Here is a 144,179-nt window from a genome sequence, read left to right on the forward strand (position 1 = left end):
TTCCTGGACTAGGGCTCAAACCTGTGTCCCCTGCCTCGGCAGGCGGATTCTTAACCACTGTGCCACCAGGGAAGTCCTCATTCTTTTTGTAGTTAAGAAAATTGAAGTGCACAAAAGTAAAGTATCATTGTCTAAAGTAACAAAGTTAGGGAATGATGGAGCTATGATTTTAAACCTTGCAATCTGACACCAGAGACTGCAGTGGAATAAAATGGTGTCTAAAATTAGAAAATAAAAATGTAGGGGTGGAGGGTAACTTTTCTAAGGGGATAAATACACTAATATCTAATGGGTCCCTAGTATATGCTTAGCTCAAGACTTGATAGAATTTTATTTTATTTTTTGACATATATATATTCTTTTTTAAAATAATCTTTTCCATTATGGTTTATCCCATGAGATTGGATATAGTTCCCTGTAATATACAGTAGTAGCACCTTGTTATTTATCCATTCTAAATGTAATAGTTTGCATCTACTTACCCCAAACTCCCAGTCTCTCCCTCTCCCTGCCCCCTTGGCAACCACGTCTGTTTTCTATGTCTGTGTGTCTGTTTCTGTTTTGTAGATAGGTTCATTTGTGCTGTATTTTAGATTCCACATAAAAGTGATATCATATTGTATTTGTCTTTCTCATTCTGACTTACTTAGTATGATAATCTCTGGTTGCATCCATGTTGCTGCAAATGGCATTATTTCATTCTTTTTATGGCTGAGTAGTATTCCATTGCATATATCTACTACATCTTCTTTATCTATTCATCTGTCAATGGACACTTAGGTTGTTTCCGTGTTTTGGCTATTGTGAATAGTGCTGCTGTGAACACAGGGGTACATTATCTTTTTGAATTATAGTTTTGTCTGGGTATATGCCCCGGAGTGGGACTGCTGGATCATATGGTGATGACAGAGAGAATTTTAAAAGGCTCCATTCTTATGGTATTTACAGTCTTGTGGGAATAAAAAGTCTTAGGCACTTGAGAAGTGTATATATTATAGAGCAAAATTATGCTTCAGAGATTTAGGAATTTCTAGGCAGTGACATTGTGGAGCAAGCTGTTTGGGACAGCCCGTGGAGGAAAAGGATATGGGCTCATCTTGGAAGAAGAGTGGATTTTGAATTAACAGAGAGGTAGTAGAAGGGTGTTTCGGTGGACATTTGAGCAATCGGCAAAAGGATAATCATGGCCTATAAAGGGAGCCATAATGAAACTTACTTGACTTATACGTGTATGTAGGGGAAGTGTGAGTCAGGCAGCACCTAAGTTTGGATGAGATGATGGAAGTCCTTGAATATAAATATGAGATGAGCCTCAATATTGAGAGAGAGAAACCAGAACTTGTGCAAAATCCGGTGCTGTACAAATGGTGAATCATCTAAAGAAATAATCATCAGACAATGCAAAGCAGTTTAATGTTGTAGACACATTTGAAAGGTGATAAGCCTGTCACGTATGATATATGAAATGACAGATGTTACAGATGTTTTCAAACTTCATGTTGGTTGTATCCTGTGAACCCCATAGCCTTCATCTTTAGGCAGATAACCGAACAGTTATAATGATCTCCTGCCTGTATGGTCTTCTGCAATGTTTTTTTTTTCTCTTATTTTTATCAATTCTCTTTATATTCATCTGGTCACCAAATTTTCATGTGTGTCTTTGAGTTGTTTTATGTTGCTGAAAAGTGCTTAATGTTGCTGTACCCAGGAAATAAATCCGGTGTGGTGAGGGAACAAACACTCTCAAGACCTGGAATAACAAGACCTTTATTTCTTTGACTGCTCTATTGATTACACATGACCTGAATCAGCTCTTTATTCCTCAGTCTTTTCATCTCTGACCTGAGGAGAGCAGCCACATTACTGCTAGATAATGTTAAAAAAACAGTGACTCTTTCTGATAAAGGAGGATTGTTAGAAATCATTGACTAAAATCTTAAAACTTTCCATTGCCATTGTAATTTAAGCAACACTGTGCCATAAGTTGTATTTTAATTACTAGCTAGGTTTCTAAATGTAGACAGTAATTTGATAAAATATCTGTAATGTAGGCAAGCTAGTATAGCTAAATACTCTTGCCATTTGCTTATACATATTGTATGTATACGTGTGTACCATATGCACACATATGGTGACTCGCTATGTGGCTGTAAAACTTGGATCTGTATTTGTAGCAGTTCCATTTGTGGAGGTTCAGAACAGTGTTTATAGGAGTAAGAAAGAGAAGAGCAGGAATGGCTTTGGCAAGAATCAGAATCTGCAAATTTTCTTCCTCAACCATCCTAATCACATGCCTTCTACCCCTGACTCTGCTAATAGTTATAGTTAACATGGATATGGTGCTTTGAGTTTATGAAACACTGTTGCATAATTTCCACTGGGATCGTGGGGCAGCTCACTGTGGGAACAAGGCCAGGGTAACAACAGCGTGTGAGTAATGGTCGGAGGAGGTATGAGTTGAGTCTGTGAGCTGAACAGCATGTAGATCATAGGGCCAGTATTTGGTGATAAGGAGTTTGGCCTTTATCATACATGCAAAGGGAAACCTCTGAATGGTTTTAAACAAGAGAGTGACATGAATTCATTTACATTTTTTAAAGTTTCTTAGGCTGTCACATGGAAATGGATTCTAGGAGGATAGGGTGAATGCACAAAGACCAGTCAGAAAGTTACTAAAGTTGCTTGGCTAATAGGTGGTGGTGGCCTGGGGTGGAATCACCTTGAAGCTAATGAAGCTTAAGCTACAGTAGCCCCTTTTGCAGCTGGGAAAGAGCCTGTGCAATGTATTCGTGATGTCATATGTCTTTGTGATATTTGCAAAAATAAGGTATTTTAACTGTTAACTGTTACGACAGCTGTTTCTTTCCACTCTGACCTTCCTTCCATCATATTTCCACTTGGATGGAGTGATATATTGGACTGGCTCTGGGCATTTTTAGGATCTGTTGGGGGAAACTGATGTGGGTGTATGTCATTTAAACTACAGTTTGCAATGGTTCCATTACACAAATGAAGCATACTACTTTCACAATCTTTAACACTTATTGGAGAACTAAAGAAATACAGATTAAAAACTAATGAGATATGAGACAAAAGTGATAAAGGTTAACAATAAATTGACTGACATCCAGAAGTGAATTGTATAACCCTCACATTTTCAAATTTCATTAATTCATTAAGAAGAAGAGACAAATTTTGAGTAGAATTGAGAGTTTGTTGATTGTTTGATAACCCAATTAATGAAGAGGAATGAGTCATATGAACATATTAGTAAAAGATTTAAGTTTCTTGCTGTTTTGACAAGGTGAAGATAACATAAAACTCATACTACACCATTCTCAATTAGAACATCAACAACAAACTGCTTAGTGAGTTTTGCTAATTCAAAGAGTGTTGAAGATTAGTCACCACGTATAAAAACTTGAAATGCTCTGAAATCTTATAGCTCACCTACAGAAGAAAGCAGAAAGTAGTCTTTCCAAGTTTGGCGAAAGTCTTAAACATTTACGTAGCACTACAATAAAGTGTAGTGATGTTGAAATAAAAGTTTTAAGCTCTCAGTAACAATCCTCAACTTGATGGAAGAAAGATTGAATTATCTATTTTCTTTATCAAAAAGTATTTTACAAAACTGTTGTCATATGAAGAGGTGATCAAAGAGCATGCAGCTAAAAACATGTAGGAAAATTATAGAGGTGTGTGAACATACCAATGAATAAAAATAATATGTTATTTTCTGGGTTTTTATAAAGTTTGTAGTATTTTTCAGCATTAAAATTTTTTCATATGAGATTTATTTGCTCATTCTAAATATGTTTGTTTTTCCCCTAATTTTGTATTAATAGCTCTGTATTCATTTTCTTTAAATATGGCTTGCCAAATTGGATAAGCCTCGAGCCCCATGAAACCTGAGTTTGTCTCTTTGACTTAGATGGTGGCTGTGAAGATGGAGAAAAGTGGAGATATTTAGGTTTTGGAGGCAGAATGAATGCTTATAAGATTGTCCTGTTGAGGGGTGAATGAGAAATAAGGTAACTCCTCTAAACAACTTGCATCTGGCTAACTAGGGTTTGAATCTAGGTGTTAGGCTCAAATGCTTGTGTTCATTATCATATTTGAATCTTCAGTTTCCTTATGGGTTTTGAGGATTCAATTAGATGATGCTAACAAAATGCTTCCCATGGTATCTGGCATATTGTTGGGTGTGCTTATGTGTTGCTATTATTAAGATGATATAAGGTTTATTTTTTAGACATGCAGTTTTTAAAATTAGGAGGCATTTGCTTTTCTGTCCACTTGCCAATCTCTGTGAATGAGTCAGCCCATTTTGCATGTAGGTTTCTGATTTTTTCAGGGGATAAGGGAATTCCTCTTCATTGCTCCCTACTGGTCACTTGTCAGCCAGCCAGCACCCAGTGCTAGGAGTGGATACTCACAAACACCGGGGTCCTTTGTCTGACTGGTCTATGGAACATCAGTGGCATAAGTGCTTGGGGAAACCTGGATGTGAGACAGAAACTGTACATGCTTCAGTGGGGGGTGTTGGTGGAAGCTTCAAATTTTTCAGAGGTGGGAGAAGAGAATCACACGTTTCCTAAAGATGCAAGAACAGAGTAAACGTAAACCCTTAGGACTCCAGAGTGATTCTGATCTAGCTAGTTTAGATTAATTTAGGCAGATTTAAGCTAACAAATGAGGTGGGATGGGTCTAGTTTTCAAAGATTCTACACAGCAGGAGCATTCTTGAAATGATGTTTTATTGAAACTTGTCTCAATGCCTGACCGCTCTTTTAAGATCCCTCTGGACTTCTCAGTTACTTCTGTAAAACTTATCTTATCACAGTTAACTGGGAATAATGACTTTTATCTCTTTGGGAACTAAGATTGCATTAATGTTTTTATTTTCTAAGTGTTAATCATAATTAGTTCCTGCTTTATCCTAGCCCCCCCCTTTATAAAGAAATTTTTATTTCTAATTCTGAGATGAGTGGTTGGAAGGCTTTTGGATATTCAGGTACATGCTTAGATGCATGCACAAGCTGTTTTGTCTGGGGGCAAATAAGAGCTCTAAACATGAGGTGTTTTGTTATGTTCCCTTCCACGTCCGTGTAGCAAAGACTACAGCTTCTGTTCTCCCAGGCCACCACACCCTTAATTGCTCATAATAAATCCTGTGAGCTCTCAGTAGTTTGCCAGAAGAGATAGCAGTTACTCTTGTTTTGTTCTTTAATTTGCTGGTGTACTGCTTATTTGGACTTCTGAATTAGCACGTACCTGATGGAGATTTTAGTTTTACTTTGAATTCTGCACCTTCATTACTCCTTCTCCACCTCCTCCTCAATGAGTGGGACAACTTTTTTTCTTTAGCAGATCCATATTCCACTACCAGAGCTTCAGTTCATCTCTGGGTAGTAATGTAAACCAACTGTGACTTCTTCTTTCTGGGTCTTCTGAGTGTGGCAGTTGAAATTGTATAAGAGATGGGTCAGAGGAAGAGAGAGGAAGGCTGAAAGAAAAGAGAGATGATTCAAAACTAAAGAAGGATTCAGTCAGGATTAAGATTTTTTTGGCAAAATCAGGTTCTACTTTTTGTATAATTCTGTTTAAAATATATGATGATGATGCCCTCCAAGCCCATGCATGTTGCTACAAATGGCAAAATTTTGTTCTTTTTTATGGCTGAGTAGTATTCCATTGTGTGTGTGTGTGTGTGTGTGTGTGTGTGTGTACCACATCTTCTTTATCCAGTCATCTGTTGATGGACACTTAGGTTGCTTCCATATCTTGACGATTGTAAATAATGCTGCTATGAACATTGAGGTGCATGTATCTTTTTGAATTACTGGGGGGTTTTGGGGGTTTTTTTTCGGATGTATACCCAAGAGTGGAATTGCTGGGTTATGGTAGTTCTATTTTTAGTTTTTCGGGAAACCTCCATACTGTTTTCTATTTGGAATCTAAAAAAATACAGCAAACTAAAGAGTATAACAAAAAAGAAGCAGACTCCCAGATGTAGAGAACAAATGGGGTTACCAGTAGGGTGGGGGAGGGGCAGTACAGGGGTCGGGGGGTGGGAGGCACAAACTATTGGGTATAAAATAGGCTCAAGGATGTATTGTACAACACAGGGAATATAGCCAATATTTTGTAATGACTGTAAGTGGAAAGTAACCTTTAAAAATTATATAAAAGTAAAATAAAATAAAAATAAATAGAATCAATAACAGATTTGAAGGCAAAAACATATGTGATGTGATCAAATGACATGATTTTATAGCCTTAAGAATTAAATATTTCTCATCCAAATTTTATTGTAAGCAAGCAAGTTATCTTAGGAATTAAATGGTTAACTGCTGTCTTTAGTAAAGGCTGAAGTACCATTTAGTTTGTGAACCAATCTTTGTATGAGCCTTTTATTTTTTATAAGTGAAAAGAATAATTCTTACTTCAGATTTCTCATGAGATTAGTTTTTCCTTCCCATGCCCCCTCTAAAAATGTATGCACACACATCTCTATGTAAACGTCATTTATACATGCCTTTACAAATATGCTTATATTTACATGAAATACGTGACTTTCCCTTTGGTGTGATGTCAGTATTTTGTAGCTACAACTGAATGAAAACCCTGACAGGGTCAGGGAATGATGTCTTTCTCTATACAGAATGAGCAGGCCCTCTGCCTGCTCTGCCTGCAGCCTCCGTTCTGGTCCATAAGGACATTAGGGAGGTCAGAGGTCTATCTAGATCCCAATGACAAATGGCTTCCCTTTTATTCTGATAGTCTTGGTTCAGGGTGATCACTTTAGGTGAGTGTGGAAGCAACAGTAGGGAATCCGGGAGTCAGTTTCTCAAACTTTGCATCACTTCCTCCACAGAAAACAGTGGAAGTTTCCTTTCTCACTGCTTCTCATCTGATAAAATGCCTAGTGCGAGATTAGTATTTTAATCTCGTAACTCCAATAGGAAGAGGAAGGAATGGCTTGATTATTGCATAACCTCATCACTTATTTGTGCTTTTGGCTCTGTCTCCCTCTTCCCCCTCCTAGCAACCTCCTCAGGACTAGCTTCTCCTTCCAAACAGTTTTGAGTCTGACCTATTTATTGAAGAACATGCCCAGAAATTTGATGCTGTAATTACTCCAAGAATTATCAAACTTGTTTATCCTATACCCTCTTACAGCAGCTGTTCAAGGTAGAAGCAGTGAGTGGCCTTTGATTAAGCATTAAGCTTTTTTTTTGTTTAAATGAACAAATAAATAAATATTTCCTTGCCACATCATCAGTAGCTTGATTTGGTTTCAAAGTAAATGCAGCTACATGACTCCTGTGACTGCTTTTAAACAATTAAGTGCCGTCTCCACCTTAACATTTTATTCATTAGTCACTGTTGAACCTTTGTCCTTACTTGTCAGTATCTGAGAAAATACGCACTTCAGCTCATGATGTCTCCTCATTCTCTCCATCACTGTGATAAGAGTCCTTATTCACGGCCAACCTGGCAGAATGGAAACATTGGGAGTGGGAAATCTCACTGAAGTTGCTTCCCTGTGACTCCAGTGAAGATGCAGATGGAAAGTGAAAATCTGGATGATTATAAATGATGAGATTTTTCCCCAAATATCTGGATATTGACATCTCTTAGATTAGTAGTCCCCCAATTCTCAAATTCATGGTCCCGTAAAAATAAATGAGTAAAAAATGTGGGTGGCTTCTGCAGGACTGCCTACTTTTACTTTTGTCAGTTAAAAAAAAGGAACAAACTCTGCTTACTTTTGCAGCCATTTTATAAATGAAAGGATGTGTATATACCAAAAAAGGATCATCTCTCAGATTAAAAGAGAGTTCTTTTAAATGTATCCATTCAGCTTTGTTGAAAACACACTGCCTGTTTTACTCATTTCACACCAGACCTATGAGAACACTGTGTTCTAGCTGAACCTGTCTGAGACCTGACTTTGGGATGTAGCTCAGCTTTTGTCTGGATGCCTGATACTTTGACAATACAGATCACAGATGCGTGTCAGTGTAGGAGTTTAGATTATGTGTTTTTCCCTTTTTATCAGCACGTAGGGATGGTTGCTTTCTATCTCAAGAGTTCTGCCTAATGGGTACGGACTCCTGTAGGTGGCTTTTAGCTTCATGTTGTTTCCCTGGGAAGATAACTCAGCTGTGCCTGTGGGCTTAGTGAAGATTACTCATTATGAAACAGGATCAGCCTTACACTTATATGGAGTAGGCAGCGGCTTATGTGGCATGATTTGTGGGATGCTGAGAAAGCTTGGAAATAATTCTTCCACTCAGTTGCTACACAGCCTGAAACCCAAAAGCATGTATGTTTATTCTTTTGGACTCCCTGGGGGTCCCGCTTGTCTCCTGTTCTCCATCTACACTCTCCCCTTAAGACATCTCCATCATTTTGAAGGCTTTAAATACCATAGTTATGCTGACAACCTGTTTTAAAATGTACCCAGTATTTTGTTTTTATTACATATATGGTCAGGCAAATAGATCAGGAGATGATGGCCATCAAAAAATAAATAGAATCAATAAATAAAATCAATAACAGATTTGAAGGCAAAAAAATATGTGATGAGATCAAATGACATGATTTTGGAAAATAGCTTGTCACTCATAGTTCCCAGGAGAAGTGGCATGTCATGTTCCACAGGAAGGACCAGGTCCACAGGAGGCAGAAGGAGCAAGGGAAAGCATGGGCAGTGGGCTTTACTGTGGTTTTCATAGGAAGGACTGGACAAGGCAGGGTAGGCAAGTTGAGCAGGCTTAAGATTGGATAGTTTGAATAATTTAGGTGGGCTCTGGGCTGTAGGAGTGGTCCCTAGTTGTCTGGTACCTGACTGTGGGAGATTAGAGCAGAGGATAGTGGTTTGATGCATGAGAGCCTGATAAAGGAGGTAGTTGGGAGTGTGAGCTCAGGATTAGTTGGTTTGCGTATGAAAGGTGTGCTCACAGGGGAGACATTTGCTGTCTGTAGGAATTACCTAGCCCTGGGAGGGCAGTCTTTCCCTGGTCACTGAGGCCTCAGATGGCAGAGCGTCAAGATACAGAAAACAAGAAAACATAGTTAATGTACACAATCTCCCACATTGGGATCTGCTGCCCAGGCCTCCCTTTCATGCATATTCATCTATCCAGCTGCTACTTGGCATCATCACCTAGATGCCTTAGGGCATTTCAGAATTAACCTGCCTAAAATGAAGTACCAATCTATCTCTAAACCTGGCCCTACCAGTCTTCACCATCTCAGTAAACACTACTCACAAAAATAAAGCTAGAAACTTGGACAGCACCTTTTTTTCCCCTTGATTCCCATGTTCAATCCACCTGCCACTTCTTTCAGTTCTAGCTCTACAATATGTCTTATGTTTATACACCTCTCCTCATAGCCACTGCTACCATGCTAGTCTAAATCAATACTTACCTGATCTCAATATGGAGAAGACACAACAGACAACCAAAAAATCCCCACAATTAATTAAAGAACCAAAAAAATCAACAAGTAAATGTAAAAGCTGTAAACTATACATACTGTACTCTACTTTTCTATTTTTCCATTTGTCTCAATCCCCCACCATCACTGTCCTGCAGCATAGGAATAATCTATTACCCAGTCACATGCCAGAGTAAACTTGTAAAAACATTAAGCAGAGCATATCACTCCCTTGCTTAAAAGCCTTTGGAGTTGTGAGATTTCAGACATGCTCAGAATGAAGCCTACTTCCTGACCATGGGCTGGAATTCCTGCAGGATATGACCACACTCTAGCTTTCTGACTTCATTGCATGCTATCTTCACCCTCACCCACTATGCTTCACAGCTTTTTTGAGTTTCTAGAACACTCTAAACTCAGTTCCTCAGGAACTCGGCAGTTGCTGGTAACTTCTATGTGAAAGTTTTTTTCTAGATTTTGTGTACATCTGAATTTCTTCTTGTCCCTTAGGTGTGGGCTGAACAATCATCTCTTTAAAGAGGACTTCCCTGTCACCCTCTCTAGCCAAAGGCTCCCTCTCGCCCCTCCACACCATATGTGACATCAAATTATTTATAATATTTTATATATATATATATATATATATATTTTGTGGTACATGGCCCTCTCACTATTGTGGCTTCTCCCATTGTGCAGCACAGGCTCCAGACGCGCAGGCTCAGCGGCCGTGGCTCACGGGCCCAGCTGCTCCGCGGCATGTGGGATCTTCCCGGACCGGGGCACGAACCCATGTCCCATGCATCGGCAGGTGGACTCTCAACCACTGCACCACCAGGGAAGCCCCCATGATTCTTCTTTTAAACATCAAGGCACAACTCTTAACACATGACAGCCTGCTAAAAATTAATTTATCAATCTGTTTTCTCCTGGTTTTATGAGAATAATACGCAGGGAGTAGGAGGCAGAGAAAAGAATGATGGCTAGATTTATATAAACGATATGAGAAGAAATTGGTGTCAAAAGTGGATGATTTGTGTGTTTTAGGCTTTAATTTGTTTTATTTCTTTAAAATTATCTTCTGTTAAGAACTTACTATGTGCCATTTTCTGATAGTTATTTTAAAAAATTATTTACTCATCACAATAATCCTATAAATTAGGTATTAATATTCTGATAAGGTTTATGAGGGGAATTTGTAAGTTGGCAATTTTTATTTGGTTTCCACTTCATAAAAATAAGAGAGAGAGGGTGTGGGCTCTGGAGCCATGCAGGACTGGGTTCTCATTTCTCCTGGCACCATCAGTCACTAGCTGTGTGACCGTGACATAACCTCCTTAAAAATTGTTTCCGTCATGTAAATAATGGGAAAAAAATCAGTGCTTACCCAGAGAGTTGTGGTGATTACTAATTTACATTAAATAATGGGTAGAAATCATTGTAACACAGTGTCTGGCACATAGAAAATGCTCCAAAAATATTAGCTATAATTATTATCCTCAATTTTGTAACATTTAGGAGCACTGCATAAAAAACAAAGTGTTCTGTCCTTGGTTTAAGGGAACAAGATGTCCCAGTTTAGGAACCTCATAAAACTATAGCAGAAATTTCTATACTTAAACGTCTTTGAAGCAGCGTTTCGTACTGTAACGACTATATTTATATTAAAGTAAAATGAATGGAAAAGCTGACAAGGTATCACATAAAGCATATGCAGCGTGTGACTCAGGATGTGATTTCTGAGTGTATAATGAATACATTAATAAGACCTAATGGATCAACCTCAGTTGTAATGACATTTAAAGGGAAAGATTCTTCCCAATTTCTGTTTTTCTCTGAAATTTTAATAATATCATTTTGGTATTAGAGTCGAAAAATCTTTTAGTTATTCTGTCTCTTCCCTTCAACTGTCCCCACCGCCTGCCACAGTCCAGGTCATACAGAATTGCTCTTCTGTTTCCTCTTTGTCCAAACTTGTTTTATGGGAACTCAAATGATGTGGCTGCTACCCCTCCTTTGGGAGCCAGCTCCATGGCCCAGGAGCTTGCTCAGTCAGCAAGGATTACCAGATACTGTGCCTTCATGTTCTCTTTCATAATAGCATCCTATTACCTTTAGCTAACACCCTCTGCGTTATCCAAAGTAATTCACTTCTTTCCTTGATGTTTGCACCCTTCAGGTATTAGTTAACTGTTATCATGACTCCCCTTTAATAGTCACTTAGCCAGGTTTTACATATTTAGTTCTTTTCATCTTTCCCCATAAGTCCAAACCCCCAGGCCTGTAATCATTTTGTTACTCTGCTTTGAAACCTTTCCAGTTAATCTGCCTCTCTCTGGAACTGAGGCTCCCAAAAAGACTGCATCACTACAAATGTATTCTCTGCAGAGCCCTCTGGAGTCCCAGAGCTGCTTGGTTGGAGAAACGATAGAGCGTTGAGCCAACCTCAAAATGAGATGGTATGTTTAAAGCATGTGTTGTTGAATTCTGCTTTCTATTTGCTTGTCTACATGACTAATCTCCTTACCTAGATTTCAAGTTCCTTGAGAGAAAAACACATGCACAATTGACTTTTCTTGGATGGATAAGTGTCTTCAACCTTGGCTGCACATTGCAGTTACCCAATGATCTTTAGAAAGTCCTAAGCCTGGCCCCCACCCCCAGGCACTCTGAGTTAATTGGTATGGGATGTGAGCGGGCCATCAGAATTTTTTAAAACTCCCCAGGCGATTCTAATGTGCAGCAAAGTTTGAGGACCACAGCCCTAAACAACGGGTGCTTAGTAAACATTTGGCAGGTGAATGAAAAAATAAATACTGTATTACTTATCTTTTCCCCAACTTATATCTCAAGTCTCTCCAGGGATAATCATCTCCCAACTTCCTGCTACTATTATTTATGTGTGCTTTATACCTGATACTTCAAACTTTTCCAGGTCACCACTCATTGAATGATTTTTTGGCCAGAATTTCTAGAAACCTTAAAGGAATTGTATCATGTGTCTGACCTTTCTGTTTCCTGACAGCCTTCTCAGTTTAATAGTGCTCTCATGTATAAGAGTGCTTTCTTCCTCGTTGCATATGCTTGGGAATGAAATAAATCAGAATTTCCCTTCCCCTTTTGTTTCCATTCATGTATTTCTATAGCACTTGTCAACCAGTAATGACCTACTTTATTTAAATGGCTGCCAGCTTTTGCAAATAATTTTTCCTGGCAAATTTTGATTCAAGAGCAGCATGTCTATACACATAACATTAAGCAATTCATATTAGATAAAATTTCAAGATACAGTTTAGGATATTCATAAATACTATGTCAATCTAATGGTAGATTTAAAAAAATGTAACAGACTTTAATTTTTAGAGCAGTTTTAGGTTTACAAAAAAATTGAACAGAAAGTACAGAGAATTGCCATAGATTTTTTTTAATACATCTTTATTGGAGTATAATTGCTTCACAATACTGTGTTAGTTTCTGTTGCACAACACAGTGAATCAGCCTTATGCACACACATCCCCATATCCCCTCCCTTTTGAGCCTCCCTCCCATCCTCCCAATCCCACCCCACTAGGTCATCGCAAAGCAAAGAGCCGATCTCCCTGTGCTATGCTGCTGCTTCCCACCAGCCAGCGACTTTACATTCAGTAGTGTATATATGTCGATGCTACTCTCATTTCGCCCAGGTTCGCCCTCCCACCCCATGTCCTCAAGTCCATTCTCTATGCCTACCTCTTTATTCCTGTCCTGCAACTAGTTTCATCAGTGTCATTTTTTTTTGATTCCATATATATGCGTTAGCATGTGGTATTTGTTTTTCTCTTTCTGACTTACTTCACTCTGTATGACAGACTCTAGGTCCATCCACCTCAAAACAAATAACTCAATTTCGTTTCTTCTTATGGCTGAGTAATATTCCATTGTATATATTTGCCACATCATCTTTATCCATTCATCTGTCAGAGGACATTTAGGTTGGTTCTATGTCCTGGCTATTGTAAATAGTGCTGCAGTGAACATTGAGGTACATGTCTCTTTTTGAATTATGGTTTTCTCGGGGTATATGCCCAGTAGTGGGGTTGCTGGGTCATATGGTAGTTCTATTTTTAGTTTTTTAAGGGACCTCCATACTGTTCTCCATAGTGGTTGTATCAATTTACATTCCTACCAACGGTGCAGGAGGGTTCCCTTTTCACCACACCCTCTCCAGCATTTGTTGTTTGTAGATTTTCTGATGATGCCCATTCTAACTGGTGTGAGCTGATACCTCATTGTAGTTTTGATTTGCATTTCTCTAATAATTAGTGATGTAGAGCATCTTTTCATGTCCCTCTTGGCCATCTGTATGTCTTCCTTGGTGAAATGTCTGTTTAGGTCTTCCACCCATTTTTTAACTGGATTGTTTATTTTTTTGATATTGAGCTCCATGAGCTGTTTGTATATTTTAGAGATTAATCCTTTGTTGTTTCATTTGCAAATATTTTCTCCCATTCTAAGGGTTGTCTTTTTGTCTTGTTTATGGTTTCCTTTGCTGTGCAAAGGCTTTTAAGTTTCATTAGGTCCCATTTGTTTTTGTTTTTTTAAAAATTTTCATTTCTCTAGTAGGTTGGTCAAAAAAGATCTTGCTGTGGCTTATGTCAAAGAGTGTTTTTGCTAGGTTTTCTCTAACAGTTTTATAATGTCTGGTCTTACATTTAAGTCTTTAATCAATTTGGAGTTTATTTTTATGTATGGTATTAGGGAGTGTTCTAATTTCATTCTTTTACATGTAGCTGTCCAGTTTTCCCAGCACCACTATTGAAGAGGCTGTCTTTTCTCCATTGTATGTTCTTGCCTCCTTTGTCATAAATTAGGTGCCCATGTGTGCATGGGTTTATCTCTGGGCTTTCTATCCTGTACCATTGATCTGTATTTCTGTTTTGGTGCCAGTGCCATACTGTCTTGATTACTGTAGCTTTGTGGTATAGTTTGAAGTCAGGGAGCCTCATTCCTCCAACTCTGTTTTTCTTTCTCAAGATTGCTTTGGCTCTTTGGGGTCTTTTGTGCTTCCGTATGAATTGTAAAATTTTTTGTTCTAATTCTGTGAAGAATGACATTGCTAGTTTAATAGGGATTGCACTGAATCTGTAGATTGCTTTGGGTAATATAGTCATTTTCACAATATTGGTTCTTCCAATCCAAGAACACCGTATATTTCTCCATCTTTTTATGTCATCTTTGATTACTTTCATCAGTGTTTTATAGTTTTCTGAGTACAGGTCTTTCACCCCCTTAGGGAGGTGTATTCCTAGGTATTTTATTCTTTTTGTTGCAATGGTAAATGGGAGTGTTTCCTTAATTTCTCTTTCTGATTTTTCATTATTGATGTATAGGAATGCCAGAGATTTCTGTGCATTAATTTTGTATCCTGCAACCTTAGCAAATTCATTGATTAGTTCTTGTAGTTTTCTGGTGGCATCTTTAGGGTTTTCTATGTGTAGTATCATGTCATCGGCAAACAGTGACAGTTTTACTTCTTCTTTTCCAATTTGTATTCCTTTTATTTCTTTTTCTTCTCTGCTGTGACTAGGACTTCCAAAACTATGTTGAATAAGAGGGGCGAGAATGGACATCCTTGTCTTGTTCTTGATCTTAGTGGAAATGCTTTTAGTTTTTCACCATTGAGTATGACGCTTGCTGTGGGTTTGTCATATATGGCCTTTATTTGTTGAGGTAGGTTCCCTGTATACCCATTTTCTGGAGAGTTTTTATCATAAATGGGTGTTGAATCTTGTCAAAAGCCTTTTCTGCATCTGCTGAGATGATAATATGGTTTTTATTCCTTAATTTTTGTTAATGTGGTGTATCACATTGATTGTTTTGCATATATTGAAGAATCCTTTCATCCCTAGGATAAATCCCAATTGATCACGGTGTATGATCCTTTTAATGTGCTGTTGGATTCTGTTTGCTAGGATTTTGTTCAGGATTTTTGCATCTATGTTCATCAGTGATATTGGTCTATAATTTTCTTTTCTTGTGATATCTTTTTCTGGTTTTGGTATCAGGGTGATGGTGGCTTGATAGAATGAATTTAGGAGTGTTTCTCCCTCTGCAATTTTTTGGAAGAGTTTAGAAAGGATCGGTGTTAGCTCTTCTCTAAATATTTGATAGAATTCACCTGTGAAGCCATCTGGTCCTGGACTTTTGTTTGCTGGAAGATTTTAAATTATGGTTTCAATTTCATTACTTGTGATAGGTCTGTTTATATTTTCTTATTTTCCTGGTTCAGTCCTGGAAAATTGTACCTTTCCAAGAATGTGTCCATTTCTTCATGGCTGTCTATTTTATTGGCGTATAGTTGTTTGTAGTAGTCTCTCTTTTTGTTTTTTGTTTTTTTTCGGTACATGGGCCTCTCATTGTTGTGACCTATCCCATTGCGGAGCACAGGCTCCGGACGTGCAGGCTCAGCGGCCACGGCTCACGGGCCCAGCCGCTCTGCAGTATGTGAGATTTTCCCAGACCGGGTCACGACCCCGTGTCCCCCGCATCGGCCGGCGGACTCTCAACCACTGCGCCACCAGGGAAGCCCCTGTAGTAGTCTCTTATCCTTTGTATTTCTGCAGTGTCAGTTGTGATTTCTCCTTTTTCATTTCTAAATTTATTGATTTGTGTACTCTCCCTTTTTTTCTTGATGAGTCTGGCTAAGGGTTTATCAATTTTGTTTATCTTCTCAAAGAACCAGCTTTTAGTTTTATTGATCTTTGCTATTGTTTTCTTCATTTCTATTTCATTTATTTCTGCTCTGATCTGTATGATTTCTTTCCTTCTACTGACTTTGGGTTTTCTTTGTTCTTCTTTCTCTAGTTGTTTTAAGTGTAGGGTTAGATTGTTTATTTGAGATTTTTCTTGTTTCTTGAGGTGAGATTGAATTGCTATAAACTTCCCTCTTAGAACTGCTTTTGCTACGTCCCATAGGTTTTGGGTCATCATGTTTTCATTGTCATTTGTTTCTATGTATTTTTTTATTTCTTCTTTGATTTCTTGGGTGATTGCTTGGTTATTTAGTAGTGCACTGTTTAGCCTCCATTTATTTGTGTTTCTTAACAGTTTTTTTTTCCTGTAATTGATTTCCAATCTCATAGTGTTGTGGTCAGAAAAGATGCTTGATACGATTTCAGTTTTCTTAAATTTTCCAAGGTTTGATTTGTGACCCAAGATGTGATCTATCCTGAAGAATGTTCTGTGTACACTTGAGAAGAAAGTGTATTCTGCCACTTTTGGGTGGAATGTTCTATAAATATCATTTAGATCTATCTGGTCTATTGTGTCATTTAAAGCTTGTGTTTCCTTATTTATTTTCTGTTTGGATGATCTTTCCATTGGTGTAAGTGGGGTGTTAAAGTTCCCTATTATTGTGTTACTGTTGATTTCTCCTTTCATGGTTGTTATCATTTGCCTTGTGTATTGAGGTGCTCCTATGTTGGGGGCATAAACATTTGTAATTGTTATATCTTCTTGGATTGATCCTTTGATCATTATGTAGTGTACCTCCTTATCTCTTGTAACAGTCTTTATTTTAAAATCTATTTTATCTGATATGAGTATTGCTACTCTAGGTTTCTTTTGATTTCCATTTGCATGGAATATCTTTTTCCATCCCTTCACTTTCAATCTGTATGTGTCCCTAGGTCTGAAGTGGGTCTCTTGTAGACAGCATATATATGGGTCTTGATTTTGTATCCATTCAGCCAGTCTGTGTCTTTTGTTTGGGGCATTTAATCCATTCACATTTAAGGTTATTATTGATATGTATGTTCCTATTACTATTTTCTTAATTGTTTTGGGTTTGTTTTCGTGGATCTTTTTCTTCTCTTGTGTTTCCTGCTTAGAGAAGTTTCTTTAGCATTTTTTATAAAGCTGGTTTGGTGGTGCTGAATTCTCTTAGCTTTTGCTTGTCTGAAAAGCTTGCGACTTCTCCGTTGAATCTGAATGAGATCCTTGCTGGGTAGAGTAATCTTGGTTGTAGGTTTTTCTCTTTCATCACTTTAAGTATATCCTGGCACTCCCTTCTGGCCTGCAGAGTCTGCTGAAAAATCAGCTGATAACCTTATGGGGATTCCTTTGTATGTTATTTTTCTTTTTGCCCCTGCTGCTTTTAATATTTTTTCTTTGAATTTAATTTTTATTAGTTTGATTAACATGGGTCTTGGTGTGTTTTTCCTAGGGTTTGTCCTTTATGGGACTCTGTGCTTCGTGGACTTGGATGACTATTTCCTTTCCCATGTTAGGGAAGTTTTCAACTATAATCTCTTCAAATATTTTCTCAGACTCTTTGTTTTTTTCTTCTTCTGGGACCCCTCTAATTCGAATATTGGTGCATTTAGTGTTGTCCCAGAGGTCTCTGAGATTGTCTTCAATTCTTTTCATTCTTTTTTCTTTATTCTGCTCCTCGGCAGTTATTTCCACCATTTTGTCTTCCAGCTCACTTATTTGTTCTTCTGCCTCAGTTATTCTGTTACTGATTCCTTCTAGTGTATTTTTCATTTCAGTCATTGTGTTGTTCATCTCTGTTTGTTTGTTCTTTAGTTCTTCTAGATCTTTGTTAAACATTTCTTGTATTTTCTCAATCCATGCCTCCATTCTGTTTCCAAGATCTTGGATCATCTTTACTATCATTACTCTGAATTCTTTTTCAGGTAGATTGATGATTTCCTCTTCATTTATTTGGTCTTGTAGGTTTTTACCTTGCTGCTTCATCTGTGATATTTTTTTTTTTGCCATATTTTGTTTTTTTCTTTATGAGTGGGGTTGTGTTCCTGTCTTACTGGTGGTTTGGCCTGAGGCTTTCAACACTGGAGTTTGTAGGCTATTGGGTAGAGCTGGGTATTGGTGCTGAGATGAGGAACTTCATGAGACCTCACTCCGATGAATATTCCCTGGGGTCTGAGGTTCTCCCTTAGTCCAGTGGTTTGGACTCGAAGCTCCTACTGAGGGGCCCTCCCGCCTGCCTCTCCTGATCTCCTCTGCCTCCCTCCTATGCCCCTCAGGACCCATGTAACCTGGAGGGGGCTTTGGAGGCAGGGGTCAGGCTGGGAGCTCAGCAGGCTCCCTGTGCCTGAGTGGGGCGGGCATTCTCCCTCCGCTCCTCCTGGGTGGCTCCTCCCACCTGCCTCTCCTGATCTCCCTGGCCTCCCTCCTGTGCCCTCAAGGACCTATGTAACCTGGAGGGGGCTTTGGAGGGCAGGGGATCAGCCTGGGAGCTCAGCAGGCTCCCCATGCCCGAGTGGGTGGGGCAATCACCCTCCGCTTCTCTCCCTCTCCTCCCAGAGGACCCCTCCCGCCTGCCTCTCCTCATCTCCCCAGCCTCCCTCTTATGCTTCCAGGACCCACGTGGCCTGGAGGGGCCTTTGAACAGGGGGTACTGGCCTGGGAGCTCAGCAGGCTCCCCAGCCCAAGTGGGCCAAGCGATCGCCATCTGCTCCTCTCCTACTCCTCCCGGAGAGTCCCTCCTGCCTGCCTCTCCTGATCTCCCTGGCCTCAGAGGCACTGATCCTGTCTGGCCTCCACTTCTCCTCCCCTCTCAGTCCCCCTGTGTCCTACAGGTTCACTTTGGGGTTCCTCCCATCTTCTTGGGCATCAGAGTCCCCCACCAGCGGCCAGCAGGTAACCTAGTTGTGGGAAGATGCTAACTCAGCGTCTTCCCACACCGCTGTCTTGACTCTCCCCATAGATTTTTTTGTGGGTGTTTTATCTGGGACTGAAGCTCAAAGCATCATACACAGTGAAATGTCTTTTTGGCCTTTGGTGAATACTTTAAATGGTGAGTATTACATAGCGAATTTTAAAACTAGGTGACAAGAATGTGAAACTGCATTGTGCTGGAGTTTTAATTATAATGATGGAAAGAATGGCACTTATCTGGCATGGTTTGGGGCTTATTCTTCTTTCATAGACCTTCAAATATTTTTACTTTTAGCACAATCAAAAGGTAGACAGCCAATATGCAGCTCCCACAACAAGACCACACCAACCCAGCATTCTTATCCAGAGAAACCTCCCTTTTAGATACAGCCAAGAGGCTGAAAGACGTGTTTCTAGAATATGAGGCAGAGAGAGCGTCACCAAAGGGGCAGCTTGTTGGAACAAGCACTTGACCTTCAGTAACTTGCCTTTCTTTAACACTGTAGAAATTCTTTAGTTGAGCCTTGCGCAAGATGAATAGACCCGCAAGTAGCTCTTATTCATGATGTCTTTGTCTTCTGCATCTTGCTCTTACCAAACACTGACAGCCTGAATAATCAAAGAAAACTTCATGCCTATCAGTTTTCTCAGCCAGTTATGTTTGAGGTTGGAGGTAGTTCTGGGATTTGATTAACCCCAGTAATAAACAGAAAAGAGAGAAGCAAGTCCAAAGAGATTCTCACTCAGCTTCTCAGATAATACCAGAAAAATTATTTTCAGAGGTTAAGTCTCCAAGTAATCGTCCAATTTCCTTTATTTTGTAAAAGAAGAATAATATGTGAATGACATCTTTATAAAAACTTATGAAGCCATATACAGTAACTTTCCTGTGGCTAAAATTCAGTTTTCCTACCATTTCCATTAGTCTGTCAGGTATATATCTACATGCTTTCATCAAACCACAAAAGAAATGTCCTATGTATATCTCTAGACTTAGAATAATTGTTGAATTCTGCTGCTGTTATGGTAAAGTACAGACAATGATAAACTTTTCAAAGATATTTGCAAAGGAAAACATCATAGTCATCATAGTCTCAGTTAGAGGTCTTTAACTAATATAGCATTTGTTAATAATCAGAGACTGGCCTAAAATATTTTTCTTCAAAAAGCAAGAGCATGTAGCACAGCAAAATCTCAGGTTTTGGTAATTTGGATATGATAGTTGTGTGAATAGAAAGCCAAGAATTACTAGGAAAGGACTTTGGGGTTGCATTTATCTAGGAAGTTATTTTCCAGACAAAAGCCAGGGGAATTAATTAAACTGCTTACCAACACATTGTAAGTAGAAGTTTATATTCAGTATCTTTTAAAAGGTGGCCCAGGGACTGTCTGCATGGGCTGGGAAGCTCCTACGAAGGTTTAAGTCCCTGGGCTTAACTCTAAACCCATTATAGCAGGGTCTATGAGCATGGGACCAGAAAGCTGCATTTTTAACATGGATCCCTAGCTGATTTTTCTGTGTACTCGTATTTGGTCTACTTGCAGAATATAGAATAGAATGGGTCAGAAGGTTTGAGCCCTATATGGTCTTCTCATTTTACTTTGCTAATTATACACTGAAACAAATGTAAGCTAGAACTATAGAGACTATAGGTGGTGAATCCTCCCATGCTAACAACTCAGCTTTAAATAACTGCATACAGAAAGACCCCAAATTCTTTGCCTTAATATTTTAGCTCTTGAACTACCATAAATCCCACCCAGTGAAAAAAACAGCAGAGGAAAATAATCCAGATATAATGGAAACATAGAATGAGATTAAGATCAGATGAACATTGTAGTAAAAGTTGCTTAGTAATTGTGGTTTATTTATATATACTTAGGATAACCGTCCAGTTCTGTCATTTGAGTTCAGTCCTTCTTAGTTAATCTCCCCCACTCTCTTTTTTAAAGGTCTGATTAAAAAGTTTCAAGTATTGTTAAGAAGAGATATTTTAATCAGTTGGACCTGATTGACTAATTTTTGTTTTTTCAAAGTTCCAGTTCCTAGAGTGGTAAGAACAAGAAAGTGACACTCTGCTCCAGTAGCATTTGCCTGAACAAGATCCATTCCTGCCTGAGTGTGTCATACATTACGTTTGAAAAACAGTACAAATAATGCAGGCAAAATTACAGGGGGTTATTTATTCTCATTTAAGAGCCTAAAAGGTTCTAAGCAACTGACACGTACCCATTATAAAACTCTGTATGTCCATTTCAAACATGCTGCATTGATTAAAACAGTTCTGGAATTTCAGTTTTCAAATTTTTTTTCTAAGACCAAGTTATAGTCTTTTAAACATCCTCTGGTGTGAAAAAATCTTCATAATTTGAGAGTGGCTTTGATTTGGGGGCATAACCTAATAATGTGGTCATTCATCTGGGTACTTTTTAAAAAAAACTGATTAATAACTAAGCTGCAACTCTAAAATAATGAAGTCTATTTTTCCTGTGATCCATAAATGGACTCCAAAGACGAGTCTAAAAGCAAAATCCTACTAATCTTTTGAGCATTACCAATACTACTATAATGGACAAGGAATTTGCTGTGATACAGGTGAAATAATTCTAGTTTTGGAGTGTAAGAACATTTTTAAAGTCACGGCTCTGCAGCTACTGCCTGTGAAACCTTAAGCAACTTGCTTGCTCGAAGTTTCCTTTTCTTCATCTTTAAAATGAAGATTATTATAACCGACCCCACAAGATTACAGTAAGATTTAAATAAGAGGATATGCAAGAATGTGCTTTATAAAATGAAAACACAAATATGTTACTATTGATAAGCATACCTATTTGAGCTATTTGTTTTGAAGAATAACTGCATTTGGATGAAGGAGTTCTTTTTTAAAAAAAAGTTTTATATTTTGGTTATCACTACTCACTTATTAGTAATAATATTTATTTAAACAAATATTATTCTTTAATGCAGACTTTTGAAAATTTCCATTTATCAGGACGTTGGTCTCGCCTAGAAGACATTGGAAAGGAATGAAAATGTATTTTAAAATATAGAATCCTCACTCTCCCACAATTTTTTTTATACAAGTAAATTGGAATCATTGACATTTCCCTACTCAAGACCTTGAAAAACTGAGGTTTATAATATAAGAACTGATAAGTTATTTAAATGAGAAATATAAGTATTTATGATGAAAACACTGGCCATATTTATCCCTTTATTCTAAATTAAAAGTTAATGACCTTAACTTTTATTATCATTTATTTCCGAAAAATGCCTTCCGTGTGATAAAGGAAAAGTGACAGTATGAGTAATCATAATCCAAAGAAAATCTTTAACACATTTCAGACAATTTTTTCCCCATTACACTTTATTTTTATATGTGTGATAAAGCAGAATTGACTAATTTAATATGGATCTTTGTTCCCTGTTTCTTTCTCCATAACATTAAAGTTTTCAAATCCAGTGAATGGGAAGACGGAGGCCAAAAGAAATGTTTGTTTCCTCCCCAAGTAAAAGGTTTAGCCTAGAATAATTTTGGCAGGCTCTTAATGATATCGAAAAGATTTTGACAGTGTTAAATATAATTCTGAAAGCCTTAGTGCATTCTTTTAATTCTTCCCTGTTTCATCTTGACATTAAATGTCTAGTTAGGGCCAAACTGGGTGAGAGGTCAAGTGACACGGTTAATCTCTTAACCCCCTCGATAAGGGCTTTTCAAGAAAGATCCTTTGGCACTATGGCGACAAGCCCTGTACACTTGAATTAGGTTATGACAAAAACACAAAGATAGAGTGTGGGAAGAGAATCAGGCCGCAGGTGAGGAAAATGTCAGATGGATAACAGCACAATGTTTTTCAAATGCTCATGAACACTTACTTTCTGAAGATTAATTCTTTATTAAATCTGTTTTTCAGCCTTGGCCATAAAGCATCTCATTTTCCAGAATTCATTTTCCCAGTTTTGCAGTCTCCTGTACTTATTTCACAAGAACCAAAGCAGAGACTCCATGTGGAATCTGTGCTTGTATTCCAAGTCAACACAAAGTGTATCCAAAATATTATTACTTATCTTTAAAGGAAGGAAATAATCATTTTTTACCGGACATTTAAAGAGAGAGAATTTTTTCTATACAGTCTAAAACCAAGAATGAGAAAATAGAATTTTCTTGTTTAAGAAATCACTTCAAAAATAAGAAAATGGGCCAAAAAAAAAGAGGCCTGCTATATTAAACTTTAAGTCTTAAATTCCAAAATACTTTTTGGTTCTCTTCCAAATAGAAATTTGCTACCTATTTTATACTCCTATTAATTTGTGTTTTCTTTTTTTTTTTGCGGCACGCGGGCCTCTCACTGTTTTGGCCTCTCCCGTTGTGGAGCACAGGCTCTGGACGCGCAGGCCCAGTGGCCATGGCTCACGGGCCCAGCCACTCCGTGGCATGTGGGATCCTCCCAGACCGGGGCACAAACCCGTGTCCCCTGCATCGGCAGGCGGGCTCTCAACCACTGCGCCACCAGGGAAGCCCCTGTGTTTTCTTTTAAAGATGTTTTTAAGAGCAGGAATCATATTTTATTATATTATACATATATATATTTTTTCCCTTGATGGCTAACACAGCGCCTGGCCCAGTAGACACACATTACATGCTTGTTCTATATTTGAACACAACTATGTGTTAAACTTTGAGAGGGCACGAGGGAAATTTCCTGCCCCCAAAACTCATCTAACATCTTATCAAAGGGCACTTCCTCTACTCTGGGGTAGAGATTATTCCACAGGTCCTTGTCAATCTACATTTTAGCTATCAGTTAAGAATTGTCTTGATAATAGTAGCAAATGAATACTCACTGAGTACTTAGTGTGTTCCACTACTATGCTAAGTTCCTCACCAGTATTACCTTACTAATCCTCATTAACCCAAATATGAAGTGCAATTACTATCCCCATTACTCAGAAGGGAAAGTGGGGAAAGTGTAGATTTGAATATCATATTCAAGGCTACTCAGCTAGGCAGTTGCAGGTCCTGGAGTTATCTGTCTCCAGACTTCCTTCCAACTAAGCTTTGGCAGACATAGGTTATAAGTGAGAGCCCAGGATGCTAATGAAGTTAAAAAGTGCCAAAGATGTTTATCTTCACAGTTTTGTTTAAGTCACCCCCAAACCTCCCCGCCAACCCCAACTCATCACCATGATGAGAACTACTGGGGTAAATAGAGACTCATCCTTGCCTGACATTTTCTTCTCTTACCTCTGAAAGCCCCACCCTGTATCTTCTCTCCTTCCTTGCTTACCCTGGGCTTCTGCTCTGGGATCTTTGCTCAGCTACTTCATGAAGGCAGCTCCACAACGGCAGTGATGGCAGAGCCTCACGCAGTTAATGCTAGTCTGTGTCATTGTAGGATTCCAGAATACTTGTATATATCAGACTGGGTGACTTTGATGTCTGTGTAGGTCTAGTAAGTGGACTCTCCCGCTGGTTTCTTTCTTTGCTGTAACTCTCCCTGGCATTTTAAAGCACTTTTTTACCTTAGCTCCGTCCTCTTCTCTCTATAGACACTTCTCTTCCCTCTTTCTACTTACATTCAAGCTTGACGCCAGCTTCCTCTCTGAACATGTTCCCTATCAAGAACACATAGCTTCTCTCTCCCCCTCTCCCCACGGGCAGTTTAACCGGGCATCGATGTTCAGGCCTGGGACAGTTTAGATGGTACCTAGCAGGGAGGTGGTAGCACCCACGTACAGTGCTGGTCTGCATCTCATGGCTAAATTACCCACCGTACAGTAACCGCTTTGTTTAAGGAACAGCAGGTATTATCTTCTCTTTCCTAGCAGCCTCCATTTGCCAGGACTTTCCCCACTATCTCGGAAGTACAAGTCCCCACTAGACTGAACCCTTGGAAGGAACCCAGATTTTCAAACCTAATTTTTAAATGATTCTGTTGGACTGCTGGCCCTGTACATTTAAAACACAGGGCTTTCAAGAAAATAAACTTCATGAATATTCGCTTCCCTTTTGCACATTCAGATGCCTCATTGAGCTGCCATGCACTTCACTTTTAGAAAAACAAATGGAAATAGGTTGATGTATTTTGTCAAGTTAGACACATTCTTTTTCTTTTTTGGGGGTTTAACATCTTGTCCTCCAAAGTCTCTAGCTCTCTTTATTTCTTGTTCTCTTTGGCAATCTTCCTGGAATCAGAGGCAATTTTGAAGTGATTCTAAATTTAGGTTTTCATACTCAGCAATTCCAGATACTGTATTTTCACATATATGAGGTAGAACCAAAGTAAGTCACCTGTGGAGGAAGCACTATGCCATTTCAAACCTGAGCATCAGGTTCACATCAGCTGTGTCTGTGATTGTCACATTGCCCACAGAGGCTCTAATGGGTTTTCTGAATGGTCCCCAGCCTAGCTCCAGGTGGGGCAATCCCTGCCTGGGGACTGAGGTAAGATGGTAGTCTCACGGTTCTCTGCCTTGTGTTCCATTACTTGAGTAATTCCTCATGCTCCCACCTTCTCCAGCATTTCAGCCTGGAAGGAATAAGGTTAAACAGAGCACCACAAACAGGTTTGAAGGAATCAGGAGATGCTTGGAAGGTGGGCATGGAAAATTCTCCCTTTCTGTTGATGGTAGGAAGGCGGGTCAGGGGATTTATGAGTCACCATGTGGTTGGAAGCCTCAGAACCTTTCCAGCACTCGTTCCCCTGAGGACTGCCTCACGGGGACGCTTTTGTTCACTGCGCAGTGTGCCCACTCTACGTTCCCCTCCTTGCCCTACAGTTCCTCTTACCATTCAGTCACCCGTGTGGCAGAAGTCCAAGTGCTAAGGGATTGATCTTGGCAAAGATTCCCAAATCCAGTTTTAGGGAATGCTTATGACTGCCAGCACCTCCAACACTTTGGTCTTGTAGTTTGTACTCTTGTCCGTTTTGGTCAACACTCCAGTGGACCTGGGTGATTCCATTTATAACTTTAATCAGATCATGTCTCTGCCCACATTGGAATTTAAAGCTGTTTCCATATCCTCAAAGGCCTTCAAGCTTTGATTCCTGGCTTCCTCTGTCATCCATTTCCCCCCAGTCTTCTTCTTGCTTGCTCAGTTCCAGCCTCTTGGGTCTTCTGGCTGACTCTCCAACCTGTGAGCATACTTCCACCACAGTGCCTCTGCATGTGCAATTAGCTCAGTCTGGAACACTGCCCTCCCATTTCACGCAGGTCTCTACTCAAATGGCATCTTCTCTAAACAGCTTTCCTTGGCCACTGCTTCTAAAATAAGACCCACCTGTCACTGTATATCCTCTTACCCCAGTGGCTTTCACACTCACTTGCTGTCACCCACAGTGAGTAAAACATCTTGTATCATGACCCCATATGACATACACAGAAAATCACAGCAAAAATTTCATAAACAATACCTATGTTTACTATGGGAGATGCCCTCTAATACCTCCTATTCCATTCCATTCTATTTCATTTCATCCCATTCCATCCTGATTATTTCATTAAAAATCATGCTGGCAGCATCCCTTCAAATTGATTTCACCACCAACTGAATGGTTATAATCTATCGTGTGATAAATACTGCCTTACCCTGTTTTAGTTTTTCTTCATAGCAGTTGTGTTCTGTATACTTTTGTTTATCATCTAGCTTTCCTGCTAGGAAGAACATGATGGACAATAAAAAATGCAGATTTTCTATGTTTTATTACTGTTGTATCCACAGTCCTGAGGAGCATACATAAAGCAGGCCCTCAATAAGTATTTCTTTTTTTTTTTTTTTTTTTGCGGTATGCAGACCTCTCACTGTTGTGGCCTCTCCCGTTGTGGAGCACAGGCTCCGGAGGCGCAGGCTCAGCGGCCATGGCTCACGGGCCCAGCCGCTCCGCGGCATGTGGGATCTTCCCGGACCGGGGCACGAACCCATGTCCCCTGCATCGGCAGGCGGACTCTCAACCACTGCGCCACCAGGGAAGCCCTCAGTAAGTATTTCTTGAATGACTGACTCAGTGAATGTGTTCAGTGTTTATGGAAAAAAAATTTTGTTTTCAAATAATTTGGGGGTAATCCTGTATATTCTGTGTCCCTCCTGCAGATTCATAGTTCCCATTAGAATATTTAAAACTCCAAGATATTCTGTAGTAAAGAAACCTGCTTGGTTTTGTTAACTCCAGGATTCAGAAATTAATGGGCTCTCTCAGAACCATTCCTAAGAACATACCTATTAAGGCATCACGGGGCATTGGTGATACTCAGATCACAGTTCAGAAAAAACATCTAGGCAAATGCAGCAGTCGTGGGTACTGAGCACAGGCTATAGTGGGGTCCTGGAGCCATCACTTTCTCCCCCAAAGGGAGGCATTAACCCATCAGCTACTGGATAGCGAGAATGTCCAGGGATCCTGAGGGAGGGGTTGAGTGGTCTGAGCAGCAGGAATGGAGGCACTCGGATGAACTAGGATAGCGGTGGCTATATTCCAAGGTAGAGGAGATACTTAAATATTTTTGCAACTGGAATGGCTGTTTTTGTCAATACCCTTGAATTTAAAGCCTGAGCAAAGAATTACTCTGCTTTATTTCTCTAATCCTTTAGTTGGGGGTCATGACCCCCAGTGAGGTGGCCAAGGGATCAGGCAGAGGGAGCAGAAGCCCTACACCACTTCTCCCTTCTCTTGGTCTGGAGGGAGAACAACAGAGGGAACCTCCTTGAGAAGCAGGAGGAAGAGGCAGGGAGGCCCTGGGGGATGTTTGGGATGCTGTTGTTCATAGTGTTTGTTTTTTTAAGACGGGATATTTAGAAGGGTCAAATCTTTGAGTGATGAGAGATTAGGCCCTAAATAAATGTTAGCTGCTATTATTATTATTATTGTTAGTTCTTTTAGTCAATTTAACCACAGGCTTGGAGACTATATTCAGTACCTAAATTCAGTACTTTAATTCTGGAAGTAGCATCTGAGCTTTTATGACTGAATTTTTTTTCTTTCCTAATCAACCCTTGGTCCTACTTCCTTCCTTCTTTTCTTTCCTCAAAGATGTAAATTAAATGTAAATTAAACAGCAGAGTTGTTTGCCCACTGTTTCTATTTGCCCAGTTCTCTGGGTCCTGAGGTGGTGCTACACTTACTTCTGATGGGACAGCTATTTTATTTGCTGTGTTTCTGCAACTGCATGTTATTATAAAAGTATGATTTCCCAGATTATGCTCACTTCCAGGAGGGAGATCTGAGCAGCATTATATCACAGTAGATATTATTTTTAAATCAGAAAAATGTTTCAACACTCCTGTTCAACAGTTCATCAGCTACAAAGAAAGATGATTCTGTAAATGTTCGAAAGCAATGGCTTACTGGCTTCATTCACTTCATCCAATGTGAAATGAAAGGCACAAAGAGTGACAGTTCTAGGCAGAACATTCCTTCAAAGGTGACACACTTCATCCTAGTATGTGGGATGCACATTGTCTTTGTGGGTGAACATATTAGCTCTGTGGTGACCCTAGAGAAGGGAGGTGTCTGAGGATGTCCAAAGGAGTGTTGGAAGATGAAGGCTTCAAGCAAACCCGAAGAAACAGAACAGTGCTCCAGAACGGCTGCAAACACTCAGCGCCTTTCTCAGTGGGACAGTGTTGTGTGAGTCTCTAATGGAAAGTGCCCCAAAGGTGTCCAGGGACCATCAGGAATTCCCTCTTTCATAAACCCCAAAGGTAACAGCATGTATGACACAGTAAGACTGAGAACCAGAGTGGAAATGCAGTCTTGCCTGTCTTGCATCCTCTGGTGATTATCTCTGTGGTTTTCTCTTCGCTGAGATGGCCCTTGAGTTAAAAGGCACAGAGACCCTTGCTTCCTCAGTGCCTGGTGTAACTGGCCTTTGATACGGAACAAATCTGAGTTCATTTTCACTTTGCCGATTGGCTGTACGGCTTTGTAGAGTTACTGAACCTCTTTGTGCTATGTTTCCACATCCATAAAGTGAGAATAATGATTTCTATGTACCAGCCTTGCTGTGGTCATGAAGTCACAAGAATGCAAGCTCTCGAGCTCGACATTCTGGGTTTAAATCCCAGTTCAGCCGCTTGTCAATTGCGTATGATGTTGGCAGTTGGTTTCCAATGCTCCGTCTCGTGTGCAAAAGAGGAATAATGACCATATGTACATCATGGGGCTGTCTCGAGGATAAAAGGTAATCATAATGCATGGTCAGTTCTTAGCCCTGGAACTTATTCAGAGGGAGCCCTCCATAAACATCAGCCATTATCAACACAAACAGTATTAAGTGTGAGGTTCACGGGAGGTGCTTGGTAAATCTCAGTTCTCCCGTTTCCAGAATATTCCCACTCAGGGGTTTATTTATTTATTTACTGCCCGCTAATGAAAACTTTCCTGACTGGGGAAGTTCTTATGGCTGTTAATTTTGCAATCTTCCCCTTGAAACCTCCTCCTGTGAGAGCCTCATAGGTCAGAATCATTTTGGAATAAGGGACCCTTTGTCTCTGATATTCTTGCACAAAAGAGAGGATGGGCCATGACTGATTTTACCAGCAGTTAAAAGATAATTGTCACAAAGATTTGGGAGGTGCGACAGGAAGGAGCGCAGACTGTGGGGTCAGAAGAGGGTTGGACCCAGTCCAGCCTCCTTGTAGCTGTGGCCTTAGGCTAGTATTTTTGTTTTGTTTTGGTTTTTTACCATTCTGGGCTTCCAGCTCTTCATCTGGAGAACTATAATGAAAATAATGCCTGTGTGAAAGGCTGATGAAATGAGATCACTGATGTGAAAAGTGCCTGTTTTGCAAACTATAAAGCACCACAGACATTTGAAGACATAGTATTACTTTAAGTCTCCAGAAGAGAATGATTTTGGAAATAAAAGAGGAAATCAACAGCATTGTTTGTAATGAGTTGTGGTAGCACGACACATGTTTTGTTTGCTTAAAAGTTTTCTCCAGAAAATAAGGGCAAGGATCAGAAGGAATCAGGATTCAAATTTGGTTGCCTCTAAAACTGCTTCTATATTGAAACCTTATACTATAATATATTGCATTTTAAAGACAGATTATGGGCAGGTATCTGGAATTTAGTACAATTCCAACATTCCAATTAGGTCATAACATAAAACTTGAGGTACACAGAACTAGACGGTGAGGAATGACATTTGTCCTAGCTTATTCCCTGCTCTATGATTACATCAAGATTATGGAAAAACAAATACACCTCTCTGCTTAACATTTCATTTCTTAGGTTGAAGGTATATAGAATTCATTGGTAATACCTGGGCTTCGGGAGTGCAATAGACATTTTGATGCCTGTCTGATATTTTTGGGATTCTATCTTCTAGGCGAGAAGTAAGATTGCAATTCCTGTTTCCCTTGGGTTTGCCCGTGTGACTCATTCTGGCCAGCGGGGTATGAGCAGAAGAGATATACGTTACTTCTGGGCTACAGCATTTGAATTGCTGCTTTGAGACCCTAAGACCTCCATTTTCTTTCATATAAAATGACTGGCAGTGTTGCTCTGTTAGCTGGGACCCTAAGTGACCAAGAAGAACAGAGCTCCCCTGATGTGTGATGCACATGTAGTGTCAGGAGGAAATACATCTAACTTTAAGCTGCTGGGGTTTGGGAAGTCCTAACTTTGCCTATCCTGACAGAGAGACAGTCAAATCCATGTTTGAGTTTTAACCTCTGCTACATACTATAGGACCCTGGATACGTTATTTAACCTTTCTAGGTCTGAATTCCCTCATCTGTATTGTTATTTCATTGGGAGAGTATAATAACGCTGAATTTGTAGTGTTGTTGTGAGAATTAAATAAAGCAGTGTAGACAAAGTACTTAGTATAGAACCTGGCATGTGGTAGGCATTAAGAAATTAATTTCTTCTTGTTATTACTATTTTATTAGAATCATAGGCTCTTAGTATTTGAATGCAATTTAGATCCCATCTACTCGAACATGCTTTATTTTTTAATTAATTAATTTATTTATTTATTTTTGGCTGTGTGTGTTGGGTTTTCGTTTCTGTGCGAGGGCTTTCTCCAGTTGCGGTGAGCGAGGGCCACTCTTCATCGCAGTGCGCGGGCCTCTCACTATCGCGGCCTCTTTTGTTGCGGAGCACAGGCTCCAGACGCGCAGGCTCAGTAGTTGTGGCTCATGGGCCCAGTTGCGCCACGGCATGTGGGATCCTCCCAGACCAGGGCTCGAACCCGTGTCCCCTGCATCGGCAGGCAGACTCTCAACCACTGCGCCACCAGGGAAGCCCCATGCTTTATTTTATCACCGATAGAAAATAGCTGTTAGGTTTGTTGATCCGTTAAAAAAAAAATTTTGTTATGTAGTACATGATTCCCTCTGAAATTACATGATTAACTTGTACAAGTAGGGTTCCTGGCTTCCATCTGATTCTCAGTAGAGTTCATCTCCAAATGTTGAGCATCACTTCTGTAAGGTTTTATCATTCTAAATGCCTTGCTTAAAAGTTATATCCATGTGATCCTTCTGATATCCCTAATTAGAAAGGGGAAAAAAACCTTACTTGGCCTGGCCTATTGCATATTGCCATTCCTAACCCTAATGGCCCTAGGTGTAATGTTTCTGGATCAGGAGGCATCTCTCCCTTGGAGAGCAGCTGTACGGCATTGCCTCACGGGCATCTTCAGCCTGGACTGTCATGGGGCAGTCAGACTTACAGCATGCTGGGAAAACTGGGGCAACAGGATCTGGAATAAACAGGAAGCAGGGGCTTCCCTGGTGGCGCAGTGGTTAAGAGTCTGCCTGCCGATGCAGGGGCACGAACAGGACACGGGTTTGTGCCCCGGTCCGGGAAGATCCCACATGCTGCGGAGCGGCTAGGCCCATGAGCCATGGCCGCTGGGCCTGCGCATCTGGAGCCTGTGCTCCAGGGAGAGGCCACAACGGTGAGAGGCCGGCGTACCGCAAAAAAAAAAACAAAAAAAAAAAAACAGGAAGCAGAAACTGAGACACTCTTAGAAGAGGTGATGTTAGAGAAGGGTAGACCATCATGCAGGATATCCCACTGCAGACCAGATAAGTGTGGTTCAGTTCTGGACTGGCCTACAGATGGCTATGGAGAGGTATGCTCAGCAGGGATGCAGAAGCACAGATGTAGACAAGCCTGGAAAGACCAACCAATGGTCCACTCACTTCTGGGAAATGTGGGTGGAAGGAAAAAAGGTGCAGCCAGCTAGATAAGGTATATGTTAGATGCCCCCCGGGATGACAAACAGACATAAAGACTTAGCCTTATTGGTTTTGAACAGAAAGTGGAATGGCCTTCAAGTTGCTACATGAAGAATACATATATCTGGAGAGAGCTAGGGCTGGAGCAGAGATGGAGACCCTCACATGCCAGCTTTAGGCTTATCCCCTTTTTATTCCACAAATATTTGCTAAACATGAATTAGACACCAAGCATTGTGCTGGTTGCTGTGGTTCCAAAGGCATAAACAAAGAACAGAGATTACCCTCTGTCCTCAAGGAACTCATAATCTAGTTGAGGAATATAAACAAATTCATAGTGCCGGGCAGATAATGGGATTACAAAATTCTGTTTTCTGAGTGTTATCAGATAACGTTGTCTGATTTGCTTTGGGATAGGAATCTTCTCCTTTCCCTTGTTCTCTGGACTCCCAGGATAGATGTGAAAGCTCTGTCTTATTTCCATGAGCGTATTTCTGCTGGCTTGACTCCCTCTATCCTTCCCAGTCTGAGCCATTCTTTCGGACCTGTGTCTGTTGATGGCTCCTGTTCCCATTGCTCCTATCATTAAAAAAAAAAGAATTCCTGGGCTTCCCTGGTGGCGCAGTGGTTGAGAATCCGCCTGCCGATGCAGGGGACACGGGGCCCGTGAGCCATGGCCGCTGAGCCTGCGCGTCCGGAGCCTGTGCTCCGCAACGGGAGAGGCCACAGCAGTGAGAGGCTCGTGTACCGCAAATAAAAACAAGAAAAAAAAAAAAAAAGAATTCCTGAGCTCATTAAAGAGAACTAGAAAAATCACTGTTTCTTTAGGTGTCTGTACCTTCACTTCCACTTGAAAAGTTAAGTGCCGGAATTTTCTCTTTTTAGAGTCTCTTATTTATCCCCTTTGGGCCTCCTTTCCTTTGAGAGCATATAACCCAGGAAAAGATACTCAAGTTTTGTCGGTTATTTTAAAATCAACTCTCCTTAATGCTAAAGCCCACACCAGTTGTCGCTCACACTGAAACACTCCATCAAAGTACTCTTATTTCTCCTTGTCCTTGCAGAGTGCTTTCTTGTTTTCTTGAGTTTTATCATTCTTATGACGTCTTAGGTAGGCCATTCTACAAAGGAAGAACTTGTGACGTAGGACACCATGCTGTGATCTAAGATACTTTATTTCACTGGCAACAGTGTCATGGATTGCAAGGAGATAGCAGTTATACAGTCCCCAATTTCTGGTCATCTGTGTTTCTAAATAGCCACTTCTCATTGACACTGTGGAGCATAATGTTTTTCAGAAATGCATACGTATGAGTTCTGCAGTAGATAAGAGAAAAGAAGAAGGAAGAACCTATTGCAATAAGCATAAGTAGCACCAACCTTGGCGGTAGAAGTGAGGCAGGCAAGTTGGCAGGGTCCATAGCAGCAACTGTTACTGCTCAAGTAAACAGGCACATCTAAGTAATTAGTAACGCGTTCTCGTAACTGCTTCCCAAATGGCTGAGGCATTTGGTTTTCTACAACAGGATTCTGAAAGCTCTGGTAGATGTGCTCTGCGACATCTATTTGCACACACTCTCCTCTCATCCTACCTCATTGTTGAACTCCTGTACACAGAAAATTGATCCATTTACTCTCTTTGTCTTTCTGTTTGGGGTGTTTGATTTGTAGCTTCCTCTTACCTCTTCCCCAATCTTGACATGTCGCCTCTCCCATTTTGGAGTTTTTAATTATCTTCATCTTGCAGTTTTTGCTCATCAGACCTGCACTTTGCAGCTCCTCCACAAAAACCCTCAGATTCCTACAGAGATGGCAATCACGTCAGGTCCAGTGAAGAGCCCTTGGAACCTCGTGGCCTTGAGGTTGGAGGTGACTTCGAACCTTTTAGGGATCAATTTTTTTGTGTGTGACTTGCCTAAAGATTTCTATTTCTAAGGGGAGAAAGCATTTCTTCACAAAAGCTCAAAAGACTGGGACATCAAATAACTCTTACAAAACAACATTTTGATGAGTTAAGTGTAAATGAATCAGAAGCATATGGACTGAATTTCCCTTAAAATACACATGGGTTTAAAAATTAAGGGGAAAAGTGTTTGGCAAAATTCTCTTTGGGTTTGGCCAAGTCTGATTCCTTTGAAAACTAGTTCAAGACATGATGCCAATCTCGAAATGCTTCTGGGTTCACACATCTCTGGTTCAAAGTGCTCTCTTCCTCCGAATCCTCTATTTCCCCTCTTTGTTCACGGGTGTCAGGACTGTGTCCTCTCAGTAATCTTAATCAGTATGACATCTAAGAACAGAAAGTTATGTGAAAATCCTCTACTATGCAGGAACTGCTAATGACCAGATCTTTGTAGAGTACATTGAATAGGCACCCTGGGATTCACTTACGTCCCAGGCATTTATTGAACAGCTCCATCTACACAGTAGAAACCTAGATAACAAAGATAAATCAAGTATGGTCTCCCTAATCAAAAAACCCATAATCTCTGGATAAAGAAAGCAGATTTACATTATGATAGAAGGCAATGAGATGAATGTTGCATGGGCTGGAGTCCTGTTGGGCCACAGAATTCACTCCAGATGGTTCATCTAGCTCTCTTTCCTTCTTATTGGCATTTTGATAGTTGCTTTCTAGTTCGCATGCTCTTGAATTTAAGGATGAGTCTACTTATAGATTTGCAGATAGGGTTAAGTTAGAAAGAAAGGAAAAGGCTGTAGCAACAGTGGGTAGCCATTGTCACTGTAGGGCTGAAAGAACAGGGGGAAAAGGGAGTTAGCAGGGCCCAAGGAGAGTTGGAACCAGGAAGGGAGGTGATCTGTGGCCATGGCTAGGTGCAACTACTATCAGAGACACAGCATTAGAGCAAGAAGGGACAGGAAAGAAGTACAAGGGAAACTGGGATGTAGTCAGTGGTACTGAGTAGGGCAGAGAAAGGCAGAAAATTGTCCAGGAGGTGCAGTGGGTACATAGAGCTTGGAGCAGGATTTTGATAAGTAAATTTGAAGGGGTGGAGGTGGGGACATTTTTAGGTGCAAATATGACATAAGGAGAACACAAAGCAAAAAACATCTTGGGGAAAGATAACTTCCATATTTATAAAAGACTGGTTTATATAGGAAGTTTGCATGGCATGCTAAGGAAGTTATATTAGTCAGAGTTCTTCAGATTTATGATAAGGAATTGGCTTGTGTGATTATGGAGGCTGAGAAGTCTCCTGATCTGCTGTCTGCAAGCTGGAGACCCAGTAAAATCATTGCGGGCGTTCAATCTGAGCCCGAAGGCCTGAGAATCAGGAGAACGGATGGTGTAAGTTCCAGTCTGAGTCTAAAGGCCTGAGAACCAGAGGGACAGTGGTATAAGAAGCAGTCCAAGGGCAGGAAAATACGGATATCCCAGCTCAAGAGCCAGAAATTTTCTTCTTCTGCCTTTTTGTTCTAATTAGTCCCTCATCAGATCAGATGGTGCCCACCCACACTGGGGAGGGCGATCTGCTTTATTCAGTCTATTGATTCAGATTCTAATATCTTCTGCAAACACTCTGATAGCCTCACCTAGAAATGATGTTTACCCAGATATCTGGCCACCCTTGGCCTAGTCAAGGTGGATGATAAACTTAGCCATAACAGAATTTGAGCTTTGTTCACTAGACACAATAGAGCCACTGAAGATTTTTGAGTGGGGTATAATAAAATCAAAGTAGTGTTTTAGGAAAGTTGCTCTGGCTTTGTGTAAAATGGATCAGAAAAGGGAGAGTTGGGGGATCAGGTACCTAGAAGGTACTAGAAGGCTTGATTTATGTAGTTTGATGTCTTGATTTATCTTTTTTGCACAATATTTATTGACTTCCTGATGATACATGACATTTTATTTGGGTACCCTCCCCCCCCGACCACTCCAATGCAGTTAACATCTATGTTTTTAGTTAAATCACAATTGGTTGATTATATCATCATGATTTGTAAATATTGTTTATTGCTAAGCCAAATAGTATATCAGGATTTCATATTTTTCTTGTAAAACATTGTTTTTCCTGGAGTTTCTGATTGGGTCATTATTTTACTTAATATAATTTACTAGCTACAAATTTTAATTATTTTCAAATGTTCATCCTATCAATTGTTCTATCAAATTTCCCTTTTTTCTAGAGTCTTCCCTTCTAGAGTCCTAAGTCCTCCTTTTCCAATTTGAACTCTTTGTGTTTTATAGCTTCATCCTTGAGGTGGTTTTGATTCCTCTGTGATGAACTTTTGCTTTCTCTTTCTTGGATTCACCATCCTTTCCTCTTCCCCTTTATTTCATTGCTAGAGTACATTCCTAATGGGCTTACCAAAAAAGAGAATTTGTTAGGTTAATTTTCTTCTTACTTGCATCTATTCATTCTAATCTACATTGGGCTGATAGTGATTGGTTTTAGAATGCATGGTTAATGAGTTCCCTTTTCTTCTGGATTTTGAAGGCAGCAGTGCTGATGAGAAGTCCAATGTCCTTTTTATTCTTGGCCCTCTGTATTAAATCTGATACTTTTTCCTCTGGAAGCTTCTCAGATGCTGTCTTTTTTGGCCCCAGATTTCTGAAATGTCACAGTGATGTATACTGGTGTAGTGGCTTTTATTCATCGTGCTGAGCATTCAAATGTGTCTTTTTCAGTATAGACATTTTGTGTCCTTCAATTTCATGGTGTTTTCTTGTAATTTCCTGTGATAATTTTCTTCTCTTTGTTTTTTCCATCCTCTCCTTTTGGAATTCATACTAATTGGATATTAGACCTCTTTGGATGATCCTTTCTTAAAAAAATGAAGTGTAGTTGATTTACAATATTACATTAGTTTCAGGTATACAGCATAGTGATTCAGTATTTTTACAGATTATATTAAAAGTTATTACAAGATAATAGCTTTAATTCCTTGTATTTTTTTTAACATCTTTATTGGAGTATAATTGCTTTACAATGGTGTGTTAGTTTCTGCTGTATAACAGAGTGAATCAGCTATATGTGTACTTATATCCCCATATCTCCTCCCTCTTGCATCTCCCTCCTACCCTCCCTGTCCCACCCCTCTAACTGGACACAAAGCACTGAGCTGATCTCCCTGTGCTATGTGGCTACTTCTCCACTAGCTGTCTATTTTACATTTGGTAGTGTATATATGTCCATGCCACTCTCTCACTTTGTCCCAGCTTACCCTTCCCCCTCTCCGTGTCCCCCAGTCGATTCTCTACGGCTGGGTCTTTATTCCTGTCCTGCCCCTAGGTCCTTCAGAACCTTTTTTTTTTTTTTAGATTCCATATATATGTGTTAGCATATGGTATTTGTTTTTCTTTCTGACTTACTTCACTCTGTATGACAGTCTCTAGGTCCATCCACCTCACTTCAAGTAACTCAATTTAGTTTCTTTTTATGGCTGAGTTATATTGCATTGTATAGATGTGCCACATCATCTTTTTCCATTCATCTGTCGATGGACACTTAGGTTGCTTCCATGTCCTGGCTATTGTAAATAGAGCTGCAATGAACATTGTTATACATGACCCTTTTTGAATTATGGTTTTCCAGGGTATATGCCCAGTAGTGGGATTGCTGGGTTGTATGGTAGTTCTACTTTTAGTTTCTTAAGGAACCTCCATACTGTGCTCCATAGTGGCTGTATCAATTTACATTCCCACCAACAGTGCAAGAGGGTTCCCTTTTCTCCACACCCTCTCCAGCATTTATTGTTTGTAGATTTTTTGATGATGGCGATTCTGACTGGTGTGAGGTGATACCTCATTGTAGTTTTGATTTGTATTTCTCTAATGATTGGCAATGTTGAGCATCCTTTCATGCATTTATTGGCAATCTGTGTATCTTCTTTGGAGAAATGTCTATTTAGGTCTTCTGCCCATTTTTTGAGTGCTTTGTTTTTTTAATATTGAGCTGCATAAGCTGTTTATATATTTTGGACATTAATCCTTTGTCCGTTGATTCATTTGAAAATATTTTCACTCATTCTGAGGGTTGTCTTTTCATCTTGTTTATAGTTTCCTTTGCTGTGCAAAAGCTTTATAGTTTCATTAGGTCCCATTTGTTTATTTTTGTTTTTATTTCCATTTCTCTAGAGGTGGGTCAAAAAGGATCCTGCTGTGATTTATGTCATAGAGTATTCTGCCTATGTTTTCCTCTAAGAGTTTTATAGTGTCTGGCCTTACATTTAGGTCTTTAATCCATTTTGAGTTTTTTTTGTGTGTACGGTGTTAAGGAGTGTCCTAATTTCACTCTTTTACATGTAGCTGTCCAGTTCTCCCAGCACCACTTATTGAAGAGGCTGTCTTTTCCCCATTGTATATTCTTGCCTCCTTTATCAAAGATAAGGTGACCATATGTGTGTGGGTTTACCTCTGGGCTTTCTCTCCTGTTCCATTGATCTCTAATTCTGTTTTTGTGCCAGTACCATACTGTCTTGATTTCTGTAACTTTGTAGAATAGTCTGAAGTCAGGAGCCTGATTCCTCCAGCTCCACTTTTCTTTCTCAAGATTGCTTTAGCTATTCGGGGTCTGTTGTGTTTCCATACAAATTGTGTAATTTTGTGTTCTAGTTCTGTGAAAAATGCCATTGGTAGTTTGATAGGGATTGCATTGAATCTGTAGATTGCTTTGGGTAGTATGGTCATTTTCACAGTGTTGATTCTTCCAATCCAAGAACATGGTATATCTCCCCATTTGTTTGTATCATCTTTAATTTCTTTCATCAGTGTCCTATAGTTTTCTACATACAGGTCCTTTGTCTCCTTAGGTAGATTTATTGCTAGGTATTTTATTGTTTTTGTTGCAATGGTAAATGGCAGTGTTTCCATAATTTCTCTTTCAGATTTTTCATCATTAGTGTATAGGAATGCAAGAGATTTCTATGCATTAATTTTGTATCCTGTTACTTTACCACAGTCATTGATTAACTCTAGTAGTTTTCTTTAGGATCTCTAGATTCTAAAGAAAGATCTTTAGAATCTTTAGGATTCTCTATGTATAGTATCATGTTATATGCAAACAGTGACAGTTTTACTTCTTCTTTCCCAATTTGGATTCCTTTTATTTCTTTTTCTTCTCTGATTGCTGTGGCTAAAACTTCCAAGACTATGTTGAATAATAGTAGTGAGAGTGGGCAACGTTGTCTTGTTCCTGAACTTAGTGGAAATGGTTTCAGCTTTTCACCATTGAGAATGATGTTGGCTGTAGGTTTGTCATATATGGGCTTTATTATATTGAGGTAAGTTCCCTCTATGCCTACTTTCTGGAGTGTTTTTATCATAAATGGGTGTTGAATTTTGTCAAAAGCTTTTTCTGCATCTATTGAGATGACCATATGGTTTTTCTCCTTCAGTTTGTTAATATGGTTTATCATATTGATTGATTTGCATATATTGAAGAATCCTTGTATTCCTGGGATAAACCCTGCTTGATCATAGTATATGATCCTTTTAATGTGCTGTTGGATTCTTTTTCTAGTATTTTGTTGAGGATTTTTGCATCTATGTTCATCAGTGATATTGGCCTGTAGTTTTCTTTTTTTGTGACATCTTTTTCTAGTTTTGATATCAGGGTTGTGGGCCTCACTGGATGAGTTTGGGAGTGTTCCTCCCTCTGCTATATTTTGGAAGAGTTTGAGAAGGATAGGTGTTAGCTCTTCTCTAAATGTTTGGTAGAATTTGCCTGTGAAGCCATCTGATCCTGGGTTTTGTTTGTTGGAAGATTTTTAATCACAGTCTCAATTTCAGTGCTTGTGCTTGGTCTGTTTATATTTTCTGTTTCTTCCTGGTTCAGTATCAGAAGGTTGTGCTTTTCTAAGAATTTGTCCATTTCTTCCAGGTTGTCCATTTTATTGGCATATAGTTGCTTGTAGTAATCTCTCATGATCCTTTGTATTTCTGCAGTGGCAATTGTTACATCTCCTTTTTCATTTCTAATTCTGTTGATATGGGTCTTCTGCCCTTTTTTCTTGATGAGTCTGGCTAATGGTTTATCAATTTAATTTATCTTCTCAAAGAACCAGCTTTTAGTTTTATTGATCTTTGCTATTATTTCCTTCATTTCTTTTTCATTTATTTCTGCTCTCATCTTTATGATTTCTTTCCTTCTGCTAACTTTGGGGATTTTTTGTTCTTCTTTCTCTAATTGCTTTAGGTGTAAGGTTAGGTTATTTATTTGAGATGTTTCTTGTTTCTTGAGGTAGGATTGTATTGCTATAGACTTCCCTCTTAGAACTGCTTTTGCTGTATCCCATAGGTTTTGGGTCATCATGTTTTCATTGTCATTTGTTTTTAGGTATTTTTTAATTTCCTCTTTGATTTCTTCCATGATCTCTTGGTTATTTAGTAGTGTATTGTTTAGCCTCCATGTGTTTGTATTTTTTACAGGTTTTTTCCTGTAATTGATATCTAGTCTCATAGCCTTGTGGTCAGAAAAGATACTTGATACAATTTCAATTTTCTTAAATTTAGCAAGGCTTGATTTGTGACCCAAGATATGATCTATGTTGGAGAACTTTCCATGAGCACTTGAGAAGAAAATGTAGTCTGCTGTTTTTGGATGGAATGTCTGATAAATACCAATTCAGTCCATCTTCTTTAATGTATCATTTAAAGCTTGTGTTTCCTTATTTATTTTCATTTTGGATGATCTGTCCATTGGTGAAAGTGGGGTGTTAAGGTCTCCTACTATGATTGTGTTACTGTCGATTTCCCCTTTTTTGGCTGTAAGCATTTGCCTTTTGTATTGAGGTGCTCCTATGTTGCGTGCATAAATATTTACAATTGTTATATCTTCTTTGTGGATTGATCCCTTGATCATTATGTAGTGTGCTTCTTTGTCTCTTGTAATAGTCTTTATTTTAAAGTCTATTTTGTCTGATATGAGAATTGCTACTCCAGCTTTCTTTTGATTTCCTTTTGCATGGAATATCTTTTTCCATCCCCTCACTTTCAGTCTGTATGTTTCCCTAGGTCTGAAGCGGGTCTCTTGTAGACAGCATATATACGGGTCTTGTGTTTGTATCCATTCAGCCAGTCTATGTCTTTTGGTTGGAGCATTTAATCCATTTATATTTAAGGTAATTATCTATATGTATGTTCCTATTACCATTTTCTTAATTGTTTTGGGTTTGTTGTTGTAGGTCTTTTCCTTCCCTTGTGGTCCTGCCTAGAGAAGTTCCTTTAGCTTTTGTCGTAAAGCTGGTTTGGTGGTGCTGAATTCTCTTAGCTTTTGCTTGTCTGTGAAGCTTTTAATTTCTCCATCCAATCTAAATGAGATCCTTGCTGGGTAGAGTAATCTTGGTTGTAGGTTTTTCCCTTTCATCACTTTAAATATGTCCTGCCACACCCTTCTGGTTTGCAGAATTTCTGCTGAAAGATCAGCTGATAACCTTCTGGGGATTCCCTTGTATGTTACTTGTTGCTTTTCCCTTGCTGCTTTTAATATTTTTTCTTTGTATTTAATTTTTGATAGTTTGATTCATACGTGTCTTGGCATGTTTCTCCTTGGATTTATCCTGTATGGGAGTCTCTGCACTTCCTGGACTTGATTGACTCTTTCCTTTCCCACATTTGTGTAGTTTTCAACTATAATCTCTTCAAATATTTTTTCAGTCCCTTTCTTTTTCTCTTCTTTTTCTGGAACCCCTGTAGTTTGAATGTTGGTGCGTTTAACGTTGTCCCAGAAGTCTCTGAGACTGTCCTCAATTCTTTTCATTGTTTTTTCTTTATTCTGCTCTGTGGTAGTTATTTCCACTATTTGATCTTCCAGGTCACTTATCTGTTGTTCTTCTGGGTCCTTGTTAAATGTTTCTGGTATTTACTCCATTCTATTTCCAAGATTTTGGATCATGTTTACTATCATTACTCTGCATTCTTCTTCAGGTAGACTGCCTATTTCCTCTTCATTTGTTTGGTCTAGTGGGGTTTTACCTTGCTCCTTCATCTGCTATTTATTTCTCTTTCTTCTCGTTTTGCTTAACTTACTGTGTTTGGGGTCTCCTTTTTGCAGGCTGCAGGTTCGTAGTTCCTGTTTTTTTTGGTGTCTGCCCCCAGTGAGTAACGTTGGTTCAGTGGGTTATGTAGGCTTCCTGGTGGAGGGGACTGGTGCCTGTGTTCTGGTGGATGAGACTGGATCTTGTCCTTCTGGTGGGCAGGACCTGTCAGCTGGTCTATTTTGGGGTGTCTGTGAACCTATTCTGATTTTATGCAGCCTCTCTGATAATGGGTGGGGTTTTGTTCCTGTCTTGCTAGTTGCTTGGTATGGGGTGTCTAGCACTTTGGCTTGCTGGTCATTGAGTGGAGCTCAGTGTTAGTGTTGAGATGGAGATTTCTGGGAGAGCTTTCGCCATTTGATATTACTTGGGGCTGGGAGGTCTCTGATGGACCAATGTACTGAACTCAGCTCTCTCCCCTCAGAGGCTCAGGTCTGACACCCATCCAGAACACCAAGACCCTGTCAGCCACACGGCTCAGAAGAAAAGGGAGGAAAGAAAGAAAGGAAGAGAGAGAGAGAGAGAGAGGGAGGGAGGGAGGGAGGGAGGGAGGAAGGAAGGAAAGAAAGAAAGGGAAATAAAGTTATTAAAGAAAAAATACATATTATTAAAATTTTTTAAGAAGTAATAAAAAATTTAAAAAAATAAAGAAAGAAGAGAGCAACCAAACTAATAAACAAATCTACCAATGATAACAAGCACTAAAAACCATACTGAAAAAAAAAAAAACAGACAGAACCCTGGGACAAATGGTAAAAGCAAAGCTATACAGACAAAATCACACAAAGAAGCATACACATACACACTCACAAAAAGAGAAAAAGGAAGAAAAAAATATATATATATGTATATACATATATACATATATTAAAAAAAAAAGGAAGAGAGCAACCAAATCCGTAAACAAATCTACCAATCTTAATAAGCTGTAAATACTAAACTAAGAGAAACATAAAATCAGAAACAAATTAGATGCAGAAGGCAAACCTGAAGTCTACAGTTGGTCCCAAAGTCCACCATCTCAATTTTGGGATGATTCGTTGTCTATTCAGATATTCCACAGATGCAGGGTACATCAAGTTGACTGTGGAGCTTTAATCCACTGCTCTTGAGGCTGTTGGGAGAAATTTTCCTTTCAATTCTTTGTTCGCACAGCTCCTGGGGTTCAGGTTTGGATTTGGCCCTGCCTCAGCTTTTAGATCACATGAGGGTATCTCTTCCCCACCCAGACAGGACGGGGTTAAAGTAGCAGCTGATTCGGGAGCTCTGGCTCACTCAGGCTGGGGGGAGGGAGGGGTATGGAATGTGGGGCGAGCCTGTGGTGGCAGAGGCCGGCGTGACATTGCAACAGCCTGAGGCACACCGTGTGTTCTCCCGGGGAAGTTGTCCCTGGATCACGGGACCCTGGCAGTGACGGGCTGCACAGGCTCCCAGGGACGTGTGGATAGTGACCTGTGCTTGCACACAGACTTCTTGGTGGCTGCAGCAACAGCCTTAGTGTTTCATGCCCTTCTCTGGTGTCCGTGCTTATAGTCACAGCTCTCGCCCATCTCTGGAGCTCATTTAGGCGGTGCTCTGAATCCCCTCTTCTCGCGCACCCCAAAACAGTGGTTTCTTGACTCTTAAGCAGGTCCAGACTTTTTCCTGGACTCCCTCCCGGCTAGCCGTGGCGCACTAGCCCCCTTCAGGCTGTGTTCACGCAGCCAACCCCAGTCCTCTCTCTGGGATCTGACCTCTGAACCCTGAGCCACAGCTCCCAGCCCCCACCCACCCCTGCGGGTGAGCAGACAAGCCTCTCAGGCTGGTGAGTTCTGGTCAGCACCCAGCCTCTGTGCGGGAATCTCTCCGCTTTGCCCTCTGCACTCCTGTTGCTGCGCTCTCCTCGGTGGCTCTGAAGCTTCTCCTCTGCCCACCTCCCGTCTCCACCAGTGAAGGGGCTTCCTAGTGTGTGGAAACTTTTCCTCCTTCACGGCTCCCTCCCAGAGGGGCCAGTCCCATCCCTATTCTTTTTTTATTTTTTAACATCTTTATTGGAGTATAATTGCTTTACAAGTGTGTGTTTGTTTCTGCTTTATAACAAAGTAAATCAGCTATACATATACATATATCCCCGTATCTTTTCTCTCTTGTGTCTCCCTCCCTCCCACTTGCCCTATCCCACCCCTCTAGGTGGTCACAAAGCACTGAGCTGATCTCCCTGTGCTATGCGGCTCCTTCCCACTAGCTGTCTATTTTACATTTGGTACTGTCCCTATTCTTTTGTCTGTGCTTTTCCTTTTTTCTTTTGCCCTACCCTGGTACAAGGAGAGTTTCTTGCCTTTTGGGAAGTCTGAGGTCTTCTGCCAGCATTCAGTAGGTGTTCTGGAGGAGCTGTTCCACAAGTAGATATATTTTTAATGTATTTGTGGGGAGGAAGGTGATCTGCACGTCTTCCACCTCTGCTATCTTGAAGGTCCTCTCAGTTCCTTGTATTATACAATATTTCCTTGTTGCTTATCTATTTTATACATAGTAGTTTGTATCTCTTAATCCCATACCCCTATCTTGCCTCTCTCTCCCCTTCCCTCTCCCCATTGGTAACCACTAGTTTGTTTTCTATATCTTTGAGTCTGTTTCTGTTTTGCTATATACATTTGTTTGTTTCATTTTTTAGATTCCTTATATAAGTGATATCATACACTATTTGTCTTTCTCTGTTTGACTTATTTCACTAAGCATGATATTCTCTAGGTCCATTTGTGTTGTTGCAAATGGCAGAATTCCATTCTTTTTTATGACTGAATAATATTCCATTGTGTATGTATACACCACATCTTCTTTATCCATTCACGACCTCTTTGGTCCTTTAAATCTCATTTTTCCCCTAGATTTTCATGTATTTTTATTTATTGGAAATTTTTTCACTTTATCTGACTTCTTAGCTTTCAGTTTTTTAAAATATGATATTTTTAAATTCAAGAGCTGTTTCTTGCTTTTTAATTGTTCCTTTCTCATAATATTCTCATAGTGTTAGAAAGGAAAATATTCTCATAACTCTCTGATACTTTTAATTAAAACATCCTTGAAGTCTTTTTTTCTGTTCCTTGAGTTACTTTTCTTTTATGCCCCTCCCCGCCTTTCATTCACTGTAGTCCCTTTTTTTATGTGGAAAGCTATTCATAAGTGTTAGCTGATCCATTCATATTTAAGATTAAGGCATTTTAAATTATGTTTAAGTTGTGTATCCATACAGTAGAATACTCCTCAGAAATGAAAAACATTAAACTACTGTTACATGGAACAACATCAATGAATATCAAATGCATTATGCTAAGTGAAAGAAAGGGAACACAACAACATACATACCTTATATTTATGGGAAATTTTTGAAAAAGCAAAACTCTAGTGACAAAAGCAGATCAGTAGTTACCAGGATCCAGAGACTGAATAAACAATTTGACTGCAAGACAGTATGAGGGAAATCTTTAGGTGATGGAAATGTTCTATACTTTATTATAGTAGTAGTTATATGACCATGTACATTGGTCAAAACTCATGAAATTTCACACATAAAATTGGTGAATTTTATTATATGCAAGGAATATTTCAATAAAGCTGATTGAACAGAAAGTAAATTGGAAATTCTCTGTGGGTGGGGCTTGTTGACTTGGAATTTTGAGCTGAGCTTTCCAAATGGGAAGCCATCCATTTCATTAGGGATGTCCTACGAATGGCAGTACGTGGAGGTCTTTACTGCTACTGAGAGTCCTTAAAGCAAGAAATAATTGGCAGGTATTCTGCATGTGAGCTGGGTGTCCTGCCACTCCAAATATAGAGTTTCAAATTATTCTACCTATTTTAATTATTACCACTTTTCATTGTATCTGTTGTCTCCAGGTCCCTAGATTTTACTTTTAAATGTCTCACAATATGCCACTTAGAAGAAACCTCATTTGAATATTGAGATATATATTTAAATTTATATGTAATATGGATTTTTCACATGGAAACAAAAAGAGAAAGAAATGAAAACTGAAGAAACTATGTATCTATGTATATTTCTTTTTATTTAGAATTTCCACAAGCTGTGAAATTGGGTTTTGAGATAATGTTTTTAGCTCTCAGGGATTTCGGAGACCTCTGCTGACATTTAAGAGCCATGCAATGCCTAAGAAGACGCACTGGGAATATTTAAGAAAACACTCTCCTATGTCAGTCCCACTCTCTCCTCCCACCTTGGGCTATTATTTCTTTAAAATATTTGTAAAAATTTTTAAATATTTCAAAAATACCAAAAGTGCAAAAAATTAGTATGTATCCCTCACCTAATTTTAAATGTTATCCGTTTGCCATGTTCTTTTTAGAATTTTCATAAGAACTAAAAATATTTCAGATGTTACTGAACTTCTCCCCACCTCATTAGTCACTTTGCCCCATTCTCCCATTTCCGTTATAGAACCAACCATCCTCCTGATGCTGGTGTGACATTTCTTTTCATGTTTTTGTACATGACAATAAACGATTAAAGACATATATAATATATCCATCTTTTTTTGTTTTAAAAATTTATATTAACACGATCATACTATGTCATCTTTTGTCACTTGATTTTTTTTCATTCAACTTTGTTTTTCAGTTTTATCCATATTGATAAATAGAACTAGTTCATTCATCTCAATAGCTGTAAAACAGTCAATGGAAAGAATAAACCAGAGTTTATGTATCCATTCCCCTCAGAGGACCATTGGGTAGTTTACATGTTTTTATAACTGCATTTAGTGCTTCAGTGAACCTTCTTGCACATGTCTTCAGAAGCACACCTATGGCGGGTTCTTTAGCACAGTAGCTCTCATATACTAGTGTGTATTAGAATCAGCTGGAGTGCTTGCACAACACAGATTTCTGGATCCTATCCCTAGAGTCCTTGATTCAAGAGCTGTAGGTGAGCCCAAGAATCTGAATTTTTACCAAATTCCCAGGTGATGCTGATGCTGGTGCAGGGATCAGTCTTTGAGAACCACTGCTTTAGGGTTGATAGGTATGGGTGTTGGTCATTGGATATCTTCCACTTTGCTAGGGATTTCCAAATTGCTAGGGATTTCTAAACATATAGAGTGTTTGCACCAATGTATACCTCTACTATCAATGTATGCATCCTTATTTCTTGCTATCTTGTTGAAAATTGGTATTGTGTCTTTAAAATTGTTGTTAATCCAAATGATACCTCTTGCTGTTTTATTTTATATTTTTCTGATTAATAGTGAGATTCAGCATAATATCTTACATTTAATGTCCAATGTTTTTTCTTTTCTGTGAATTCCATATCCTTTGCCTTTTTCCCCCCCAGTTAGATTGACTGGTTCATCTGTTTATTTCATTGTTTTATTGCTTCATAGAGTTTCTTTACATATTATGAACACTAATCCTTAATCTGATAATAGGCAGCAAATCTCTTAATCTCCTAGACTGTGATTTTTTTCTTTTTATCTATGGTATTTTTGAAGGAGAAACTTTTGAAATATTAACGGAATAATATTTTCCTTTGTTATATGTGCTTTTACATTATTTTGTTTAAGAAATATTTCCCTGTCCTGATGCCATAAAGATTTAGCACCTATTTATATACTTAAATTTTTCTCCTTTCATTTTATTCACAGTTTTTAATTTATTTGAAATTAATTATGAACATTGTATAACGTAGGAAGCTAATTTTTTTCCATATGGGAATTTGGTCACAAGTCTTTCATAACGAAGTTTCCATTCATTTTTGTATCTGTTTCCAGACTTTTCTGTGCATTCTATCAATCTTCTGTATATTCTAGAATAATACTAAACTTTTAAATTACTTGAAATTAGAAATGACTAGAAAATGTTGGTATCTGATAGAGAAATTCTTCTCACATTCCTCTTCTTCAAGATAATTTCATCTCTTCTTGGTCCTTTGGACAAATTTGTCTACTTGGGTGAAAACTTTGGTTTACATTTTTCAGTTGGCTCGATCTCTTTATTCAGTGTTAACATTTTTCTCTGTAATAACATGTATGCTTTTTTGGACTTCACTTCTTTTTTGCAAAAATTTGAGGTAGATTCCAAAGAAAAGACCACAACATAATAGAAATAAGTGTGTGTGTGTGCTTGAAGGTAAAAACAGGAGAAAAGTATGCCAACCATAAAAGTCATAAAATTATTGGACTAAACATAAACCCTTATTCAAACCTTTCCAGTGAGGATAAAGAGGGAATGTGTGATAAATATTTGACTCCTTTGATAGAAGGAAACACACAAGTTTATGGTGGAAAAAAATGTATTCTAATACCAAACACTGTCAGAAAGTCTTTATTTATTTTATTTAAAAAAATTTTTATTGGAGTAGAGTTGATTTACAATGTTGTGTTAGTTTCTGCTGTACAGCAAAGTGAATCAGTTATACATATACATATATCCACTCTTTTTTAGATTCTTTTCCCGTATAGGTCATTACAGAGTATTGAGTAGAGTTCCCTGTGCTATATAGTAGGTCCTTATTAGTGATCTATTTTATATATAGTAGTGTGTATATACCAATCCTAATCTCCCAGTTTATCCCTCCCCTCCCCCTTTTCTCCCCTGGTAACCATAAGTTTGTTTTCTACATCTGTGACTCCATTTCTGTTTTGTAAATAAGTTCATTTGTACCATTTTTTTTTTAGATTCCACATGTAAGTGATATCATATGATATTTCTTTCTCTGTCTGACTTACTTCACCTAGTATGACAATCTCTAGGTACATCCAGATAGCTGCAAATGGCATTATTTCGTTCTTTTTCATGGCTGAGTAATATTTCATTGTATATGTGCCGCATCTTCTTTATCCATTCCTCTGTCGATGGACATTTAGGTTGCTTCCATGTCCTGGCTATTGTAAATAGAGCTGCAATGAACATTGATGTGCATGTATCTTCTCAAATTATGGTTGTCTCTGGATATATGTCCAGGAATGGGACTTCTGGATCATATAGTAGCTCTATTTTTAGTTTTTTAAGGAAACTTCATGCTGTTCTTCGTAATGGTTGTACCAATTTACGTTCCCACCAGCAGTGCAAGAGGGTTCCCTTTTCTCCACAACACCTCCAGCGTTTATTGTTTGTAGATTTTTTTTTTTTTTTTTTTTGTAGATTTTTTGATGATGGCCATTCTGACTGGTGTGAGCTGAAACCTCATTGTAGTTTTGGTTTGCATTGTCAGAAAGTCTTACATGGAACATTTATTTCATAGGGAATATAGAAAAACAGAAACAACAATTGGTTAACAAGTACAGAAATGCATTTCTTATGGTGGCAGTGAACAACATTTTAATGTTATAAAAGTGGATAGCAAATAGCTAATATGACCCCCTCCCATGGTCCAACTTGGTTCAGAGATAGAAATGAGAATATCAAAGTCTTTAGGTAGGTACAATTTTCCTCTAACTTTGCGATTGGAAACCAGGGCTCTTGGGTCAAATCCACCCTACCACCTGTTTTTGTAAGTAAAGTTTTGTGGGAACACAGCCACGCCCATTTGTCTACATATTGTCTGTGGCTGCTTTCTTGCTACCAAGGGCAGATTTGAGTACTTGTGATAAGGACCACATGGGCTGCCAAGCTGAAAATATTTACTTTCTGGCCCTTTCCAGAAAAAGTTTGCCATCCCCTGCTCTAAATGATCATTCCTTAAATTATGAGCTTTATATTTGCCCTAGGAATAGTTTAAAATCCCCGCTCACCTGTTTTTCAGCATCTGAGAGTATAAGCCAAATGTGTAATTGGGCACGATGGCTGAGGTGAGGCACTTGGCCAAAATGATTCGTTAATGTCTTTATTCAGGAAGAGAATGTGCTCTCCCTGTGTATACTCTTCCTACCCAGGGATTTCATCACTCAAAGAAAAACCACCTGCATTCTAAATTAGGGAGATTCTCTGTTTGTCTCAGCAATATACTTGTTCCTTTTGCTCCGCTCGAGGTTCAGCCTCTTACCATCCACCCACCTCTTGGTCAGCTAGCCTTGGCGGTGCTTCCTGGACTCTCAGTAAGCAGTTCGTGGGAACCTTGAGATGGCATCTTTCTCCCCATCTGGACTCAAGTCCTGGTCTGCCCTGTGATTTTTGCAGCTTCTTTTCCCGGTAGACCTAGTGCTGAATTCCTCTCAGCTCCATGATGCTAAGTCATCTTTGTCAAAAGATTTTTGTTTTCTGAAGGACTGGTTAACTGAACGGTCATGACTCCAAACTGGCAATATGTTCCAGTGGAAAAAAGCACAGAATTTAGAGCCAGCTGTCCTGTTTTTGAGTTCCTAACCTTGATACTTACCAGATGAATGACCTTGGGCAGGTTGCTTTAACTCTGAGACTCACTCTTCTCATCTGCAAAATGAGGATACTAATGATGCTTCCCATACCTGTTAGGATTACTGTGAGAAACGAATGAGATACGGGAGAATAATTTGTAAACCACAAAGTAAAACACACATACTCATTATTACTACCCGTTTGCAAAAGTTCCTCCAACGGTTTTTCCTAATCTCCAAAGGCTTTTCATTTGTATTCAGGAACCAGCCCGTTAATTTTCCTTTGCAGCCTCCTTGCCAAAGGGTCTCGCCATTGTGTTGGCATCTGTCTTCTCTGGAAAGGAATGTGCTGCTCCTCCAGGCACAGCTCCCCTCTACCAATCACTGTTCTAGAACCTAAAAATCTCAAAGCTGAGCTGTGTGGTCTTTGACAGTTTGAGAGTAGAGGTCAGTGAAAGAATGTTCCTTTTGCCTCTCCCTAATTCTGTGTTATCTCCTGGCCCCAGACCCCAAAGCAGTCCTGACTGTGCTCAGCGTCTCACATACTCTTCAGTGAACACCACTCTTTAATTTCTTGCCTGACTCCTCTCTCTGTCTGAGCTCAGAACAAGGATAGAGGCAAAAGTGGGAATGGGGATGCAAGAATCCCCAAACAAACACTGTTCATTATCCTCATTGTTCCCATCTCTTCTCTTAGAACCCCAAAACAAATTCCTCTCTTCATGAGGCTCTCTATCCCCACCCCTATATCTCACCTGTTTTCTACATCCTCCCACCATCTAGGAGGAATAATTGCCATTGGATTCATCCCATTTCAGGATGTGGGTAGGGTCACTTAGGAGTGGGTAGCATCACTCTTTGTTAAAAGATATCATCATATGTGATAACCTTAATTCTTTATTTTCCTTCCTTGTATATATATCTTTTCAAGCATATGCACTGTTTTTTCTTCCATCTCCAGTATCATGGAACCAGCCCAAGAGTGGTAAGACTGCAAGATTTGGATTAAGCTCAGGGGAGGTAGAGACCCTGATGGCTGCTAGAGCAAGCTTATCTGTCTCAACCTAGCCTTACTAAAGCTCTGCATTGGATGTTGGACTAAACTTAAAATTAAAACAAAACAAAACAAAACAAATGAAACTCATTTGCTCTTATTTATTGCTTTTTCTGTGGATATTCCCCCAGGGCTCTCATAAAGGAGGGGTAACTCAGATGTCTATACCATCAATAGTCCACACAGTTTATATCTATGAACTCGTAAATAAATTCCTAAAATGGTCACTGGATCACTGTTTTCTGCAAATGGCTAGTCTTTGCATCCTGGGCTAATAAGCCCAAGTGGGATACCGTGTTACAAACTGTAATCTAAATTTTCTTCAGTTTGGCACTGACTGTTTTCTACAGAAAGGAAAAACAAGAATTACCAAAAAAAAAAAACCCAAACCAAAAAACCTGACCATTATATCTTTGCCAGAGAAAACATAATTTGCTTTATTTTTCCCCTTTGCACCATTAAGAGATTTATTGTCTCCTATTTATTTTCAGCACTTTTCTTCATTTCTGGGAAGTCTGACCTGCCTAAATCATTATTGCATCTGAACAGAGTTTTGCAGACAGATTTCCAGTAATGGGCTCAAATAATGGACTCTGTTTGGTGTTTCAGTGGCCCTTTAATGGCCCAGAGAAGGGCAGTGCTTCTTACATGTTGCCTGAGAAGCAAACATGAAAGCCCGCCTGTCACTAGGGGGCCTAGTGACATAATCCGAAACAGCCCACACCAAAATTTAAAAATTCTTTATAGTCACATACTGTGGAAAAAGTGCATTCTACATCACAATATATTTGTGTTTCCTTATATATAAACATGTCTAAGTGTTTTAATTGACATTTCAAGCAGGTGTACCTTTTTTATCCTGGCACAGTTGCACTGGTTACTGCTTATTCTTACCCACAGTCTGAAATACATATGATTTAGATGCAGGGAAACTGGATTTGAATTGAGTCTGTGACTTTGGGATGCCTAAATCTGGACAAATACTTATTCTCTTAGAGCAGTAGATCCTCATCTGTAAAATGGGCTGTAGTGATGATTGAATTTACAACTTGGGGATACCTTTTTGGTGAAGAATTGTTCAATGTTGAGAGGGAAGGACTGACTAGAACCAATGGGGAAGTCTGAATCTGAGACTGTTTTGATGATGATTAAGTGCAGGCTTTTTCATGATATTTAACTGCTCTCATTTTGCAATAGTTCCACTCTATCATATTAGTTCCTTGGGGATGTTTATAGAGTTTTTCCTCATAGGAGTGCCAATGTTAGGAGCAGTAATTCTCATAGGAAACTTTTGAGACAGCTGCCAGCCCCAGGCTCCCAGATTCACCCCTGGTGAACCTAACTTCAACAAATACTTATCAAGGAATGTTTCTGTGTCTTTCACTTGCTGGGTACGCTGGGCCGTATGGAAAAATTGTGAGCTATGGTCCACACTCTCAAAGACTTGAAATCTTATTAGAGGAAACCCACAAGGCTGTTCTAAGAATTCATCAATAATAATTTAGGAATATGTAAGAATATAATACATAAGAATAATACACACTTAACAAGGGCCTACTGAACAATACACTTGGCATGTTTCTTCTAATTCTCAAAATAACACTGAAAGATAAAACCTATTATTTCTGTTTAACTGACATGGAAATCAAGGCTGTAGCTCCAGACTGTATAATCAAATGCCAAAAAGGAAAAGTAGATTTAATAGTGTCATGTATCAGCCGCCATATCCTACTGCCCTGAGTTATTCTGTGTAAATGGATTTTTCCCACACTGATTGTTTTTAGGTCAAGTGGAGGTAAAAGTGATAACCTCTCTGCTTCCAGAAGCAAAGCTGATATGAGATTTATTTAGTCTTTGCTGCATTGGGCAAAGGGGCTCAGTACTGTAAAAAAATAAGCCTAAATTTCAGCACCATGGCTTAGATTCTTCTCTCCGTCCTTCCCACTTCTATCATTGTGCCTGACACAACCAGCCAGACAGAAACTTAGCACTCACTAGTATCCATGTGCTGTTTCACCTTCCGCAGTCGATGGAATGACTGAGGTGGTTAAGGATCTGAGTGCCTTTCCCATTGTCTCTTCTTCCTCTGTGTCAGCAAGATGGTGCCAGAATGACCCTGGAAACACAAGGGGCAGAGCCACAATATGGAAGACACCTGGGTCTCTGAGTCACTGCTGGGAGGAGAGCTTCCGGGAGAGCCATCCCAATAGGGACATCCACATGGGACTTTGTATGAGCAACAAATAGACTTTTATTATGTTAGGCCACTGAGATTTTCGGTTGTTTGTTGCAGCAGGTACCCTGTCTGACCAATTAGCAGGTGCTGAATAATACTTGCTATCCATGTGCTTCATATTAAAATTGCTTGGGAAATTTACAAAAAACCTCATGCCCAGGTTACACACCAATTTAATCAGAATCTCTAGGGGGTGGTATCCAGGCATCAATCTTTTTTTTTTTTAACTTCCTAGGTGATTCCACTGTATATTCGAGTTTGAGAACCAGTGTGTTGTATCGGTGGTATTCTAAAAACTGTGGTCTGTGGATTTTGTTAGAAATGCAAATTCTTACATCTCCCTATCTGTGGAATTGGATTCTCTTGGAATTTGTGTTTTAGCAAGCTCTCTGGGGGATTCTTCGGTATATTAAAGTTAAGAAGCACCGTTCTAGAACACTCTGCTTTAGTGATTCTCAAAGTATGGTTCTCTGGCTATAATCAGAGTCACCTGGAATACTTCCTAAAGGCAGGTTTCTGGACCCAGGCCCAGGCCTACTAAATCAGAATCTCATGATGGAAGTGCCTAGATGGCTATATCTCTCAAGATTTTTCTAGATAATTCTTGGCTCACCAGATTCACGCTTTTCAGTTACCAACACTGTTGCCCTTTCCCTAGAATCAAGGAGTTTCCCACCATTCCTCGTCACCAACCACCAAGTCCCTCTGAGTTCTGTCCATCCCCAGATGGGAAGGATGGCTACTTAACCTTACATGTAGCTTCCTGCTGTAGTTAGTTGTTTTAGATAGAGACCTCCTCCAGTGCTTTCGAGTGTTTGTTTACAGACCATTAATTATTAAACATGGACGTTTTGAAGCAGAGAAACTTTCAACTTAAATGATGAGAAATGATGCTGGTTGAAGAGAGACAGACTTGAAAATGAGGACTTCTTAAAACATGATTCCACTGATAGAGCTCTGATTTCTACTAATCTTTTCACGGAACCATATCTACTGCATGAGGAAAGCTGCCTGTGGGACTAATTTAGATGATAAATGGAAAGAATTTAAATGAGAAATGGAAAAGCCATATGCAGAAGCAAGAAGATGATTGGAAAAAGACTATAAGTTATGTCAGTTCATTGGGCAGGGCCTGGTTTGGGAGTGTACTTTAATCATGGCGAAAGTCCCTGCAAGTTTATAAAGACAGATTCTATAAAAGGCCTTTTTGATCCGAGAGAATCAAAATCTCATTCTTTCCCCATTTCTTTTTTCTCTCTCTTGCTCTCTCGTTACTTGAAGTTAAGTTTACGCTGGATTTTGGGAGGGCATGTTGGTAATTTATATGGCAGACAGAAGAAGTGGGTTCTAAAAGCTGCACATATGGCGGTCTTGGTGCCTGCCATTGTGGCCCCAATTTTGTGCTGCCCTTATTCCTTACTTTGTGTCTATCACAGGAGCTTGTATAATAACAAGTTTGAGTTGGAGAGCTAGAGGTGCAAGGTGTGAACAGGGAGGTGTCTGGTCTGGCCTTAAGGAAGGTTGCTGTTGAAAGAAATATATGTATGCTCAGGAGGAAGGGCTCTGTGCCGTGTGTTGAGCAGGAGGGGAGCCTGGGCTGAGCAGGGAGACGACCAGATTCACTCTTCATTGCTCTGTGAACTGTGGGGAACACAGCGCCAGCTCACTGCTCCCATCAGAACTCTCCCATTGTACCCCTTTGCACATGGGAACGGCGGGGTGAGGATGGAGGAGTCCTCTATATATTAGGAATGGCCTGGGTGCACCCAGACAAAATTGGATGGAGTAGAAGAAAGCATGTTTCATGTGTGGTGGGACAGATCCTCAGGGCCCCGTCTCACCTGCAGGTATTGAAGGAAGTCTTAATCTGCCACACAGAACACACGGCACCATGAGTAGGGGGACATCAACGGGTTAAAATCCTGCATGCACTTGTCCCCAGGTCTTTAAGTTCTAGGAGACAACCCCAAATATCAGAAAGTGACTGAAACACAGCAATCTGCAATCCTCAGGTAGTTAAGTAAAGAAGGCCCCAGTCATTCTGTTAGAATTTAGAATTTCTAGTCCCTGGGAGGAGACATGAGAAGAAGGCAATGTAGCATGGTAGCTGGAAGCTTGGAATTGGGGTCAGGGGGTCTTAAATTTGTACCCTCGTTCTATCATTTTATCAACTATCATTTTATCAATCATGGCCTTGAGTAAATTACTTGATCTGTTGGAGCCTCTGTTTCCTGCTTCCTGAAATAGTTACGATATACACATGCATATATACCTTATAAGGGGTCATGAAAAATAAACAAGACAGTGTCTCTACAAGACTCGGCAGAGTCCCTGGTGCGGGGTGAATAAACTGTAATCACTGTTCTTCTGCGTGATAGCTGTAAGTCTTGGGAGGGGTAAAAATGGAAGGCAGCAGTGCAGAGGAGAAATGTATGGGATACCCTAGATTATAAGAATGATGACCAAGGCAGAGGCCCAATTTTCCATAATGGATGGAACTACAACATACAAAAGAGGTAGAAATTCATTTACCCTAAACTGGCATCCAGCCAGGGGCAGGGTGGCAGCTAGGATAACATGTTGCTAACCCATGGCAACATGGTTGGGACCATCAATACGTCCTTTTTCAGGGAAGTGTTGAGCGCTAGTGAGCCATCATGGAAAGTCCATAGAGTTTGGACCTAGGTTTAAAGCCAGCCTCTACACTGTACTAGCTGTGTGACAGATTCAAGTTACTTAACTTACATTTGTGAAAATAGGGGTGAAGGGAGATGAAGATGCTTGCCTTTCAGATTTGGAGCAGAGAGCAGAGATGGGCCAAGAAAGTGCTGGGCACATGGTTGAAACTCACAGAATGGCAGTTACTGAGCAGGGGTGGAGCCCAGACTACACAAGGCCCCTACTTGGTGGAGTCATGGGCCAGAGTCATGGGCCGGGAGAGAAGAGATACCGAAGCCTGTGCAGCAAGGAGGGTTGGCTTAGGAGTAGCTAACTAAAAATGAGACATTGTTTTTGCACTTTCCATTGCCTTCCAGGGTGCTCCATACATGTAGCAAAAATTGACAGTTACTATGTACCTCTTCCTTGAATATGCAAACAGCTTAGATTCCGCACTGCGGTAAAGGCTACTTGCAGATCTGATTACGCCCCCCTGTGCGTTCCACTGTATAGCTAGCTTCAAAGCTATTCTTCATCCCAAGTTCACTTTCCAGTAGATCCTATTAAGGGCACTCTACTGCAGAGCAATTCTCCTTAAACTCCCCCCCGGCCCTGCAGCGCCGACACAGGGGCTAACTGATTAATGCACTGCACTGGTCCTTAATACCTTCTCCTTCTAAGGTCTGGTTCAAGTCAGCACCCTTTGATTAGCACTATCTTTTCCAGCACTCTTTTGCATCTCCCTTCTGCTGGCATTTATTCCTGAAAGGGAGGCAAAAAGATTGATGAAAAAAACTTGTCAAGTTTGCAAGATCACATTATCTAGTGATAAACCTCCTCAAATGTTCCAAATTTTTGGACTGATTTTTCTGATCATAGAAATGATCAATTTTCCGCCCAAGCAATTTATTTAAGAAGGGAAATGTATCTGTATGTATATAAACACCATTGCTGGTGGGTGCGCAAGAATATGGTTTATTTCAGCAGTAGGCCCTTGAAACTCAGTAGTTTCACAGAATTATTGATGCAATAAATCTCAGTGGTTTGTTACAGCATTAAGGGCCCACTGTTTACTTCAATCTTTTAATCAATACACCAGACGTTAGTTGCTGGCAACTTATGATATTTTTATATCATAAAAATACTTACATTTGTGAAAATAGGGGTGAAGTATTATTAAGTATTATTACTAATGTTTTTTGTTACAGTTTCTTTCTTTGTTCTTTTTTTGGCTGCATTTAGCAGGGAGGTAGGAATCTGTGGCTGATTGGATGTTCTCTCACATGCAAAACATCACTGGGATATAATAGGTGAGAGAAGATTTACTTAGAAAAAACATTTTTTTTTAATTCAACCAGCCGGAAAAATAATATCCTTCTTAATACTGAAGAAGGAAATGTGAAATGTGAGTGTTTTATATAGTGGCTCTGCTGCTACATGTCTTCTTCCTGGACACCTTGTTTGTAAATGGCATTGAGAATGGGAAACGGATGACAATAAAACCGGCCTTCCACGAATCTCTGATTCTCTGTAGTGCAATTTGAAGGCAGGCCATTTTGTAGGAAGTATTCCCCAAAGACGTGATCCTCTGAACCCTGGAAGTTTTTCTTGTGTTAATGTTTGCTTTTTTTATCTGTGAATATTTGGCTCTATTTCTTTCCATACACTTTGGCATGGTCTCTGTTAGAATAACATGTAGTTTATGCTTAGCTTTGGGGTCACTATGACTATCAAACTGCAAATCAACAGGGCAAGAAAAAGTGCTGTTCAGCCAGTGCTTTCTAGAGAAGAACCGAAGCTGGGATTTTGTGTCTGGGGACAGCGAGCGTGAGGGGCATTTCCAATTGTGGGGAAGTTTCCCCTGGAAGAAGCCTTCCGCTAGTACGCATGTGCTAATTTTGTGCTGTGGTGTTGTGTCTCTAAATCTAGGTGGGTAATTAAGTACTGTTCTAGCTGGAGTTTATCCTTCCCTCCTCTGTCTCTTTATTTCTGAGCTTAATTCACAGTCACTTACGTGGAGGAGGTGCCCAGGACAACTCATTTCTTGCTGTATTAGTAACTGAAGTGCTACCTCTATGAATAATAGTAACATTGGGCAGTTGGCTGGAAATGGTGCCCCTGATATTTCTTAGTATCAGTGGTCTCTACTTCTAGTAGAATTTAGGGAGCTACTGTAGTTTTCTTTAAAAAATTTCAAGGATAGCTCTATTATGCGTTTGTGTACCCCCAAATTAAAAATGAAGTCAGCAAAAATGATAATTCTTTTTGTTTCCTAAGTTAATCTCTACAAAGACTTTTTCTTCTTCATTCTTAGCTCAATGACCCAGGAATAGCTGTGTTTAAGTTCTTTTAGAGAAGAAATTTTCATTTTTCTCAGTTGGCCATTAAACTGAAAACATTAAATAAATATTATTAATAATAAATTCATGAGGAATAAGTCCTAAGAAGCAGAATTAAATTGCTGCTGAAGCATCTTCCTGGCTTTTAAATTTGCAGTTTATGTTACCAATAGGAGATAAGATGCATAATAAAGAATGGACACCAGGCACTTGAGAAACCCACATAAGCATGAAACTTAATGCTTATAAAAGTGCAGCGTATCCACAGATGGGAGGGCAGAAGAGTGCAGTGGAAGGAAGTGAAAATCAGTGTCTAATAACTTCAGTTAGAGTCTTGGTGTCAAAAACTCTATTTTGAAGCAAATACCTCAGTGTGCTTTTCATGGGATGAAATACTGACCTGATCCCAGAGGGAATGGCGGATTGTCAAGGAGTTGGTGAATGGTTCTCAAAGTCCAGGTTCTCCATGTTACCAGAGTCTGCTTTTTCAAGGGGTCACCGACTCAGTGCAAACATTTTGCACCACTCTCACATGCAATGTCTCAGTTTCTCCCTCTGTAGAATAGAGATATTTGCCATGACGGTGAATCTTCAGGGGTGCTGAGTATGTTAAGGCCATAGCCACATTCATTACATATCAGTTTCAAGAATTAATTAGCTGCTGCCTAGTATTTACATCACTCAGTCCTAAGCACTGAGACTGTTTTAGCCTTTCCATCCATTACCTGAGCCTATCATCATCCTTCAGCTCTCCTTTTAGTTTCTGCCTGGCATGTATTTTCTTTCTTTTTTTAAAAAGTTAATTTTTATTGGCGTATAGTTGATTTACAACGTTGTGTTAGTTTCTGCTGTATGGCAAAGTGAATCAATTATCCACATACATATATCCACTCTTTTTTAGATTCTTTTCCCATATAGGTCATTACATAGTATTGAGTAGAATTCCCTGTGATATACAGCAGTTTCTTATTAGTTATCTATTTTATATATAGTAGTATAGTAGTATGTATATGTCAGTCCCAGTCTCCCAATTTATCCCTCTGTCCTTGGTACCCATATGTTTGTTTTCTACATCGGTGACTCTATTTCTGTTTTGTAAATAAGTTCATTTGTACCATTTTTTAGATTTCACATATAAGCGATATCATATGATATATGTCTTTCTCTGTCTGACTTACTTCACTTAGTATGACAATCTCTAAGTCCATCCATGTCACTGCAAATGGCATTATTTCATTCTTTCTATGGCTGAGTAATATTCCATTGTATATATGTACCACATCTTCTTTTCTATTCATCTGTCGATGGACATTTCGGTTGTTTCCATGTCCTGGCTATTTTAATAGTGCTGCAACGAACATTGGGTGCCTGTATCTTTTTGAATTATGGTTTTCTCCAGATATATGCCCAGGAGTGGGATTTCTGGGTCATATGGTAGCTCTATGTATTTTCTTGAAATTGTGGCAGAACCCTTAACTGTCCCTTAGAATTCCGTTTGTGGTATGTCCATGAAGCATCTCCTTCATCTATTTCTGTTTTTTTTTTAATTGGTTAATCTAAACTCTATATTTATTGCACTCATTTTCTGGGACTCTGATAACCTGAGATAAACTTAGGAGCATCCTCTTTAAATCAACTAGAGATATGATTAGAGTTAGCTGGGATCTTCAGCCTTTCAAGATGGATTTGAATTATTTTTAAATGGATTTGAATAACTCTGCCAAAAAATGTGTTTTTAATTGTCTATTCTGAGCGCATGAGGTTTACTTTCTTATGCTAATTTTGACAATAAGCAGATAGGCAAAGTAGGCACATTGAAGAAATAGTTTTATTTAAAAGTCTTCTTTGATCATTGCTCATTAATAGTTAATAGTAAGGGAATTGGATAACTTAGGAGAAAGTTTGGAAATTAAAAAAAAAGTTTCTCCTTAACCACAAATACTACTGCCTGAGATGTTTGGGTATGCTGCAGCCTGCTTTATTGTTTGGATTCATCTATTTCACCTTTATTTCTTTATTTTTAATACCTAAGCCTGTCTTCTAACTTATTCAGTTTCAATCAAGAACAGTTTTTCTTGAAATAGTCTCCCAAACAGGAAAAATCCTTCAAGTTGATTAGCAAGAAATTAAAACAGTGAACTGAAATTAAACATCTACTCTCAAACTTGAGTTTAATTAAATTTTCTCACCTACTTACAGATTTAGTATATTTTAGATGCCTTAACGGAATTCTTATGAGTAAGAATAAATGTCCTTTTCTGCAGGGCCCGTGCTCTTACCTGTCCTGTGTATGTGAATGTGCTGTTGTTTCCTTTGCATCAATAGCACTTTATTTCCTTTGCTCGTGTTCTCCTGTAGCACCCTTCACTTTATTTCTCCTAGTACATAAATCAACTTTTTTTTAAAACTATATTTTCTATCAGCTACTCAAATATTCATCTCAATGAGGCTCCTTATCCAATTGGGACTCATACCAAATCTTTAAAAACAATTCATGATAGAAGTTATGAATATCTTAAGATACACTAATCCCCAAACCTACTTCTTTTGCAGTCTTATACATTTCAGCAAATGTCACCTTGGGTCTTGTAGTTGTTCTTACCAAAATTCTTGATGTAATCTTGGACTCCAGTCTTCCTTTTACACCCCATATTCTATCTATTAGCAAATCCTTTTTTCTCTATCATCAAACTATATCTAGAAACTTCTCATATTTCACAACTTTCCCCACTACTTGGGAATTGTAGTCCAAGCCATCATCATCTTTTCCTTGGATATTTGCAATAGCATTTTTATTACTGTCCCAGCTTCTATGCTTGCCTTCTTATTCTCAAACTAGAAATCAGAATAACGTGATTAAAAATAATCCAGATCACGTCTTTCCTCAGCTCAAATCCTTCCAACTGCTTCCCAGTTCACTTAGAGTAAAAGCCAAAGTCTTTGTAGGGCCAGCACGACTCTCACTGCCTCCTCCTTCACTGCGTCTGTGATCTGTTTCCTGTGAATTCACCCTCGTTCACTCCGCTCTATTCATTCTGGCTTCCTTGTTTCTTTAACATGCCCAGCATGCTCTGCTTCAGGACCTGTGCCATTGCTATTCTGCAAGTAATACATTGCCATGGTCAAAAAAAGAAAAAAAATCTCTATGCCTTAGGTTTTACATTGAGAAAAGGCTACAGATTCTATCAGTCAGCTCTTACAGTGTAACAAACTACCCCAAAACTAACTGACTTAAGATGTCAAACATTTATTACTACATCTCACAGCTCTGTGGTCACTGGGTCTCAACTGATCCAGGCTAATCTAGACTGGGCATGTTACTCATCCACAGATTGGGTGTGGTCTTTTCTCTAGCTGGGTCAGTTCTAGCCCTGGCCAGTCCTTCTCATGCTAATGGAAAACATGTGGGAAGGCAAGTAGGGATATTTTTGTAAGATTGTGGAAGTATTTGCCATTGACCACTGTCATCATCTTACAATAATGTCTTTTGGTTTGTTAGTAGAACTCGTTTGGAAGAATGGGTTTGAGCAAAATGGCAGTAGGCTGGGGTTAAGTGAACGGTGGCCACCAGTTTAGTTCAGCATTAAGACCTTCTGATCCAAGACTGAGTTTTTGTTCCTCCTGGGTTAGCTAGTTTTAGGGAATCACCCATGAGGCTATAGATTTAAATTAAAGGAGAGGCTTCAGTGCAATGCAGGGAGGTGATATGGGAGTCTTGGCCACTGGTTTCCACAGCTTACTTCTACTTTTTGGATCTGCTCTTGCCCTACCCCGTCATATAATGGGCTGCTGCTCTGCCCACTTACACTTAAAACTTACTAGATCTAATTATATCCAGGTCATGATGGCAGCTCCAGCTGAAAACTTAGCATCTAATCGTCACTCAGTCTCCACTAGGGTCTAGAAAGATACCATGAACTGCTTTTAAAATGGCAACAAATTCTCTACTGCTAATGGCATAGCCTTGTGGCAGAACCCCTGGTGTCTGTATGATGCATGCATTAGGGCTTGTCAGAGATTACAGACAGCATCCTAATCTACTGTATGTACTTCTAGTACCACCAGTTTACTGGGTCAAATATCTTCAATAGCATGACAGCTTCCATGATAGCCTGGACCAGTTGTACACACCTCTCTTGCTCTTGCTCTTACTCTTAGAAGCTTTTTGAGTCCCTTGATAAATAGGTTTCTTCTTGATTTTTTATATCATAATAGCTGTACTTCAGTGGTCAGAGAACTATCCTGAGAATTCTTTCAGGTGCTATGGCTATTCATTCACTTATGCACCCAAGGACCAGGCAGATAAATTTAGCTTTGATCCAATTATGACTTATACAATTCCAATGCCAGTGCTATTGCATAAGCCCAGTGTTTTAGCTTCTGTACCTCAACTTAAGTCACCACTGATGAACATCTCATAGTGTTGATGCTGTAGCGTGCAAGAGGTTATTATCAAAGGGATTGTATTGTTATCTAACCAGGGAGTAAAACCATTTCTGAATCCCAGCCTGATGGTCTGATTTTTCCAGAGCCACTCCTTATAACAATGATTTTATCCTAGGTTCTCCAAAAAGCAGAGCCTGAGGAAAGGCTTGTGTGTGATTGGATTCTCTTGGGAAGTGATATTTTAGAATAGAGTTGGAAAATGGGGTAAATGAAGTGGGGAAAGAGGGAAAACCAATCTAAGAGTGCTCTACCAGGCTGATCACCACTGTGGGGACCTGGGAGATTGTCTCATGAGGGATCTTCTGAGGAGCAGTTTGACACACTGAAGCACCATCTATCAGAAATGCTGATAAGCTATAGAGTGATTTCTGTTTTGGAGAAAACATTTTGTGAGCAATTTGGAGAGATATGGTTTGAATTACAGTTGTAATAATGTGCAATGTGTGTCAGGCCTTAAGACTTTGTGGTATCAAAATATTCCTTAATGATGTGCTTGAAATTGTAATATGTATATTTATCCAGATTGGTTGACAAATAGGATGAATGACTGAAACAAGAATTAGGATTAGAAAAGTCCAACCTTTCCAAATTCTTTTGTTGTTCTTTATTCATCTCATCTCTCTGCCCATTCTTACTTTTTAGAGCAATACTGTTCAGTAGAAATATAATAAGCTGCATAAGTGATTTTAAGTTTTCTAGTAGCCGTGTTATAAAGGTAAAAAAGAATCTGATGGAATTAGTTTTAGTAATGTACTTTAATCCAAATATGTCCAAAATATGATGATTTCAACATACAGCCAATATAAAAATTGTTAATGAGATATTTTACATTTGTTTGTTACTAAATCTTCAAAATCTGATGTATATTTTATACTTAAAGCACATCTCAACTGACATGGGCTGCATTTCAAGTGCTCAATATTTGCATGTGGCTGGTGGCTAACGTATTGGATAGCACAGTCTAGAATGCCTTATCTGTTCTTGGCCTGGTTAATTTCTTCTGCCCTTCAAGGTACACATCAAATATCACCTCTTCTGAGAGTTCTTCCTAGTCTTTCCTTTTTATTTGCCTCCCTTAAGATTTCAACAGCAACAACCGTAGCAAAAGTTTGTGCATTCCTTCTAAAGGTTATCAATTACTTTGTCTTTATATTAATCGTGGTGCATATCCTGATTTATGATTCTTTGTTAAATTATTGATCGTTACCACCAGACTCTGTTCCTGGAGAGCAAAAATTGTGTCTTTTATCTCTATAGCCCAGAATCTCACTAATTTTTTAAAAAATTAAACAATTAGCTGAAGTTAATAACAAGGTGACATTAATATATATAAATGTAAGGAAACTTTGTCCCTGAAACCAACCCCATAATTACAGTATGGGAGGAATGTGATTTAGAAGCAATCCACTTGAGTAAGATCTAAGGACCTTAGATTTAATGATTAGTTCCATAGGAACAAATATTAGTATTTTTGTGCCCCAAACATGGATGCCCACTAAGTTTGCATTAACAAATATAGTGGACAAAGGAAGAAAGAGACACTAGACTTTCCTTTCAACTGGTCAGATAACATACAGAGCAATAATTTTGGTGATACCATTTTGGAATGGAATCAAGCAAACTGGAGTGCAGAAGCAGACATAAAACCACGTCATAAGAACAGAGGATTCAGAACTGGAGATGTTTAGAACAGAGATAAGAATGACCAAGGAAGAGGACATTCCCTCCAAATACTTGAAGGACTACAAGTAAAGAATGGATTACACTTGTGAGCTTTGAAGAAGTAAAAAACAGATTTATTGATGTAGGCTGTAAGGACTCATATTTCAACCTTACACAAGCAAATAACAGAGTCTAAAACGATGCCTGAACATCCGAGAGGTACTTTAAAATGTTTGAATGGATGAATGAATGAAGTGAAGTGAGAATTGACCGCCTTGGTAGGTAGGGGATTTCTCTTTCTGCAGAGCATTCAAGCACAAGCTGGATAACAAGTAGGAAATGTTGTAATGGGGATAGATGGCAAGAATAGATGTACTCTATGCTTCCCTCCAAGCAATGAGTTCTTCTTTTCAATAATTCTATTCACTTTAAAGAAAAACAGCATTGCTTTTACTCAAGTCAGTGTTGACAGTGTACATAGCTAGTTATATATCAGTCCTATGAAACTCTCCAACCAAAACAATAATGTCATTTTCCCTTGAGTAATTCTCACCAGGTTTCTGCTTTTGGAAGACTCAGTTGGTTAAAGAAAGTTCATAATCAGTGTTTTCAGAATACATTTCAGGACATGAAGCAAACCTCACACCAACAATGCGTGATTGCTTATTTATTTTTAGCCATTAGTCATGGAACAGCACAGGTGCCCAGAATTCCCTGGGTACATAAGCATGAAACCTCTGCCTCGGAGAGCTTCCAGTCTAGATTGAGACAAATGCAAAACAGGAAACCTGAGCTTTACCACAAGAAGATGAATGGGCATCATTGATACCTGCATGTGTGACCTCTTCCAGGCAATAATGCTTTACTTATTCAGAAAGCTTCAAGTAAAAATCAGCTCAGGGCATATTTTGATCTTCGGGAAAATATAATAATCAGGATCGCTGTAGTTGCTTTGCATACATGGAATTTACTTTGAGAATTTTGAGTCGTCCTTTTGCCTTCATCTTCATTGTCCCCAGTCAAGAACTTTGTTCTGAGCTCTTCCTGTGTTGCAGGCACAGGGGATATGCAGATGGTTAAGACACGGTTCTTGCACTAAATAGTTCACATCTAGAAAAGGCAAGCTATACTAACATGAAAAGCTGATTTGACACCAGCCACAATGCTAGTGGAAAAAAGATAAACCTTCATTTCAGACAGACCTCAGCTGGAATTTCTGAGCCGGTTTCATTGGTAATATGGTAGCATCCAACTAGCATGTTTGTGGTGAGAAATGCGTGAGATCTGATAGAAAAAACAAAATACAAAAATTCAAAGAATTGTTTTAGTTGCTAAATGTACCTTCTAGATCAGAGGCTGGTGAACTTTTTCTATACAAGGCCAGAAAATAAATATTTTAGGCATCACAGGCTGTTTAGTCTCTCTCACAACTACTCACCTTTGCTGTTGTAATATGAAAGAAGCCATAGATAATGTCAATAAAAGAACGTGGCCGCATTCTAATAAATTTTATTTATGAAAACAGGTAGGCCGGTCTATAATTTACTGACCCCTGGACTAGACAGTTAAGTGCTCTAAGAGTTAAGAAGAGTTAATGAGTATTAATGAACTGGGAAAGTGTCTTCAAAGAGGAGAGGGAATGTATTATTTGTTTATTTTGGATTTTACTTTTTATCCAAGTTAAACATGCACAGAGTAAAAAGAGTCAACTTATTCTGTAAGATTTACTGTGAAAAATCATCACTCTCCCCCATTCCCTTGTCTGGGAGCCAGTCATTATCAGCTTCTTTTGCTGATGCTTCTAGTATTAACCTCTAAATCTCTAAATTACATAGATATGTATTGCTCCAAATTGATTTTCTAATTTCAGGTACTATCTATGGACTTTCTTCTGTGGGAGATGGAGGTTTCACACTGTTTCCTACACCCAGCTCCTGCCACATAAGCAACCTTGCAGTCACCCACCCTGCCTCCCAGCATATTGGATTGTAGTTTTGGTTAGATCAAGATTTAGTATTTACATGATTACGATGACTATGTGTGTGATTCAAATCTGAATTATATAGTAAACTATGGCTACTTAACCATTTTCGTATAATGTTTTGTTTTCCCTGGATTTAATAATTTCCTTTTCTTTTCCTTAGTTTCCTTTGTATGGCATTTACCTCTAACTTATCCTCAACCTCTCTAGCAGTTGTCTAATTATCTTCATAAATTATTCCCACGCATCAGACGCTCTAACAATTTTATCTCCCCAAAGAAGAACCACCTAGAGCAGTGGTTCTCAAGCTTGCACATTCATCAGAATTACTTGGAGGGCTCCCTACAACACAGATTCCTTGGCCCCAATCCCAGAGACTCAAGTGTTCTGAGGTAGGGCTGGAAAGTTTTCATTTGTAACTAGTTCCCGGTGACGCTAATGTTGAGAGCCCTGTACCTCACTATGAGAAGCCCTGGGCAAGGGCCTTCTGCCCTGCTATAGTTTGGACTGGATCCCTTCTTCATCGGACACAGCTACCAAGCCTGACACTGCCATTCACCATCATCTTGGGAATTTCCAAGGCTTCTCTCCTGTGTTGCTACTGAAAAATCCAAAGCTCTCTGAAGTCTGATCCCTGCGTGTCACCTTCAGATAATAGTGCCTCCTGTTGTCAAATCAGCTTAGCGTACGTTAGTGTATTTTACCTTCTCTATGTGTTAACGCATTTTAGGAAACAACAACGTCTTAATCGTCTTTGTATCTCCCATGCCTGGCACATGTGGAACACCCAGAACAGAGTGCTTGGCTGATGACTTTTTTCCTAGATCATTATAAAAATATTTCTTTGCTCTTAGTATTCTGAGGGGAGGGGCTATTAACAAGTAACTCCATATAGAGAAAACAGATTTACTTAATTTTTGTATCTTCCTTCAAATTTACCCGTGAGCATTTTTCTTGTTAAACCCTCCTTCTGTGTGTACTTAATTGTTGAGCATATATGCCGTTGATACGTATTTATTGACTGTTTTGTTAGATCTGTATTCTTTGAGAAACCTGGCACCACACCTCCTATCCTAGAAGAGATTCCTATAAGGAGTTCATTTTCTCCTAAGAGATGGGTTCAAGTTTGTATGAAACTGATGTAGAAAATCAAGTCTTTAGCCTTATTAATCACATGCACTGTTTCCCATGATAAAACAGTTGTCTGCTGGAAACTGTACAGCGAGGGATTGCACATAATTTGCATGTAAGGCAAAAAAAAATCTTATTAAATAATTTATTTTTCCTATAATATAATTGATGGCAAGACCCACAGGTACCACATGGATCACTGTGAGTCTCATCAAGGAATTCTATCTTTCATCCATTCACGTCAATATCAAAGTGTGCTGTCACATCCAAATCCATAATAATAATTTAAAAAACACCAGAAGGAGACATTGTGTACAACATCAACTTTAAGATTTCATCCAGGGAACAAGTTACTATATTTGCTTTCCTTTTCATGTACAGCTGATGGAGCATGTCAAACCCACTTTGCATTTAGGAGGATGGCACTGTGTATACCTAGGAGTGAGGGAGTGGACCTGTACAATAGGGCATGATATACATGGTGATAGAACTGTGATTACCTTCCTCAAATGGAAGATACATTTATGAGTACAAATGCTGTGTGTTGAATCGATGGAATGTCATTCTGTCACCTATAACTGCCAATTCCTTCCGTTTCATCTAGACTGTACTGCAGCTGAATACATCTTATGAGTTATATAGCAGTTTCTTAAAGTTGAAATTGTGCGTTTCAACAGGCCAAATGTGTTTGCTGTAGGCCCATCTGTCTCAGTAGCTCTCGTTCACACGCTAGCTATTTTCTCATACTTAAGGCTATTTATTGCATATAAGTACCCCAAAGCACAAATAACAGGCAGGAATATTTTAGACAAACCCATGACATATATCAAAGTATTCAAAGAGAAGCAAACAAGGGGGCAAAACTCTCTGTTGAGGGTCAATAACTTGTATCACTTACCCAAAATTTAGTGGATGGCAATCCAGAGTTTTCAGTTCTCTTAAATCCAGGTGTTGGTGTGATGGATTGGGTATAAACCTGAATATGATATTCTTTCCGATGGGGCAAGCTACTTTGCCTTAGAAAGTGTGAAATCCCAAACCTATCCAAATTTCTTCCAGATAAGAACTGAAAACATAAAATCATAGAATACCAGGATTGGAAGGGACCTCAGAATTCATTAGATATAAGCCTCCTATTGATGTTTGAGATCCTTTTAAAGTATTGAGACTTAGGATTTTTCCAGCATTTGGTTGACTATTTCTTGTGATGGAGGAACCTTCCTGAGACTATTCTATGCTATGTTCATGCTCTGTTTGGACCGTTTGCTCATTCACGTATTTATGCTACATTTGAATGATTTGATCACTTACTACGCCATTTGTATTGATTAAGTGCTTTTTGTGTTCCAGGGATTGTTCTAGGAACTGAGATGTTTCCTGTACCATTCAGTATTCTTTTATTTACGAGTACCAAACTCAGCCCAACCAAACTCAGCCCAATCAACCCAAATGCATTATTTAAGTAAAAAGAGGATTTAAATAAAAAGCTCATATTAGTGAAAAATCCATGAGTGGATCTGATTTTGATGTGATTGGATTCAGGAGCTCAAATGACTTCATCAGAAGGAGGTTGTCATTTCTTTGCTCTCTTTTCCTCTATGCTGACTCCATTCACATGCAGGCTTTCTACCTTGTGATGGTAAAATTGCAGACGTAGGTCAGGATCATATGTTCTCAATCTTCCTGTAACTACTCTTTAGCCTGCCATCCAAAACCAGAGTAAGGATAATTCTGCCTTTATATGACAGACTTCAACTATGATGTCTCTCCTTGAGACTTTTCCTTTTCAGAGTGATCCCTCCGTTCTTTACACCTGTCCATAGGGATTATAGAGTCCTTTATGTCTAGTGCTTACTAAACATTTCTTGAGTGGGCAAATGAATGAATGAGTGAATGAAGAAATTTTTCCAAGCTGATGTATGAATCATCTGGGGGTCAAATTTAGTTTTGCGTAACTCAAAGGTTCATGCTCTTTTCACTCTCTTGTCACTACTCTGTATACGGTTACATAGCAGGCAAGTAAAAGCAGCAGCAAAAAGTCACAACGCGGTGCATCAGGAGCTGTAATAAAGGGCACGACAAAGCTTGTGGATACCTTCACTTGAAGGCCTCAGTTAAATACTTGAGAAATTTCGTGACCAGAGTATGTCATTTACTATAGACTAGTAACAGATGGCGTTGGGTAAATTTATAGGTAAATTGGGAAAAAAAAGTGTTTACAAAGTTACATTTTCATCAGGTTTTTATGCTTTTAAATTTATTTCCCCAATGAAATGAGCGGTACTCAAACTATAGTACAGTGAATAGTGCCTTCTATTAATGTTTTTGTTCATTTCCTCTGATTTCCTTTTTTTTTTTAAAGATAAAACTGTACTGAAATTATAGCTAGTTCTGGAGCTGTGGTAAGAGCCTCAAAGAAGAGAGTCCATCGTGTTACAGTGCTGTGAATGAGGAAGCACAAGCTACTACGGGGACCCCTTACAGAGTCTGTGGGGAAAGTGGGGTTAGAGAAGATGTTTTAGAGGAGCTGGTAGCTGATTGCTGAAGAATTTACAGACATTAGGCAGGTAAAGAAAGGGACCTACTCACCATTATGACTGATTTATAGTCCTAGTATGGAATTAAGAAAAATGACCCTGGGATTTTACTTCATGTCCTTCCTGACATATCTTGGAATAAACCATGCTCTGCTTGGTTTCATTGGTGTAAATGATACCTGGTTGACTGGCCAGCATGCTTTCCTCTGGTAACAGCACAGATGTAGAAAACAGCCTATATCACCTGGGGACCCCAAAAACCTGCCTGTGCCCAGGCTCCACCATAGACCAACGAAATGAGAATCCCTGGGGCTGGGGCTAGAACAATGGTGTGTGTACCTTTTACAGAGTAACCCTTTTATTTTGAGATGATTGTAAATTGACAAGCAGTCAAAAATAATCCAGAAAGTAGGTGGGTGACCCAATCTAGACCTACGAGACTCAGTCTTAGGACTTTTTATGGTACCACTGTGAGGACCATAATTTCTTCTATTAGGGGTGCTAAGCTGGCTGGTTGGAAGGCTGGTGTGGGTGGCCATCTTTGCACCATTTGACGGATGTTTGACTGAGATGAATGCTGATGTAGACGAATGCAGATAGGAACAATAGAGAGAGAGGCAGAATAATGATTGCATAATTGAAGGACCTGTATCCAGCTGTGCCTGCTGAAGCAAGCTCAGTGTTTGGAAGTTTTACATATGCAAGCCCGTACATTCCTCATTATACTTAAGCCAGTCGAATCGGGTTCTGGTCATATGTAGCCAACATGTCCTGCTCAATACATTTGATTACTTTGGATGTGGTCTCTACCCAGTTTAGTACTCAGGAATGCAATAATAATTAACACATTTTTATTCTGCTAATTGAGAGAATACAGGTCTCAAAGAAATGGGACACTTCCTGGAAGCCTGGACTGGACGGAACAGTGGAAAGAGCTTGGTCTTCAGGGTCATAGCAGGGGCATTTGAACTTCAGCTCCATCACTTATTTTAGGGTGACTTTGGGCAAATCATTTAGTATCTGCAGATTTGTTTTTGAAAAAAGGTGGCTCAATGCATCATATTTATGATCTGAGTTTCCGTGAATAATCTGTGAATATCGTAAGATCAATTAATAGCATATTAATAGCACTGCCTTTAGCATTCATTCACTTATCAAGGAGTTTCAGTACCCAGAAAGAAGCCCTCAAGAACTGTTGGAAGATCTCCTGGGGTATAGTACACCAGCTTACAGAGAGGTCCTTTTGTGGATACTGAAACACCCCAAATGGACCAAAGGTAAGAAGTAACAGGTGGTGGGATAAGCAAGAACTGTATACTGTCCCGAACAGTACAGCTTAAGCTGAAATATTTTACAGAAATTTTAGTACACCAGATAATTTAATCTTTATTATACCTCGCTCTTCTAAACAACAATAATTAACTGGGCTTTACTGAGTACTTATCCCAGGCCAAGCACTGTAAATTAGTCCTTTACATCAATTAATTCATTTAATCTTTGTGACAATTTACATCATATTATTATATGTTATTAGTCAGATTTCACAGACGGAGTCTCAGAAAGGTTAAGCAACTTGTCCAAAGTTATATAGCTAATGGGTGGCAGGGCTGGAATATCAATCCAGGCACCTGATTCCCAAGGTCGTGCTCTCAAGCTCTGTACCATATTCCTCGCCTAGGATTCTCGTATGGTTTCATGGAGTTCGTTTTGCTTGGATTGATAGCAAGGTATCGTGGACATTAACATGCACCATTTTTCTTCAGTGGCTGAAGCTTTTTTTCTGGGTCAAAATGGTCAAGTCTGGCTCCTTTAAGAATCTTCTTCAAGGACACTCCTTAGGCACACACACAGAAAGATTTCTAGGGAAGGTGAGTGTTGTGATCAGTCCTACCTGTTGATTACACATGATCTGTCATGTCTGAATCTCAAGCCTGGGTCCAGTTGGAGTCCTTGCTAAGCAATTTATGGGTATTGGGTGGAGAAGAAACATGTATCAGTATCTACACTGAGCCCAGATAAGCCTCTTTTCAACTGATAAATGAAAAGTGTAGGGGAAATATCTTATTTATTGGGTATATAGAGGTGTCACCCATTCACTTGTAATGCTAGTAATTTCTGGTCTTGACTGCTGTTTTCCTAAGTATGAACACAGGCCAAACCTTTCAAACCAAAACTAACTCAGTGATTAACTAGTTGATCCTGGTCTTTTTCTGTGTGGAAATGTGTTATGTGTGGATATTCACTAGTACCTAGAAACACAGCTGAAAGTTGATGGAGGCTTTGCTTCACCCCTCGGCATGCCGTTCCACATCTGTTTAAACCATACTACCTTACACGATCTTACCTTGTCAACAAAGTCTGCTGTAACCTTTCTAGCTGCCAGGTGTTTCTCTCTCTCCCCTTAGAAACGACTGTAGCCTAATCAGGGTTTGTAGCTTAATCAGGGTTTCTCAAGCTCAGCACTGTAGATATTTGGGCTGGATAAGTCTGTGTTGTTGGGGGCTGTGCAGTGCTTCCAAGGATGTTGAGCTGTGCCTCTGGCTTCTATCCACTAGATGCCAGTAGCACACCCCTTGCCCTACCCCCTCCCCACCCTCTACTCCCATCACTGACTGCCTCCAGTTGTGACCATCAGAAATGCCTCCAGATGTTGCCAAATGTCCTGGGGGAGCAAAATGGCCACTGGTTGGGACCACTGGCCTATGCCAAAAAAATGTAGTTTAAAAGGCTCTGTCATGTACCTGTAATTCTCTAGTTGTCCTCATTCACGTCTCCTCAGCAAGATGGCAGATCTTTGAGTCAGAAATCATGCATTATTCTATGCCTCTGTTCTTCCAGATGTGAAGACAAAGAGAAAAGGAAGGCCAACTATCTCAGTATCTGTTGAGTGCCAACCTGTGGCTGAACTTTTCTAAGTGCTTTGCATATGCCATTTCATCAGTTCATTCTAGAAGTATTTATTGAATGCCTACTTACTGTATGATTCTTGAGAGGTGACATTCAAATTCTGGCTCATCTGCTTAGCGTGACCTTTGGTAACACTTCATCTCTCAGTGTCTCAGTTTCTCTGCCTGTGAAATGGGGCAATAATATCACCCATCCCATGAGGTTATGAGGATTACATGGATTGAAATGTGCAAAACATTTAGAACAGGATCTGGCCCATGTAAATGTCTGCTGAGCATTAACTATCTCTGTTACTACGTGTCCAGCCTGCATTTGGTGAGAACAAGAGGTCTTGTTCTCATGGAGCTGATACTCTAATGTGGTCTTACACAACCCTCATAAAAACTATCTACAGTATAACTGGGCTCCATTTCACAGGTAGGGAAAGTGCAGCTCGGTGAGAGGAAGTAAATTGCTCAAGGTCACACAGCTACGAGGTCTCAGGGCAAGACGTGAACTCAGCTGTCTCTGGCAACAAAGCTATACTGAGTATTTAATAGGTTCTCAGTGTACTTGCCGATATCTAGACTGAAAAGGAAATTATTTTCCCCTTTCCTTTATTCTTTCCTCTTTTTGTTTTTGTTTTCTCTTTCTTTTCTAAAGACTCTTGAAACCATTCTCCTAAGTTTTTATAAGTATCTCTCTCTTCCCATTTCACATTTGGGTATTTGTTTCGCTTGTGACCACCCTGCTATCTCTGCTGTTGAATCAGTCCCCGTCTTTAGATATATGAAATTTCATTGCAAATGAAATGTCCACAGTGATTCATCTTTGCAGCAAATGGGTAATGTGTACTTTGGGTTTTAAAAATAGAGATGAGTCAAGAAAATCATATGTTTCCTGTTTTAAAAAAAACTTTTCAAAGATTTGGGTGCCCCTCCACCTCTTACCATCAGATTAAACATGGTGACCATAATTGGGCTACACATCCAAAGAGAGCCTAAAATAGTTCATTCCTTTCCAGTTTTAACATTTAGAAAGACTATTTATCAAAATAATAATTTCAGCTGTTTCTAACTACAATTCGCGTCAGCTCAGGGACTCTCCTGTGTGTCAATATTCGCCATCCGGGGTTTATCACCACATGGAATGTGGTGCGTGGTTGGAGGATCCAATACTCTTCCTTGCTCTGTCTCTGGACCTGGGTAGCTGAGACACTCGGATCGTGGACAAGGGCTGCCCTCTTGCTAAATGACTCTTGTGTTATTATTTCCCCTGGGACTGCGCCAGGGAATACACAGGACTGTGTATTTACGTGTGTGCCACTTCATAGTGGGTGTGACAGAAGAGCAGCCGGCAGGCTGGTTAGGCTGCAATCTGGAAGGTTGGAGAAAAAAACCCCTGTGTTTTGCACCTCTCCAGTCAGTGCTTCAGTGGGAAGAACAGCCTGTTCGCTGTTACAGGCTGCTTGTCCTTGTCTCACACGGATGGCAATGAGACGACGTTGATTTTCAGGTTAATTGGAAATAGTTTTGCCTATTTGAATGAAATCTTATCAAAATGCATCCTGAAAGAACACACTGGGCAAAACCTTTGCTCTTTTGAGGGGGAGGAAAAAGAGATGAAGTTTTCAGAAATTTCCTTGAGTTAAAAACTAGGCTATATATTTGCAATTTCAGTTTTGTTTGGAAAAAAGACTTGGTGTGCAGGTCTTGCAGGTCTATCTTTGTGAACAAAAAGCATATCCAGAAGAGAAGAGAAGGAAGGAAAGAAAGAAGAAAGAAAGGGCGAGAGGAAGAGTGACTGAATGACACTAAAGACCAATCTTGGCAGCAGCATTATTTCTAGAAGACTTCTGTCTCCTCTCAGGACTGGTCGCCACTCATACTCAGGACTCTGAAATATCCTCTTGGTTCTCTGTGTGTCCCTGTCTGCTTCATTCCTCGTGCTGACTGTCAGGTTTGGAAAGTCACACCTTAATTCCAAGTCACGCTTCTAAGTCCGGGTCCCCCAGATCAGCCCTCCCTTCCATCCCAGGATGGATGGTGTCTTCAAGCAGGCGTGTCCCAGTGCAATATGGCCGCTACTGTGTGACACGGTGGTTCAGTTATGCCTTTATTCACATCCCATGATATAAATTCTTTAAGGTGGTCTGTCAGCTGCCAAAACTGTTGAGAGAAGAGACAGGCAGTATTGTCCCTACCCCACCTCACATGGAGAAAACATAATCCTGTCTCTGTCTTTACCCTGCCAAGTCTCAGCATGTTATTTGGCACGTTTAATATGTTTACTATCAGTTGACAACATGAATGATTCTGAATTCCCTACTTCACACTCATACACACACACACACACACACACACACAGAACACAGTTAAGTACACCAAGAAAATACCAAATTTCCAATTGTGAGCAGTCAGTTCTATGAGAAAGACACTAATATTTAAGATTCAGAAACTTCAGGAGGCTGATTTCGAGACAATACCAACTTGCTCTGCTTCAGGAGAAATAGGACGCTGCTAGAAGGAGTTGCTAGAGATTGGCAATAGCAAGACATTCACGGGGGTGGATGGCTCACCAGTGACAAGCATCTTGCACTGACTCTGAATCTGCACTTTATTTCCCATCCCTGTGTCTTTGATGCATCTGTCTTCTCTTTAACTGCCCTTTACATATCCAGGTGAAATTCAGTTTCCCCCCAAGACGTTTTCCCAATAGTTGTGTCTTTCCCTTCACAGAACCACCACTGCATTTTGAGTTGCTTCTGCATTGACTGCAATGCCCCTCTCCAGACTTTTGTGTATTTGACACATTAGCCTTGAGTTGAGAGGCTGGGTCTCATTTGCCTTTCACGGAATCACATTGCCTAGGACAATGACGAGAAGAGTCATGGCTGCTCCATAAATATTTAAGAGATAAATGGAACGAGTGTCTTGACGTTATATTTTAAGTGTGAGGGATCAGGATGTAGGTAAAGAACCTGAACACTGACACTCAGAAGATCTGGGTTCAAGTTCATGTTCTACCTTGTACCAGCTCTGTGATTTAGGGGTGGAGGGAGGTCATTTAAGTCTTTCCCCAGAAAAACTGAGGGAACTCATGCTTAGCTGTGACCTCCCTAGGATTATGTGAACTGTATAAATTGATGGAGGTATTGCAGTTTTTGAATTGAACGTTGTCAAGAGATTTTTGTTAATACTTGAGTTAATACTTAATACTCAGTAGGCCTCCCTGCCTCCCATTTTTCTCTTCTTCCTCATTATTCTAATGCTAACACGAATTTGGTCTTTGGTATAAGAAAGTGCTACGAGTCTGACAGCAAGTGCATGATGGATTCGTGAATAGCTGGATTAGTTCCCGTTTTCTCCCTGACTCTCAATTCCACCGTGGCCACTGAGACGTGGGTGTGAGGGAGCAGGTTCGGGCTATGGGTGCATGCAGTGCCTGTGAAAGAGGAACACAAACACGATATGTACGTACAGGGGTAGAACTTACAATATCGGGCTTCCAGTGCGCTACCCCTTGCGTAAACAGTTTAACCAGTCATCCAGCTCCGTAATTCTGCTGGTCCTCAGTGGTCTTGAGTTAATCAATTGTTAAACTCATGGAATAATTCCTTTTTGTGATTGCCAAAGTATTGATTTTTTTTTTTTCTGGTTTGGAGAAGACTAGGTATAGCTTCTCCACAGGGTATTTTTGAGAAACAAAAGGAATAATAAAGTGCTAAAAATAATTGTTGAATGAATGAACCCCCAGTTAACCACCGCATCAGGGGCCCTTTACCACTGGAGAGAATATTCTGTGACATTCCTTTTCAAGAGTAATACCGGTAACCTCTAAGTTGGAACAGAAAGGGAGGAAAACTCAGAAATAAACATCTTCACAGAATCCACATACCTAGGATTTTTCAGTGTACATTAGGCCTTATCAGTACTGTTATGTTTTATGATGTTTGCAGCAGTGATTTTTTAAAAATCTAGTTTTAAAAATAGAAATCCAAAGACAGAGGGCAGAGGAAGAACTCTCCATTGCATCAGTATGAACATTTTTATGGGATTTTTTTTTTTTTCTTTTGGCTTCCTGATCTCTTTGAAAACGCTCTTCTCTCTATTTATGGGAAAAAAATACACCTACTAACAGCCTGGAGGAATTATGCAATGTGCTTTGCACAACTCCCTATGGCCTCAGGTAACAATGTAAATGAACCTTATTAGACAATTTTCTTTTTCACTGTGCATATGAGAAAATTATTTTTAAATGTTTTTTTTTCTTTTGGATTCAGTAAACCTGCTCTCCTTGAATGAAGAGGAGCCACGTGAGAAGGAATTAGGGCATGTTACGATTCAGCTGTTTAAGTCAGATGTAAAAAGAAAAAAACATTTGGCATTTCTGAGGCGGAAAAAGCTAGGTCTTCCTTCTCAGGGATCACAAAAATAACTGCTGAAAACCCTCACACTTTCCAAGAGAAACTTCTTTAAAAGTGATGTGTAACTAAAAATAGGGAGATTATAATGGAAGTCAGTGTGCATGTGTGTAAAATCCCAGAGCAGCACAGGAGGCGTGGGCTGGAAACTCAGGGTCTGTGACTTTAAATTTGTTGGTAGATTTAAATCTGTTGGCTGGAAGAGCATTTAACCCTGAGTCAACTGTGTTCGTTACCTGTAGAATGGAGATCTCAAAGAAGTCTCAGTGAAATGTACTTTAGGTTTATCATTTGGCTTTGAAGAAAAGCCCACTAGCTGCACAAAGGAGTGACGATAATCTTCTTAAAGAACTGCTGAAAGCTTGGCTCCTGGCAGCGGTAGCTTAGAACAATGTCATGCATTCCTGAAGTGCCAGAGACCTCATCTTTGGGAGCACTTGTTTCAAGACCCGAGATCTTTTTTTTTTTTTTTTTAATTTTTTTTTTTAACATCTTTATTGGAGTATAATTGCTTTACAATGGTATGTTAGTTTCAGCTTCACAACAAAATGAATCAGTTATATATATACATATATTCCCATATCTCTTCCCGCTTGGTCTCCCTCCCTCCCACCCTCCCTATCCCACCCCTCCAAGCGGTCACAAAGCACCGAGCTGATCTCCCTGTGCTATGCGGCTGCTTCCCACTAGCTATCTACCTTACGTTTGGTCGTGTATATATGTCCATGCCTCTTTATCGCTTTGTCACCGTTTACCCTTCCCCCTCCCCATAGCCTCAAGTCCATTCTCTAGTAAGTCTGTGTCTTTATTCCTGTTTTGTGGTTGAACCTTGAGAAAGCCGCCAACCCAACATGACTGGTCTTCTAATGGGAACAGTAATGCGTACTCCATCACAACAAAGAATGTATGAAAAAACACTGTTTCAAAATAACTTGGTGCCAGGGACCGGGAGAAGGGGGGGTGGAGCAGCAGAGCAGTTTCATGCATACAGGGCTTCCTTTGCGGGCGATTAAAACATTCTGGAACTAGATAGAGGTGGTGGTAGCACAACATTGTGAATGTCCTAAATGCCGAGGAACTGTTCACTTTAAAGTGGTTAATTTTATGTTATGTGAATTTCACCTCTGTAAAAGAAAAATACGTTTGTAATTCAAGACAGAAGGAGCTCACTCAGTGCAAGCATGGTTGCATCACCGTTGGCAGATAGGTGCAAGGGTCTCTTAATGATCTTAGATGGAATGGCTGCTGTTTTATAATTCTGTTTGTTCAAAAAGAAGGCATTAGTAGTGTTCATTGGACAAGATGCATGGCTGAGCTACAAGTGACATCTAGACATTTGGAAGAGGAGTTATGATTTTGAAAAAATGTTTCTTTTACAAACCAATGTAATAATTGTTTTCTGACTGATTTTAGTTGGCAGAAATGGGACTTAACAGAGAGAGGGAACAAATGGGTGAGTTATAGCACGACTGCATGGGGCTTGAAACTTGACCTTCCTTGTATTGATGACACACAGCCCTTCCGAAGCATCTTGACTCATCCACATTTCAAAAAGTGCCCAGTTGAAAGGAATGTGGACTCAGGAAGAATTTAGTGCGACTGAAAATTGATAAAAGAGAGCTCAAGCAGCTTGCCCTACCTGCGGGAGCATATTCACCTTGCTGTAAACCGCCCTTTTCCTAGGACGCCATCAGCCTTTTGTATTTTCCAGTTCCCCTCCTTTCTCGTGTCTACCCCCAAGCCCTTAAGTAAAATGGTTAATTTCCTCTTGAGTCTCTTCCTTGTTTCTTGCTTCCGTTGTCCTTGCATGTTTAGGTGAAAACATTCTGGATGAGAAATGTCATATCAGGTCAGGACCAGTCAAGGACCCAATTCCTGCAAATGCATCATTTGTTTCTAATCTAATGATGAGGCTCACACCCAGAATACCCTCTGTTGCTGTATTTCTCTCCAGGTGGAGCTCCATACTCTTGGGTGCCAGATGATTAAGCCTCTCTTCTAGCAGGGGTTGGAAGCAGCTGCTTCCATATCAAACCTCTTTTTCTCTCAGCCAGTTGCGGGAGAGTCTACACCCAGCTGTGATGCGAGGTGCCCACTGGCAGCTCTCATCTCTACCGACAGCCTTTCATCTCGATTCTCTATAAACCTTTCTTAATATCTGCTTGTTAAGCCTGACAGAATGGCATTAGAACAAAGCTAACCTGGCTGCTGAAATGCTGGCAGCATCATCTGTCAGGGCTTTTTGCTTCTTCCTTTGATAAAGTTTTGCCCAGCTATTATTGTGGAGGCCTTGTTGGAGGGTGCTGAGACCAGAAAGCTCAAAGGGTAATGTGGTCCTGGGGTGTATCCTGAGTTGAGTCATCTATTTCTTCTCTCAAATTATTCCTCGTGAATACCAAATCCACCCTCCCCATCTTATGTAAGTACTTCAGAAACCTTTCGAAATAAAACCTTCAGAAATGCTTGTTCTACTTAAAAATTCCAGAAGCAAGATTTTAGGCAGTTTCATAAAATGATCACAAGGATCCTTTGCTTTCTATGGGTCTCAGAGTAAATTAGCATCAGAGGATGTAAAGTTAGATCTTCTTATATAAAGAAGAAAACAACCTTATTTGCGGTATAATAGGAAGTTTCCATCCCTCCCTGAAACTCAGCTGGTGCTCGAATTGACATGATCAGAGATTACAGTGCTGTCTGAACAGTGGAGGGGCAAGCTTTGCAAATTCATATTGCTCTGAAGAGCCTCCTGTCTTCAGACCGGTTAAGAACCATTTCTAAGAACAGGGCATGCCCACGGCAGCTGAGGCCAGCTCCAAGCCTTTCTCTTCAAGAATGGCTTTCCACCTGCTGTCTTCAGACAGACCTGGTGAAGGTTGGAGAAGAGCCATGGACCCTGCCCTCTAACACTTAACTAGCACAGTCCTTGCCAGAAGAGTGGGTGGCCCACCAGTGCTATTTGCCATTCGACTTAGAAGTACAGCTGACAAGTTAAATTAGAGGGGGTGGTAGATCAAAAGTGTTCTTCCTTGCGAAGGGCATCCATAATTTAGTCTGCTGGATTTAGCCTTTAAACTTCTGGAGCAGCTTCCGCCCCGCCCACCCCCATCCCCACCACTGGCCAAGGACAGATTACATGGTAGTGTTTATAGACTTCATTAGCATAGTCCTCTCACTTTTCTTTACAGCTGAGTTTTCCATATTCACTTGTTTTAACCTATGGGAAAGGCAAGTACTAGATTTGAAATATCCGTTGTGATCATTCCTGCCTTCTTCCATAGAACATAACTGTTCTAGCTCACAGTGAAACCTCCTTGAATGGCATCAGCATTACACATCTGGCTGAGGGCATCATTTGAAGCTGAGAAATCGGAGCCCTCTTTTTATCTCAGGTGCTTCTTTTGTGTGGTATACATTCACAAGAAGGAAAAAGACATCCTCTCAAGAACTGTGGGCCATCACTTTGGGGACAATGCTATGGCATAATATTAGTTAAACTCAGTTCACGTCAGTTTCAAGTTCCAGAACAAACAGATGAGATGCCTGGTTCTTCACTCCCCCATACCGATACTCTCCTCCTCGTAAGCCACGCCAAGGAGAGTTCCCGGCTCCAGACTTTTCTCCTTATGAGGTGTGGTTTCTGCCATTAAGAAGTCTGCTTGGACATGGAAGACTTCAAGCACTAAATTATGTCTCCTGTTCCCTGCTCACTGGTAGCAACTCTGCCAAGGTCCAAAAGGAGAACTGGGTAGGTATGTCCTAATAGGAGGCAGTGTTCCTCATCTAGCTGCCTTAAAAGCTTTTGAAGCCACTGTCTGGTGGATCTAAGAAGACTGATCCTGAAGGTGTGAGCTCAGAGCTGCAAGTCGGGAGCTCAGAGTTGTAATTCTTGGGATGGCAATGACTCATTGCAGGGCCTGAGGCAAACTCACTCATCTTCTCTGTGCACCAATGTGCTCCTCTGCAAAAACTAGGGAAATCATCACACAATTTCCTGATAGGGATATTGTATGGTTTAGGCATTAATAATCGTGGCAATAAGTTTGATGGAAAGCACCCCCAGAGGTTTTACCCTTTGAAGCCTCTACAAAGTTTCAGGAGGCTTTGTTAGTCTTGTTTCCAAGTCTGGACTTCCCTCTTCGGAGGTCTTTCCAACCACAGTGAAGAAATTCAAGTTCCCTTGAAGTTTTGTTCTGATCCTGGTGAGCACAGATGATTTCCCTTAGGACTGTGTCACATGGTGGTTTTGCAAAAGAGATCTTCTCACCTACCACAAAGAACCCCCTGCTCCCTTTTCGGACCAGATGCCATGCAGGATGGGAACCGACTTCTGTGACGAGACCACGGTGTTTCCGAGCCCATCTGGGTAAAAGCCTCCTCGTGGTCTTGGCAGAGCTGCTGTTGCATCAGCCAGGAAGCATCATACAGACCTCCTTGATGGTCGTCTTCCATGTCTGGCGACACAGCCGTTTTGGGCATAAAAAAGTCAAAATAAAAAGCGATGTGTCAATAAGTGGAAATTAAATGAATGTGTTAGTATTAAGTTGTTACATTCTACATGTGTTCCTCTGAAGAAATGGTGTTTATATTCAGAGCCAGCTACAGGCTTCCAAGGTGGTAAAGTCAGAAAGGACCCAAGAGAAATTGACCCAGCAGCCCTCACGTGGCTTCCATCTCAGCCGGATCCTCCTGCGTTTTGTTCACTTCTCTCCTTGGAAAAGAGTACAATTCCTAAGTGTTCCAGTTTCTGGGTGGACTGGCCTCTGCTCTCTGTCTTCCATATTTCAGGTCTCTTGGGTCCTGAAGCGTATTTCTGTCTCATCTGCTTAACTCTGCTGTTAAATCTCTACCACCATGCCTGTCTCTTCAGCTCACCAGATTTCACACTCATTTGCCAGTGGCTGTGAAAGGAAATGACAGCAGAATTTCTCATGGACTTGGCTCCCAGCCAGCATGGAAAACGTACTGAGTTGATGTCTCCCAGAGCCCCATCTTTAGCTCAGGTGTCCCCATTTCACTGGGCTCAGCAGAGTCCCTACATCTGTGGTGTGCGACATTGTAGAGTTCAACCTGGAGACTTCGTTTCCCCTTCTGCGTCCCCGTTCCATGTTTAGGCCAAGGAGCCTCCCCATAGGTGGAAGGCTGAAAAAGTGCAGATTGTATCAGTCCTGCTTTTAGCAGTGCCCTGTGGAGTAAGACATCTCCTGCTCAGTGTTCCCTCTACTGCTTTTAAGGTGTGAACAGACGAGCAGAATCCATGAGCTGACAGCCAGGCTGTATGAGTACCAGAGATGGTGAGGAGAACTCCGTTTGTGGCCTAGGGGCCCTGGAAGAAGACAACGGGATGCAGGCATTCCATTTTCCTTCATTCATTTACTCAGTCTTTCACCCAGCAAATAGTTACTGAGCTCTTACAGTGCTGTGCCCCAGGTTGGCCGTTGAGATATGAGAGCTGACATTTATTGAAGGCCCTGTTGTAGAGCTAAGTGGGGCTCTTCCACAAGCTGAGAGACAGTACTGTGGTTATCTCCACTTTAAGAAGAGGCAATTGACACGTAGAGGTGTTAAGTAACATCACACAGCAGGCGAGTGATGGAACCAAAGTCTTGGCCTCTTAACAGCTACGTTGTGCTGCTTGAATGCAGGAATCTTTACTAGACATTGTGGGAAATACCAGGACGATTCCTGTTCTCCAGAAGTTAGTGATGAAGAGGGAACAAACACTCATTGTCCTGCCACTTACGCAGTATATAATCTTGGCCGTATTACTTCTCTGTGCCTCAGTTTCCTCATCCTTAAAATGGATGTGATAATAGTTCCTATTTCTTAGGTCTGCTTCGAGGGTTGAATGTGTTAAAATATGCAAAACAGTTAGGACTGTGCTTTGATTAACGGAGAGTTGTTAGCTATTTATTATTGTTTTTATTATTGACCATTAATATTCACCATGAATAAATTAAAGTATTCATTGTGCAATTATGGAATAGCAGTCACTATGTTAATCACTTGGGGATTTATAGCGAACAGGATGTGTAGTCTGTGTCCCCTTTATATCTTCATTGGCGTGAGGGTGACACAAAGAATAATTCTAACAGGAAGCAAGTAAAGCCCTGTAAGACAATACTCACTCCTACTTGAGACGGAGGAAAGAATGTTGAGGTAACCGTAACTCCACCCTAACTGCCCCAAGAAGAAGGGAGTCTCTTGGAGATTGACTCGCAGAGAAAGGAGCAGAGAAAATGCTGTAGTTGGGGTAGAGAAGGTGGTTGGGAGTTGCTAGGGCAGGAGGCGAGTAGCAGGCAGCTCAGGGGCTCCACAGGCCGTCCCGTCTTCCCCGTTTCTCTAGTAGGTCACCCCAGAGCTGTCCTGAAAGCTCACAGATAGGTTTGTCCGTCCTCTGTGGTTGGGAATGAGGGAACGATAGAGTCATTGGGACTCTTCAGGAAGCTGCCTCCATTTTGCCTTGTGAATCAACTCCATCAATTAAGGGGCAGACATCAATTTTCTCTGGCCTTTCAACACAGAGAGTGTGTGTGAACAAGGTGGAAGCCACAGGACCTGTTAAGGAGGAAATGGGGGTCTGCAAACTTATTTGCTTTGCTCCAGGGACGTACTAGGTACAGGGATGAAAATGCAAGAAGGAACAGTCTCTATCCTCAGTGAACTTGAATCCTTTCCTTCTCCACTTTGTTCACCCCGGAGATGTACTAACTCCATTCGTTGGTCTTACAGATAATATTGCCTTGGACACTATCTGGTTCCCTTCATCCTCCCCCCGCCCCCCAGTTCAATTATTTAGAGACTGAGACTTATGTAAGTGCTTTGATTCAGAAAGAAAAATTGTTTTCAAGCAGGAGATAGAGGTGGGATTTGAAAACTCATTGGAAGATCTTGAAACTGATTTTTCTTTGTTTCGCTTGTGGTAAAAATCCTGGAGTATGACTGAGTTGCCCAGAAGTGATGAGATGACCACTTATTCTTATTACATCCCCACAGCGACATGTCCCTTTAGTTTCTGCAGAGAGCAAATGGAGACCCAGGGCCACCTGAGTCTGAGACAATGCCGCTACCACCAGCACCTCCTGCCTCTTCCCCTCAAATTCCTTTTCACCCTGAAAATGGGCTTCCTTTTAAGACTGCGAAATAATAGGGTCTACCCCACCTTTTTCAAGTCAGGGCGCCATTTTCCGCCTCCCACAGCTTTCTTTGTTTGGAACTGTTCATTCTTGACCGTGATATTCTTAAACCAGGGAAGAATGAGGAAGTTTCACTGTCTTGGTGAAATTACCTCATTTAGGAATAATTGGTATTCACAGAAGAGATGCACATTTTCATCCACCTAGTAATGAACAAATTAACAAGACACCTACTGAGTTGTGTTAACAAAATTAGCAAATGTAAAAGGAACTAATTACCATCCACTTCATCCAGACAAACTCAGAACTGCATTCATAATGGGCTTTGTGGCTGACTTGCTGTAGACTGTGGAGCAAGGAAATAAACAGGTGCCTAGTGATCAAAGACTCTGTCCTTGGTGATTGTTTTGGGAGGGGTGCCTGCTCCTCAAGAAGGCTGAGAATTGCTTCTAGAAGTCTTTCTTCCTTGCTGGTGCACATGCTTGTAACGTGCACGCTTTCTTTTCATAGATAACTGATTGTTATCCATAAAATAGTAACCGAAGCACACAGAGATGAATTTCACAAATAGTCATCTTTTGTGAAGAGATGTAGGCAGCAAACTGCCTCTCTGATTATGGGGTCAGGGGACCCCTGGCCCAGTGCCTGAAAGAAGTTAGGCTTGGGGAAGATTTCTGATAAAAATGAAAGTAGGCTTCTCCCATGTATACTGGAGTTTTGGTGTTTACTCACATTGAACACTTCTTTTTTTGAGGATGTTTGGAAGAGGCTGGTGGCAGTGTTTCAGACAAGACAATTGTTTGGCCCTACTTTCATGAATTAAATCTAATTGCATGTGATAAATATGTTTTTGTTAGAATTTATAGTAAAGCTCCAGAGGAATTTGAAGTAACTTTTTGGACTGTTTAGTTTCAACTAAATAGCTGAGCAATTCAGATGAAAAGAAAGGTTAGGTTATTACACAAGAAAACAGGTCATTACACAGGTTAAGATGAGATAGGACATTAAAAGAGGTTTTTAGCCACTTCACGCATTCATTCATGCATGCATCCATTCAACAAGTATTGTTGGTTGGTTGATATGTGTCAATAAAGTTCTAAACTCTGGGAATAAAACAAGAAACAAGTAAAAAAAATCTCCACACTCAACGTAAATTCTGGAAAGTACGAGACAAAAAAGAAAAAAAAAATAGAAAAAGAAAAAAAGATGGCTTCCGAGAGTGATGAATAGTATGAAGTAAAGAAAACAGGTGCTGTGATGGAGTAATGGGATGGGGAACAGGGCAACATCATGAAGTAGGGTGGTCAGGGGAGGGCTGGAGATGTGTTCTTCCAGTCAATCTAGTTTTCGCTAACCTAGATTTCACAAAGGAACCCGTCTGAAGAACCGATTTCCAAAGTCTTTACCAGCATGGATCCTTTGATTAGATTTTCTGCCCTTTATCGTATTGTCATTGCTCAGCTCCATTTACTAAGGAGCTGACTATCCTCCTTCGTTTCTGCACCTTGTAGTAAATTTCCCTCCACCCCGTGAGGGGAGACACTCTTTGTTTGCCTCTGGAATGCCTCTGGAAAGCCAGTGAGGTAGCTTTACAGAGAGCATCCCTGTTTTGCTAAATGGTGACATATTGAGTGGATCTCAGCATTAAAGCAAACGTACTCTGAGCAGTTAGCTCAGAGCAAGTGTGGGTGGAAACAGAATCTGTAGTTCTAGGGAGAAATTTCTCAATCAGAGTTCTCACCACATAAACACACATCCTCATGGTAGGAACATGGTGGGGCTGCAGGCTGGGGTCAAGCCCAATGCTTTGAGAGGCAGGGCTCAATGAATGTTGGTTGGTTGTATTAGTAAATGAATGAATGGTTGAATGAATAAATGGAATCAACCTATAGCTCTTGGAAGTGATATCAGACATTAGGGGGTGGAATCAAGATGTGCCAGTAGAAATGCCAACACCACACACACCTGCACATAACACGCACACACACCTTATGCGAATAATTTTTCCAAAGCAAGGCTCTGAAAGGACACTGAGGGCCTTCCCTGGGTTGGCCTGATGTGGGAGTTTTATATTAACATTTTTCTTCAGGGGGAGTTGCATTTGAGACTTGAGTCCCAGAGTGTTACATCCTACTTCTGAGAATATGTAACGTATCTTCTCTTTTCTTTTATAGCTGGGGCCATCCCAAAATAAGCAAACATGGGAATATTAGATTTTCTTTTTGATAAAGCATAGAGATGAAAACAGAAGGTGGTATCATCAAAATTAGAGGACCATTTAGCAGTTTGGTGACTATTGTGTGGTAGTGGAAAGAGCAATAGAACAGGATCAAAAGAGCCGACCGGTGGCTTTGGATGAGTTAATTAACCTCCCTGAACTGCAGTTTTAAAATGCAGAGGATGCTTTTTATCAATTTTCAAAGTATAGTCTGTTGAGAGTGGAATGCACGACATCTTTATGCCTCTCTATGAGAAGTTCATAATGACATTGGCATTTAAAGATTCCGAAAGTCTCATAATAAAGATATCTGCTATACTTTGTTTGAAAGAACATTTCCAAAACTTTTTTCCTTTTGATAAATGGAACCATTTCTCCAATAAATGTGATCTTAGGATGATTTCAAGACTCTCTAGCTGATATCTGTGTACACACACCCGCCCCCCTCATGCACACTGATTATCCACATCTCCTTCTTTCCAAGCAGAATAGGTCATTTTCTTCTCATCCCTCCTACTTTACTGAACCACTGTAACTGAAGCTCACTCTAAGTTCAGTTCGTCTCACTTTAAAGTGCTTGCTGTGAGAGAAATCTGCTCCTATTAAAACTCTTGGCAGGAATCACAGCTTCTTAAATATTCTAAAGACCAGTCCTTCCCAACCCCAAATCAGGATTTCAGGTAAGACACAGGCATAGGGGCTCTTATTGCTTGTAGGTCTTTTGCTAATTTTCCTGAAATGGAGTTACCCTGTCTCTAATTACTCTTTTGCACATATATAAAGGGATGTAGGTCCAAGGAGTTTGTGTAAGTAGGTGCCGTGGCTAATGTGCAGAACCTAGCTGAGGATGGCACAGGTTTTTGAGGTTCTCCCTGATTCTGTTGGCTTTGTGATCTGTACGGCAGTCCCCTTTCCCTTCTCCTTCATCATTTTCTGACTTGGTCACCACCGAATTTTCAATTCCAAACACAGTTTCTGTCATGGAGATGATGAGTATTCAATAAAAAATTGTGGAATACATGAGTGAGTCTGAGGAGGAGGAAAGGAAGGAAGAAAGGAAAGAAGGGAGGGTGGAAGGGAGGGAGGAAAGAAGGAAAAAAGAAAGACATGGTCACTTATATTCCCTATTATTATAATCTGAGTGGCTCCTGCCAATTTTCAGAAGCAGCATTCCCATTTTACACTGTGTTATGCTATATCCTTGAGGGCTTCTGCTCCCACCCTTGTGAATTCTTGTTTTACTCCCAATTATCCTAAAGCATCTGCTTTTTAAGCTGGTGGTGGACTTGTTACTGGAGACACTTTGGAAGTAGCTAAAGGCCAATCAATAATATGCTGATACTTTTAGAGAGATTCTGCTCCCAACACATAATTGTTGGAAATTTTATTCCATTATTTGGCTTGAAGCACAGCATGTAGTTGTCACAAGGGGACATTTGCTCCGGGGGTGAGTGTGACATTGATAGGATCTAATTTCACACCCAATGCGACAGGTTGAAGAGCATCACTACTTTGCAAACCCTGGGTTTGTCTGCTGCTTCGTGCTTTTTGTTGCCAGGCTCTGTTTCCTAGTTTGCGCTGCCAAAACTGGCAGGCTAGCAGCTTTTCAAAAAACTTAGGCAGAAGATAAAATTTCTGTAGCATATGATGAAAGATGGAAAAAATGAAAGTACTAAAATGTCTTTGTACAAATGCAAGGACTATAGGAGGCTGGCAAGAAGATAACTGTGCATCTGAGTGAAGGAGGTTATGACTACATTTAGATAAACAAAATCTGCTGAGATCATGTTCGTTGCTAAGATGCCATCCTTAAAAGATAAATACCGTACAGGGACTGGAGAAAGAAAGAGAGGAAGAGGCGCCATCCACACCAGAGTGTTTTTACACATGTTTCTGGGGCTCATACTTGGTGCTTAGCTTCGAGGTGACCACTAAGCTGAGGTGTGCCTTTGAGACAACAGTGTATGAAAGCTGTACAACACGCTGCCTGCCTCCAGAGTGCTTCCAGTTTTGTGGTAGATGCTACATTCTTCAACAAATGCCTAACACCAGGCTTTATTTCTCATATTTAAAATCATTGGGATTTATTTATGTATCAAATATATCAGCTGAGGGTACACATAAGGAAAGAATAGATGTAGTTTCAGTCCTAAGAGATTCTGTAAACTATCAGAAAATTCACAGACCAATCTCAGACAAGGCAGAACGTGGTGCTCACCAAATGAACTGTACCTAAATTTACTAGGAGTTCGGAGGAGGGAAGTACCGCCTCTTTCTTATATAGTCAAGGCAAGTCCTTTTGGGGAAGGTAGCATTTGTACTGGGCCTTGAACAGTTGGTAGGATTCCAGGAAGAGGAGATATGTCTAGGGAACTAATTGCAAAAGGAAGTGAGTAAGCAAAGGTGAGAGGGCAGAAGAGACTGCCTTCTCTATAGCGAGTGTACTTCTCTGTTCTTTTCTCTATTTCCGCTGCTGGCATTGTCATCTCTACCTGGACACGCAAGTTGGGAATCTGTGAGTCCTTCATGACTCCTCATTTTCTCTCACTCTCCAAATCTAACGAGTCACTAAGTTCTACTGAATTCACTCCTAATACAGCCAACAATTTGACCCTCTTCCTCCATTATCACTGAATCTGCCTTCGTGAAAGGGTTATCACCTTCTTACTTAGATAAGAGCAGAAGCCTTGTTTCTAGATTGTACCATCATCATCAACCCTTTATAGGGCTTCCTACCAGGAAGATGGTTCTATAACTCGAATTTCATGATGTCACCCCTGCTTAGGGGTGACAGTCTTTTCATGACTCTCTGTTGTCTACAGGATGAAGTCCAAACTCCTTAGCATGACATGGCTGTCCTCCATGAGTTGGCCTCTGCCTATACTTCCAGGTTCATCTGCTATCTCTCCCTTCATTATGGTCTTTTCTTGGTAGGTAATGGGAGATGATCATAATTCCTCTTACAGGAAAATAACATGACAAAATAGAAAGATTAAGTTGGTCTCCTTTTGCAGGAAAGATTGAAGAGTGAAATGATTATGTACCTGATTTAAAGTCAATAGACATGGATTTGAATTCTAGATTTGCAGCCTAATAGTTGTGTGACTCTGGGCAATTTACATAACTGCTCTAAGTCTCACAAGTTCCTAGAGTAGATTAAACTCAATGATGCAGGCAAAGTGATTAACAAAATTGCTGGGATGTAGTACACCTGTAACATGCTTAGTAAATGGTAGCCAGCTTGTTCTCTTCTTCCCTTCTCTTCTCTCCCTTCCCTTCTCTTCCTTTCTTCCCTTCCTCCCTCCCTCCCTCCCTCCCTCTCTCTCTCTCCCTTCCTCCCTTCCTTCCTCCCTTTCTCTCTTTCTTTCTTTTCTTTCCTTCCTTCCTTCCTCCCCCCCTCCCTTCTTCCTTCCTTCCTGACTTTGTTCCTTTCTTTCTTTCTTTTCTTCCTTCCTTCCTCCCTCCCTTCTTTCTTCCTTCCTTCCTGACTTACTTTCTTCCTTCCTCCCTCCCTCCCTCCCTTCTTCCTTCCTTCCTTCCTGACTTACTTTCTTCCTTCCTCCCTCCCTCCCTCCCTCCCTCTTCCTTCCTTCCTTCCTGACTTTCTTTCTTCCTCCCTCCCTCCCTTCCTCCTTCCTTCCTTCCTTCCTGACTTCCTTCCTCCCTCCCTCCCTCTCTCTCCCTTCCTTCCTTCCTTTCTCTCTTCCTTTTCTTTCTCTTTCTTTCCTTCCTTCCTTCCTCCCTCCCTCCCTTCTTCCTTCCTTCCTACCTGACTTCCTTCCTTCCTTCCTCCCTCCCTCCCTTCTTCCTTCCTGACTTCCTTCCTTCCTTTCTTTCTTCCTTCCTTCCCTCCTTCCTCCCTCCCTCCCTCCCTTCTTCCTTCCTTCCTTCCTGACTGACTTTCTTTCTTCCTTCCTTCCTCCCTCCCTCCCTCTCTCTCTCTCTCTCTCTTTCTTTTTTCTTTCCTTTCTTTCTTTCCAGAAAGTCTACTTAGAGGACATAGGAGCCAGAATCAATGTGTAAAAACAGATTTCTGCAATAGATTCCAAATCTATGTTGAGTGAGATGCATTGCAAAACCTCAGAATATAATGGAAAAACAAAATCAAAAGTAAGATTTCACGAATGACCCATAACATGAATATAAAAAGAATGGAAACACCTTTCTATCAGATATCTGTCTATTACCACCCTATATTTAATGTATAATTAAAATATTCTTTACTATGAGTGTTGGAGATTGTTTCTGTTAAAATTAACACACCAACAGTACATTTATTAAGATTCTAATTTACCCAACACAGAGCTAATGGGCCATTATGATTATTGGACACAATATCTATAATGCCTAGGACCTATGCATTTTCCAAGTACCTGAAAAAAAGGGAGTTTTCAATTTCAGAAGCTCATATACTCATACAAGAAATAATTAAACTGTCAGTAGAACCCAGTGCCTGAAAAATTAGTGTAACTGAAGTTCTGTGGAGAGCTGGCATAGGAATCGTGAGATTATGATCTCACTATGGTGTTTTAGACATTTCAACCAGTACCTAGACAACTTGTAAGAATCCAAAGAAATAAGCTTAAGAGATAGGTAATGATTGAATGATTGAGTATGTCAGGAATAATGTGTTTTGGGGAATACGTATAGACCCATATTTATTTTGTGGGGCAGGTAAGTGTTCATGCGTAAATTAACCTTCATAAGAGCGCTGTGAGGCATATACCCTTTTGTTTGACCTAACTTGTGGAGATAATTGTTCCATCATCCCTTTTATTGTGTATATCTTTTAAAAACTTTTCTTAACTTATGTTCATCATAGTTGATTTGTTGCAACAGGCATTTTTAAAAGGGAGATTTTAGATTAAGTAATATGAGTCATGCAACAGGAGAAAAAACTTAATCTCTTAAGTATTAGAAGGAGATATGTACTGTTATTAAAGACAATAGTTGTAACTCCTCTTGAAATCAGTGAAGGAAGAGGTAAAATGTGTTAGATGAAGAACTCAGATTATCTTTAGCTTAAAAATGATCTGAGTAGGATAAAAAGTAGAGGTGGATTAAAAACAGGGTACATATTTAAAATAAGTGGTGGAAAGATGCAAGGACTTAAATGAGTTAATTTTAGTGAATGTGATCAAGGGTTATTAAGGAGGAAAAAATACATTCTGAAAGTTAAACAACAAAAGCCACGGCAATATGATGAATATAAAATGGCAAAATTCCTGAACATTTATATTTCTAATTTTATTTAAACAAGAAAAATGCAGATAAGAAAGTCTACAATTAGAAATTAATGAAGACCTTTCAGGAAATGAAAAAAGTAATTGGCAAAAAGCAATCAAGCAAGGCTTGAAATATGGAAAGTTAAGAAACTGTATGCATGCAAAGGTGAAAGGGGATTGGTATCACTAATGGAGCTGCTTATAATTACTTGTGAAACGTGCCAGTGGATTAAAAGCTTTCTAAGATGAGTGCGGAATGCAAAAATCGCTCTATTAATACTGGTCTTGTCCAGTAGGTGTGACATCAATGCTTGGTAATGGAGAGATGATGATGTACATGTTCAAATAGGTCTAAATACTTTATAAGTCGGTGTGATGGAAATTACTCTCTAGAAGTAAATTAGGCACTTGTTGAGGACTATATTGAGTAGCCTTTGCGGGCCTTTAGGAACTTACGGTAAATAATAAAAATAAAAATAATCATGACCAGCACTGTGTACCAGGCACTGTTTTCTAAGCACTACTCATTTATTTAATCCTCAAATGGTCCTATGAGGCATATACAACTATTATCTCTAGTTTATACAGATGAAGAAACTGAGGCAAAGAGGTAGGGAAATGCGTTCAAGGTTAATAGCAGTGGTGACACAAGTACTTGCTGAGTGTCATTAAATGGTGCAAAAGAGTTCACTCACTTATTTATCAACTATTTAGCTCCTACCTTGTTTGTGCCTGGCACTATGCTTAGTAAAGGAGGTATCCCTATATGAACAAAGAAGATAAAACTTCTGCCTTTGTCAGCTTGGAATCTACTTTCAAATATTAAGGTTAGAGCCACCAGGGCCAAATGTAATGGCCACTGCACATCGTTTAGACTGCACCCCTGACATACCACAGGCATCTCTCGGGCTTCTGGTTAGGTTATTAAGTTCTATTATCCAGTGGAAGGCCATTGCTGATCTCTGGGTTTAAACATTTTCCAGTGGACCTCAAGAATCTTAAAGCCAGAAAGTTAACATGAGATTCAAGACTCGGATGTGACTGTCTAATTTCTTTTTGGATCTAGGAAGACACCCCAGGAGGAACTCCTTCAAGGGTATAGTGTACTGGAATGGCCACCTTTGGAGGAGGGCTCTCTAGGTTTGAATCCCAGCTCTGGTACCTACTATCTAGATGACTTTGAACAAGTTACTTAACCTCTCTATAAAAGAGGGAGAGTAATGGACACCATCTCGGAGTGTTGTGGTGAGAATTAAATGAGATACTATAGGTACAGAGCAAGTGTGGCATGAATGTTAGTGATAAGGTAATGGTGCTCTTCACGGTGATGGTAATGGTAATGACAGTGACAACCAAGTTGTATGGAGTGGAATAGTTTGTTGTTGGCTCATAGATTCTCTCTCTCCTTTCTTCCCCAAAGCCCACTGCTTGATATTCAGGGGCTCTATACTACACAATTTTCAACTTGTTTCGGTTCATTGTGTCTGTCATCTTTGGGCAAAGGTAATACCATGTTAAAAAGCAGTAAGAATCATTACTACCCATTGAATCCATTATAGCCCAGTCACTGCCCTGGGCCCAAATCATATATTAAATATATTTAATCCTTTCAACAACCCTACCAAGGAACTGAGACTCAGGCAATTAAAGAAGCAGCTAGAAACAGGTGAGAGCAAGAATTTGAAATCTTGTCTGTCTGACTCAGAGTCTGTGTATTTTCACCTTACTCTGCAAGAGAATGCTGAAAAGATGTAACTAACCACATAGTAATAATTTATTAAGTACACAGTGGGTGCTAGATGTGATAAATCAGAATAGGATAGACTCCACTGTCCCTCTCTGCAGGAACAGAGTGACACGACGCAAATACACCAATGAGTAGAAAGGGGAGATTTCTGTACATGCAAAATAACCTTTTCCTTTTTTTCTTTGGAACCCTAGAGAAGGATAGGAGAGGTCAAGATGTTTCCTCAGATGTTTCTACATTAAATGTGGATTACAAATACATATTCAGTTTATGAGAGCATCTGTTAGAGTCCTCAACTGTTGTTCCCATTTTTCACCACAGCCAGGAGAAAAGGATGTAAATAAAACTGAAAAATTGTCTGAGATAAGAAAATAAACAATTTATTTTAAGTAATTTCAAATTTATAAAAGAGTTACATTAAAAGTACAAAACTCTCCCTATCCCTTTTACCCAGATTCCCCAACTGTTATTTAAAGCATTTGCTCTATCACCTTTCTCTCTCTCTCTTTCTATCTCTCTCTGTCTCCTTCTGTCTCTATCCCTGTCTTCCCCCTGCACTCACACGTGTGCACACACGCATACACACACACAGGCCTATTGGTATCCCCATTAACATTGGTATTCTAAATCATTTGAGAGCAAATTGAAAACACAAAGCCCTGGGAATTCCATGGCGGTCCAGTAGTTAGGACCCCGTGCTTTCATTGCCAAGTGCCCGTGTTCGATCCCTAGTTGGAGAACTAAAATCCCACAAGCTGTGTGATGTGGCAAAAACAAAACAAAACAAAACATACACACACAAACAAACAAAGCCCTAACTATTCTAAAAACTCCAGTGTGTATTTCCCCAAATCAAGGACACTCACCTACATAAGCATCATGCAAACCACTAACCCAGGAGACCAACAGTGCAATGATACAGTCATTCAGTCAACAGACCCAATTCAAATTTTGGCAGTTGTTCCAATGAAGTTCTGCCTTTCAGGTCTAAGATCCCATCCAGGAACACTCATGGCATTTAGTTGTCACATCCCTTTGCTCTCCTCCAAACTGAAACAGTTCTATGGTCTTTCCCTTTTATGTCCTTGACCAATTCTTAAGCTATTTCTTCATGACCAGACTAGATTATGCTCTCTTGGCAGAAATACTGTAGGAAAGATGCTGTGTTTTTTTCAGCACATCACATCACCATCACCTCTGGTGATGTGAAACTTGATCATTTGGCCATATTGTTGTCTGGCAGATTTCCCCATCATAATGTCAACATTTTCCTTTGTAATTGCCTAGTGTTTTGCAGGAAAGTATTCTGAGAGTACACAATATTCTGGCTTCAATAATCTCCACCCCTTGCCTGAACTGTGATAGTTACCTAATGGTAATTTTCTATTTCCACCATTTCTTCTACATTTATTAGTTAGTGTTTTATTTTAAGGAAGAACTCTTGCTTCTCCCACTTATATTTATATCAGTGTGAACATAGGTTCCAACTTCATTTAACTGGTGTATTTCATTATTATCAGTACTTATTTTGATGCTCAAACTCTTCCTAATATGTCCAACAGTAGTCCCTTCCTATGTTCTTTTGACACCTTTCCATCATTGTTTGAGCATGTCTTCACCTTTTGGTCACAAGTTGTTTCAAGTTTACTTTGCACTTTTCCTGCCCTAGTTCTGAAATCATTCATTTCTCCAAGCAACTTAGATTCCTTTTTGTGGAGAAGGGTATTTAGAAACCAAGATCTGGGTGTTTAGTGTGATCATTGCTACTGGGGAATTGTTACTTTGTGGACCTCTTAGTGGATAGGGCTAGAAATAAATTAATTTTTATATGTACAAACATATATCTATATAAATCACATGCACACTTAAGCCTATAAGTATTTCTATATATATATGTGCAAATATAGGTACACATATGTTAAAAAACAAGGAAGCAAAAAAAATAGGAAGAGAAAAAGAAGCACAGGGAAAAGGGAGAAGGAAGAAAAATGTTAAATGGATTTTAAAAGTATAAATAATAACCAATTAGTGTATTTGGTTCACACACTTGTGACCAAATTTGAATTGTGCAGGGGGAAATACATTAAGAAAGTAACAGGGTCAAAAAACGTGCTCTCTTACATTAGGGCTATGTTAAGGCAAAGAAGTATCAGAAAGAGGACTTTTTGATATATATATAGAAAAAAAATCCTTTTGAATAAAACCTAAGGCTGAGTAGACATTTTAGGTCAAATTCTTAAAGGAATGATAGTTTTTTCTGTTAATTTAGATTTTCCAAGCCTTGAAAATAGTCACTTGTTCAGTTTGAGTAACTCTTTAGAAAGAATTTATCAATTTTCTTTATTGGATGATGTTTTCATGTAAATCTCATGCGAGATGTACACATATATATAATCTCCATGAACTGTGGTGGCAATGTCAATCCAGAGTAGAAGTCAGTGCTTCCTAGTGTCTTTACCTAGGTCACATAGGTCATGGCAAGTTAGGAAGGGCTATAAGATTCATTCTTAGGGCAGAAAGGTAAAGCCATGTGGAGGAAGCCATATGGACTGACAGGAAGAGGCCCCAAAACAAAAATATTAATAATAACACAGCAGCAACTGTGTTTTGTGTATGCATGTGTTTTAGAAAGATGTATGCAAATGTAAACAAAACATTAATTTATTTTCTCTAAAGCATAAACAAACATTGCCTCGTTTGGCAGAATCTGAAAAATGCATATTGCTCCCTTAGGCTTTTTTCTTTGCTACAATAGAAGTATGTTTTGTATTAAATTCATTGTTACTAGTAAATTAATCCCAAAATATGCCAGTGTGGCTTTCCATAGTATTGAGAAGCCCTACTTCTTATGAAAAAATGCAGTCTCAGCTAAACACATCAGCCCCTGGAAATAATTAAAAAAAAAAAAAAGATCATAGATAAAGTTTTCCCTGCAGCTGAATGCCATGGACCTACAAGAAGATGCTGGGAGGTGAGGATTGTTTGAGCACCGTAACTTGCTGGGGAGCTGTTGGTCAAGTAGGGGCTATCAAACCACATGTGTATCTAGGAGACATACAATGAGGCACCACACCAGGGGTAATTTGCTTGCGAAGTTGTAGGAGGAAGAAAAATGGGGACTCTGAGATCATTTACTAAAGTCTTTAAAAATAAATCCTCCCAGACACACCTATTTATTCTTTTTTTTTAAATAGAGTAACTAACTTAATAGATAAAGGTAGTACGGGTAGTACAATCAATCTTAACTTCAGCCAAACAGTTGATGAAGCATTTTAGGAACCAGAGTAATCATTAAGTATGGATGTGTCAAGGCAGTCACCTGCTGAACGGCCTCAGTGACAGAGGAGTGAATGTGCAGTGAACGAGCACAGGCCCTGAGGAAGGACACAGTAAACGACCGGGCCATTCGCCAAGCCAAATTCTAGGCTCTCTTAGTCCTTCAAGTGATGGGGCCACGACACGCTTTATATTAATTTCAAATCCAAAGGCTGTAAGAGCTTCTATCTTAAACAGTCCTTGGGCAGGGTTTAAACAGAAGCATTTCTGGATGCTTCTGTATTAGAACAGTGAGACTAAAACTAAAGTCAAAAAGAATTACAGCTATTGTCTGGGGAACAAGGGCTGAAATGCCAAAAATTTTACTATTGAGAAGTTGCAGTGTCTTTGGTCTGATTTGCTGAAACCGGCCAGTTGTGCTTTGAGCTTTGAGGATACTTTTGCATCTTTGCCCCACACAAGACTGTACATTCCACAAGGGCAGGGCTTTGTCTGTTTTTCTTACCACAGTATTTCCTGTTCTGAGAAAAGTATCTGGCACATAGTAGGGACTCAACAAGATTTGCTGACTGAATGATTCGTCATCACAAACATCAATTGAGTGCTTATTATGTATTTGGTGCTGACCTACATGCTACTTTCCTTTTCTGTATGACAAGAGCAGAAGGGGAAAAAAGTTTGAAAACTCATCTTAATGTGGTGGTGCCTTCTTGGGCAAGCACACAGGACTTCTGCCTGTTGCCCTACAGTGCATAGCAAGCAGAATAAAAACTCTTCTGCCATCAAATCCTCCACTCAGGGTGGGGAGGCAATGCTCCTTGTGTGGTGGGGTCTGGGAAGTAAGACTGCTGACACCTGCCCTGGGAAACTTAACTTGGTAAAATTACTGATGGTTGCAGCCTTAGCTTGCACAATGCCTCTCATGCCGAGCACATTCTTAGAATTCTGTGATGGGAAATAAGAGCTTCAGTGACTCAGGGCCAGAAATTGATGGACCTTAGAAATAATGCTGGGCTGGATAACAGAGCCAACATGGTTGGAAATGCTGCAACAAGGTAAATAATCCGAACAGACCTGAAGACTCCCAAGAAGGATTTCAGAGGTTGTGGTTGCAGACAACTTTCAAATGAAGGACAAGAGAAACTCATCTCTGACACTGATGATCTGGAAAATAGGAAGAGCAGTCAAAACTGAATATGAGCTGGTGTCCCTGTTAGAGCACAACAGGACAATAGATATTTTCTTACCTACTGGACTGCCGTGAGGTTCTTGGGTGGTTTGTTTGCTTTGAAAAAAAAAACGTTCCCCCAGGGCTTCCCTGGTGGTGCAGTGGTTGAGAGTCCGCCTGCCGATGCAGGGGACACGGGTTCGTACCGCGGTCTGGGAGGATCCCACATGCTGCGGAGTGGCTGGGCCCGTGGGCCATGGCCGCTGAGCCTGCGCGTCCGGAGCCTGTGCTCCGCAACGGGAGAGGCCACACCAGTGAGAGGCCCGCGTACCGCAAAAAAAAAAAAAAAAAAGTTCCCTCAAACGAAAAAAGCTATAAAGAAAATGCTGTAGTCCTGGGGTACTGTGTGCGTTATGGCCTAATAGGAATACCCTGCTAAGAGCAAGCCAGAAAGAAGCCTGATTGCAAACCTCAGAATTCCATCATCCAGGTATTTGCAGACAGTGTCTTGGCATTGGCCAACCACTGAGTTTTGGTTGAATTAAGAAAAAAAATATTACTAGAAGGAGGTCTCCTTTGGAGGCCCCTCTGTTACGATGCCAGATTTGATTCTTTCTTAGCAACTTTTATGTGAACATCTTGAAGGATCTTGCAAATGCTGCTTAATTAAGTCTCACAACAGTCTTGTGAGTTAGTAATATGGCTCTAGAAACCTCAAGTTGAATGAGCTGAAGAATTGAGTAGACACGCATCTTATTACCTGAGAGAGAAGCTTTTCTTTTACCAATTCCCTAAGAAAGTGTTTGCAATAAAACACCCAGGAAATCCCTAAAATTGAATAATAGTCAGGTGAATAATAGGTTGGGAGAAAAAGTTGCTATCACTGCTCGTTGAGTATAAACTTATAGGAGAATGAGCTGGGGACATAATTTTTAAGAACTATAGAGCTCTCCTTCTGTTCTTGATAAACTCATCTGTGAATCTCTTTGTTATATTAGCTTTACTTCTCCTGATCATTTATTTACATGTCTTTGACCAAAAAGAAAAAAAATTCTCTTAATTTAATACATTCTGCTGTGTGGCCACATCTGATGCCAGAGGGTTAAAACCCGGACTTAACTTCTTGGAGAAGGAAAAGTTGTGTTCACCAGGCTAGGCTCCAATCAGGATTTTTTTTCTTTCTGTGGCCATGTGTGCTTTGTCCATCTACAGGATTTTAGGCCCAAGTAAGTAAACATGGTTTGGAATAATTTATGTGCAGCGTGTTTGGTAAATGACTGAAATTCACTCCAGATTGGAGAGGTTTCTTGGGAAGACAGCAGCCACTCCCTGCCTGCAGTCACTCCACCGAACCCTGCGTTGGGGGAAAACCCTCCTGCCATCACATACTCCACTGATCTGGGGCCAGAGTCCAGATGGTGAGGGGTAATGAGGGCTGGTGAGGAAGATTGTGGTGAGGCTTGGTTAGGGAGTTTAACCTCAGTGATTTTCTTCTTCATAACAATTCTCAGGCCCTCACCCGGTGGGCATTTGCAAGTTCTTGACTAGGGAGGGATCACTGAATGGCCTATGCCTGACACTTGTCACATGAAGTGGTGGCGTTGGAAATGTAGAGAAATGCTCTCAGTAAGTTCCAGAAATAACTGTCATCATGCAGTCCTGAATACTAGGTCCTAAGACTTATTTTCTTGGGAAGAAATGATAATTCTTTTTTCTGTTCTCTCTCCCTCTCTCTCTCTCTCTCTCTCTCTCTCACGCACACACACACACACACATTCTGATTTGGTCCCAATCTTAAGAGGCTGTGAGATCCCATCCGAATGAATCTCTGTCTATTTGAGGGCAGACTATTTAATATTTGAGGATGAAAGCCAAGCAGATCTGCATTAGAAGCCAGCCTTTGGTTCTAGTTGCCTCCTTTCAGCCTCAGATATTCTTTCAAAAGCTCGAGATCCAGGCAGCTTCTCTGCCTCTCAGTCTCAAACTCCACCTTAAATAGAATCTCAAGGAAATCAGGCAAAAAACCTTAAGTCAGCCCAGAGGACTCTCCCAGAACCCGAAAACCTTGATTCTGGGACATCCAGTGAAGAATTTCATGACCTCAATTCTATGATTATCTAGCATATGTGTGCTTTTGTTAACACCTTGAAGGCTACTTTGTTCTTGTTCTCTGTACACGGAGAATTTATATTTTTCTGTCTGTGCTTAAATATTTCAACCCTAGACTGGAAAGATGAAAGAGTTAAATATACGATCACACTACAGATATTTTAATTTAAATTCACTAATATGAGTGGATAAGGTCTTTATATTTAGAATAATTTCTGTTAAGTTTTTCCGTACCACTAGGTAGCATGCTTAGGGTTTATCCACCAAAATCATATAATATCAGTTTTAAACCTAGGACTTTGGCAATTATTTTAAGAGATATGAGGAGTAAAACTCGTAAAGACAATTGTCTTAAATTCATTTCATTTGTTCTGTTTTGTTTGTTCTTTCTTATGAACTCTTTTATTTTCACTCTGATGTGTTCAATTAATTCCGTTGTGCAAATTCCTTTGAAGAAGACCAGCCAAATTGCATTATTATGCTATACAAAAGCATTTGTCATTGGCCGCAGAATATCTTGTTTTACAGCGAGACACATAGGTAGCAAACATGACTTTCCCTCAGTCAGCGGTGGTGCTTTAAAACACCCAAACTGAGGCTGCCCATGGGTCTGATGTGCTTTTGGAGGTGCAGAAGTCACCTCTGCTAAAGCTGGTGAAACAAGCAACGTCCCTAAAAACCCAATCAGCTCAGTTCTTCTCTTCTAACTCCAAAGGGTGAAACTAAGCACATTCTGAAACCAGGGAGGCAAGAACACTCTTATTCCACGGCTCTCCCAATGGGGAACACATGCATTCTGCCATCAAAACCCACAAAGGGAAGGCACAGATTGGAGACTAGAATACATTTCTACTTTCATTAGACTTGTGCTTAGAAAATAAAGGACTCCAGACCCTCCCACAAGAAGAGAAACTGCATGGTCAAGAGTATAGACTTTGACAGCAAACTTGCTTCGTTTAAATTGTAGTTCTGGCACTTCCTATCTGGCATCATGAATGAGTTATTTAATCTATTCATCACTCAGTTTCCCGATCTGAAAAGTGAGGATAATTATAGACCTGGCCCACAGGATGGTTCTGAGGATCAAATGAGCTAAGTGGGTACAGAACATAGAATGAGGCCTGGCACACAGCAAGTGCTGTGCATGTTTTCTTTAAAAATATAAAGCAACATAGACATATGAGTACCCAGTAGCATCTCTGCAAATAGTTTGAAATTTTGCCCAAGGTTTGATTTTGATAAAAATTCAGGTTGTATGTTGCTTCATGGGTCTGTTCAATCATCACCTTACTCAGTTTTGTAGCTCTATAGGGTTACCTTCCAGGAATATCCTTTACCTGCCTCACTTCTAATTCAGCTAGTTAGACACACATACTAATAGAATATGCTCATATTATAATAGAGTATTAAAGAATACCAGAACATTTTCAAATTGCTCCCTTTGAAGTCTGAGAAAAGATTTTACTGTAGTCACCAGCTGGAAATGTATCACGTTTTGCATTCTGTGGTGTCAGTGCAAAGCATAAAGCACAAACATGATCAATAAATAAGAATGTTCCCATTTCCTTTTACTTAAAAAAAAAATTCCCGGGCTTCCCCGGTGGCGCAGTGGTTGAGAGTCCGCCTACCGATGCAGGGGACGCGGGTTCGTGCCCCGGTCCGGAAGATCCCACATACCGTGGAGCGGCTGGGCCCGTGAGCCATGGCCACTGAGCCTGTGCGTCCGGAGCCTGTGCTCCGCAGCGGGAGAGGCCACAGCGGTGAGAGGCCCGCATACCGGAAAAAAAAAAAAAAAAATTCTCCAATACCCTTCCCAAGTTACCTTGACAGCTGCTACATATTATTATTTAAAATGCCTGATTCTGAATTTCTCAATTATGCAATTCACCGTGCAACTTCAAACAATTACTAACACAGAATAACTGGAAACGCAGGTTCACTTTGTGTTATCTGAACACAAGAATAGTTTCTGATTACTTTTCTTTTGCGGTTGGCTTTTCTTTTAGTCACCAACTGGAAATATATTGTGCTTTGCATTAATCTAAGGCTCAACGTAAACATAAAAGATACCAGAAATGTTCCCTCAAAGCTATATTTCTTAGCAACCAAGTCTCAATTTTAGAGTGTCTTCAGTAATTAGGAGCCAAGGTAGTGACAGTCACTTAACTTCTAAATCTGAAACTGGCCGCAGTTGAGAGGGCAGTAATAATAGTGGTTATTGGCCATGGAGAAAGGTTATAACCAGTATTCATAATCAAAAATGTTTCGGGAGGAAAGAAAAAAGTTCATTGGAATATATGAGTATAACAAATTTTGTTCTAGAAATGGCATCTTTTACTTTATCAATTATGACAAAACAAAACAAAAAAAGTCAATTTGCCCTGTGATCAGCATCGTATAAAGTCATGACATGCTTTAACTAATTGAAGATATCATGGGCAAGTACTACTACCCTTGCTTAAATAATCCAAAAATACTGGTGGTTTACTGATCCTATTTTAAATGAGCTTAATGAATAACAATTCAGGAACATGTCTATTAAAATGCCTAACACATTTTACGGCTTAAAAGCTCATTCTTTTTTATTGGGTTCTTTCTTACCAAATTTTAGGTTACTTTCTTTTATTCTATTATCTATGGAAAAATCAGTAACTGGTTAATTGAATAAATTATGGTGATGATATAATAATAATAGCATTAGATGCCACTGAGTGCTCATGGTATATTAAACATGGTGGTAAGTTGTTTGTTCTTTAATAAATTTGATTCTCAGATCAATCCTGTAATGAAGCATTGTTATTTGATTTTATAGACGTGAAGCTGAGGCTTAGTGGTATTAAGTGACTTAAAGATTAGATGATTAGGTATCTGATAATGTAGAGCTAGGATCTGACTGGCTCCAGTGACTCTCTTCATCTTAAACCCTCCCCGCCTTGTGAGGTAGTAAACTCATCCTCTTATTTTTTTCTTCAGTGACAATTTAATTATACTCAGACCATATTTTATCCGTATCTATGTTTCATAAGATATACTTTGAGAAGGAGCAAAAAATGGATTCTGGATACAAAAAGTTCATTCATCCATTATGGTCCGTTCTCCAAGTGGAGTTTAAAATGCCCATACAACTGGCCAGATCTCACATGTGTTGGAACTTGAAATTAATGGCTGATCATACCTCTGTCTCCTCCAGACGTTGAACCAACTGATAAATACACATGGAATTTGATAGGCATCAAGGTATTAGAATTATTTCAGATAGCTTGGAACCGAGGCTAACACCTGGTTTCCTACTCTTTGTCCTTGAATGGACCTACTCACCTCGTCACAGAGCAGCAGGGCAGCAACGAGCGTTCCAGGCAGAGTCAGAACATGCTGGGTAGGGGACCCTATGGAGGAGATAGGGCTGCATTATCAACAAGACTGGCCTACACCCTTACCCCTCAACCTCACTAACCAGATGATCTTCCTCCCTTGTGGAAGAGACAGTGACAGAGGGGGAAGCCAGAGCTAAAGCTTTCTCAAAGAAAGCGAGAACTTCTTGTAAAGGGGAAGACAGTACCCTTCAGGGGGCAAGGAGGAAAAACATCTTCCCTAACAGGAGACAAATTAAAAATTTGTATTCTTACTAGATTCAGAAGTTTGCAATTGTTCATTTCACCGGGAAATAGTTTGCATTATGACTAATTGCAAAAATTCTGGAGGCAGACAGTAAGGGCTCAAAGGCTGTCTATTCCACTTCCAGGCTTAGGCAAGTAAATACCATGAAGTCTCTGTTTCCTTATCTCTACTTCTCAGAGCTGCTGTTGGTCTGAAGATTAATGAGACTGTGTACGGAACATAGTATTTTTGATATTGATGCACAATCAAGATTCGATTCATATGCTATTATTATTAATAAATAAAAGATTTATTTATTAATAAATAAATTTATTATTTTATAAATAAATTAAAAGATTATTAATAAATAAAAGATTTTTTTGAAACATGTCTTGCTGAGTCGAATTCAACTTTGTCTAACCTGTTTTAAATTTCTACTTTGTGAAAGGCTTAATATTTTATTTAATCATCCTCAAACCCTGAGTGCCACATTTTGTTATTTCTAATCTCAGTGGACAAGTTGGAAGCTCAGAAAGACCAAATATCTCGTTCAAGTTCACCTGGCTAACAAGCAGAGCTGGAATTCAAGCTCATGACTTCTAACTTGATCAAGTTGGTAGTATCCAGTCCTGTTCAACTCTGATTATGTTTCAACTTCTCAGTCCCTGGATCAATCTTGTAAAAGGAATATGAATTATTGTAAATAAGTGCTGATAAAAATCCTTGTGACTTAGGAACATATTCTCCCAAATAAGAAGCACGATCTTAAAGCCTTTGTTCCAGTCAGGATATCTTTATGATCCTGTCCTAACAACTTGATTGCTTCCAGGGTACACAGATAACTAAGATAGTCTTTACACTTGAGGACCTTTATGTTTAATAGATTAAATGTACAATAATAAACCTTCTAACATTGCCACAGAACCCATCATAAATGCCACTTCTCTCTCTAAGATTCTTCTAATTCTGCAAAGTAAATATATTCAAGGGAAACCTTATCTTTCTTAAGATCTCACTTATTTATAATTCTGTAATCTCTCTCTAGATCCTGAATCTTTAGGGTCAAGGAATAGGTGATATTATCTTCAGCTTTGCTATAACAGCATCTCATAGAGCATTTCCATGCTCTCTATATAATATGATCCTCCAAAATACTTGCTGAATTAAATTCAATATGAGACGTCATTTGTAAGATAATTTTAGAACCAAGAAAGCAAATTACAAAACCCCCAGTAATTCAGCTCAAATTGGGCTAATACAGTTTAAATTAACTTATCAAACTAAGAAGAAAGTGACTACAACAAATAAAATGATTCATCTGAGATAAAATATTCAACAAATAAAAATTATTACAGTTTGGGGAATTAACTCTGACTTTCTTTTCTTCTAAGGTCTTAGTCTGAAGTCATCTCAATTTTGTATTTGGTGCAGGGAGTGCATTTATCACGAAACTGTTGATAGGTTTAACTATGGGGAATGGGAGGGTGATCTCAGTCACTCCCATTGGGAATGAGATTGCTTCATGAGAGCTAAAGTGAAAATGAGATGATGCTGGACTGTGGAGGAGAGGAGCCAATACAGAAAGTCACGAGTATTGTTCCCCAGGTTCTGTGAGGTCCAGCTGTTTTGATAAAACCAGAGGAAAGCTGTAACCTTCAGACATGATGGGGAATTCAGGTGGAAGCAGCAGCTCTTGGGATCATGCATAAGTTTTGAAATGGGAAAAGTTATTTATGTTCTAATGATTCATGCTTCCTGAGTGGTGAAAATATATATTATAGCATTCATTTTCATCATAGCTATCTGAGGGATGCTCACATATGGAGTAGTTATGTCATAAATCATCATGTGTACCTCTTTACTACAGGAGAATCATAAGGCACATCCTAAAAACTCATTCTAAAATGATAGATGGGATTATCCTTTAAGTGGGTGAGTAATTATCTCTCAAGTATCCTCGTAGCCATGGTGACTAGTCCTCATACATAAGCATTACGTAAATGTTTGTTCATGATATTTATATTAATTAATTAATTTAATTTGTTCATGTATTCACACAATTACTACAATACCACCCTAAATTTATCAGTTTTTGAACAAAGTTGTATCGTAAGTGGTTTAAAGAATACATGTAAAATAACAAAATAAAACCTGACATTAAAAAAATTATTGTGTTAAAATAGATATAACATAAAATTTGCTGTTTTAACTGTTTTTAAGTGTAACAGTGTGTGGCACTAGTTATATTCACAGTGTTATGCAACCATCATCGCTTTCTATTTCCAATTTTGTTTTTAATCACACCAGAGCTACAGCAACCATTAAGCAATAACTCCCCATTCCCTCCTCCCTCCAGACCCTAGTTACCTCTAATGTACTCTCTGTCTCTATAAATTTGCCTATTCTAGGTATTTTATGAGTGGAGTCATACAATATTTGTCCTTTTGTGTCTGGCTTATTTCACTTAGCATAATGTTTTCAAGGTTAATCCATATTGTAGCGTCCTCGTACTTCACTTTGACATTATTTTTATAACATTTTATTATAAGGCATGTTATGATATATTTTCATTGTGATAACAGCCATTAGGGGTGAATCTTATAATGAACACATTTCAAGGGTTAAAAAAGTGAGGGCCAGAGAGATTAAATGGCTCCTTCAGTTTACCTAATCGCTAGGAGGTATGGACACATGAGCTCAGGTCTTTAAACTCCAAATCTGGTCCTTCATCTACTCCGCCATCCTCATTTCCTTCCTTCCTCCCCCCGCCCCGCCCCCGAATACTCTGTGTGTGTACTTATCTCCTCTTTTGGCACTTATTTCCTCTTTGTACACTTACCACTTTGTACATTTATTTCCTCCTAGATATTTAGTCTGCTGTTACAATTTGAGGCTGCCAAGTGACTAGTGGTTTCCTTGGTTATAGTCTGGACATGTAACCAATGTTTTTTTAGGGGAATGAAAGAAAGAGACCAGTATATATTTTTGCTCAATTATCTTTAGAAAATCTGATACAGATTGCCTGTACAAAGACTTTGAAGTAGAGTCTTTTTAACTGGTACCAGAATTTAACTATTAAAATATATTTAACATGACATGAGAAACATTTAAAAACCACTCTATAAAACTATACATTTTAAGTAAAGTGGGATTCTAAATTTGCAGGAAGAAACACAAAAAGTACATGATGATGATGATGATGATGAAGATGATATTATAATATACAGAAAAAAAATAAATGAAATGTGTACACATGCGCAGGACTCAGTCATTTACTTTGAATTTCTCAGGGAAGGGTGACGCCAGTTATGTGTTTTGAAATCTTGAAAGATATTTCTAATTTTAAAATGCTACTCTATTGAAATGTCTCCAAATTTGCCAATAGTATAATTGTTATAATTCAGAAAAGTACCAAACATAAAAAATAAAAGGAAACTTAAAACTAGGACTGACAGCAAATCTATTGCCAAAATTTTGTAGAGAAGTTATCATGAATTATATATGGTCAGTTGAATGAATTGAAAAATATAATTGATGGACCTATTTGAACTAGGACCAGTGAGAAATAGAGAATTTCTGTTCTCTATTATGTTGCACCCACACCATCGTCTGCTCCCTGCTGTAGATACGCAGTATTTTGTATCTAACTGGAAGTTATGGCGTATATTTATATTTGTGTTTATATAATTATACAATACTTGTCCTTTTGCGTTTGGCTTATTTGTCTTAGCATAATGCCTCCTAAATTGGCAGCTCCATTTGTACATCCATTTGGTGATTTCACCTCCTTAGAAACAACTAGGCATAAACTGTGGATGTATGTCTGTTGGGTGGGGCTCCTGTGGGGTGGATAGGTGTCAGTGGTGTGACTAATTGCATCATGGAATGCAAAGGGAAAGAAGGAAGAGTCAGGAAAAAGAATGTTAGCACTAATCTATGATTCTCGTTTGTATATACTCTGCCTGTTTAGAAAGTTAAAGAGGGAGTGGAGTCTCTAAGCAACTATAGATGAAGCGCACTAGGCACCAATAATTGCACATATTAACCTCTTAATAGGATTTCAGAGGACAGAATTTTTCTGTGAAAAGCGCAAAGAAGTCTGTAAAGGAAAACAAGTGGGAATGAAGACATGATAAGCCAAGAGGGAAAGGGATATAATTATGTAAGGAAGTTTACCAAGAAAAATTAAAATGTGGTGATAATATTGATGCAGTAAAGAGCAGAATTGACACAGTGGAAAATAAATCTGTGGTGCAGAGAAAAAACTTAAGACTGTTTCCCAAAGAGCAGAGGAGAGACTAAAGTGATAAAAAGTAGTGAGTTAGAAGAGCATAGACTGGCAGACAAAATGGAGATTCAATTTAAAGATTCAATTTCCCTGAGGAAGAAAGTAGAACAATTGAAGTAGTAACCATAAGAAAAGTCATCACTAAATAAAACTTTCAGGAACTGGGATAATTCCTAATTATGCAGTTTGACATATCTCACTTTATTTTGGATGAAATTTTTAAAACACATTAAGGTATATTCAGATAAAACTTTTTTGAAATATCTTGATAAGGGGAAATTGCTTTAACAACGAAAGCAGAAAGGAAGAAATTCAGGCCGATTTTGGACATTTCCTCCATAACACTAAGTGCTAAGACACAAAGCAAAGGCTGTATAAATTTGAGGGAAAATAGCTGTGCTTTAAAATGGAAAACACAAAATGAGATAATTTATTTGTAATGCAAACAAAAGGAGTTTTTCAGCTATCTAAGGCTGAGAATATATGTATTATTTAAGTACTGTAATCTAACATGTTATTTGATATTGTAGTTCAGATGACTGAGAAAGAACCCAAATAAAGCACTCAAGAAAGAGGAAGTTGAGGTATAAAGGAACTAGCGAATGTTAAATTAGTGAAAATATAGATTTCTGAATAATTTTATACACTTAACTCATACATGAATAAAAATAATTACATTATCAAGAGAAACTTCATTATATAAATGTTAATTTAAAAACTTGGGGTCTAAAATACTAGGTTATATTAAAAAAGTTGAGATACAGGGTAGTGTATAGGATGGGCATAGAAGAAATGTGGGCGGAAGTTGCTCAGAAGTACTTGTATATCTGATTTTGCTCATTTAGGAAATACATATTAAAGAATGTTTCCAAAAATTTCAAAAGTAATTATTAGTAGAACTGAAAAATAATTATCTTCTAACCCCCTAGAAAACATTAAAACAAACACAAGGGACTTCCCTGGTGGTCCAGTGGTTAAGAATCCGCCTTCCAGTGCAAGGGGCGCGGGTTCAATCCCTGGTCAGGGAACTAAGATCCCACATGCCACAAGGCAACTAAGACTGTATGCCACAACTACTGAGCCTGCATGCCACAACTAGAGAGAAGGCTGAATGCCACGACGAAGAGCCCACGTGCTGCAACTAAGACCCAATGCAGCCAAATAAATAAATATTAAAAAACAAACAAACACAAGATGATCACAATTTGTATTAAGAAATAAGTTCACAAGGAGAAAGAAACACCTCAAATACTGAGTAGTGTCTCCGGATTGTGAGCCTATTATCTTCCCTTTTCTTTAAACTTGTCAGTATTTTCTAAATTTTATTCAAGAGCATTCATTACACTTACAACTAGAAAACTCAATAACATTACTTAAAATATTTTTCAAAGGCAACTTCAGAGAGAAAGGAAAAACATTCTAGGCAGAGGGCATGAGTTGAGAAGAGCTTGGCCTCCCCTGTTCGGGGACCTGCACAAAAGCTGGTATGTGTGGAGTGAAGGAAGCTGGGAGGGCAGCTGCAGAAGAGGCCGTGGGGCTGCAGCCCGATCACGTGAGACCTTGCAATCACATTGAAGATTTTGCTTTTGATGTTAAAAAAAAAAAAAAAAGTAATTGAAAATGGACAATGAGATTTGTGTTTTCAAAAGATCATTAGTCCATTGTGTGTGCTGGGTTCAGAAACACCAGGGTTGTGTCAATCAGGATGCTGAACATTTCTCCCTTGACCTTGTAGATACGTCTTTACAAAGCAGCCAATGGAGTGGTATGGTGACTGCGATCCCGGGGAAATAGATGGGCCTTAGTGGTATCTGTGTGTCTGTGTGTGTTTGTGCACATGTGTGGTGAAGCATGTGAGAGGGATGTGGTGTCAGACTTTTAAAAGACAAGACTTCAAGAGTGTTTATAAAATATTATATAGCAGATTTTCTCTTTTTCTACAGAACGTCCATTCTCCCTAACTACAAATTCCAATGGTATTATTTCACCTCCTTATTCCTATCATTTTTTAAAAAGTGACTGTTTTCATCAGAGAGACATAGACTACATTTGTATGGCCCGACCCTTTGGACTAATTTATTTCTGTAATGACAATTTTGTGTGGGCTCTGCATTTTCAGAGCCATCATGGGATGACTTGGATAAGCAAACCAAAATGGAACAGGAAAAGCAACAGAAAAGCCCTGATCTCTCATGCCTTCTAGGTACCTTGTTTTCACTCTGCTGTATTTGGGGTGCTGGGATCTTATTCTCAGAGGTGAAGAATCTTCTAAGATCAAAATGGATTACTTTCTATGTCTTATTCTCCTGGGTTTCCTTTACTCTTCTATGTCTTATTCTCCTGGGTTTCCTTTACTCTTCTATTCCGAAAATGGTTTGTAGGTAAATCATCATTTCCATGGCTAAATAATAGCAAATTGCCACCAGAGCCCGTTCCTAACACTGCCCGTGTAGCCCCAGGGTTTCACAGCTCAATCAGTTATCTCTCAATCAACAAAACTTAGCTCCAGAGGAGAGCGATCTGAGAAGCTTTTCTTTTCAATCCTCTCATATGTTTTGTTTTAGCTTAATGTGTTTGTCTGGAGACTTAGACACCATGGTGATAGGCGTCAGAGAAATAAATAGAAATAGACATAGAAAAGAGCAAAAAAATAAAATGAAAGCTTGGGAAGACTAGGAATGACACTTGTATCTGAGCACTCCTTTTTCTTTTTCAGAACTCAGTGAGGGGGAAATTAAAAAGGGACTTTGTGTCAGACAGATAAGTTAGTGAATAATTTTTCTAACAAACAGTGTTATTTTGCTGACACTACACTAAGGGATCTCATTAGCATGCTGAGACTATGTAAAAAAATAGTGCTTTCGCTTTTGCTTTGCTGGATATTCCTTACATCTCAGCTCAGCTCAGCATTCAAAGAGTGGTAAGCCAGTGAAAGCTGGGCAGTGTGGCATGGTGGAAGCAGAAGCGCTTTTGGAGTTAGAGAGTAGGGTTTTGGCACCAACCTTTATTACCTATGTCTTTAATCCTCCATGAGGTTTAACTTTCTCATCTCTAAAGTGTCCATATGAATACCTCCCTGAAGCATTTGTGGCAGGTCAAAACACCAAACTAAAGCTCCTATCATTGTTCCTGCTATACAGAAACTCCTTCATAAATGTTCACTCTACCTCCCACTTCATCCATCCTTGGAAATTGTTTGGTTTCACTTAGTAAGATGAATGCCCAAGAAGGAATGAGACACTCAGCCTACTTTGCATCTACTGATGATGGTCATCCTACAGACATAAGAATCACTGTTGGCTGTTGCCCTGTCTACTCTCTCTCTAAGACCAAAACCATGGCCAAGACCAGTTTCCAAGATAAGAAGTCCAGGCTGTGAATATTCCACCCGACTTCCACAGATGCAGCCTGGTGTGTCTGTATGAAAACATAGAATTAGAACTGATACATCAGATCAGTTAGCTTGGGGGAGAGCAGCATGCCAGGGCTGAGAAATGAAAGAGCCACACTATGCTCTCCAATGAAACAAAAGCAAATAGACCTTAAGTGCCTGCAGAGGATTCAGTCGAAGGTTTTGAACTGACATTTAAGGCGGAGGTTGGATGTGTGTTTTGCCTTCACGAAGTCCCGAATGGTATGTATTACCTGCTTTTGTGGTTGTAGAGAAAACCAATAAAATATTAAATTGTTTTCATTTTTCTAGCTTTGAGTGACATTGAATCCCTGCACACTGGTGAGTAAGATACTCATTTCTTCTTTGTTATTAGTCTACTGATGCTCTCACTGACTATCCTGAGGGAGGAGGGCTGGGAAAAGTTCTAAAGAAGGTTGAGAAAGTCACAGTAAGACAATTCTGTTTCTCTTCCTGGATGGTACATCAGAAAGAAGCCTTTCATTTCATGTCAGTCACTTCTGCCTGCTGTGATTTACCCAGAGACATGGAGGAGTAAGTTTTTTATATTATCACAAATAATTTAAATTAATAAAACTATAGATTTCTTGGGGGAAATGATAAATGAAAATTGGGTATAGCCGTTTCTTGAACTCTCTTGTAAATGCTAAGCTTGTTCCCAAGATGCTAAAATTCATTCAAAATCCAGCATTGTATACAGTAGTTTTCATTGTTTTTTTTCCTTCATACTTCTTCTTGCCTCTCCTGAACATCTTATATCACTGCATTTCCTACTATTTTTGTTGAGAAAGAAAACAAATTTAGATGTTCTGTTTTAACTTTGCACATAAACTCAAACCTAAATCCTCAAATATCATGTCTTCTCATTCCTAATCAAAATAAAGCTCCAGGAGTAATTGGTGGGAGCAACATGCAAGCAAAAGGAATGTCAGAGAAGTCTGTTCTGTAAGCTTGGGTGGGTGCCGTTAGCCCCAGGGTAGGAGTAGCCTATTCCAGAATGAGAAGGCATGTGGCCATACAGATTCCTGGTACTGATGTCCAAAACCAAACTGAATGCATAACAACAACAGTTTGCATCTTTGGATGAGCTAAAGCTGCTTTCTAAACACTGGGCAAATTCTCTTGGTTGAGAAGGAAGAATCCAACTTGGGAGAACTCCATCAGTCAACCACTATGTGTTGACTGCCTACAATGTGATTTTTCTGCTGTTCTCGGGAATGTGGAGGTCGTCAAAGAATAGTTTGGTCCTGCCCAAAGCAACTTACAAACTAGTTAGTTAAACAACGGATATCCATGAAAAATTAGAGAATAATCAAATGCTCATGTATGTGCTGCTGACTTTAAGTGTAATAAGAATTCCTAGAAGGGGAGGATCAGTGTATGCAGAAAGAATTGGGACAGGTTTCTCAGAAGAGATTGGAGATGAGGTTTTAAGAAGGAATACGAAGGAGAAAACACATTACAGGCCATAGAAATGGTGTTACTCCCATTGGGCCATATAGTGCATGTGGCAGAGAGGAGCCAGTGGAATGGATGGTAGGAAGGAGTTGAAATAAAGATGGAAATGTCGGGTGGGATCATACTATTTGGATTTGATATGGCAAGAGGGAGAAAGCTACTGAGAGATTTTGAGCTGAGGAGTGGTCTGATAAAAGCTGTACTTTGCAAAAATATTCTAGCAATGGTGCATAAAAGGAAGTTAACTTGACGTTGATCTTTAAAGACCTTTAATAAAGATGAGGAAACTAATCATTTTCTAAAAGTAAGTGAACTGGTGTGAAGGGGTAAAGGTTCATATATTCCACCTTGATCATCAAAGCCCTGCTTCTTTTGAGGTCAGAAATACATCACAGGATGACCTAGAGGGGTGGGGTGGGGGGTGGTGGGAGAGAGGCTCTAGAGGGAGGGGATATATGTACACATATAGCTGATTCACTTTGTTGTACAGCAGAAACTAACACAACATTGTAAAGCAATTGTACTCCAATAAAAAAATTTTTTTAATTAAAAAAAGAAATATATCACAGGGATTAGTGTCAAAAGCTTTGAGTAGTATGGGTTCAGTTTTTGGTCCTTGGCTCTGCACTTCCTATATGTTTGGTCTTGGCCAAGTAACGTAACTTCTCTAATTAGCAGCTTCCCCATTAGTTGTGGCAGGCAGAATCACACAAAGACCTGCAGTGACTTTCTCCCTTTTCTGATTCCTTCCTGTTAAGTATGGGCAAAACCTGTGAAGAGGATGAGGAATCGCACCCATGATTATGTTATATGACATGGCAAAGGAGAGTTTACAGATGTAATTGAGGTTATTGGTCAGTTGACCTTGAGTTAATCAAAAGGGAAATTATGCATATGGGCTTGACCTAATCACTTTAACTCTGTAAAGGTCAGCTCTAGAGGTCAGTAACAGAGAAATCAGAGAGATTCAAAGTATGGGGGGGTTCTCCCACCAGCTTCCATGAATTCTACAGTTTCAAGTTTAAAAGAGGACCTTGAACCTCTCTGACTTACAGAATATGTGTTGTTTCAAGCCACTGAGTTTGTGGCGATTTTTCATATGACAACAGAGCACCAATACACTGGTGAATACAGGTAATGAGAATGCACAGTCATGTTGAGAGGATTGAGTGAAACAATATGAATGCTGAATGTGAAGTGTTCAGCACTGTGCCTGGCATCTAGTAGGTGTACAGTAAGTATTAGCTATTATTATCCTTACTGTTTTTATCATTATGTTATGAGTTAGCAATGGGATTAGTAGAAATATATTCTAAAATTAACAGAGCTGTCTTAGAGGAATGGGTGATGGTCAGTGTGTAGATGGTGATAACGGGGTTTCTAGGCCCCCTTAGTGCATCTGCTTGTGAGATTAATCAGCCACTTCTCTTCTTCATGTTAGCAAAGTATTCATTATTCCAGTTAGCAAGTTCCAGCTGATTGTGTCGTTGGAACAGAAGAGCACAATCCTGACTGCATTAAATCACACATTCACAACAGTAATGTGTTTGGCAAAGTCAAGAATCAATCACTAAAACTAGCTACTGATACCAGCTATAAATATATGGTATCAGCAATCCTACATGTCAAGTGACATGTACAGGGATAAGATCCATGCATAAGGATGATATTCACATGTTTAGCAACTGGTATAACACAGGCATTGTAGACAACCAGCATGGCTATGCTGCAAAGCTAAATATCAACTCTGAATGCACTGGTAAAATGTGATTTGTTCATTCAGCATTCACTGTCAGTGAGTCTCCATTATGGGTCGGCCACCATGCTGGATGATGGGTGCTCAACATGGACTCGTACCATTAACGACCTCACAGATTATTAGAAAAGAGAGGAGGAAAAGAAAGTGGCTGATGGTAATACAGTGATGTAAGTACTATGATAGAAACACATGTTGGAAGCTACAGGCTTAGATGGCAAAGGTACAGAAAAGAAGCCCCTTAGCTCAGCCTCAGCTGGAATCAGAAAATGCAGTGCTGTTTTAAGCTTGAATTCAGTCTTGAGTCTAAAGAAGTGGGAATTACTCAGACTTTGTTGTAGTGGAAGGTATTTCTTAAAGAGGAGACAGCCTGAGCCAAGTCATCATGAGTGAGAATTGTATGTTTGAAAAACTTTTATAAGGAGTGGTCGGAGTGAAAAAGGTGTAGAAACTAGATCATAAAGGGCCGCATTAAGGAGAATGTTGTTATCTGATGGCACAGGGAGTCTTTTAAGTATGGTTCAGACAGGTTTAGGTTTTTATTTTCCAAAACAAATCTAGTAGTAATGTGGATAATAGTTTAGAGACAGCGAGATTGAAAGCAGAAATGCCAGTTAGGGTGACGTTGTGGTAGCACAGGAGAGGAGCAACGATGACGTGAATCAGGAACATCCCAGTGGAAATGTAATAAAAAGAGGGTAATTCTAAGAAGTACTTAGAAATAGAACCAAATGGAGTTAGTCATTTATTAGACGTAGGGATAGGAGGCGCGCAGAAATTAGGATGACTTGCGTATTTGGGGGTTGGCTGATTGAGCGGATAACCCTGCTATTTACCAGGACAGACAATTCAGAAAAAAGAAGAGAATGAGGAGAGGCATATTGAGTTTCAGGTGCCTATAGGAGAGCCAGCTAGAGATGTCCATGGAGCAATTGAAAGTATTGGTTTGGATGCAAGTGTAGTCAGGGGTACAGGTTCAGGCTTGCAAAGGACATTTGATAATTGCCTACCCAGCATTAGTTGCCCCTTCTTCCCTTTGTAACAGTAATCAGTTTTTATTTCAGTGGCCACTCCTTCCCTATCCAGTCCATGTCTATTAGAGGAAGTTGACACGACTTCAAGATCTAGGAGTGAGACCTGATTAGCCTAAACCAATCTAGCATATTCTCGAAAGGCTGTCTTACCTCCTACGCCCGCCCCTCTTTCGTTCCTTCCTCCCGTCCTTCCACTTTCTTTCTCAAAAGAATACATATTCTTTTGGTCTTTTCATTCCTTCTTTCTTTCCTTTCTCCTATTTGTAATCTATGGTGTTCTAACTGGTACAGGAAATTGTTGAGAATTGTGAAGGGCCTGATATTTTAACCTACTTTCAAATTAACAACTTAACTTGCCATAATTCCATGGATCATGGATGTTGATGGGAGATGTGAAACTCCTAGATCAAAATGAAGGGCAGCGTATTATTCACAGCAATGGCAGTAGCCAGAGTGTCATGATGGCTATACAGCTGCCCATAGCCCCAGTTCCCACAGGGTGATTCACAAGCACCCAGATGGCACCTATGCACTCAGGGAGTTACATTACAGGAGTGGAAGTCTGAGTTTAGGGAATCCAAGCCGTTTATAATGGGCAGTAAGCATGATTGACTTTCTTCAGGAGGGGGCATCATGTGATCTAAACCTGAAAGTGAACTTTCTCCTTTTAACCAGGAGGAGATACTATTTCTATGTTCCAAGACTGTCCTTTATTAAAATGATAGTTTCAGGTAAAGAGTAGTCAGTACCTGACTTCACAAGACATGAAAGAATATAAGAGAACCATGGAGAATATTCTCCCAGAAAAATCACCAGCATTTAGATGATATCACTCAAGTTGAGTAAATAGAGTAATCATACCTGGTCTAGGAACTGAACTCAGGAGGCAGGAGCATTTTAGGAGTAGATGCAGAAGAGGAGCCAGGAGGGAAGACTGAGAAGGGGCAGCCGGAGAGGAAGGAGGAACTCCAGAAACCCTTCCTGAGGAAGGAACGGTCATCAGTGCCAAACGCTTTAAAGAGGCCACGTAAGATGCACCAGTTGCTCTTGGCACTAGAAAATAACTTCAGCAAGTGGGGATGGAGCCCAGACTTCAGTGAATTGAGAATAAGGATGAGGAGGCAGTGAGAAAAAAAAAATCTACTTTCAGGAAGGTTGGCCCGGGGAGAGGCAGACCCTCGACTGGGCCAGGTGCACCAGAGGAAGTGTGGCAGAGTAGGGTAAACATAAAATCCTTCTCAGCATTCAGGTACAGAATAATATGAAGCAGAACACAGAGATCATTCCTTATCACTCGGCTGCAGTATAGCTTGTGGAAAGGGCATGGGCTGTGGAATCAAGTTGGCTTGTGTTCAAATATAGATTCCATAACTTATTAGCTGTGGGATGGTTAACCTGAATCTAAATGTCTTCAGCTTTAAAATAGAGCTAATAATAAATAAATTGGGGCGTTGTTAAGATCATGGAAAGCACCTAGCAGTGGGCCTGCCATATTAGTAGTAATTATTTTTAAAAAGTAGAGCCCCTTAGATGAATTTGAGGGCAAGAACCAATACCTCCGGAGAATTAGCTCTATTTGCTATAGTAGAGGCAGTAGTGACAGTTTGGGACTTGAGATTTAACTCTTGTGCTGTCATTTTCCCCAGGGCAGTACATAAGGGAAGCAGAAAATGTCCTCACCACTGGCCTTTATTTGTCATTACCACCCTCGGGCAAGCTTGTGAGCCAGTGCTGCAAGGCTTGAGTGTCAGTTATTTTAGCTTTCGCTTTCACAGTAAACCTATTTCATGTTTTAAACTCATTAGACAAACGGTATATTCTTTATTCACCTTAGACAACTTATCCTTCATTCAGAGAAGATGTTTGTAGCTGTGTTACCAAATCAGGGTAATGCTTGCTATGCTTGTTTTATGCGTTCCTGTAATATGTGTGTTTTCTCCGAGAGGCTAGAGGAAGGACTGGGAAACAAATTGACAATTTAGAGGCCTATGAAGGCACTGGATTTGTTTTTTACTATTTACCATATAAAAGTGATTATATTAAATTGAAATTAAATGCATTGTTATGGGGCATTTATGACATCTCATTTAAAGAATTGCTGTGAATCCTTTAGAGAGTACTGATTTGCAACCATCAGCCTTGTGTCATGAATGCAACCTCCAGTATGGTACTTAGCAACTAATTAAACTAAAAAGACAAATACGAGGCTTTTACATTTTTAATTTAAAAGCTTCTAAATATAATTGTTGCTATAGTGCTACCAAAGCATGGTACAGCAGTCTGCATTTTAAACCTCTTAATCTCATTGTCATAATTAATTTTATAAATAAGAAGATCTGTGCTGGGGTTAGGAGATACGCTGTGTTTGTTTTTCTTAACTTGAGAATGGTGCTGGTTGTCTTTGCAATTAAATGATACTTTAGTGTGATTTTTCTCTCAGCTGAGTTATTAATTTACTTATGTCAGTAATTTTGTCCAAATATGATTTAGACTTCAAAAAGTTCCGTTGGAAACACACTTGCCAGCTGTAATTTAAAATCCCTTTTTATTTCTGCCCTATAATTTTTAAAGATGATAAAATTAGAAGTCGAGTGGTCTTGGATCTTACTGAGTTATTTGTGGACGCTCTGTTACTCATACATCTGAATGCGGCACTTCTTTCAGGCAGCTATTTCATTGGAGAGGAAACATGAGTTAGACATTAGCAGTCATAATGTCTTCAAAGCCTGGCTGCTTCCTCAGATTATATATGACCTTGAGCTAGTCCTTCAGACTTTGAGCTTTGAAAGGGGGATCATGGTTCCATCCCTACCTAATAGAAGTGCTGTGGGTAATACTCGGAGCCAAGGAATGTTGGAGCAGAAAGGAAGCAGGATGAGCACCTAATCCAGCACCTTCATCCTGCAGATGAACAAACTGGCATCCAGAGGTAATGAATCACCCATGCCCTCACTTAGGGCAGAAAAACAGATTTACCGATGGATTTGGGCTCCAAATCCAGTGCAGATGTCACTACACCAAAGATATCTATGCAACATCTAAGATTATATTGAAATTATGGGAGACCAACTGTTTGGAAAAAAAAAAGTGGGAGAATAATTTACATCATCTAGAATTTTTGTCAACCTCTTTGCTTCAACATCGGATGCTTAGAAACACAGGGTTTTTAATCTATTCTTCATTTGGATGCTCGCTGTCACTTAGAATCAGTGTGTGGTGTATAAATGGGCAGATAACAAAGTGTTTAATAAACTAATAGCCTCTACAATTAAATCAGGATGATGTCTTTATTGGGTTTTTAAAAATCCCGTTAACATGATCGAAGTTTTAAATAACCTTCTTAAAACTTAGTTCATTTCTTAATCCTAAGACTGTTTTTGAAGAAAATGAGGTGCCCTCAGGCTCCCCACAACAGATACTGCAAAGTTCTTTGAAGGCCAAGCGAGAGTTGATGAAGTAACATGTCCCAGATTCTAGGACGATTTTTTTCAATGACTGAGGTTCATATAAGTTTTCTGAGAGACCCCAAATGTCAACATGACTGCATTTACAGTACATGCGATGTCTGTGCTATTTAGGCATCACTTATTTTAACCCAGTGAATGGGCAATAGCAAGTTAAATATTAAACAGTATTTAAATGAGGACATAAATATAACTATGCATTATTCAGCACCAAGATAAGCTGATATTCAGATCAGACAGAAGGTCACTGCCCCTTGGTAATCATCCTCTCAGAATCAGGCAGTACCAGTTCTTTATATAACGAAGTCAGCTCTTTGTAGAAACAGTTTGCCTCCGGCTAGGGAGAAGGGACACATCATCTGTTTTCAGCAAAAGCACTTGGTGCTGGTTTGATCCCTTTCAATGTGCAACATGATGATTAACCCTGCTGCCTCCACATATACATATTCAGAGTTGGCTTTTTCTGGGAATTTCCCTCACCAAGGAGACCACAAAGGTATCTCCCGCTTGGCTCCAAAATCATGACCCCTCCACTGTGCCAGTGCAAACAGATCACAAATTTGCTTTCTCTTATCTGACCTTTCACACTCTGCTTTGCCCTCACCTGACTGGGGGTAGGAGCCCTGAGCAAAATTAAGAGCCCGTCCTGAAGTTAGGCATGTTGACTGTTGAGCAGAGGTGGGAACCCGGGAGGTACAATCTTCATGGCTTACTGCTCACACAGTTTTCAGTCAGTTTCCAAACACACCCCCAGTGTACAATCGTTCCTCCAAGCTCTGATTGATTGAGTGCCATGCGTTTGTTTGCGGTTCTCCATGCCCTACTTTTTAACAATGCTAGCTGGAATGATTAAGGTGATTATTGCCAGTGTTCGTGACTTTCCTGGTTAGATTAACTTTAAGACATGGCATTAAGTTATTTAGAACTCAAGAGTGCTTAGATAGATGGCTTTAAAAAATAAATTATAGGCTACAGAATTTTCCTCTATAGCATGCCGTCTTCAGTGAATTTGAATATTATAACCCATGAGCGCCACCTGTAAAAATAGCAGTAGTGGCAGGAATCCCCCAAAGATCCTGATATTGTAGGACCAGTCTCATGTCTTCGGAATTGTTTTCTTCTTTCTCTCTTCCCTCCTACAGGGGCAATTATGTGAATTGCTTGTCCCTTGGGGGTGATATGAGAGATGAATCACTTCTCTCTCCCCTCCCCCGCAGAGATGATGAAGCATTTGCCAACTGCCAGCTTTAAGCCCAGAAACTTTGGGGTCTAGCCAGTCTGACGGTATATGTAGTATCGCTTCCTCTTACTTTGAATATTGACTGAAAAGACAATAGATCCAGAAGAGCTTACACTTATAGAGCATTTTTTCCTAAGTTTACAAAGGACTTTCACATTAACATTTTTTTTTTCACTCACAATAACCTTGTGGAGTATATGTAAAAAATTTATTTATCAACGAACATTTACTTATTGAACCACTGAGCAAGAAGGTGCTAGGGATACAGTCAATACCCTTATGCATTTAGAGTCTAGTAGGGGAGAATGGTATTAGTCAAAGAATTATGCTTAAAAAGTAGCATTATAAACTATGATTGGAACTGTGAAAGAAAATTGCACATCATATAGTAAGGGAAATCACATATAACCCAGGGAAGAGGATATCAGGGAAGAGAGAGAAAAGAATATCCAAAGAGATTAAACATTAGGTAGAATGTAATCCTTGGACTCCCCTCATTGATATGTAAACAGACTTTCCAAACATGAAAGGCAAATAGATAACATGATATTATGATGGAGTTTCTTTCTTTTATGGCAGTATTTTTAATTGGTGCAAATTAGTGAAGTTTAAAAGGTAATACCAATTCACCAAATAATCTATAATGATGAATTTGTTGTACTGAAGTTGCAGCTTTGAGTTTTCCTTAAAAACTCAGAGTGATATCCTTGATCTGTTTCAGAGAGGGACTTTCGTTTGGATTGTGATATAAGTGGAATTCTTAAGGTATAGTGAGGTATCTCGAGGTATAGTGATATAATGTGCAATTATATTTAGTGATAATGCCATTGTAGAACATTTTCTGATAGTACTTTTTGTGTATTTGGACCAGTTCCAAAATGTACACTGCAAATTACAGTGTACACAACCATTTCATACAGGATTTGCAAGTAAAATTTGAGAATTTAAAATTTTCTCACAGTGGAAGGCCCATAGACTATGCAGTTCCATGATTTGCTCCCCTGATACTGTCAGCCAAGGGGTGTGCGTGTGTGTGTGTGTGTGTGCGTGTGTGTGTGTGTGTGTATGTTGAAATATTTGTTTAGTCTGAAGCAGAAAGAAAAAATCTAATGAGCAAGGGTATATAGGAAACTGACAGAGTGTATCTAAATTCTGGTCTCAGTACTACTACTGACTGTGAATCTGGACAAGTTTGTCCCTTTGGTTCCACATCTGTAAAAATATTAATTATTGGTTATTATAATGATTAAATGATAGATGAATAACAACACTTAGTTTTTTCTCTCTCTCAATGACTTAAAGATCAAAGGAGAAGACATTTCCCCCATAACATATTGGCTTTATAGTAATCCATTATGAATTTAGCATTCACTAATCTATCTCAACTATTTTTCACCAAGCCATTGGCTGACCTACCCTGGGACTAATGAGCTGCACAGAATCCTTACCAGGTGTGGCTTGCTTCTGCTTGGCAAGATTATTTTTTTAATTGAAGTATAGTTGGTTTACAATACTGTGTTATTTTCAGATGTACAGCATAGTGATTCGGTTTTTTTGCAGATTATATTCCATTATATGTTATAAATCCCTGTGATATACAGTAAATCCTTGTTGTTTATCTATTTTATATATATTAGTTTGTATCTGTTAATCCCATACTCCTAATTTGTCCCTCTCCCCCTCCCTCTCCCCTTTGGTAACCATAAGTTTGTTTTCTATGTCTGTGAGTCTGTTTCTGTTTTGTATATAAATTCATTTGTATTACTTTTTAGATTCTACATATAAGTAATATTATACAGTATTTGTCTTTCTCTGTCTGACTTATTTCACTAAGCATAATATTATCTAGGTCCATCCACATTGCTGCAAATGTCAATATTTCATTCTTTTTTATGGCTGAGTAATATTCCATTGTGTGTGTGTGTGTGTGTGTGTGTGTGTGTGTATATATATACATACCATATCTTCCTAAGCCAGTTGTCTGTCAATGAGCATTTGGGTTGCTTCCGTGTATTGGCTATTTAAATAATGCTGCTATGAACATTGAGGTGCATGTATCTTTTTGGATTATTGTTTTTGTTTTCTTTGGATTTATACCCAGGAATGAAATTGCTGGATCATATGGTAGTTCTATTTTTGGTTTTTGTAGGAACCTCCATACTGTTTTCCATAGTGGATGCACCAATTTACATTCCCACCAATAGGCAAGATTTTAAGAATAAAATTGAGTGTAAAGATGGATGAGAAGACAGTTGAGGAGAGCTGGTTGAGGAAGACATGTGACCTTGATCAAGGTTTTTGCTCCACCTTCAAAAGTCCTCCGGGCATGAGAAAGCAGTTGTGATTAGTCCAATCCTTTGCCTCTCTCCTCAAAAGAGAACAGTAGTCTATAGAATAGAAGATTGAAGACCATGAAGAGCTAGGTTTTAAGGGTCATCCATGATTTCATCCTATTTTCTCCCACCAGATCTCCTGTTCACCTAGAGTAAGCCCTATCTCTATGATTGGATCTGCCTCATTTTGTCTAAGCTGACTGATTGTACCTTTCACTGAAACCAAAGTCACATGTCCACCAGCCTTTCCTGTCCAAGGAACTGAATCCTGAGACATTCCTTATCTTGAATTCTAATCCGTTAGGATTCTAATGTTCCCTGTTTTCCCCTTATTGCTGATGCTTAGCACAATGGCCTTTCTAGCCACAGAGTTGAAATGCTGTCATGGGAGGGGCATTGGGCATAGAGTCAAAAGACAATTTTGCCAGAATGTGACTATGAGAAAATTATTTTACCTCTCTGAGTCTTGCTTTTTTTTTTCCTTCTAGTTCTAATGTGGAGATAACATCATGTATCTTCTAAGATTATCTTGAGGATTGAATGAGTTAGAGTTTGTGTCTGTGTAGTAGACACTCTGGAACATTTAACTAAATCTGAATCTTAAGTAGCCTCCCAGCGTACAATCAGACTTTCCCAGGCTGACTACTCTGTATTCTATCATTTTCTCAGATTTTGTGTTACTTCTCCTTAAAATCATTATATTAAAATAAGCTTTCTTAAATAATATTTTCAAATAACATAAGTAAAAATGTTAAAAAAATCAATCCAGAGGTACTTTTGCTGAAATTCTTCCTCATCTTCTTACAACTCTAATTTTTTTTTTTTTTTTTTTAACCAATCAAATGTCCTTTTTTTTTTTTTTCAATACGCGGGCCTCTCACTGTTGTGGCCTCTCCCGTTGCGGAGCACTGTCTCCGGACGCGCAGGCTCAGCGGCCATGGCTCACGGGCCCAGCCGCTCCACGGCATGTGGGATCCTCCCACACCGGGGAACGAACCCGTGTCCCTTGCATCGGCAGGCGGACTCTCAACCACTGCGCCACCAGGGAAGCCCTGTCCTTTTTTTAAATAGGAAATTTTCAAGGCCATAAATGTTCCATGCAGAAACAATCCAATTAGTTTTTATGTAACCTTTTATAATAAAGAAGGAACTGGTAGAATTTCCCTTGGTCTGTAATGGGAAACCTGAGCTTTCAAGATGTGTAGTGGTAGATTGTTTCTATATTTAAAAATGCTTATTTAAAAGTCAGACTATTCAGCAAGAATTTATACATTCACAAAAAAAGTTACCGTCAAAAAGTTGCTTTATAAAATTCTATCCTTATTCCAAGCTAAATTGCTTTTAGATCTCCTCTGGATTTATTTCTTCTCAAAAAAAAGTTTTTAACCCACACAAAAAAATCTTAGTGCTTTAAGGTCACATGGCAGGTTTATTAAAACAAATGAATAAGTAAGCCGTGTTACTCTGACAAACCATTTACTTCCATCAACAGCCCTTGTTATGAATGATTTTGATTATTCCAAAAGATCAAATTCAGTTTCATATGACAAAGTTTTGCCAATATTGACAGAATCCAGAAGAACATGTAAGGGACAATAATAAAACAGACATTCCAAAACTATTTTGAGCAATGCCATCATTTGTGAAGTAAGTGCCTAGTTTCCAAATTGGACTACCCTGAAGTGGACAGTACTCATGGGACTGTATGAATCATGGTATTCTTGCTGTTTTTTTTTTTCTTTTTAAATTAATCACTCTAAAGTTACAGCTCATGTAATAGTTGATTTCCAGTTTCAAGAAAAAATTCAGTAAATCATGTAATTGATCATATTAGAGGACTGAGTCCCGGGAGTCCTGAGGAATCCGTCAAGCCTTATTCTTGAGAGCAGTCAGAGGTAGGAAGGGGAAGCTAGTATTGAGGAGAGCCGCCAGCACCTTCCCAATCAGATTTCACCAAAGCAGTTACACTTTTATCTGTTTTACTTATTGTGTCTCAGTAAGAAAATTTAATTATAATATAGAGTTTCATGCTTAAAAATTTTGAAAATGAATATGTTTTATTGCTACCCCTTTAAGGAGGTTCAAATGTCGTTGAGTGCCTGAATTGAAAATCTTTACAGAGATCACTTTAAATTGTTTTTTTTAATCTTTCACATGGAAGGTAAACAAGAATTATTCCATACCTCAAAATAAACACAACGTAATAATGACACAGATGAATCTTTCCATTTATTATTAACGTCTCAGTGGGTTAGAAGAGGATTGGCAGTCCTACCCGATTTTCAGTTCGACTGCTAAGCGCTGTTGACAGTTTGGTTAACCAAGTGGCAAACGACCACTGACTAAATACAAATAGTAATCATGGCTTTACATTGGGCACATAATAGAAGATCTTTTAGATGAGATTCACTCCCCATTGTAGTTATGACGTTGGCATATCTTCTAGCTTTTCACACTGTGTCTTGGTGGCTTTTTGTCTTTGTTTTTGGTCGTCTTTGTCAGAAAATGGAGAAACATCATCCTCCAGCCATTGCTCGTCAACAGCAAAAGCCACAGTTTCTAGGGCTGCCATGTGTAAAATGCTGACCCCGCTCTGACCCTGGTCTTTGCTCAATCCACTTATAAGAAAACCCAACATAATAGCAACATGTCTTTGGTGTCTACAGTAAAGAGAAAGCCAGGGTTTGTTGTTCACTGTTGACTTTGTTGCCCCAGAATTGAAATAGTTATCATCAGAATCCATCTTACACAAATAGGCACAGTACAGTCTTCTCTCCCTCTCCTGCCCACACCTCCCTTCCTGGGTGAGTGAGTCTTATTCACTCTAACATGAAAGGTATGGGGACAATAAGGCATATGTATTCTTATCCAGTTGGCAGTGGCTTAGACATGATTGTAGCTTAGTGAAAATAACGAAGTATTTGGAGGAAGAAAGATCTGGGTTCAAATCCCAACCATCTAGCTTGTAGAGTCAGCGTGAGGATTAAGTACCACGAAGTACAGATGAAAATAAATAACTGCTGATATTACTACTTTGTTAGTAAAAACCCTGTAAAACACTCAGGAGGAGGATAAACTATATATGAACTAGCTAAGTACATGTGGTAGTATTTACATGCATCGGCTTTATTTATTTATTTACGGCTGCATTGGGTCTTCATTATTGGGTCTTCTTTGCTGCGCGCGGGCTTTCTCTAGTTGCGGTGAGCGGGGGCTACTCTCTGTTGCGGTGCGCAGGCTTCTCATTGCGGTGGCTTCTCTTCTTGCAGATCTCGGGCTCTAGGTGCGTGGGCTTCAGTAGTTGTGGCACACAGGCTTAGTTGCTCCGTGGCCATGTGGGATCTTCCTGGACCAGGGCTCGAACCCGTGTCCCCTGCACTGGCAGGCGGATTCTCAACCACTGCGCCATCAGGGAAGTCCCTATGCATCTGCTTTTAAACAAGCTATTTTAATGTCATTCTGACAAAAGCTATAATCCCCAGTAGTTGTTATAGTTAGTAGAAACGTTTTTCTTTTTTTAGTACTATTTTTTCTTTCTTCTTTTTAAGTGTCTCTTTTCCTACTTCGGACTTGTACAGAATTTCCCTTTAGAGGAAGGAGGAGGGTAGAATGGAGATTATGAAGAGCCAGAATAATTTCTGTCTCACAGTATTTTGAAGTTCCTTTTTGCCTAAGCCAACAGATTACTTAAAGTTCTTTCTGAAAACTCAATTGATAGACACATTCTCCTTAGTTTGACAATTTAAAAAGTTTTTTCCTTCTATATTTACCAACCACTGTATGTTCATCAACAAAAGCAAATAGGTTTGAATGCACGACGTCATCTTACTGGGTTTATTTAATGCAAATATAAATCCACTTGAAAGTAGATCATATCTAAACCTGTAACCGGTATCAATCTGGTCTTATAAAAAATCACCAATATGAGACGTATTTCTAATACGCTGTGTTTATCTGACGCTCTGAAGGTACAAACTCAGTGCTGAAATAGGAAAGCATTTCATCACCTTAAGTTGGCAGTTTCTTTTCCCTACTCTCTGATGCTTCAATTTTAAGGCTCATTTTATAAGTTCTTCTTGGACACTACGTTAACCTTCAGGCCACAGAGTATTGGCAAAGAGTTGATTTCGTTTTTCCCATTGGCATAACTGCCTTCACAGCAGCACCCCCGCCCTTTCTTTTGTTTAATTTGGCTGCAGTGTTTCTTGCTTAAGGGATTTACCAGAATGTGGCCATACCTGGGATTGAGTTAAAATCAGGATAAAGAACTGGGAATGGGAAGGCTATAAACTGACCACTGGGTGGATAACATCATTCTTTCAACTATTCAGAAAAACACACGCACACCATGAACCCTGACTTTCAGAGTTGGAAAATGAACTGAACATATGGTAAAGTTAAAAATTAATATTAATAAGTGGAAAAGCTGTTTCTCCAAGAGACATTTCATTTTAAGATTGTCCTCTACTGGAATGATTTATTTGACTCTCTCATCTACATGAAATGGGCTACAGGCTGAAAATTGTAAAGAATGCTCCAAGCAGAAGCACAATAGCAATGGCTTTTGTATCTAAGAGGTATAGAGATTCCTTGTTTGAAGGATATTTATACAGTTTGTTAAAGAAAACTTTATTTCCTTCTATGCTGAGTGTCAGATTAAATAACATATAAGAAAAATACTTAGCAATTTGAGGTCTCATTACCATTTATTTATGCCTTTATTTGCACATTTATTACATTGAAATGAACTGAAGATGGAAAGGGAAATGAACCTGACCTATGGAAAAACTAGGTAAACCAAGGCAATTCTGCAGGTATCTAAGGGTGTTTTATAAGAGATTGTGTCAAATCTAGTGCTTGTAAGCTTAACAACAAATACTGTAACTAGGCCAATTTAGGCTCTTTTCTCTATCTAGATGACATGTCATAATGGTATGAATCTGAAAGCAGTGATGGAATCATTGATTTAGTGGTTGTTCAGATAGGTAATTTCAGCCTTCTCTGAATCCATCAAACATGTCCCTCCCTCCCCTACTTTCCACCTGACTCCTTTTACATCATTATAAACAAAGATTTCAAACAAGGTAGATAATTGTCCTTTCATAACACTTATTTTCTTGTTGTCCCAAGTATTTTCTATTTCATAGTCTATTGGCTAGTAACCAAAACTGATTGATTGATTGATATGGCAATAAAAGTGCAAAAACAAGCAGACTCTGATCATTATTCATTAAAGACAGTTGGGTAAATGTAACATTGGTAGTAAATATTGGCCATGAATTTAACCTATCACTACTTAATTTATTCAACAAACTTGTTTGTTTGAACCTAAAGAACTAGGTTCAGCAGTATTCAAAGTATGGTCCAGGGACCCCTGGTAGTCCCCAAGATCCCTTTAAGGGATCTTCAAGGTCAAGTCTTTCTTCATAATAATACCAAGAATGATGTTCATTTTTCACTCTCATTCTCCCACAACTATGCAGTAGAGTTTTCCAGAGGCTACGTAATATCTAATGGCATCATCTTTCTGATGCTAATGATATGTGTGCTTGTGGATTCTTGTGTTTAAAATTTTCTGTTTTAATTTGAGTACAGTAAATAATTACTCATAAATATAACCCACATACACAAAATCTCTTTGTGGGTCTTCAATAATTTAAAACATGTAAAAGTGTTCTGAAACCAAATACTTTGTGAACTTCTGTGCTAGGGCAACATATTAGTAAAAAAAAAATACAAATGGGTAAGATGTAGATGTTTTTCAATATAGTAGCTAAGACAGGAGGAAATCTTCCTAAATTTATCATTTCCAACCATCCATTCAATCCATTTCTCATCATTTGGGTTTGACTGCTGTGTTTTTAGAGCTACATTCTATCTGAATTCAGTGCTTTAGAATCAGCAGTTCTGTATAAACCCAAGTCCTGGCCTTGTGATGGAGCCAAATTTGTATCTCTCAAGAGCTGTGTGTCAAAAGGAAGTCTCCATGTTTGCATTTATGAGAATATACTACTTGGTAGTGGTGACAGTTGGTCAGCTGCAGGCTGCAAGATAAATACTCTCACTCCCCTAGCATGTACTCTGATAGAAAATTGGCAAAGAAATCAAGAAAACATATAGATTACCATGTAGATATATATGAGCATTTTGTACAATTTGAAAATGAAACCTAAGTCTTTCATTTAAGGGCTCACTTATATCTTGCTTTCAACAAGTGTTTATCAGAGATCTAGTGCATGCTAGGCATTTTGAATACACAGATAAATAAGATATGGTCCCTCAGAGAGCTCACAATTTACAACCCCAAATGCAAAGTGATATAGAAGCGAGATGAGAATTTAACTCTGCCCAGCATCACTAGGGAAAGTTTCGGAGAGAATATACAGTAGATGTGAAAGACAAGAATGGTATTCTAGGTGTAGGGAATATCATTCATGGAGACATAAATGTATTAAAATTCTTGGTATGTGCAGGGACCAGCAAGAACCCCTTTGATTAGCTTATACGGGTAGTGAAAGGAAATAGGTTAGAAATTTAGGTTGGGGTCAGATTGTGAAGAGATTTGTAAGCCATTCAAAGTAGTTTGAATTTTATTTGATCACTCATAAGAATTACACACCCAAGGGTCTGCACAGGCCAGGAAAATAGAGTGAGAATAGGGTAGGATGTAAGCCCCTTCTTTCTGTTTTGTCTTCTAATTTTGAAACACGCACCTTCCCTTGGATTTTTTACATGATGTGCTGGAGCTGGTGAGGGTGGATTGTTAGCATCTGCTCTCAACTTCGAATTCAGCGATTCCACGTTGGTAGCTTAAAATCTGGCATGGTGGAAGTATCAGTATTTGCAGCATGGAAATGGGCAAATGTGACAATTGAGAGTAATTTTTTCTCCCTTTTGTTATTTTTGGTAGTTTGTTTTTTTGCTGTTTTCCAGCCCAACTTTGTTTGCCCGCTTGATGAATGTGCAGAAGAATATTTCTCTACCTTTCTAAAATTAAACAGGCAGCCCAGTAAGTGGCAACTGACAAGCATGAATTTGGGAAGACCCATGAACCGTGGAGAGCAGCAGTGTGAGTGCCCTACCTTGTAGAGGATAGTGGCAACTCAGCTCCCTTCTAGGCAAGGATAGGGCCACAGGATTTCCAGACATCTCAGTCTAACAAGAAAAGACAGAAATCCATATATCTATTAAGGTAAAATCTCTTGATTTTTCAGTATTAGAAACTAATTCCATAACCATAGTAATAATTCCCCACAAGCTAGATTGCAATCTGCTTGTGCTGGAGGCCATGAGAAGTCGTTGAGGGTTTTTAAGCAGAGTGACACAATAGTGTTTCATTTTAGTAAAAACAAGTCCAGAAGATGCGTAGAGGATAGATTGAAAAGAACAGAGGCTAACAACAGGCACATAACAACTTCAGTTATGAGGTGAAGACTGATCCTACGGCCATCAGTAAGAACGATTTCAAAGGCAAAGTCAAGGATTTCATCCCTACAAAAACCAGTTACAGTGCTGTTTTCCAGCCACAGCCTACCCATTTCATCTAGCACACTCTTCTCATGGGCACACTGGGGTTTAGTCAACAGAGTGAGTAAGGACCAGTTTTTCTCATCTTCAAGAGAACTCTCAAAGCAGTCACCCCAGTGGTGGTGGGTCAGTAGATCTGTCTTTATAAGGACAGCATTAATATTGATTCCATTGCTGACGTACCTTTGGAAACAGCAGAGCAGATGCTAGCGTGAAAGATGTTACCTTGATCAAGTTCATTGATGTATTTATTTTTCAGATTTAATCTCGGATATTGGCAGATGAGTCTGTGCTGCATACCTGATGGCTGTATTCCAACAGAATGAAAGGTTTAAAACAAAACAAAAGTCCTTTTGAATGCTGGGCAGAGTCGATGCAAATGGGGCCTTGGCAAGGGTTTCCTCAGAAAGCTGCCCAAATTCCCCCTCATTTCTTCCTTCCTTACTGGTTTGGGTAAATAAAATATTTATGATTTGGTAATAAAACCTCCCAAATACTAAGCCCTTTCATATGTCCACAAGGTGTGGGAATCTTCAGAAGGACTGAAAATACCAGGACTTAGCCAAGGCCCTTCACTGGATTGTGCCGCTCCTGAATTCTCTCCTCATGTTGTTCTCGGTCTCCAAGAAACCTAGATTATTATTTGATTGGAATGATACAGTCAAGGACATATGCGGTCTTTTGTTAAATTTTCCTTTTGGGAAAGTATCCAGACAGTGTCCTTGCAAAGAAAATCTTCATATTGAAAATCATTTGATGTTTTGTTTTTAAATTCATACTGACTGGAATCTGTTGATTACAGGGTCAGTTTGATGAGCCATATTGGTTTTTATTTTTTTTTAATTGTAAAAACCAAATAGCTGCATTTGCCACTGCTATCCTCTTTTTTTTTTTTCACCATTCCCTGACCTCCTTCTAACTCTTTCTCAGCTGAACACAAGGGTCATCCCACCAACTGCAGGACACCTTACGCTTCTCTGGACCCAAGTCTCCTCCAGCATTTCAGCCTCTCGGGCACTGATTTCCAGGCCTCAGTTTTCTCCTATGTATTGAATAAAATGGGGACAACATAGTAGCTACTTGATGCTGCTGTCGTAAGAATTAACTGAGAAAATACACGTAAAATGCTCTGGAGTGTCCAGCACATAGAAAATATTCTATAGATATTTATCATTATTATTACCATCATTAATATTTGGATGTTATTTTCACTCTAGACTTTAATGTTCAATAGCAAATGTTAGCTAATTTAGACACACAGTCACTATCTTTTGCCCCAATCTCTGGCTCCCTACTGTCTGGGTCTCTTGGTGCTTGCAGTTCTCTATCCGGTTGAGAGATTGGGGGAACTTGATGGTAAGCCATTCCCTTAGGCTGCATTCTCAATCTGGAACCTTCAAGCCTAGGAGATTTTACTTCTAATGCCTCTCATCTGATACTAGAACTGCTCACTACTTGATAACAGCATGGCCTGCACCTAAATGTGAAGCTCTTTTTTTTTTTTTTTTACCACATCCTACCCCCATTTCCTGATATTTTACTCAGGGTCATCTCTTTTGTCTCACCTTTATTTAAACATTGTCTGTTGTGGCATTTGTAAATCTCTGATGGCTTCAGCCCTGGTGTTTCCCCTGCACTCCTGCTATGCCCTCTCCAACAAGTGCCTGGTTGCTCTTCCTTCAAGGCCAGCACCAGGGTTAGATGTATTTGCACATCCTGGGGGATGGCATTGACTTCCACTTCTGATTTCACTAAGATGGGAGAGAGAGCCTGGCTCTCTGGATGTGTATTACTGTTGTGTCTCAAGGAACATGGACTAAATCTCTAGGTTAGAGATGCTCTGTTTTTACCCCAGGTGGATGTACTTCAGTACAATTCTGGCCCAAACTACCCAAAGTTAGTGTCAGACTTCACAGGTATTAGGGCTTAGTCCCCCACAAAACTGCCCTCATTTCAGGTGCCAGCTATAAGTCTCAGGGGCCATCTGCACTTCTGGTTGGCTGGCTATACATTTGGGGGTTCTTGCAACCCCATCAGGGTTGACATTCTAGAAAGAGTCACAGGACTCCCTGAAAGCACCATAATATGATTACAATTTTGTTATAAAGGGTACACATAGGACAGGGTCCGGAAGGATCAGATTCAGAGCTTCCATGCCTAACCCCTGTGGGGTCAGAACTTGTCATCCTCTCAGCATATCAGTGTGTTCACCAACCAGGAAAGTTCTCCTGAGCCTCTGTACAGAGTTTTTATTGAGCTTTTATTACATAGGCATGATTGATTAAATCGTTGGCCACATGATTGAACTTAGTCTCCAGTCCCTCCTACCTCTTCGGAGATCAGGGGTCATCAGGTGGGCCCAGAGTTCCAACCATCTGATCACACGGTTGGTCTTTCCGGTGACCAGTCCCTGTGCTGAATCTATTTAGGGACTCACCATGAGTGAGCAAACAAAGACACTCCTGTCACTCAGTAAACCCCAATGGTTTTTGAACATCTGGGCCAGGAACCAGGGACAAAAACCAGATGTATTCTTTATCATATCAGAGAGAACATTTAAATTTTACTAATGATTGTGACTTCTGCTTAAATAAAAATATAGTTTCCCACTATAAAACCCAAGCCATACCTTCATTCTCTTTTAACTTCGTGTTTTCAGCTTCCAAATATTTCTCTTTATCTCCTCTACTGAAGATTATTTGGCTCAGTTTTCCAGGAGACTGACCATCAGTCCTTAAATTCTTCTTCACTCGTCCTTCTATGGGGATTATTAAATTTTCTTGTGAATAAGAAACATGACAGACTGTTTAGGGAGCTCCTGGTTCCCCAGACGCAGGCAGGTCGGGCTCCCTCTGGGGGCCTTGTTGTTATAGCAACAGAACTGCTCTTTGCAGCAGGCACTTCAGCTCCCCTCATGCCAAGCCATTGGGCAGAGCTTCTAAGTAAGACACTGTTTGTAGGTGCAGATAGGCCACTAGCAATGTCACAGTGCCTGCCAGGGAAACCTGACTCAAATCTCAGAGGCTTAGGTGGAGCCCTATACACCAGTGTGTTCATCCAGTTACACTATTACAGGATACATAGACTTTCCTTGATCACCCTTCAAAATGTATATTGTCTTATTTCTCCCATGGAGCTAGAAAAAATAAATCCATTTGCAATTTCTAACATCACGTGCTTATTTCACTAATCCAGGAAAAATTGGTCACATTTTTGGAAAATTAGCATCCAAAAGAAATGTTGATTTCTTTGGAATTTGGGATCTAGTTATGGGTTTTTAAAATTCGTTTGTGCCAGTTCATATCTAGTGACATGTCTGAATTTTCCAAGGACATTAGATGCAATTTGCTAAATAAATTCTCTTCTCTAACTCCAGAAGAATCAGTAGCCTCATGTGTTCGAGCATTGAACTTTGGAAGCACTTTATTTGCTTTGATCTTCTATAAGATCAGGTTGACATATGGATGTGCTTAATCAAATATTTAAAGCAAGCATCAGTAGCGGAGACTTTACATATCCATACACTCCCAGACTTGTTTTTCGAGTTTCTTATACTAGGACATCTAATAAAGGTTAAAGGTCATTTAGGACATACTTTAAATTTTAACGCTTCAGCCTTAGTTCTCAAGATGGTTCTTGAAAATCATACAGAAGGCATTGTGTAACTCGGTGGTGATATAAGCAGATGTTTTATATATTTGTGTAATTATATTATGTATTTGTATAACTCTAGAGTTAAGTGGAATTACCCTGTAAAATTTCAGTAACATTTGTGCAGTTCTTTCTTTGTTCTTATTTCTTCTTCTTGCTTTTTGAAATACAAAAAAATTGAGTGGGGAAAAAACTCTGGATTTTCAACACTGAGGTCATAGTTGTATAGCACCAAACAAAAATGGGGACATAAAAAATATTAGGAATGAACACTTAAAAAATTTCCTGGAGTAGCTAAATCACAGAACTATAAAATCTTAGAGTTGGAAGAGTCTCCTGGGCTCTTCACTAAATACAGAGATTTCTTCTATAACAAGATTAAACCAATCTCAAACTTCTATTTGCCTCTTATAAGAAGGATGCCTACAGAATAAATTGGAATATATATATGTCTATATAGCTTTTTTTTTTTTGCGGTACGCGGGCCTCTCACTGTCGTGGCCTCTCCCGTTGCGGAGCACAGGCTCCGGACGCGCAGGCTCAGCGGCCACGGCTCACGGGCCCAGCCGCTCCGCGGCATGTGGGATCCTTCCGGACCGGGGCACGAACCCGCGTCCCCTGAATCGGCAGGCGGACTCTCAACCGCTGCACCACCAGGGAAGCCCCTATATATCTCTTTTAAGTTAGAAAAGTATTTTTTAGTTTTGCCTAGTTGATGAGCCTCTTGTTCAAAGGCTAGAATATTTTCATTAATGCATTTTTACAATAACTATTTTTGTTTGGAAGAAGAGTGTGTGTTTGATTTATTTTCTTGCATTTAGAGTGGCTGCCCGTATCAAATCTAGCTCTAGTGACTTTTGAAACTAAAGGTTTTTTTTTTTATATAAGTTTATTTATTTATTTATTTATTTTTGGCTGTGTTGGGTCTTCGTTTCTGTGCGAGGGCTTTCTCTAGCTGTGGCAAGAGGGGGCCTCTCTTCATCGCGGTGCGCGGGCCTTGCACTGTCGTGGCCTCTCTTGTTGCGGGGCACAGGCTCCAGACGCGCAGGCTCAGTAGTTGTGGCTCATGGGCCTAGTTGCTCCGTGGCATGTGGGATCTTCCCAGACCAGGGCTCAAACCTGTGTCCCCTGCATTGACAGGCAGATTCTCAACCACTGCGCCACCAGGGAAGCCCCTGAAACTAAAGTTTTAAAGAAAAATGATACGTGTACCTCCATCACTATTTATTCCTAGGTATATAGAATCAAGTTTACAGAAAATTTTGAAACCTGACATTTTTAGGACATAACATGAATTCAAAATAAAGGCAATAGATGAATCCAATGTTAAGAATAAAATAGTATTTTTATCAAGACTGCCGTTTATATATACTTTTTCAGAAACACTACGAAATGTTGTGTATGTGGGGCAGACTTATCTAATAATAAAACATGAACATAGCGATTTGGAAAACTCTATATAGTGATGTGTTTCAGTGTAGCTTAGAACTATAAAAAAGAAAAGTGCCCTGCATCAGTTTAATTTCATTCTATTTCATTTCACAGACAATGATTTTATTTTATTATGTGCTTAGCATGTTGTTAGGTACTGTGGAGGTTAAACTATAACTCCAAGGATAGACACTAGCAATTATTGACCATCTACTAGGCACCAAGCACTGTTAGGTGCATCACATAAATGTCATATTATTCCATGTTAAGCATTTGAGAGGAAATCATGTGATTGGGGAACATGGTTGTGACAGATACGTTTCTAACCCTGGTCTGTGGGATTGTGAAGCCCTATTTGCACATTATTATGTAAGAGACACTGTCCCTGTTCAAAAGAGACTCAAAGTCCTATCGGTGACAATCACACGTGAAGCCGTCAGAGTTGCATTCAGATCAGGTAACAGTTTGAACGGTACTGAGGAGAAAGCTAGTTGAAGGGAGGACTCCTTAATGAAGACCTCTTGCAGTTAACTTCCATTTATTTCTCCAATTCTCTTTTAAAAATCACGTTTTCTATTTTATATATAGTAGTGTATATATATCAGTCCCAACCAATCTCCCAATTTATCCCTCCCCTGCCATCCCCTGGTAACTATGAGTTTGTTTTCTACACCCGTGTCTCTACTTCTGTTTTGTAAATAAGTTCATCTGTACCCTTTTTTTTTAAGATTCCACATATAAGCGGTATCATATGATATTTGTCTTTCTGTGTCTGACTTACTTCACTCAGTATTACAATCTCTAGGCCCATCCATGTTGCTGCAGATGGCATTATTTTATTCTTTTTTATTGCTGAGTAATATTTTAGGTTGCTTTCTGTCCTGGATATTGTAAATAGTGCTGCAGTGAACATTAGGGTGCATGGATCTTTTTGAATTATGGTTTTCTCCTGGTACATGCCCAGGAGTGGAATTGCTGGGTAATATGGTAGTTCTATTTTTAGTTTTTTAAAGAACCTCCTGTATAGCATAGGGAACTCCACTCAATAATCTGTAATGGGCTATATGGAAATAGAATCTAAAAAAAAAAAGAGTGGATATATGTATATATATAACTGATTCACTTTGCTGTACACCTGAAACTAACATAGCATTGTAAATCAATTATATTCCAATAAAAATTAAAAAAAAAACTACTCAGAAAAAAAAAAACAAAACACATGTTCTTTATGACTTCTTTTGAATTAAAATTCTCAGTGTGGAATACTTGACACTACAGAGCGGCACAAACTCATTTGTGGTTATCTTATATTCTTCTGATTTTACTTCCATATGAGTATGTATATGGGACAACATGGAACATTTTATCCACCAGAAGTTTTGCAGGAGAAAAGAAATCAAAACAATAGAAGAATTGTGTTTATCAAAGCAACCAGGAGTTCTAGAGTTACAGGCCCTTCTTAGGGTGACATGGAAAGCTTGGAGGATGTGAGAGGCAATTATGGAAGTTACTTCTACCAGAAGGTCAAGTGGCAAGGTTATGATGAGGAGAAGAAAATGAACAGAGAATAAAGGTGGGGCAGAGAGTTTGGGGGTTTGGAAAAGAGAGAGTTAGGCTCAGCTCTTACCCTGACTGGAGTGTTCTAGGCAAAGGGAGAAATAGCTAAAGAGGAATGCTGGTAAATTTCACTGGGCTGTGAGTGTCAACACATCTGTGTTAGTCAGCATTCTCCAGAGAAGCAGAACCAGTGGGGTGTGTATGTGTGTGTGTGTATAAGCAAGAGAGTTATTTTAAGAAATTGGCTCGTGCAGTTGTGGGGGCTGATGAGTTCCAAAATCTGCCGAGCAGGCTGGCAGGTTGGAGACTCAGGAAAGACTTAATGTTGCAGTCTCAAGTCCAGACTCAGTCTGGAGGCAGAATCCTTTCTCCTTAGCAGGCCTCAGTCTTTTTCTCTTAAGGTCTTCAACTGATTAGAAGAGGCCCACCCACAAAATGGAGGGTAATCTGCTTTACTCAGAGTCTACATATTTAAATATTAATCACATCTAAAAAAATACCTTCACTGCAACATCTAGACTGATGTTTGACCAAATATCTGGGTGACGTGACCCAGTCAAATTGACACATAAAGTTAACAATGACAAGATTTTTCAGATATTCTTTGAACAAAAGTTCCTTTAGAACTTGATCTGTATCAGGTGCTGTTCTAGGTGCTGGCAATAAGGAAATGTATAAAAGAGATGAAGCCCTGCTTTTAAGGTGCTTACATTCTCAAAAAATAAGTTAACACAGAAATAAGCCAGATTTCAGATTGTGAGAAGGGCAATGAAGGAAGCAAACAAGGAAGGCAATGTAATAATTTATGGGCAGGTATGTAGGGGGCTGTAACCAGCAAGACATGTATTTGTTATTTCAATGCAGTAGTACACTGATAGTTCACTGAAGCAAGAGTACATTGAACTCTCTATTTCTCTTCCCTGTTGTGTGTGTGTGTGTGTGTGTGTGTGCGTGTTTGTGTAGGTATATGTACATGTGTGTGTTTAACTCATTCTGGTTATGACCCTTACTGATTTGAATCCCACACATGGGTCTTCACACTCAGTGCTTCATCTGGAGTGATGAGAGGTCTTTCTGAACAGGTGACACCAGAGGTGAGATCTAAGCCTAAGGAGGCAAGTTGAGCAGGGCAGCCGGGGTTGCTGGAGTTCATAGACAGGGGAACAGCCAGTGAGCTGAGGTTGGGGCTTGGCTGGAGTGGATCATAAAGTTTCACTTTTATAAGTACAATGAGAAACAATGATATGCCATGCTGTTGAAAGGTTTTAAGTGACATCATTTGTCTTACCTTTGTAAGTGGTTGTTCTGGGGTTGTGTGGAGAAGAGATTATAACAGGACAAAATTGGAAGCTAAGAGGCAGGGTCCAGGTGAGAGGGTTATAGTAGGGGTGATGATGGGAAATGAACAGATGCAAATATTGTAGTAAATGCAGTGGTACCAAATGAGAGACTTTGGGAAGAGGGAAAGAAAACAGATTTAAGATACTGGAGTGTATCTAGTTAATTCAATTATCTCATTGTCACAAGTGACAAGGAAGGTTAATGAGCTACTCTTCAAAAACTCCTTTTCACCTCTTAAACCCCAAGCCCCAAATCATAAAAGATCCAAAGACCTTTTTATAAAAAATGAAGTAAACTAACGCTTTTAAGTCTCATTTAAACTAACAAGGGAGGGGAGATATTTCGATGAGCAGATATTTTGAGACCTGTTAATTGTCAAATCAATGACTCTGCATACTCAATATATATACTGCTGGTATGACTGATGACGATGTTTCATTGAAGCAATGCGGAAAAGAAACTATTTTATGTAAATGACTTTGACCATTTTGCATTTGGGAGGTCTTAATTTTCTCTTTTTCTCTTGAAAAGTCATTACAGTAGATCAGTTTCTCAATATCAATGGAGAAAGACAAAGCCCAGTGTAAAATCACTCTTGAATTGAAACGGTTATCCAGAAAGGAGCATTTCTGCTTGCATGATCATTAAGCTAGTGTTTATTACAGATGACTGCATATGTGTGTCTACGAGTGCATAGACATTACATTGGGAAATGAGAGAGAAATTTGAGTTTTCAGCAAATACTGCAAAATGAGCTTTTTTGTTTAAAAGGCCAAGTGATTCAAAATTATTTAGAAAATGTGAAATGTAAGTTTCTCTCTAATTAATTCTTTTCCCCAGCCCACTGCCTTCCATCCATCACTAGGTTATTGAAACAGCCTCCTAGCTGGCTTGCCTCTTAGGTGTCTCTGAATTCATTCTTTGCACTGCTGTCCAAAGTTCTCTTCCAAGAAAATAAAACCCCTGGTCCTTGTCTTCAGGACAAATTCCAAACCTTATTGAAGAAGAAAACCAATGTCTATTAAGCCTGTGGGACAGGTTTAGTCCTAAGTGGTTTATGTGTATCATTGGTTCTTCAGAATGAACCCTGATCCCCATCTCCCAGTACTATTCTACACACCCTAACTTCCAGTCTCTAATTAAGGACATAGTCACACTGCATTGACAAGCACTTCTTTCCAGACCACTAAACTCAGAGCTCTTTAAGTAAAAGGATGATGTTTTGCTTGTTTTTGTTTTTCAGTGTGCTTAGGACAGTGGCTGGGAGATAGTAGAAACTCAATAAACAAAAGAAGTTTATACTACGTTTCACGGATTCCTCCTCCTGTTTTTAACAGGGGCCCTTCTGGAAGCTACACAAATAGTAATTGCTAATCCCTAGTTGTCTGTTCTTCTGCTTGCTGGTTGTGTGAATTTGAACAAGTTTCCTTAAATCAAGTAGCTTGGCCAAATTTTGTGCCTTAGTTTCTGCATCTGTGAAATGGGTAGCAATCGTGAGAAAGTTGTGGTTGTTACAAATATTAAATTAGGATGTGTGTATAAAGCATCCGGTACAGTGCCCAGCCCATATCAATGTGCTAAATACAAGGTAGATAATATTGTGATTGTTACTGTTTCAAGAACAAATCAATATTCTAATGTTTCATAAATATATTGAGGACCTAAGTGATTTGAGCCCAAAGACATTCAAAACTTGCTTTAAAAATATTATAGGATAGTCACAATAAACATCCATGAATGTATTCAAAGTCTGAAAGAAAGTAGAAAAATCCGGGGGTTAAAAAAACAAATAATATTTTCAACTTACTCTGCAAACAGAGTAGAATCCAGCCACTACTATTCATGGCTGCTGCATTGGAAAAGGTGGAACATTTTTTTCTCAACCGATAGATTTCTCTAAATTTATATGTAAGGCTGCCACAGAGGTCACACTATTTTAATGGTTATCATTATTATTATCTATTTAAATACAGAGGAATTTAGTTTGAAGAGAAACTATAACCTTTCTTTATTTTAATTCACATTCTGTACAGGAAAACCATGACTTGCAGGTTCAAAGGAGAAAGCCTTTAAAAGGGCTTGTAAAAGGCCTCATAGGCTTCTTGGACATCAAATAGCTCAGCAAAACAGCATTATGATGATTTAAATGCAAATGAATTAGAAACATATGGATCACATTCCCTTGGAAATACACATGGGTTTGGAAATTAAGGGGAAACTGCCTGACAAAATGCACTGCACTTCGCTTAGCTCAAAATGTTTGAATAATGGGTTGAATTTGTTTGCCAGATCTTGAAGGCCATGGGTTTGTCCTATGGGTATTTTCAGAAATCTTCTGAGCCTTGAGCTTGCTTGGCTTTGAGGACTGTGTGACCTGTCAGGGCCAGCTCCTGCCATCATTGCTCTTGTTCCCGTCTCCTCACCATGCACACAAGTGTGTAGTTATCAAAGAGAAACCGATCTTGAAAGAATGGAAGAAATGGGGGCAGGGAGAGGAGGTGGTTGGATTTTTCTCTCCTCCTCTTTTGCTTTTCAGTTTTTCTCTTTTTTCTTCAGTGCTTTCCCTTTACTCTTTTCATCCTTCACTTCTTCCTTATTTTGCTGTCTCTTTTTCCTCCTCCCTACCTTCTTTCTTAACTCTCTTAGAACAGAAGAATGGATAAAAACAGGATGCTTATAAGGGAAAGCTTGTAGGAGGGTGAAGGGATGAATTATCTGTGGTCTAATGTCTTTTCTTGAGAGTTACCCACTGTAAGTTCCATCAGAGAATATCTGAAAGTCTTTTTCAGTGGATCGTCTAGCTGTTTCCTGTGGCATAAGGGGAGATGTTTGGACTTAGTATGGTGTGTTATAAGCGTGTTAGAGTCTCATGCAAGTAGTGTTGTCCCGATTCAGTTTGTTTTAAAAAGCAATTTATTATTATTATTACTGATTCCAGGGATAATTAATTCGTTTCCTTAAAGTGAGTTGACACGTGGACTATCAGGAGACCTAAGGCTAATTCATTGCTGCCTGGTCTGGGTGAAAGCAGGTGTCACAGTAAGGGGATCCAGCTTTTGTGTGTGCATTACAAAATATACTGCCTCGTGATAAGCAGCTACAGAATTGATAGTTAAATCTATCCGCATGGATTTGCTTTCCATATGGAACTAATTGCCTCTGGAATAGCTAAAGCCAAAAGATCTCTACGATTTCAAAAGCTTCTCTTATCTTTCCTCTCGGATGGCTGTTGACAGGAGTGAAACGCATCTATCCTCATTTATTATATTGGCTTCATCAAGTGAGGACGTGTTGATGGGAGACTGTTACAGAACCAGATGGTCCAAGTTGGTCTTTTATGTTTTCAGCATTTTCCCTCCTCGGTTTTAAAAGTCCAAACAAAGGCTGTCTGCGCTTGGGCTGGTCCCCTAGAATTTCTCCCCTTACAGGACCCAGTCCAGCCTCTCACTGGTACCTGAACAGGTCCACCTGAGGCCCAGAGCATCGGGTTTCTATGTCCTTTAACCCCTCGTCTCATAGCGTCTCATCCCCTTTATCTCTTGTGGTGCTCCTGAAGGCTAACTGAGGGATACCGAGCTTCTCTGTCTGGACTGGACCCTGACATGGGGCCTTTCTCTTGCTTCTCAATTTGCCACCACAGTTTCGATTACCCTTACTTCCCAAAATGCATAGGCCAGAGACCTCTGCGTTCTAAATCTTGACAACTGGTGGTAATTTACTCTCTCTTTCTCTCTGTGGTTTAGAAGGGCAGGGCTTGACCTGGTGTTTCGTCTGTAAACCATTGAGCAGAATAGTGTAGAGATAAACAGGTAGCCATCCTCACTGTCACGCTCCTTGTCTAGAATGTCACCATCTTAGTTCACATTTCTGGAACATGTACCTGAGCCAAGAATAAGCACTGTAGATGTAGGAACCTATTTAATCCTCTCAACCATCTTAGGAAGCAAGTATCGTTATCCTTCTATACCATAGAGAAGGAAAATGAGGCAGGGAAGATGAGCTGTCCTGCAGAATCTTCAAGTCGAGAACAAGTGTACTAAATTTTATAAAGGTCAAAGGAGCAGGAATTTCACAACACAGCAGGCCCTCACCTATATCTCCATCCACAGCATCTCTCTCTTCTCCTAGTTCCCAGAATAGTTAGAAAAACTTTCAGAATAGGAATTTTAGCCACAGAAGCCTGAAATCATGGATATGGGAAATGCTGCTTGGAGACTGAAGAATTTCCCTCTGGAACTCCTTGGGCTGTGCTGCACTGGAAAAATGACTTACACTCTCTGTGCTGCAGAGAGAATGTTGTAAAGGTTAATACATGATTGTTAGAAGCGTCTGTCACCAAGTCAGCCTTATAAAGATATGCCAGCTATAGTATTATTATCCCACCAAGGAACGTCCCCAAATGCTAGGCAATGAATTGTCCTCACACAGGGAAGAAATAGTGCAATGGATCACTCTAGAACTGTATATTCAGTTGCGTAGTGGACATCTTCCCCTTAGTAGCCCCCTTATACTCACACCACCGAAACCAGTTATTTTTTCCCATAAAATCTACCAGTTCTTCTCCTTTTCCTATCTTGGTGGGTGGCCCCAGCATATTCCAGCATAGTGGGCAATGTGAGAAATTTTGGAGTTGGCTTTTATTTCTCTCCCCAGACCATATTTCGCTTACCAGATCAGGGATTTCGTCTTCTTGATTCTCCTCTAGAATATCTTTCAGATGCACCCCCCTTAGTCAGTGGCCACCACCCTGACTGAGATCATTTCAGTAGCCACCGAGCAGTCTTTCCTTGTACTCTTCTCCCCTCCATTCCATTCAGAGTGCCAGCAGAGCATGTAAATATATATAGAAAACTCCAATTATGTTATTCTCATGAGTGTCTCCCCATTTCTAGAGAATGAATTTCAAGCCCCTTGATATTTATGATATTTTCATTTGCCTTCTCTAAACACACCGCACGTGTATTTCTGTGCCACTGAGCCAACAGCCATACTTAGCCTTCTATCTGAAACATTTTTCTGAGAGGAGACTAAACCTCTCTAAGCTTCAGGTCCTTAACCCTCTCAACCCTCCACCCTGAAATAACCGTACGTAGCTCAGAGCAAAGGCTGTTGTGAGAACCAGTCTAAGGCACTTAGCGCCGTGACCACTTACAGTGAGCACTGACAGTGTAAGAGCACCTACAGTGTGACCTTAGGCAATTTACTTAACTTCTCTGTGTCTTATTTCCACTATTCTAAAGTAAGGATAATACCTAGAGCACAGAAATATCATAAGGA

The sequence above is a fragment of the Pseudorca crassidens genome, chromosome 17, assembly GCF_039906515.1.
Source record: "Pseudorca crassidens isolate mPseCra1 chromosome 17, mPseCra1.hap1, whole genome shotgun sequence".
Lineage (NCBI taxonomy): Eukaryota > Metazoa > Chordata > Mammalia > Artiodactyla > Delphinidae > Pseudorca > Pseudorca crassidens.